The following is a 144,179-nucleotide window of genomic DNA, read 5'->3' on the forward strand; positions in this document are numbered from 1 at the left end:
ACTCCTACTACCCTTCTTGAACACTGGTGCGACCTGCGCAATTTTCCAATCTGTAGGTACAGATCTATCGCTGAGCGAGCGGTTGTATATGAGTGCTAAGTAGGGAGCTATAGTATCAGCGTAATCTGAAAGGAACCTAATCGGTATACAATCTGGACCTGAAGACTTGCCCGTATCAAGCGATTTGAGTTGCTTCCCAACCCCTAAGGTATCTACTTCTAAGAAACTCATGCTAGCAGATGTTCGTGTTTCAAATTCTGGAATATTCCATTCGTCTTCCCTGGTGAAGGAATTTCGGAAAACTGCGTTCAATAACTCCGCTTTAGCGGCACAGTCGTCGATAACAGTACCATCGGCACTGCGCAGCGAAGGTATTGACTGCGTCTTGCCGCTTGTGTACTTTACATACGACCAGAATTTCTTCAGATTTTCTACCAAATTTCGAGACAATGTTTCGTTGTGGAACCTATTAAAGGCATCTCGCATCGAAGTACGTGCCAAATTTCGCGCGTCTGTAAATTTTAGCCCATCTTCGGGATTTCGCGTTCTTCTGAACTTCGCATGCTTTTTCCGTTGCCTCTGCAACAGCGTTCGGACCTTTTTGTGTACCACGGGGGATCCGTTCCATCTCTTACCAATTTATGAGGTATGAATCTCTCAATTGCTGTTGCTACTATATATTTGAATTTGAGCCACATCTCGTCTACATTCGCATAGTCAGTTCGGAAGGAATGGAAATTGTCTTTTAGGAAGGCTTCTAGTGGCACTTTATCCGCTTTTTTAAATAAAATTATTTTGCGTTTGTTTCTGATGGATTTGGAAGAAATGGTTTTGAGCCTAGCTACAATGACCTTGTGATCACTAATCCCTGTATCAGTCATGATGCTCTCTATCAGCTCTGGATTGTTTGTGGCCAAGAGGTCAAGTGTGTTTTCGCAACCATTTACAATTCGCGTGGGTTCGTGGACTAACTGCTCGAAATAATTTTCGGAGAATGCATTTAGGACAATCTCGGAAGACGTTTTCTGCCTACCACCGGTTTTGAACAAGTATTTTTGCCAACATACCGAGGGTAGGTTGAAGTCCCCACCAACTATAACCGTATGAGTGGGGTATTTATTTGTTACGAGACTCAAACTTTCTCTGAACTGTTCCGCACTGTATCATCGGAGTCTGGGAGTCGGTAGAAGGAGCCAATTATTAACTTAATTCGGCTGTTAAGTATAACCTCCACCCACACCAATTCGCACAGAGTATCTACTTCGACTTCACTACAAGATAAACCACTACTGACAGACACAAACACTCCACCACCAATTCTGCCAAATCTATCTTTCCTGAACACCGTCTGAGACGTCGTAAAAATTTCTGCAGAACTTATTTCAGGCTTTAGCCAGCTTTCTGTACCTATAACGATATCAGCTTCTGTGCTTTCTATTAGCGCTTGAAGCTCCGGGACTTTTCCAGCGCAACTACAACAATTTACAACTATAATTCCGACTGTTCCTTGATCCAAGCACGTCCTGTAATTGCCCAGCACCCTTTGACATTGCAGCCCATCCCGCACTTTCCCGAGGCCTTCTAACCTAAAAAACCGCCCAGTCCACGCCACACAGCCTCCGCTACCCGTGTAGCCGCCAGCTGAGTGTAGTGAACTCCTGACCTATTCAGCGGAACCCGAAACCCCACCACCCTATGGCGCAAGTCAAGGAATCTGCAGCCAATACGGTCGCAAAACCGTCTGAGCCTCTGATTCAGACCCTCCACCCGGCTCTGCACCAAAGGTCCGCAGTCGGTTCTGTCAACGATGCTGCAGATGGTGAGCTCTGCCTTCATCTCGTAAGCAAGACCGGCAGCCTTCACCAAATCAGATAGCCGCTGGAATCCAGAGAGAATTTCCTCAGATCCAAAGCGACACACGTCATTAGTGCCGACATGTGCCACCACCTGCAGCTGGCTGCACCCTGTGCTCTTCATGGCATCCGGAAGGACCCTTTCCACATCAGGAATGACTCCTCCCGGAATGCACACGGAGTGCACACTGGATTTCTTCCCCTCCTTAGCCGCCGTATCCCTAAGGGGCCCCATTATGCGCCTAACATTGGAGCTCCCAACTACCAGTAAGCCCACCCTCTGCGATTGCCCGGACCCTGAAGGCTGAGAATGATCCTCTGAAACAGGACAGGCAGCTGCATCTGGCTCAACCAGAGACAGTGCCTGAAACCGGTTTGTCAGATGCACCGGGGAGGCTTTCTGATCAGCCTCCGGGGACGCCTTTCGCTGCCTGCCACGCCTTGGAACGACCTCCCAATCAACCACAGGCGAGGGTTCAGCCCCACTGCGGGCAGCAACCGGGGCAACCACAGCGGCAGACCGATCTGGGGACAGACGGGACGAGGTTGACATCCCCGTGATACCCGAGTCCGGCTCCCCACAGTGGTGCCCATTGGCAACAGCCTCAAGCTGCGCGACCGAAGTCAGCGCCGATTGCAGCTGTGAGCGAAGGGATGCCAAGTCAGCCCTCATCCGAACACAGCAATCGCAGTCCCTGTCCATTCTAATCGATGTTTAACAACAGTTACCGAAACAAGAGTCCGTGCCTAGATAACGCAAGCGGAACACGAAAAGAATGTATCAACTAACCTGTACAAATGCCTAACGACTGCGCTACAATCTGCTGAATTTACGATTACAGTAACTAAAGCTCGAAATTGTACCTCCTATACGAAACTCACACGCAATTTAAATAAGAATCTACGAAGTAAACACTAAAGCGCGATGCTACAACTGACCAATACTATAATACGCCCTAAATATATGAATTAAACAATTCAAATACCCAAAAACACGCAAAGAAATTAATTAAACTATCTAACAAATAAGTAAGCTAGGGTTATACGACTTGCTGCTGCAGCTGCTTATCCAACGGCGGCAGGGAGCACACTGACTGTGACCAACCGACACTGGACGTTCACAACAAAAACAGAAGACAGACGACTACGCGAATTTGCACTATTCAGGTACTAAGGCGCGATGCTACAACCCTCAAATACTATAATACGCCTGAAATATATGAATTAAACAATGCAAGTACCCAAAAAACACGCAAAGAGATTAATTAAACTAACAAATAAGTAAGCTAGGGTTATACGACTTGCTGCTGCAGCTGCTTATCCAACGGCGGCAAGGAGCACACCTGAGTGAAACAATGTTTTAACAGACGGATGGATTTCATCCAAGCATTACGTCTTTTACATAACTGCTCAGATAACTCAAAGTGCTTTATAACAAAACGTATCAAGATTTCTGAATAAATTACTTATAACTGCAGCTAATGCTTCTAAGGGCGACATCCTCATGGGTGTCTGTGACAATAACTGTCAGCATTAATTCTACAGGGTATTAAATATATTTCTGGGTGTTTCAGTGGAAAATCCAGCATGGAATAATATCAATATTATAAAATGATAGTCTCCTATTCACCATATAGTGGAGATACTGAGTCGCAGACAAGCACGACAAAACGACTGTTAAACAAGTAAGCTTTCTGCCAAAAGGCCTGCTTCCGAATTACACAACATACTTGCAAACGAAACTCACACACAAGTCACCACTGTCTCTGGCTTCTGAGCACAGACTGTGAGCAGCTGCACATGATGTGAGAAGAAATCTGGGTGGTGCATCTCCCATCATGCTCCGTTCCCATCCTCTCCTATGCCACACCTCAGACTTTTCCCCTGTGCCCAACCCCCCCTCCTCGCAAATTTGTCGACTGCAATACCGGCCACCCCTATCGTGTCTTCACCTCTTACCAGTTCATGAGTCCTCATCACCACCACTCTCCTATCTCCCTCCATAACAACCTATCTTTTCATCAACTCGCTCCCATCCCAGGGCAAGTCCTTTTGCAGTTTTAGTGGACATTTAAAGTGCTATATTTTTAATGGTTTGTGTCTCTTCTGCCATGTTCATTTTTTTCAAGTCTTTTTGCTGTGCTGCCTGCCCATATCTTTATTACAGTTTGTAAATAATTCACGAAGACAGTATTATTTACTTACACCTTCCATTAACATCATCTTTCACAGTAATTTTAAATTCGTGGTACATAAATACCCACTGGAAAGGGGTGGTGGGATGAAATATCAATAAAGAAATATAAAAAGATGCAATTCTCTCGTCATGCACTCGCATCGATTTCTCGAATTGTCGATCTGTGTCACCAATAGGTTGCTACAGCTCTGTTTCCAAATCCTAACGCAGGCCTTCCACTTCCGATATGTTGGTGTTCTGTAGTGTCGACAAACTTGTAAATAAAAGCAATTTAATACTGCACTCCTACGGGACTTGTGGGTGGATACATATGTAAATTTTCATAGACAGTGGAAACTCCGCTTAATTACTACACCGAGATGCGAATTTTGTCTCAGATCTATTCATACGCTCAGTATGCGCTACTTTCTCGTGTCAACAGGAACGATCACGTCTAAAGCAGCTGAAAATACATTTTCGATGATAGAAAAACATTAACATAGAAGATTTTTTTTGCAAAGTTACGTATCGAATAATTCTGCTGCGGTCATATCGAATGTATAGCGTCATTTGTTTTCGGATTTACAAGCAGACGACGCGAGTGTGCCTAAGTTCAAACCTGAAAATGAGTGATTGTGGTGATACATCGGTAACAGAATTACGCCACAGTTTATTGAATGTTGTTAAAGAGCCTGTTGTATTTGATAATATGATCACACATTGGGAAATATTGTCTTGGGACATGGAACGATGGGCGAGTAAATTGGGCGACAAGAAACTGCCATTCAGAGTTGGATTAAACAAAGCCACCCCAGTAAGTTTGTTTCAGAAATAATTTTTTCTATATGCCATCTTTGGTTTGAGATTCTTAGGTATTATACGGGTTCATCAGTTAAGAATTAGCCAATCGGCCGTGTGAATATGAAGACTATAATTACTTTTAACCCTACTCCACTTTTAGCAGAGTATCGAATGCCGTATACATAAAGAATACAAAGTTAAAACAAATGCTAGTTTTATGTTCAGGCGTAAACAGTTTGCATGAACGAGTTTTGGACACAGTTATTCTGTATGAAGGAGTATTAGCCACTATCTACTAAAAGTATTGTGTAAGTAAGAACAGGCAGCTCAACGTTAAGTTAGTAATCAGTTGCTTGCTTTCATACTTAGGATTCATTGTACAGTATTTGATTCGCCATCTGGTTGTGACAGTTACAACTGTTTCGTTAAAGCGTTTTAAAGAAGTCAAAGATACCAAATGCTGAACAACCTCCTTCCTTAAAGGAACTGAAGTCGCACTTGATTAGAGTGAAAATTAAATGCGCTTCTGGATCCTAAGGCCCTTCCCATATCCTTTCCTCCTGGTAAGTTAACAAGGTACATACAACTTCATTTCTGAAAGCATCTAATTTTTCCATAGGGTGCGATTTCTGCAGCACTTGTATTTGGTTCACAGTCATAGACAAATGTATCATTTTGTACTGGCAGTTTAGTAACTTTTGTAACCAGGGGTAATCTCTCTAAGATACTGATGCAGATAATGAAAACAAAATCTTGACGGTCAGATAGGAACGTTAGAACTCAATATTAAACTTATTGGATACAAAAAATTGGATCACTTAAATTGTTTGTGTGTGTGTGTGTGTGTGTGTGAGAGAGAGAGAGAGAGAGAGAGACTTACAGGGTGGTGGTATCACAAGCGTTTTCATAACAAGTGTAGCAGTCCGGCCTATAAAGACTTCTTTAGCGATATTACATCTAAGTAACATGGACAACAGGATGAAAGATGGTGTAATTTTCCTTTTTTAAATGTATGTACCACCATGCAGCCAAAAGTTTGTTACATAAGAGAGATGCTTACATCTTACGATAAAAAAATGTAGCCTATAAGAACATAATCCCTTTCCTGTACGTATGTGGTTTACAACTGACTTACAAAGGTGTAAAGCAGCATGTGATGTTACAAAACTGAATTGAAGTAATGTTGGTGTCTCAAAGAAAATTTAAGTACTTCATTAATGCTTGTAACATGAATAACCTTGCTTGCAAATCCTGCAACTTTATGGTATTAGTAAGTTCTTCATCCAAGGATTATTTTGCAGTCATGTAGGGTGTGTAAACTTAATCCAAGGAAAACGGATGTCAGATACTTAGACAGACACATGAATATAACCATATGTTGAAAGAGGACAGCTCGTCGGGCTTGGCCTTGTTGAATTAACCATTCCAGCATTTCTCTGAGGTGATTTAGGAATAACACTGTACATCTAAGTGAGGATGGCCATACAGAGTGTGACCTTTCACCACACCAAATCCGATCCGAGACCAAAAACAAAGCACACTACCTAATTTGATTATGCATACTGTGCAATTTGAACATGTTTCGTGCCTTTAAATGAAAGTGACATTAACACAGCAATAGAAAAATTAACTCCGTCAAATTAAGAGGAATCCCCCCCCTCTCCCGCACAATTGTGTGACTGACAGATGGTGACCGGGGAGGACTGGGTGTTATACTGATCCCCATAACAAGATGTTCGAGGTGCATTCTTAAACTGAAACTGACTTGACCTGTTTGGGGAAAACCTGGTTTCTCCAGTGTCAAAAGGAGACAAATGAAAAAGGGTTGGGAACTATTAAGTGTCGCAGTTTAATTGTATGGCAAAAGATGGTACCTCTTAGGGAAATGGCAGTAAGGGACAGGAAACCACACCAGGTGCACTTATGCCTGGAGGCTCATTCAACTTGATGAAGAGGCTGCTCCGGCTGTCATTGAGGGAAAAGGGTGCAACTAACTGCAGATTGATGCCTGACATCTGGGATCCAAGGTCATACTTGGATCATTTCAGTGACTGGCAGAAAAGTCAAGATGACGAACCTTGCATACAGCTTCAATGAAGCTCAAAAGTCGCAACATCATTCCTAGAACTGATTGTGGCTCACTTGGTTCTGAGTCGATCAGAAGGACTGAACCCGAGACTTCAAAAGTTCTGTGACAAGCTAGGCTGCTGCTTCATGGGAAATGGACACGGCGAATTTGCCACAGTAGACAAGAAGCTCAGATCCAGAGGGATAGAAACTGAAGTAGTTTGTGAGATTATTTGGGTGAGGCTTGTAATCAAGGGAGGACGTAAAATGATAATTGAATCCCATCATGCACCAGACAAATCTGCTGATGAAACTGAAAACTTAAGAGAAAACTTTAACTCACTTGTACACAAGTTTCCAAATAGTACTGTAATCATTGGTGAAGACATTAATCATCTGACAATTGATTGGAAAAACTGCACTTTTGTTAGTGATGGGCATGATAAGACATCCTATGAAGCAATATTAAATGCCTCTTCTAAAAACTACCTTGGACAGGTAGTTCAGAACCCCACATATCAGATCTAATGGCAACAATCAGACCTGACCTCTTAATGGAAGTCCACATTGAAACTGGTATCAGTGACCACAAGGCAGTTATAGCAACAATGAATAGCAAGACACGAAGGGCAACTGAAGGAGCCAGAAATATGTTTAAATTCAATAAACTAGACAGAGAAAAAGTAGTGTCATATCTCAATGAGGAACTTGAAACATTCTGCACGGAGCAGGAGCATGTTTAGAAACTGTGGCCTAAGTTTAAAAGAATAGATGACCATCCAGTCGTTAGATATGTGCCCAGTAGAACAGCTCATAATGGAAGGGGCCCTCCATGGTATACAGCCTCTGTAAAGAAACTTCTGAAGAAATGGGGACTTTCTGCACAATAGGTTTAAAACAATGCATAAGACTATAGCTACAGAGGTGCTAAATGAAACACATTTGGCTGTCAAGAGAGGAAAGCGTGAAGTGTTCAATGACTACCATAGCAGAATATTGTCAAATTGCTTTCACAAAATCCAAAGAAATTTTAGTAGTATGTAAACACTGTTAGTTGCGCCAAAGTTAGTGTCCAGTCCCTACCTAATAAGGTAGGAACTGAAATTGAGAGTAACAAAGCAAAAGCTGAAATGCTTAACTTTGTTTTCAGATGTTTCTTTACAAAGGAAAACCCACAAGAATTGCTCAAATTTGCTCCTTGTGCAACTGAAAATATGAATGAAATAAGTATTAGAGTCAGTGGTGTTGATAAACAGCTGAAAGTTTTAAAATTGAACAAAGCCTCATGGCCTGTTGGCATCCCTATTGGATTGCATACTGAATTTTCAGCTGAGTTAGCCCCTTTTATAACTATAATCTACTGTGCCCAGTAGGTGGAAGAAAGCACAGGTCACATCCATCTACAAGAAGGGTAGTAGAAGTGATCTGCAAAACTGCCATCTACTATCATTGACACTGAGTTGTTGTATAATCTTAGAACGTGTTCTGAGCACAAACTTAGTAAGGTATCTCAAACCAAATGACTTCTTCCATGCCATCCAACATGGATACTAAGAACATCAATCACATGAAGCCCAACTCACACTGCAAGTTTTGGATCCTGCTGTATTTCTTGATTTTCTAAAAGCATGTAACTCAGTGCAAAGCCTACACTTATTGTCAAAAGTACAATCATGTGGGGTATCAAGTGAGGTTTGTGACTGTTTAAGGATTTCTTGGCAGGAAGGATGCAGCAAATTATTTTGGATGGAGGTTCATCGTCAGATATAGAAGTAACTTCGCATGTGCCCCAGGGAAGTGTGTTGGGGCCGTCCTATTCATGCCTTACATTAATGATTTGTGGACAATATTAATAGTTACCTCAGACTTTTTGCTGATGATACAGTTACATACATGGTGATTATAATTAAAGTTAAACTTTCAAAACACTTTAGAAATAATACCACTGGGCACAATAACATCAGATTGCAATGGAATATTATTGGAGAAAGGGAAAATGTAAGGCAGAAGAAAAAAATAATGTGAAAATTGATTAATAGCTGGTGCCGTATGTGTCAGAATACATAAATGAAAACACCTGTCATGTGCATGACACATTGAAGTTGGTAGAAACACACCGTGTACATGGTTTTTCCTCCTTTCATGTCTGCAACATTCGCCATGACTGTCCAATGCAGGATCACGCTCTGCTTGCAAAGCTGTATTACAAGAATGATGAATGTGCAAATGTCGCTTTGCAGAAGTTCCAGACACTGAAGGGTTTGAAGAAAAGGTGTTGATCTGATGACTGCCATGGGTCTGGAGAGAATGATTCAGAAAGACAGGTACTTTTGTTGTGTGACTTGGTAGAGGGAGGAGGAAACAAATTGACTTGATGTCTGTGGAAGCAGTGGTCACAGCAATACAGGAGACAAGTGGTGGTGTGCAAACATGTAGTGCACAGAGAATTTCCTGAACACTGGACATACCCGTGAACATTGTGCGTAAAATTCTACCAAACTTCCTTCTTTGCTATCCATTCAAAACAACATATGTGCACGAGTTGCTTCCTCTTGACCTGCCAGGAAGAGAGCCCTTTGCTTTAGCATTTCTTGCACACTTGGAAGTGGACATGTCAGTACTCAGAATTGTTGAATAGTGACAATGGAAAATCCAAACGCAAATAACCAGTACTACTTCATCCTTAAAAGGTTGCTGTGTGGTGCAGGTTTACTGCATCATTTATCATAGGGTGCTTCCAGTCTTGTTACCCGTACCATCACTGGTAAGTGCTATGAGTGTCTTCTGCACAACCACGTCATTCCAGCTCTCCAACAGCATGGATTTGTGGATGGGAGACAAGACCTCCACACATTGCAAATCCAGTTAAGCATATGTTGAAGTGCCATTTTGTAAATTCTAGAATTATCACCCGTCATTTCCCTACAATCTGGCAGTCCCAATCACCTGATCTTAATACATGTGACTTCTAGGTGTGGGGCTGTCTGAAAGACGTATTCAGTGTTCCAATTGCAAACTTAGCTGCATTGAAGGCACACATTGTGCAGCACATTCTGAACGTGACTCTGGAAACACTTTGATCAGTTGTGGAACATGCTGTTTCTCAATTTCAACTTGTTTCAGAAAATGGTGGACAGCATATTGAACATGTTTTGTGCCAGTCACATGGAAATTAATAATCCAATACGATATTGACTGATGCTTTTTATGCAGTTTTTGTCCTCAGGAAAATAAAAAAACTGATGTGATTGATCCTTTTATGCGGTTTTTGGCCTCAGGACATTTAAAAACCAATTTTTCCCACCCAATGTGATATGACCTTGCCGTGGTGGATGGGCTTGCATATCTAACAGTATCACACCTGTACACCGATGCACACTGTGTAGTACAGTTTAACCTCAAACATACACCTTAGGCCTTGTTGTATGATTCATTTGTCATTTGTAGTCGCCCACTATTAAATTATGATGCTTACAGAGCCATCTATTGCTCCATTTTGTAACGTTTTTTTTCTGCAATGTGTTTTCCCTCTTCTCCAATAACACTTCATTGCAATTTTATTTCATTCTGACCAGTTATGTTACTTCTACAGGCATTTGAAAGTTTTATTATAATCCCCCTGTATAATGTACTGTCTGAAAGAAGGAGCGTAAATATTCAGCCTGGTCGTGATAACATGTCAAAGTGGCAGAAAGATTGGCAAATGGCTTTAAATGTTCAGAAATGTTAAACTGTGCACACCACAAAATGAAAGAAAACATAGCAATCTGCGATTATACTCTTGTTTACGATGTGCCCAGAAGCGTAATTGTTATTCGTCTATCTGTCTCGCGTGTGTTAGGGATACAAAATTGAATGATGACATAGCTTCAGTCATGGATAAAGCAGATGGTAGACTTCAGTTTATTGGTGTACTACAGAGAAGGATTGCATGGATAGTACAATTTTTTTTTTCACCTGTGGGATTGTGTCAGAGACAAGCTGCAGAAACTGAAGTGGTAGACTCTTGAATGTAGGCATAAATTACCTCGAGAAAGTCTACTAATAGTGTTTCAAGAAATGTACTACAACCTGCCACTTATCACTCACATGGGTATCATGAGGAGAAGATTAGAATTATTATAGCATGCATGGAGGTATTCAAACAGTAGTTCTTCCCATGCTCTATACACGAATGGAACAGGAAGAAGCCCTGATAACCAGTAAAATGGGATGTACCCTTTGCCATGTACTAAACAGTGGTGCACAGAATGTAGATGTAGGTATTAGAACACATCTAATATGGAATCAATCCATGTGTGGTTGAACCTGAAAAACAGAAATTAAATTTTGCTGCTCACAACAAAACTATAGCATAAGGGAAAGGTATATTCTTGTGTATTTAGCCCCATGTTATTGGTGTATTCTTGTATTTCCTTAAATACAAAACTATTTTAATAATACAGTGTACTGATCACATTTGTCTGACAAGAAAGTTACTGATAAGTGTACATAGAATCAGAAAATTTTATCATCAAATGATGGCAATAGTTATTTTCCTCTCCCATCACTGAATATCATGTTGTTCTTTCAGAGGTAATAATTTTGCAAGCATTGGAATTGTTGTAATAGACAAAGCTTTTGTTATGACAATTATTTTGTTGATAAATCAAGCTCTTGTACCTACTGCTTGTTGAACACCTTTGTAAGAATAATAATGAAGAAAATTGTAACATTGGTAAGTAACAGAAAGAAAATTATGAAAATTTTGAGAAGTATTGTGAAAATGGTCCTTGACTCACACTTCTGTTTAACACAGAGGAAGTTGTCACACACCCATAATCCAAAAATATGTAGAAACCTATTATCACATCTTTGAGCTATCAGTTATCCACCTCAATGAATGAATGGCTTTCCACAACCAAACAATGTCCTAGGGCAGACTGGCATAAAACGCAGCTGAATGCAACACGCTCAATTTCAGTGACTGGTTCACAATCCATGCCATCTGTATCCTTCCAGCCAATAAAAGCCAGTTGATTTTTATGAAGAGATGTAATTATGACTAATTGTTTATCCTTTTCCTTGTGTAAGGGAAGAATTCACCCAAAAATTATAACTTTTCTTGACTTTACTGATTTCAAGCGAATTTTAAAATCGTACCTATCAGTGAAGATGCAGTCCAGAACATCATTGGTTTGGAGTTTTGGACTTTTAATGATTCTACCGCATGCCATTCATTGATTGGAATTGATTCTATATTTTCAATGGTGGCAGTCTGAGACTTTTACTTTATTGGATGTGACATGAAGATCTCATTTTACATAAAACTTCAACATTCCTTATTATAGCACTTAGAGCCATTTTTATTTCATATCTTCAATTTACAATCTGGATAAATAATTAAAGTACAGTATACAATTCCATGAGTACTCAGATTGGAAGAGAGATACCATGTTATGAGAAAGCCAGTAGATACAAGTTCTGTTCAAAAATTCTGGAAAATTCATAATTTCGCACCAATGGCATGTTGGAGCGAAATGTAGTTGGCATTCCTTCACACGTCTGTATTTATTGTGTCACTGCTGGAAGTTTCATTGTTGTATGTCTGTTAGTTATTGTTCAGTGCTGTATTGAGTAAAACGTTGTGTCGCACAGTTTGCAAATTTCAAGATGGCAGAGTTAGAGGATCAACAAGTATGCTTCAATTTTGCATGAAACGTAACACAAGCTTTACAGAGACACATCAAATGATCCAGGAAGCTTACGGTGATGAGTGCTTAACTTGTACTCGATATTACAAATGGTTCATGTGGTTTAAAAATGGCCAGACGGAAGTTAGAGATGACCCTCATTCAGGGTGCCCTTTGACATCTACTGACAACACTCATGTCAGGAATTTCAACAAAATTGTGCATGCCAATCGAAGACTAACTGTGTGAGAGTGTAGATGAATGTAACATTTGAATGTGTCAAGTTGCCACCAAGTGTGTCACACGGCTCATGAGTTGAGACCAGAAAGATCTTCACCTCTCAGTCTGTGTAGAGCTTCTGGAGCGCACAAACTCCTTACTCAGACCTGGCCTATGTGGATTTTTTTTTATTTCCTAAGTCTATCATTTGCAATGATAGATGAGATAAAAGAAAATCGCAAGAGAGCACTTCATGCAATCCAGGGAGAGGCATACCAAGTCTGCTTCCAGAAGTGAAAACGGCATTGAGAGTAGGATATCAATTGTGGGGGAGAATATTTGAAAGGAGACCATGCACTATAAGTTAAAGGTAAGCGTAGAAAAGTTTTGTGGACAAAGTTCTGGAATTTTAGGAACAGAACTCATATTTTTTTGCAAATAGACATAATGACAAGCATTGTCATACAGCATAGGTCATTCCCAAATAAGCTTAGTATTGGTGCACACACCCCAACTATATTCAGATTCCACCATTTGATGATAGTTAATAATTATGTACAAGTATGTGGCTGGAGATGTATGGGGGCAAAAACATATGCTTAACTCCTCGAATATACCAAAGTGTCCTGTAATACTTTCCATACTGAATTTCCATAGTCTATAATATCCATGAAACACAGCATCTATATATCGGATGGATATGTGTGTGTGTGTGTGTGTGTGTGTGTGTGTGTGTGTGTGTGTGTGTGTGTGTGTGTGTGTGTGTGTGTGCGTGCGTGCGTGCGTGCGCGAGTGTACACCTGTCCTTTTTTTCCCCTAAGGGAAGTCTTTCCGCTCCCGGGATTGGAATGACTCCTTACCCTCTCCCTTAAAACCCACATCCTTTCATTTTTCCCTCTCCTTCCCTCTTTTCTGACGAAGCAACTGCCAGTTGCGAAAGCTCGTAATTCTGTGTGTGTGTTTGTGTGTTTTGTTCATGTGCCTGTCTGCCGGCGCTTTCCCGCTTGGTAAGTCTTGGAATCTTTGTTTTTAATATATATATATAGACTTACCAAGCGGGAAAGTGCCGGCAGACAGGCACATGAACAAAACACACAAACACACACACAGAATTACAAGCTTTCGCAACTGGCAGTTGCTTCGTCAGGAAGGAAGGAAGGAGAGGGAAAAATGAAAGGGTGTGGGTTTTAAGGGAGAGGGTAAGGAGTCATTCCAATCCCGGGAGCGGAAAGACTTCCCTTAGGGGAAAAAAAGGACAGGTGTACACTCGCGCACACACACACACACATATCCATCCGCACATACACAGACACAAGCAGACATATTTAAAGGCAAAGAGTTAAGGGCAGAGATGTCAGTCGAGGCGGAAGTACAGAGGCAAAGAAGTTGTTGAAAGACAGGTGAGGTATGAGCGGCGGCAACTTGAAATTAGCGGAGGTTGAGGCCTGGCGGATATCGAGAAGAGAGGATATACTGAAGGGCGAGTTCCCATCTCCGGAGTTCGGATAGGTAGGTGTTGGTGGGAAGTATCCAGATAACTCGGACGGTGTAACACTGTGCCAAGATGTGCTGGCCGTGCATCAAGGCATGTTTAGCCACAGGGTGATCCTCATTACCAACAAACACTGTCTGCCTGTGTCCATTCATGCGAATGGACAGTTTGTTGCTGGTCATTCCCACATAGAAAGCATCACAGTGCAGGCAGGTCAGTTGGTAAATCACGTGGGTGCTTTCACATGTGGCTCTCCCTTTGATTGTGTACACCTTCCGGGTTACAGGACTGGAGTAGGTGGTGGTGGGAGGGTGCATAGGACAGGTTTTACACCGGGGGCGGTTGCAAGGGTAGGAGCCAGAGGGTAGGGGAGGTGGTTTGGGGATTTCATAGGGATGAACCAAGAGGTTACGAAGGTTAGGTGGACGGCGGAAAGACACTCGTGGTGGAGTGGGGAGGATTTCATGAAGGATGGATCTCATTTCGGGGCAGGATTTTAGGAAGTCGTATCCCTGCTGGATGTCCAGGCGGAGCTTCAAGGAATCCTCAGAACCTTAGGCCCCCTACAAAACCTTTCACCTGACTCCATCAAACTCCTCACCCCACCGTCACCTCGCACTCCTACCTTCTACCTACTTCCTAAAATTCACAAACCCAAACATCCTGGCCGCCCCATTGTAGCTGGTTGCCAAGCCCCCACAGAACGCATCTCTGCCTTCGTAGATCAACACCTTCAACCCATTACATGCAGTCTCCCATCCTTCATCAAAGACACCAACCACTTTCTCGAACGCCTGGAATCCGTACCCAGTCTGTTACCCCCAGAAACCATCCCGGTAACCATTGATGCCACTTCCCTATACACAAATATCCCGCACGTCCAGGGCCTCGCTGCAATGGAGCACTTCCTTTCACGCCGATCACCTGCCACCCTACCTAAAACCTCTTTCCTCGTCACCTTAGCCAGCTTCATCCTGACCCACAACTTCTTCACTTTTGAAGGCCAGACATACCAACAATTAAAGGGAACAGCCATGGGTACCAGGATGGCCCCCTCGTATGCCAACCTATTTATGGGTCACTTAGAGGAAGCCTTCTTGGTTACCCAAGCCTGCCAACCCAAAGTTTGGTACAGATTTATTGATGACATCTTCATGATCTGGACTCACAGTGAAGAACAACTCCAGAATTTCCTCTCCAACCTCAACTCCTTTGGTTCCATCAGATTCACCTGGTCCTACTCCAAATCCCATGCCACTTTCCTAGATGTTGACCTCCATCTGTCCAATGGCCAGCTGCACACATCCGTCCACATCAAACCCACCAACAAGCAACAGTACCTCCATTATGACAGCTGCCACCCATTCCATATCAAACGGTCCCTTCCCTACAGCCTAGGCCTTCGTGGCAAACGAATCTGCTCCAGTCCTGAATCCCTCGACCATTACACCAACAACCTGAAAACAGCTTTCGCATCCCGCAACTACCCTCCCAACCTGGTACAGAAGCAGATAACCAGAGCCACTTCCTCATCCCCTCAAACCCAGAACCTCTCACAGAAGAACCCCAAAAGTGCCCCACTTGTAACAGAATACTTCCCAGGACTGGATCAGACCTTGAATGTGGCTCTCCAGCAGGGATACGACTTCCTAAAATCCTGCCCCGAAATGAGATCCATCCTTCATGAAATCCTCCCCACTCCACCAAGAGTGTCTTTCCGCCGTCCACCTAACCTTCGTAACCTCTTGGTTCATCCCTATGAAATCCCCAAACCACCTCCCCTACCCTCTGGCTCCTACCCTTGCAACCGCCCCCGGTGTAAAACCTGTCCTATGCACCCTCCCACCACCACCTACTCCAGTCCTGTAACCCGGAAGGTGTACACAATCAAAGGGAGAGCCACATGTGAAAGCACCCACGTGATTTACCAACTGACCTGCCTGCACTGTGATGCTTTCTATGTGGGAATGACCAGCAACAAACTGTCCATTCGCATGAATGGACACAGGCAGACAGTGTTTGTTGGTAATGAGGATCACCCTGTGGCTAAACATGCCTTGATGCACGGCCAGCACATCTTGGCACAGTGTTACACCGTCCGAGTTATCTGGATACTTCCCACCAACACCTACCTATCCGAACTCCGGAGATGGGAACTCGCCCTTCAGTATATCCTCTCTTCTCGATATCCGCCAGGCCTCAACCTCCGCTAATTTCAAGTTGCCGCCGCTCATACCTCACCTGTCTTTCAACAACTTCTTTGCCTCTGTACTTCCGCCTCGACTGACATCTCTGCCCTTAACTCTTTGCCTTTAAATATGTCTGCTTGTGTCTGTGTATGTGCGGATGGATATGTGTGTGTGTGTGTGCGCGAGTGTACACCTGTCCTTTTTTTCCCCTAAGGGAAGTCTTTCCGCTCCCGGGATTGGAATGACTCCTTACCCTCTCCCTTAAAACCCACACCCTTTCATTTTTCCCTCTCCTTCCTTCCTTCCTGACGAAGCAACTGCCAGTTGCGAAAGCTTGTAATTCTGTGTGTGTGTTTGTGTGTTTTGTTCATGTGCCTGTCTGCCGGCGCTTTCCCGCTTGGTAAGTCTTGGAATCTTTATTTTTAATATATTTTTCCCATGTGGAAGTTTCTTTCTGTTTTATTTATATATATATATATATATATATATATATATATGTGTGTGTGTGTGTGTGTGTGTGTGTGTGTGTGTGTGTGTGTGTGTGTTTTTTATACTGCCAGGTTCGAAGTGCCTTCTCCTAGCAGCTCCCTCTACAGAAGTACTCAACTAATGCTGAAACATGAACTTGCTCCATTGCACAGCTTAGTGACACTACCTCCACATAGCTATTTCAGCCTGGATTCCCATGGTTACCGAAACAATTGTGTACGTAAACAGTTTTGTGATGTTGGTGAGCAACAGTCATACAATAATTTTTAAATGAATACACCACCATTTCACTGTATTGTTGTTTATTTAATTATGACCCAGGTGTTGGCCTATTATGCCATTTTCAAGCGATTGAGTTTATGTCATTAACATATATTGCAGGACATCAGGCGCGAAATTGGCCATAAATTAAGAAAAAAATTAGCTCCCCACGAAAAGCCAGATGTGAATCACCATCTTGTAAAAAGATCAGTACATAATAGTCATCCTACTATTATTTACTGAGCTTTTTACAAGATGGTGATTTACATCTGGCATTTCCTAGGGAGTGAATATTTTTCTTAATTTATGGCCAATTTTGAGCTTATGTCCTGCAATATATGTTAATGACATAAACTCTATCACTTGAAAAATAAACTTAATCACTTTGATGTTATTCTCCTTTCAATAAAAATACTATCCATATTGTAAGTGCTTCATTTCATAAGCTTTCCTTGTAGATGTAACACATTTATAATTGTCTTGTTTATTGCTTTATAATACCTCTTTTTATAAGTATTCTCTCTCTCCCTGTAGGAATGTGCAATAATTGGTTGGTAACATAACATCTGTAAAAAAAAGTTGCTTCTTATCCATTACCTTAGTTTCAAACAAAAGATTGTACCCAGTATTATTCATAATTAGTCTAATAATTACACTCTTCTGCTATCCTGTTCTTCATAAACAGCTGATAATCATTAACCCCAGCTCATCCCATAATATATTAATCTTGACAATATTTTGGTGGTAATATTACACTACATCTCCTTACTTCCATCACTGATCTGTCTACTAATTATTTAGCTCCTTGAGCTACTAGTCCGCAAAGATGTATCTTCTTTAGTTAGTAATGGGGCTACAAAACTTTAAAAAAATACTAGACTACTAGTCAATACAGGCCTGCAAGGTATAAACAAAAACTTATTGATACATATAACATTAGTTTGGTCCATAGTTCTTCATTTTGACAAATGGTTTCTCTTGGATCTTACATGTTTTCAAACTATATCCATTATGTCTTTCTGCCCAAGAGACAGGATTCTGTCTTTTAACCTGTCGATATTGACTGGCCTTACTGTTACTCCTCCTTTATTCTTTTTTGCTGGCCTTACTATATTCTTTTCTGTTGTTTCTAAACATATCATCATACCTAGTTTTATTCAAAATATCTAATTACTCTAGGTATCTAAGTGTAGCACAGCCTTTTACACTTCTCTCCCAATCACTTTTATTCCGGCATTTTCCTAATATGTACCCTAGTAAGGTGATTTCACTAATGGGTTTGTCTGCAAACTTTCTTTGACTCGAATGTCATTCAGGATATTTCCTAAATCTTCCCCATCTTTTAGTATGAGGCTCAGGATCTAGTAACTCTAGAGTCAGCTTCTTTAAGTTGCCTTCTGACCAACATTTGTCCATAAATTTCTGTGAGAAATCTTCCCACTTTTTGAAGTCCTGTTTGTAAAGACGCCCCATTCTGCAGCTTCTGTGTCGAAACGTGCTATCACAAACTGGATCCTCCTCTCATAATCCCTTGCAGAAGATAAAGCTGCCTCAAAAGTTCTCAAAAATATAATTGGGTGTAGCTTCCCTTCAGGCTTAAAACTTGAGAAACTACTTGCCATATGACTATTTTTTGCTAAGTCTTCCTGCCAATCTTGCAGTAATATGATTTATTCTCACTGGTGCGGTGGAAACACTTTCCAGTGGCTCCCCCATACCATTTGGAAAACACTAGTCCAGTTTTGTTTCCACTTTGCTCATTGTCCCTACTTCTATCTGTAATAAGTGGACTCTTCTATGAAGAAAATTCAGATATCTGTTTACATATCTCTTGCAAATGGTGTTCTGTGTGTTCTGTACATCCAAACAGAGCAGTTTTTTCTAACCCATGATATTTCCCATAGTATGAACACTTGTTGCTTACATTGGTCTTCAAGACACTAATCGTAATGCCTAGCAGTTTTCTTATGATTTAGATTTTAAATTTTCTAATTCTTTGTGTCCATAAGTATTACAATTAAATATGGCTCCAAATTTCATATAAGGTTTTAGCAACTTAACCTCTAACATCTGACAATACACGACTTAACCCCCCAACATCTGACAATACACTATGTGATCAAAAGTATCTGGGCACCCCAAAAACATATGTTTTTCATATTAGGTGTATTGTGGCTGCCACATACTGCCAGGTACTCCATATCAGTGGCCTCAGTAGTCATTAGACATCATGAGAGAGCTGATTGGGGCACTCCACAGAACTCATGGACTTTGAACATGGTCAGGTGATTGGGTATCACTTCTGTCATACGTCTGTACGCGAGATTTCCACACTCCAAAACATCCCCAGGACCACTGTTTCCAATGTGATAGTGGAGTGGAAATGTAAATGGACACATACAGCACAGAAGCGTACAAGCGGACCTCTGTTGACTGACAGAGAGAGCTGACAGTTGAAGAGGACCATAATGTGTAATAGGTAAACATCTATCCAGACCATCACACAGAAATTCCAAACTGAATCTGGATCCACTGCAAGTACTATGGCAGCTATGTGGGAGGTGAGAAAACTTGGATTTCATGGTTGAGCAGCTGCTCATAAGCCACACATCACGCCGGTAAATGCCAAGCGATGCCTCGCGTAGTGTAAGGTGTGTAAACATTGCATGATTGAACAGGGGAAAAATGTTGTGTGGAGTGAGGACTCACAGTAAACAATGTGGCGATGATCTGATTGGGGGGGGGGGGGGGGGGGGGGGGAGAGATTGGTATGGCGAATGCCTGGTGATCATCAACTGCCAGCGTGTGTAATGCCAACAGTAAAATTCGGAGGCGGTGGTGTGGTCGTATTTTTGCTTGCACCCCTTGTTGTTTTGCATGGCACTATCACAGCACAAGCCTACATTGATGTTTTAAGCACCTTCTTGCTTTCCACTGGTGAAGAGCAGTTTGGGAATGGCAATTGTATCTTTCAACGTGATTGAGCACCTCTTCACAATGCACGATCTGTGGTGGAGTGGTTACACGACAATAACATCCCTGTAACAGACTGCCCTGCACAGTGTCATGACCTGAATCATATAGAACACTTTTGGGGTGTTTTGGAATGATGACTTCATGCCAAGCTTCGCCGACAGACATTGATACCTCTCCTCAGTGCAGCACTCGGTGAAGAATGGGCTGCCATTACCCAAGAAACCTTCCAGCACCTGATTGAACATTTGCCTTTGAGAGTGGAAGTTGTCACTAAGGCTGAGGTTGGGCCAACACCATATTCAATTCCAGTATTACTGATCGAGGGTGCCACAAACTTGTAAGTCATTTTCAGCCAGGTGTCCAGATACTTTTGATCACACAGTGTACTTTTGTGGTAGGCTCTAAAAACTCTTTATGAACTAAATCCGTTAAATCGATAATCTAACTTTGTATTTGTCAATTTTTGCTCTCATTTGTAATTTTAAATTCCTTATCTGTTTACTTAACGTTACTATATCCCGTTTCATAAGAGCCTTTTCTTCCCGTGATTTGTGAATATGCTTATCTGATTGTGAATGTATATGTGCAGCTTTGGTACTTACACTATTAACATGTTGAATCAGTTTATTTTTGTATTCTCAATCTGTGTATGTAGACTATTAACCTATATTCTTAGGTTGAGTTTGACTTGTCTGTTTTCTGCATTGCTATTCAGATCCACAAAGTTGTTTCCTCCTCAACAAAACTTTCTTCAGATGTGAGAGATAATTATAGTGTAGATTATTTATAATATAATATGAAATTCTGATAATAGCTTCTTAGTCACACTGACAACACATCTGTGTATAGTTTTTCACAGCAGTGAACATTTCTTTCACTGCCTGCATGAATTGAACTCACTGGGTAAGTTAATTGTAGACTATTGGCTGGAATGTGGTGTAGATCGCTACTCTCAAAGAGAAAGTGTGCCTGGCTGCCACCACCAAGTTAATTTATCTCATTATCATCTGCGTCATAAATGATACCATTTGTCACTGGCCCAGCATCCAGCACTCCTTGTATCTTCCCAAATCCATCACTGGTTGCAGGTTAGTTTCCATCCCCAATCAACTCGGTTGAGTTCTCTTCAGTCTTAATGTCACCAAATGTGACATTGTGCACCTGGTCTGAAGAAATGAATATAAATGGATTGAATTTTAATTAGTCTCTTTAGCCATACTCAGATATCATGTAACCAGAACGTAAACTACATCAAATTATTGAAGTGTAATATTGAAGAAATTTTTTGATAAACTGCAGATCCTTGTATCAAAAAGGGACTCAATTGAAGAAAAAAAGAAAAACTTAGTTTGCGTGTTCTCTCGAAGATTGCAATTCCAGACGTAGTCGGTCAAAGATGCTGTGTATGAGGCCTGTTCAGAAACTTCCGGAACTTTGTCTGCAAAATTTTTCTTTGCTTATCTTTTATTTATTATTCATGATCTCATTCGAAGTACCCTCTTCCACAATTGATACAACGCACCCAACACCGTTTCCACTTCCAGAAGCAGTCTTGGTAAGCTTCTTGCTGGATAGCATGAAGTGCCGTCGGCGAATTTTCTTTTATCTCATCAATCGTTGCAAATCTTCATCCTTTCAGTGTGGTTTTCAACTTTGGAAATAAATAAGAAAGTTCGCAGGCCCCAGATCTGGAGAGTACAAAGGATGAGGCAGCACAGTGATTGATTTCGTATTTTCTCCAATAGTCATGCACAAACAGGGATGAATGTGCAGATGCATTATTGCGATGCAAGAGACACGAATTGTTTCACCTCATTGCAGGATGTTTCTTTCTCACATTTTTTTGCAGGCATCGCAACATGTCCCAATAGTACCACTGATTAACAGTTTGTTCCTGTGGCACAAATTCATGATGAACTAATCCTTAAAAGTTAATGAGGACTATCAGCTTGGCTTCGACATTTGACCTGGTAAGCAGTTTTTGGTCTCGGAGAACCCTTCCCGACTCATTGTGAAGACTCGTACCATTGCCACCACCTGCTTTCTGTCCATGTAGACAAACTCTGATGTTGCGGGCTTTTCTCCTGTCGAAGGCCACAGTGCGACCCAGTGTGTCACACATTCTGTGCGGAGCCAGTGGGTGCTTACTGGGGGTTGTGAATGATATCAATGAGAGTGCTCCGGTAAACCACTGCCCCGACCTGCTAACACCTGACACACTGCGGATAACACCAACTGACCTATGGCTAACTTGTCACGACTTCACAGGGCAATGAATACTCGCCTTCGCAATGTGGCATGTACATGATTCAGCACATTCTGCCCTCCACTGCTGCTGGCAGCTGTGAATAAAGACAACATTGTATTTTTGAATAATGGATGAATTTGTGCCTTCCGGTGTCGAGCAGGCCACCCTCTCCCCCTACCCCCCCCCCCCACCCAACCCCTACCCCCGTACCCCCCACCCCCCACCCACCCAACCCATTGAGCTGAGGCTCACCCATGCACATGGGGTGAGGTCAATCCTGATATTGACAACCTAACATGGTCACCCATTCTACTGTTCAGTCCTCAGGCGGTTCCAGTTTTTTAATCTGCACGTGCACTAACATGTGTGTAAAATTACTAGTGTATATCATTACAAGTACAGTGAACAACATCCACAGTGAGTGAAATGAATATGGAGAACAGAGTGTCAAGAAGGAATCGGGTTGAACTGTGAGCTGAATCAGTGTTAGCCAGTAGTGCTGCAAGCTGAATCGAAAAGCTGCTGAGGGCACAAAGAGCGAGGAGGCGACTTGTGAGTCAACTTTCAATCTGCTCTGTGCAGAATCAGGAGCAGTAGATGGGTCAAGAGTGACTCGTGAGAGCCGGCTTGCGTACCCCAGCTGCATGGTAGACGAGAGGCTGACAAGCCGTGGCTTACCTGTGAGTCAGGAGTGGTAAGGCTTCAGAATGTTAGCTCACAACATCCCCTTAGGCAGTCCCTTGCAACTTACTCTCCCTGAGCTCTCCTGTCAAGCTGTCTTTTCAAATAGAGAGCAGAAATAAAAGATGAAGGGTTTTTTCTTTATTAGTGCAGAGTCCTAAAGATGTGACCTTTTGTCTGTTTCTATTTGTTTCTTTTGTGACTGACAGCTGACCGCGATGGTCTAGCGGTTTAGGCGCTCAGTCCAGAACTGCGCGACTACTATGGTCGCAGGTTCGAATCCTGCCTCGGGCATGGATGTGTGTGATGTCCTTAGGTTAGTTAGGTTTAAGTTCTAGGAGACTGATGACCACAGATGTTAAGTCCCATAGTGCTCAGAGCCATTTGAACCATTTTTTGTGACTGACAAATGTTGCACACTACATTAAGTTATGTAAACACACACACAAATGGTTTATTTTTCTGCACCTTAGGAGACAGTTATTGTTATGACCTATCCCATAGTGACTAATTCAGCAAGTTGTGCGGGACTCTGTTGCTGCATCCTGTCCTAGAATCTTCACTCCACTCAGTGACCTCACTGGAGAGGTGTTTTGGAACTGAAGAGCTACAACTGCCTTTTTTTGATCCACTGATACTCAATCCATACAAGTGCAGAAGCAGATCACTCATTTCTGTTTCTTGGTGCTTCAGTCTCCATAATGTTAATAATGTCATTGGTCTGTCAGCTTGGTATTGCATTGTTTACTAGTATCTTATTTTTATTGCTCAATTCCTCACTCCCCTCTGTGCTACAATAAGGCTGTGTGAAGGATTGTGTAAGTCATTTCTCCCTCGAATATTATTTTTATGGCTGTTACTGTTGTTTTCAAATTGTGAGCAACTTGTCAATTATTAACAAAACTTCCACATGGGAAAAATATATTAAAAACAAAGATTCCAAGACTTACCAAGCAGGAAAGCGCCGGTAGACAGGCACAATAAAATAACACACAAACACACACACAAAATTACGAGCTTTCGCAACCGGCGGTTGCTTCGTCAGGAAAGAGGGAAGGAGAAGGAAAGATGAAAGGATGTGGGTTTTAAGGGAGAGGGTAAGGAGCCATCCCAATCCCAGGAGTGGAAAGACTTACCTTAGGGGGAAAAAAGGATAGGTATATACTCGTGCGCGCGCGCGCCCACACACACACACACACACACACACACACACACACACACACACATATCCATCCATACATATACAGACACAAGCAGACATATTGAAAGGCAAAGAGTTTGTCTTGGAATCTTTGTTTTTAATATATTTTTTCCCATGTGGAAGTTTCTTTCTATATATATCCGCTCCTGGGATTGGAATGACTCCTTGACTCCTTACCCTCTCCCTTAAAACCCACTTCCTTTTGTCTTTCCCTCTCCTTCCTGAAGAAGCAACCATCGGTTGCGAAAGCTAGTAATTCTGTGTGTGTGTTTGTGTGTTTTGTTCATTGTGCCTGTCTGCCGGCGCTTTACCGCTTGGTAAGTCTTGGAATCTTTGTTTTTAATTCCTATGCTAATAATCACCATCCAAACTCTTGTGTACCTATCCACATAATAGATTGCTGTGTGCAGCTCCAAATCTCCTGACATCTTTCTGCAAATAGCATTCTAAGTGGCTTTCAATATTGGTTTTATATGTGGTTTTTAACTGTAAAATCAGATGAAAATATTGCCACATTTCTGCTATCCTGATTAAAACCGAAAATGTCAGTTAATGCATTCCTGTTGATCTCAGCAAGGCATTTGATTGTGCCAGGCATGTAATTCTGTTAAAAATATCTGTGCTACCATGGTTTTAAAAACTCAGAACTCTTGTCTGTCTGCCTTGTACTTGAGTGGTAGAAAACACAAACACATAATACTGCATGAAAGTATGGGCAGCTCTGAACATGGCTTAGAGTGTGCTATAAAGTTTCTTGTTTGTTCCTTGACTCTTGATGTTTAATGTAAGTGACTTGCTTACTTTTATGTCACATAAGATCAAACTATGCTGATAATGACACTGGGTTTGCTACAGCTGAAAGAGACATAAGAGAAGTGAAGCAGCAAAGTATAGACCAGATAGTCCTGCTATACGTTATAGAAGTGGTTAACTGCATGTTAATCATAAATGTATATATTCTCTTCATCTTATACATTATAGATAGTACTGACTGTGCTCGTACTAAACTCCTTTCAGAGATTCTTTACCACTCAAAATTAATGTGGAAAAGTAATAATGATTACTTCTATACGAAGTTAGCACCTGTTAAAATATTTGTTACATAACTTAGGCACTGTGTTAGCTAACAGTGATTCACTAATTATGCATACATTTCATTCTTAGTTATTAAAAACATAAAAATTTGACACAATTTTCAAACTACAGAACAAGTAATAGTAGTAGATGGGATTACTGTTAGGAAATAATTGTAGGGCTTGGCTGAAGAAGGTGCTAATCCTCAGTTTAGTAAGGATTAGTCTGATTATCTTGTCTGTTGCTTATTTTAATAAACCACATGCTGGTAACAAGTCATTCCATATGTACTGATAGAAAGAACTGTCTTCCATATAAACTGTTTTGCCTTATTATATTTACGTTACCATATAGTAACTCAAAATTCACTCTAGTGGGTTAGATATTTCTAGTGCTGCTAACTATTGGGAATAAATAGATCTGACTTCTTTGTGGCTGTTTATGTTCATATCTCATATTGGTGAACATGTTGAATTTCTAACAACAATGATTACCAATATTTTAGTTGTAAAGATGGCCACCTAATGACGCACATAGAATACTCACACTGCCCAAGAAATTATCACTTTAATCCAAAACATACGTGTTTAACATGTTAAACATTTGCTTGATAATGACCACACTGGCAAAAAGTCTCAGTACACTAAATAAAAATAAAATGGATGTAACAATCAGCCAGTGCACAAATCTAATTTCTTTCAAAACAATTACTAAAATACAGAGAGCCACTGAAACAAGTAAAATAAAGTAAAATATTTAAATTTTTGACCAATTTGATAAACAGGCAGTAGTGTCAATCTCAGGGAGGAACTTGAAACTTTTGGCTCTGGGCAGGGGCATGTAAAGGAACTGGGGTCCAAGTTTCAAAGCATAACTTACCAAGTACTTCATATGTGTGTATCTAGTAGAACAGATTATGATGGAATGGACCTACCTTGTAGACAGTTTCTGTAAGAAGACTTCTAAAGAAACAGCAGTTAATGCAGAATAGGTGAAAAAATCATAGGGCTGTAGGTAGAGAGATGTTGAATGAAACATGTTTGCATGTGAAGATTGTAATACAAGAAGCCTTAAACAATTGATAGAGGAGAATATTATCAAAACATCTGACACAAAACTCAGAGATATTTGTGTCTTACGTAAAGGGTGTTAGTGAGGCCAAACCTGGTGTCCATACGTGCTCAGATAAGACAGTAACAGAACTTTATGGTAGCAATGCCACAACAGATATACATACAAAGGTTTACCAGTTAATCAGCTTTTTTCAAATATTTTACAAATTTACAGTGTTTCCTGAATATTACCATTTATTTTCATTTTTATACACAAATTTATGTCTGGAAACCTAACCACCTCATCCCTTGGTGTTATATTTGCTATCTCTTGTCTGTCCATGTTTCCCTTCACTGCAATCAATCATTTGCCCTTCATTATAATTTTCCCTTTTTAATGCTGAGCTAGCCTGCATGCCATTTTGCCCTTTACTTATTGTACATTATGTTGATAATTTAGTCACAACAAATTGTTTGCACTTTTACTAGAATTGTTTGTTTTTACTGTCATTCATGATTTGCAAATCTGTTTCAGCTACCGCAATGGGAACATGAATGTCAACAGGAGAAACTGACTCTTTATGAATTTATCAAAATGTCCAACTTTAATGATACGGAGGCTCCAAAACAATGTAAGAAATGGTGGTACTTTGACTACAAGTACATGCACGAATGGTTTCAAGAGTATCCAGAAATATTACAGGTTAGGGTTATTAAGAGAACAATATTTATCTAGTTATCCACATGAAGAAAAGCAACATATTAATTCACAGACGGTGGACTGGGGAACCCTAGGATTCCCGGAATGTGGTGGTGCAGAGTCTACACTGTGGCTTGGCAGCAAAGGTGCTCATACCCCGTGCCACATAGATGTGTATGGTTGCAATCTCGTGGCACAGGTGCTAGGCAGGTGTGTTATTCATGATAGTAGAGTATCATCTTCACTTTACCATGAAAGTCTGTATTTTTCTGTCTGGCCATTTTCACACTGCAACCATCTGTCTTATTTAATCCAGCTTAGCAAGTTACAGATTTTACCCGTTAGTTTTGTTTGTTTTATGTCTAAGGAGGATGAAGATAAACTCCGCCGACAAAATTTTGGAGGTTGTTTCAATATATCAGGAGTCCCAAGAGGAATGCTCAATATTCAGGAACAATCATTCAAAGAAAAAGTCTAGTCAACATGAGCCGTAAAATGCATAGTTCAAGAGTTATGAGTACTTCTTCATATTTGACACTGTGAAACAACTGTCTTCTACTGCAAGCTCCTTTCTTTCCATATTTTGTCAGGAGGTAGTATGAACCAAAACTATGAGCACTTCTTCAATAGAAGAGATGTGTTTTACAGTACCAGTGGTGAAGACATGCTTATAGCTCTTAAGGTACACATTTTAGAGCCCTTTGTTTCCCCTTTGTATGATTGTTTCTTTCATATCGCTGAATATTGACCATTCATCCTGGGACACTGTGTATTTCCTGAGTATTTTGGTGTTAGAGGCCCTTGGCCTTCACTGGACCATTACAGAGTAATTACATTATGTTTGCTTTCTTACACCCATTTATCTTTGTGTCTGTATTACATTGATAACATCTGCACAACATTGCAGTTGTTAGTGGTATGTGATGTTCATCTTGTATGAAAATGAATTTTTTCCATTCATCTATGATATTTGCTGTCGACATCTGTAATGCCAAGTTTCCTCCTAATGATCAAGCTTGTGTTCATTATTGCCCAGTTCTGATTCAAGTTTGTTTTTTCTGTCAGTGTTAGTAGTATGTTAGCAGTGCTCCACAGCAATATGGATAGGTTTACTAATGAAGAGCTGACCAGTATCCACCTCAGGTATGAATACAATGAATGCAATGGAAGAGCAGTGCAGTGACACTACAGTGAACTGTTCCTGGTGTTGAGGCAGCCACATCAAAGCACTTTTGCATCTGCACCTTTTGTAACTCTTTATCATTAAATCTGTCTGTATTGCTGTGTATCACTGCTAATGTACATCTAACACTGCTGGAGAAACAAGCTCGAGACAGAACTGAGCAGTACTAAATGTGAGCTTGATGGCAAAGAGTAAAGTGGGCAGTACTGTTGTGAGTCGAAAAACTGAATACTAAAGAATTCTCAGAGAAAAGTAGCTTACTAAAAAAGTGAGGAACATCTGAGAATTCTGAGAGGCTCAGGGAATACTAAGAGATTCGGGAGTGGGAGCTGAATCATTCATTTAGAGAAAGAAGTATACTGAATTACTCTTTTACAAAACACTCTTGAGATTCTGCTTTGAAACACTTAGCTCTGGGACCACATAGCAAAAAATGATAAAGTGCACTGAACTGATCTGATTGTTGTTGCTTTTGCTTGATGTGGCTACCTCTGATGTGCCCACTGAACTAAGGTAAATCCATTATTGTCAGTGGGTTCTCAGACTCCAGGTCTATTCCCCACTGCATGATTGTGAGTCCAGTAAATGTAAAAATGCTATAGTGATGCATGGGTGAGGCTATAAATTTGCAAAAGGAGTAGAAGTATCGTGGCAGTAAAGGCATGAAGGTATGAAAGATGTAAGACTGTAAAGTTGCAAGTGTGATACAGCACAGGACACCGGCAGACACCAACAACTGCAATTGTGCCTGCCAGTAGGGCTCCCCAGGTCCAGGTTTGATTTCCGGTACTACCGGGAATTTTACCTTCATACAAAGGCAAGAACAGGTGCCCTCAGCTCGGTGATGCAAGTCTAGGAGCCGCTTGATAGAGTAGTAGAGGCACCTGATCCCTACCCTCCATACTGTATCCATATGATGCCTTTGGCTGATGAATTACACGGCGGACAGTTGGGGCCCATTGGTCTGTCTCTCCTTCATGAAATTTCCAGTTTCACTATCTCTGTAGTCTAACAATTATTTGTAGTATCCATATTGGAGATCTTTATCAATTATGCCTGAAACGGCATGCCTAGACAATTTTGTGCATGCCAGTATAATTTATTTTGGAAACATGCTGATAATATTCCAAAAACATTCTCCACCACTATTGTAGTTGTAAATTAATCATTCACATAAATGCAGTTTAAAAAATATGTCATTACTGATCCGTATTTGAAAAAGTTCAGTTCTTACATACTAATTTCAGTACAAAATATTACTTTGCCAACTTTATTGCAGTGTGTGACAATTTACCTATCAGAAGGTATTGAATTATACTTGGTGACTGATCAAGAGGCCACCATCCTATTTTCTGGAACTTCGATGTACTAAAGTCCTTAATCTGACCCAGGTGCAAATGCTGACAGAAGGGGCCTGAATTAAATCCCCTGATAATGTTATATTCAGTAGCCAGTAAGTCTTGGTAATTCTCCTTGGATCTGCTGAATGGGCTTTAGAGCTGGAGTTTGCATTTGCACATGATTGCTTAAATTGTAACTTATACAGCAAGTTTTAAAAAAATGGTGAATAACCAATCTGTCCACTTTTGCCATCACACAATAATAAAATGACATCCATAAATTCTAGCTGCTAGAATAACTATAGGTTTCCCACTGTAACTCAGATAATACACATTCTCTAGAAGATTATACAGTATCTGCACCATATATCCCTAGGTAACTTTAAGTCTTGAGTTCAGTTAACACAATGCAACACAAGCCTTGGCCTGGCACATAGATCCTTTTGTTATATAAGGGGCATTCAAAAAGAAACGAGCCAGAGGCATAATTACAGAAACCAGTACATGTATGTTAGAAGTATTGACCCTGGCCGTTGAAACACTTGTCCCACTGTAACACAAGGCAGTGAATGGCTGTCTCATAAAATTCCCAGGACTGTGATGTTAACCATTTCAGCACATACAGCTGGACATCGTCATCCTAGGTGAATTTTTTCACCCTCATAGCCTTTTTAAGGGGCCAAAAATGGCATAATCACATGGAGAGAAGCCTGGACTGTATGGAGGGTGGCCAAGAACCTCCCATTTGAATTTCTGCAAGAGTGCTGTGACTGTGTTGGCCATATGAGACTTTGCAGTGTTGTGGAGCAAAATGACCCCACAGATGAGATTGCCTGGTCATTTTGATTTGATAGCTTGGCGAAGGGTGGTATCAGAAGGGGACCATCTTGGCCAAAAAGAACATCAGCATAACCTTTCCTGCCCTCTTGTAGATGATGATGTCCAGCTGTACATGTGGAACTGATTAACATCGCAGCCCCATGAATTTTATGAGACAGCTATTCACTGACTTGTGTCACAGTGGGAAAAGTGTCTCAACAGCCAGGGTCAATACTTCTAACATACAGGTACTGGTTTCTGTAATTATGCTTCTGGCTCATTTCATTTTGAACACCCATTATACAATCCAAATCAGAATGAATATGTTATTAGCAGGCATTTAATTTTCTTCAGTCGAGATGGAAGAGTATTGTTTGGCTGTTAGTGAATTTTTACCTTGCTCTCGTGTCACATGTTGTAGAGGGCCAGTTGTTGTAGTTCCGCTAGTACTGTAGCAAACAGTGAAACTTTATGTAATATGAAGAGATCAAAAATCTTAATATGGAGAGAGAAAAAATCTACTCACCAAGTAGCAGCAAGAGAAAAGGCTCATAAAAGATATGAAAATGCACAAACTTTCAGAGTCAGTGGCTCATTCCTCTTATAACAGAAGGTTTGAAGGAAAAGTAAGAAAGATGAAGGAAGAGGTCTAGTGAGTTTTAGGAAATAGGGAGAATTATGGAGAAGCTGCCCAGAACACCGTAACAGCGTTGACTTATGGGATGGGATGAGAAGGAAAGGTGATTGCTGGTGCCTGCACCAGACGAGATTAGAAAACCTGAAAACTTGGATGGAAGGTAGGGTAATAAGCAAGAGAGAGATTACTGAAGAAAAAAAAAAGAACTATGTACAACAGCACTAGGCCAAGTGCATTATACATTTATACAGTTGAGGGGGTGAGGAAAGATACTGGGAAATAAAAGGTATAGAAAAACAAATGGAAGTGGAGGAAATAAATAGTTAATGAATATAATTTTTGAGACTACATGAATTTATGCTAGTAGGGTGATAAGAACCAAACACCTGTTGTAATGCAAGTTCCCGCCTGCGGTGTTCTGAGAAACTGGTGTAAGGAGGGACAATATAGGCTGTGCATGTGGTAAGACAGGCATCGAGGCCTCGACTGTTGTGTTATATAGTGTGCTCTTCAACAGGATATGTGTTTTGCCATTATCCCCCTCTCTGTCTATGCCCGTTGATCCTAATTGTTAGCTTGGTGGTAATCATATTTGGTCTTGAATCTATTAATCAGCTACTTTGTCAAAACTATGACTTTCTAAAATCATGCCCTGAGGTGATGTCCATTCTGTCTGACAGTTCGCCCATGACACCTAGAATAGCTTTTTGTTACCTCCCCCAAGATCTGTGCAATATCCTGTTCAGACCTATGCTCCCTCTGTTCTCATTTCCATACCCTATGGCTCCTATCCTGTGACCATCCCCGCTGTGAGGCTTGCCCTATTAACTCTTCTACTACCACCTGTGCCATCCCTGTAACTGGCAAAACATACACAGTGAAAGGGGGAGTCATCTGCGAAACAACACATGTTGTGTACCAACTGTTACTAGCCTTCCACATTGGTATGACTACCACCAAGTTATCAGTTAGGATGAATGAACATAGACAGAGAGTGTACACTGGCTACACACAATATCCTGTTGCAGAGGATGCTTTTCAACATGACAGTGATGACCTCGGTACCTGTTTCACCTCGCTTGCCATCTGGATTCTTCCACTAGTCACCAGGTTCTCAGAACTATGCAGATGGGAACTTATGCTACAACATGTCCTTCATTCTCGCCACCCATGTGGTCTTAAATTAATTTTCTTCTATCTATTATTTTCTGACCTTTCTATTCCCCCCACCTAAACCACATATGATGCTCTTAACTTTCTGATCTTCTTAACTTTTGCTTGATCTTTTGTCACTAATCTCTGGCTTGGTTGTGGCCCTGTCTTCCACCTTTAGGCTCTCAGGTTTTGATTCCTCTGACTATCATTCTTACCTTCTCATCCCTTCTGTTAAGTCTCATGTGATTCAGGGTTCTGTGTAACTTTTACAAACTGTCCCCATGCCCTAAGCCTTACCAGTCGTTTTGCTTCACCCCTGTTCCTTCCTCTTCAACCCTTCTGCCAGAAGCCACTGGCTCTGAAAACTTGCACATTTCTTTAGTCTTTACATGTGTTTTCTCCTGATTCCGCCTCATGAGTAGATTTTTTTAACATTCCACAATTCATATCATATCACTAATTAGTGTATGCTACACATACAAAATTCATGGTTGCCTGTCTTCATGCAAGGAAGTGGACTTAAAGGGTGTTCTACTCATGCAGGCTAAGTTAGTACTCTCAGTTTCTGTTATGTATGACACCTGTTTATTCATGATAACAACAGGTAGTTATTCTTTACAAATTATATTTTGCGACAACATGGCCTTTCCTTTACTTCTTCTTTTTCTTCTTTTATATATAAGCCACTATGGAATACAACTATTTTAACTGTTCCTCCATACTTTTCCTCCATATTCCCTTCATAATTTCTCGATGTTTCTTCTATCTTAGTGGCTCCAGTCTTCTTGGGTTTTTCATGGAAACCTATGAAGCCCTGTAATTTTTCTCTGAGTGTCAGATGTTCCTCAATATCTTGTGGTGTCATTTGGAGTTTGTCCATGTCCCTTACAACTTCCTTCCACCATGTGTTATCCATTTTTAATTTATTGAAGTAAATGAACAGTCAGTTTCTCACCCTGTTGGGATTCATCTTTTGGAAATTTATTCTTCTTTTCCTGATCATGTCTGCAGTTTTTCAGTGTATATATAGGTTCACTATTATGCCTCTTCCATATTGTGCTTGCCCTTTATCTTTAACTAGTCCCAGAATTTTCCATATTATTTTATATTCTGTTATTTCAAGTGCTTCCATCATCACTTTTTTGTTTAGTATTAAACATTCTGCTGCATGAAGTGCTCCTAGAAGAATTGATGCAGAGTAGTATTTACATTCACCATTGATGAATATTTGTTATACACCTCCTCGGTGAGGTTGTTCAGTTACTTGTCATAGAAACTTGAACTTTTTAGTTCTCTGGATTTTTCCACATTTAGTTTTCGTTATGTTTGGGGTTACCTTAATGTTTTTCATAAATTTGGTTTTCTCAAAGGAAATTTGTAAGCCTGCTTTTTTGAACTTCTTGAAGCAACTTGATTTGTCTCGTGGCTTTTCTTTAATGACTGGACACAATATTTATGCATTTAATATTTGTCTCCCTTACAATCAGTTATACATTGGGCAGTAAAATTAAAATATCTGTGAGTAGTTAGTTAACTGATGCTTAGGTATGCTAGTGCCAAGCCAGTGATAAAAGTGCAGTGAAGTTACAGCCGTAACTGGCAAACAACTGAACCTCAATAATTTTTTTCACATTAGTGATTATAAATCCTTTGAGCTTCAAACATTTCATGTAACATTAAACAATAAAGGACTTATGCTTCATTTGCTCATTGTTAATGGCCTGTAGCTTAAAATAATGTATGCTTCCTTGTACATAACTAAGTTATGGAAGGAGGACGCCATCAATTGGTGACCATTTCGGAGACCAATGTGTGTGGCAGACCCTCGATGGCGAGAACCTGGGCCAGGGCCGTGAGTGTAGTCTCCGTGGTGTTGGATGCAATTCGGACAACATATGGGTATTTGGAGTAGACATCAATGATGAGTTACCACATGAACCCCAAAAACGGGCCTGCAAAATTGATATGGATGCGATCCCAGGGCTGTAAGTTCACATAACAAATTGTGCCTTGCCCAGTATGAAAATATTCTTCTAACGATAACACATTCATTTAGTACTAACACTCAGGGGCTCAGCATTCGTTTGCTGAGTATGGGCTTAGTGACCCCAGGGTTCCTGAGCTGTGGACTGGTAGGCACCACCAACCCCCTGTCGCCATAAGCTCTGGGCATACTTCAGCGACCACCAGGCTGTGGAACGGTGGAACATTGTGTGTCACAGGGAACAGGGATCTTGGCTTGACTGCCTGGACCATGAGGATGGTAAGAACCTCTATTTTAAATAAAAGAAAGAAAGAAAGAACCTCAGTCGTAATGTGTGCTGCACACTGATGATATGCACGGCTGTTAAAGGGGTACAGTTGTTAGCGGGCAACCTCTGGGGAACCTACCACACCTCAGTTGTATAAGGCGTACACAGGCATGGTGGGCTCTGTCTGAGTGGACCTTTATTTCCCTAGCTGCTCATGAGGCCAAAATGGAACTGTTGAAATTATCTCCCCCTCCCCCCAGTGGAAAGGATAAGCCACTGGTAGGTACTACGACCCAATCTAGCAAGAGGGCTCGAATAGCCAGTCCTCCTGACTGAGGGATTATACAGAGTTCTTCATATTTAGTAACATAACTCATGTTGGTGGTCAGGATGTGTGTTTGATTGTGAAGTGAAAAGAGGACAGCCTTGAGAAGGTTTCACCTTTCTAGATTCAGAAAGGTTTAGAGGGCATCACAGGTATTCTGAAATCAGCCATGTGATCGTGTAACAGAACATTATGGTTGAAAGTGCTAGTTCCCAACAACCCCTGGAAAGCTAAGTGCCTTGGGGAATGTGCCCCAACACAATGAACTATAGCAAAAGTATTGTGACCTGTAGAGATCTGCTCAGCATTCCCAAGATTCCCAAGAAGTAATTGAAACATTAGTGGACTCAGAAAGGAATAAAGGATGTGCAAACTATATTGAAAAATGTGGATTGGGATGTCATAAAATCTGACTCCTTCATTTTTACCTTCAATAGCATGAAACTCTCAGAGCATATCAAGGCAGGTTTCCTCCGTCTGAGCAAATGGCCATACATCCCCAATCCAGTGCTCTGTTTTCAGTGCCAGTGCTTTGTACACACTGCCTTGGGATGTAAGGGTGAAACCACTTGTGGCAGATGTTGCAAGACCGCCGCTGTTGGAGGTGGTTGCTACTCACCTCCAAACTGTGTAAATTACCCTGAGGGTTAGCCTGTCTGAAGTACGAATTGCAGTGTTTTTTCTTGAAGAAAGGGCAATACAGGAGATTAAGACATCAAAACGTATCCCATATGGTGAGGCCAAGAAGATCTACAAGGCCTTCCAGTCTCCCACATGTTGTAACAGCGACAGTCACGGGGTTGTAGTGACGGAAACACGGCGGCCCGTGAACCAGCAACACAACAGGAGAAGACAGACACAACCAACAAAAGACCTTATGACACAAAATGTAAAACAGACAACAGAGTCGCGAACGAAAGAAGACAACCACGTCCACTCGCAAAGCAACACGAAAGTCAGCACGCTGTCTAATGCAAGGCGATCCGTCCTGAGATGCATGCGAGGTTAGACTGGCAGGCTGAGTGACAGGAAAGGCGCTTAAGTACTCGATTGCGGACGCCGCTATTGGCCGCTGCAACCACGTGTTCCACTGTGGCGCCCTCACTCTAAATGCGGGCCAGGAGGCGCGTGCCGCCACAGCTTTCAGCTTACAGTGCGATGGTACAGAGACCTCTATGGGTCTTTGGCGTCCATGATGTCTGGCGGGGATTGAAATTCCACGGCACACGGTGCCAGATCCCTGCCCCCCTGAAACTTGAGCGTAGGGGCGGAAACGCCCTGGACAGTGCCAGGGCGGGCGGCAGCAGGAAGATGAGTCGGGCTCATCAACCGCTATTGGTGGGGAGGAAGGGACGCCCGAGGTATCCATGACAGCCAAACCAGAGTCCAGGGTGGGGGAGGGAGCTGCGAATCCACCCGGAGGCAGAGAGGGCTGGCGGCAGGCCCTCTGGGAGACAGCAACCGTGGGCAGGGATGGTGATTCGAGGACCACGTCCGTACTGGAAGGAGGTAGGGACAGAGGCAGCGGCACAAGTCCCATGGTGGCACTCGAGTGGAGCTGATTATGATGGCGGCGCTCCAAGCCTTTCGACGTCTACACCGACGTCACACGCCGCCCGTGGACTGCAATGACCGTGGCAGGTGTCCAATCTGCCTTGTGCCCATACTCGCGGGCCCACACGGCTGTGCCAAGGGCATACTGCTGTGACGGCAGGGATTGGGGGCGGGAGGAGGATGGCATCAGCAAATGGAGCAGGGTCTGCGGCTGTCACCCATGAAGGAGCTCTGCCGGACTGCGATTGTCAATGGGCGTAGTACGATAGTTGCTCAAAAACAGGGTGAGGGCCGACGTGGTTGGAGATGTGTTGACTGCCTTAGTCAACTGTTGTTCAAAAGTGCTGACAAGTCTCTCCACCGTGCCATTGGACAAAGGGTGGAAAGGTGGGCTACGTATATGTATGATACTGTTGGCCTGAGAGAAGTCATGGAAGGAGGACGCCGTGAATTGGGGACCATTATCAGAGACCATTGTGTGTGGCAGACCCACAATGGCGAGAACCTGGGCCAGGGCCGTGAGTGTAGCCTCCGTGGTGGTGGATGCCATTCAGACAACATATGGGTATTTGGAGTAGGCATTAACAATGAGTAACCACTTGGACCCCAAAAATGGGCCCGCAAAATCGATATGTGCGTGATCCCAGGGCCAGCGAGGCACAGGCGAGGGTGCAAATGACTGAGGGGTACTTACCTGGTGACACGCACAAACAGTGCACCCACGGACCAGGCGCTCAATATCGCCATTGATGCTGGGCCAATACACATGCTGGCGAGCAAAAACTTTCATCCGGGACATACCCCAGTGCCCACAGTGTAGCAAACAGCACCTGAAGCTGCAATGCTGGAGGGATGACTATGCGATGGGCATCTGACTCCGTGGCCAACAGAAGGACAGCATCAACCACAGAGAGCCTGTGGGCCAGGTGGCACCTGGGCCTGAAATCAGACTGCATCCAACGAATGATGTAGGACGGCCACCCGTGGATGATGTAGTTTAGAACCTGCCACAAGACAGGGCCACAGCGGGTAGCCACAGCAATGTGAGCAGCCATAAGAGGCAGACCGTCCAGCGCATCCCAGTGGGTGGAATCAATGTGAAAGCAGGGGACCTCCTGTTGGTCAAAGGCAGGGTCAGGGCCCGCTGGGAAACGTGCAAAGTGTCCGTGTTAGCATGGTGGGCAGTAGGCTTATACCAGATGGTGTAAGCGTAATTATGTAAAAACAATGCCCAGCGCTGGAGACAGTGGGCCATCCCCTCCGGAAGGTGAGAGTGGGGTCCGAAAAGTGTAACCAAGGGTTTATGGTCCATCAGGAGGGTGAACTTTGCCCCAGAGAGATACAGAGTGTTTAAAAAATGACCGGTATATTTGAAACGGCAATACAAACTAAACGAGCAGCGATAGAAATACACCGTTTGTTGCAATATGCTTGGGACAACAGTACATTTTCAGGCAGACAAACTTTCGAAATTACAGTAGTTACAATTGTCAACAACAGATGGCGCTGCGGTCTGGGAAACTCTATAGTACGATATTTCCCACATATCCACCATGTGTAGCAATAATATGGCGTAGTCTCTGAATGAAATTATCCGAAACCTTTGACAACGTGTCTGGTGGAATGGCTTCACATGCAGATGAGATGTACTGCTTCAGCTGTTCAATTGTTTCTGGATTCTGGCGGTACACCTGGTCTTTCAAGTGTCCCCACAGAAAGAAGTCACAGGGGTTGATGTCTGGCGAATAGGGAGGCCAATCCACGCCGCCTCCTGTATGTTTCGGATAGCCCAAAGCAATCACACGATCATCGAAATATTCATTCAGGAAATTAAAGACGTCTTTCGTGCGATGTGGCCGGGCACCATCTTGCATAAACCACGAGGTGTTCACAGTGTCATCTAAGGCAGTTTGTACTGCCACAAATTCACGAAGAATGTCCAGATAGCGTGATGCAGTAATCGTTTCGGATCTGAAAAATGGGCCAATGATTCCTTTGGAAGAAATGGCAGCGCAGACCAGTACTTTTTGAGGATGCGGGGATGATGGGACTGCAACATGGGGCTTTTCGGTTCCCCATATGCGCCAGTTCTGTTTATTGACGAAGACGTCCAGGTAAAAATAAGCTTCGTCAGTAAACCAAATGCTGCCCACATGCATATCGCCGTCATCAATCCTGTGCACTATATCGTTAGCAAATGTCTCTCGTGCAGCAATGGTAGCGGCGCTGAGGGGTTGCCGTGTTTGAATTTTGTATGGATAGAGGTGTAAACTCTGGCGCATGAGACGATACGTGGACGTTGGCGTCATTTGGACCGCAGCTGCAACACGGCGAACGGAAACCCGAAGCCGCTGTTGGATCACCTGCTGCACTAGCTGCGCATTGCCCTCTGTGGTTGCCGTACGCGGTCACCCTACCTTTCCAGCACGTTCATCCGTCACGTTCCCAGTCCGTTGAAATTTTTCAAACAGATCCTTTATTGTATCGCTTTTCAGTCCTTTGGTTACATTAAACCTCCGTTGAAAACTTTGTCTTGTTGCAACAACACTGTGTTCTATGCAGTGGAATTCCAACACCAGAAAAATCCTCTGTTCTAAGGAATAAACCATGTTGTCCACAGCACACTTGCAAGTTGTGAACAGCACACGCTTACAGCAGAAAGACGACGTACAGAATGGCGCACCCACAGACTGCGTTGTCTTCTATGTCTTTCACATCATTTGCAGCGCCATCTGTTGTTGAAAATTGTAACTACTGTAATTTTGAAAGTTTGTCCGCCTGAAAATGTACTGCTGTCCCAAGCATATTGCAACAAACGGTGTATTTCTATCGCTGCTCGTTAAGTTTTTATTGCCGTTTCAAATATACTGGTCATTTTTGAAACACCCTGTAAGTGTGAAATTTTTGGGCAGCGAACATGATTGCCAGAGCCTCCTTTTCAATCTGGAAGTAGTTCCGTTGTGCTGGGCTCACATAAGTGATGGGCTGTTTGGAGCCATCGGCATCCCGGTGCACAAGGATGGCTCTAGTGCCGTACGCCGACGCAGCAGCTGCCACAACCAAGGGGCGGTCCGGAGAAAAGGGAGTAAGACAAGGGGCGGACTTCGGCATCACCTTTAAATGGAGGAAAGCCTGGCCACAGGCAGGGGTCCTCTCAAAAGGTACCCCTTTACAACACAAGTGATGAAGGGGTTGAGCAATGGAGGCTGCCTGGGGCAAGAACTTTAAGTAATAAGTAACCTTGCCCAAAAACACCTGGACTTCAGATAAGTCTTTGGGACGAGGAAGGGCCTCAATGGCTGCGATATTATGACCCGAAGGGTGAATGCCATCTTTGCTAAGCCAGTGGCCTAAGTATTTCACTTTTCACCTCCGGTTGAAAAAAACAACACTTGTCCAGCCGACAGCATAAACCAGCAGAGTGCAGAGTGTGAAATAAGGCGCTGAGGTTTTGCAAATGTTCCTGGCGAGAACGCCTGGTGACCAAGATGTCATCCAGATAATTCACACAACCACGGATAGGCTGCATAAGCTGCTCCAGGAATTGCTGGAAAATTGCTGGTGTCGAAGAGACACCAAAGGGAAGGCACCGAGGTTTAGCATCCAAGGGCAACTGGTGGTTTGCCTCAGCCAGGTCGATCTTAGAAAAATACTCTCCCCCGGCAAGCTTGGCAAGAAGGTCTTTCTGTTGGGGAACCGTGTAAGTGCCAACAACGGACTGAGCATTGACTGTAGCACCGAAGTCCCCACACAGCCGAAAGGACCCGTTGGGTTTCCGTATGACCACCAGTAGTGTCGCCCATGCACTGTAAGTGACAGGCTCCAGCACGCCAGAGGCCTGGAGCCGATCAAGTACCTGCTTGACGGCAGGCCGTAAGGCCACCTGAAGGGGCCGGGCCCGGAAAAAGCGAGGCTGTGCATCCAGCCATAGGGTGATGTGCGCCTGATGGAAGCACATCCGAGATCCGGTGAAAACGATGGCGCAAAAGCCGAGCACAGATCGTCCAAGTCCTCAAAGGGATCAGCCATGAATACGACCTTAACTTCATCGGTAATTGAAAAGCCAAACAGTTGAAATGCATCCAGGCCAAATATATTCGAAGCCGACGGATGGTTGATGACAAAGAGGGTAAGGAGCTGGGGAATATTCTTGTACGTTGCCTGGACGACGAACTGCCCATGAAGGGGAATGGAACCATCTCCGTAGGTGACCAAACGGCGAGAGGGAGGCGACAACGCAGTGTATAGGTCACCATATTAATCAGGGAGACGATAGCTCTAGTGTCGACCTGAAAACTGGCATCCTCCATGAAAATGCGGAGCATGAAGAAAAGCTTCCACGCTAACGGGTCATCCTGTGGAACGACCAATTGCAGAGCATGGACTGTATCTAGAGGCCCAGAAGGGGCAGGACTGGAGTGAGTCGAGCGACTACAACAAACTGATCGGATGTGGCCCTCCTTGTTACACAGCATGCATGTTTTCCGGTGGTGGGGACAATCAGCCCGCGAATGTGCAGTAAAATGCTGTGGGCAAGATGGAAGTGGGCCACGCGACCGGTGACGAGGGGTGACCAAAGGCGACCAAAGGCATTGTTGCCATAGAGACGGCGGACAATGAGGAGTCCCGACGGCACTGGCCTCTGTCCGCTGGGACATGTCAACATCGCGAGGGCGGAACCCGCCGTGACGCTGCGGTCGCCGCTACCTGCGGTCGCGCCTTAAGACGCTCGTTAGCCGCTGTGCAATTTCAAAGGAGTGGGCAATGCGGAGAATCTCTTCCAAGGAGGGATTGTGTAGTTTCAACGCCACAGTATGGACCTCAGGATCGGGAGCAAGCTGAACCGCCTCACTGCGGATCAGGGAGTCCGCATATGAAGCTGCACACTGCTGATTGGTGCATGTAAAATCACATAGATGGCTGAGACCCTGCAAGTCCGTGACACAGGAACGATAGGACTGACCAGGCTGTTTATAGTACTGATGGAACTCCAGCCGAGATGCGACCACACGGTAGCGTTGGGAATAATAGTTTGTCAGCAAAAGACAGATCTCCTGGAAAGAGAGAGCCACAGAATCGGCAACAGTGCCAGCTTGCGGAGAAGAAAGAATGTGTCTGGAGAGACCCAAGACAAAAACGACGACCACTGCAAGGAGTCATCCATGACTTGAAAAGCCGTGAAATGTTGTTTCAGCTGATGTAAGTAGGTTTCCCAGTCTTCTTTAGCATCATTAAAGGGTGGAAACGATGGTGGACACAGGAAAGCATCGGACACCCGAGGACTCTGAAGCTGCTGCGGTAATGCGTCCTGGGCATCGACTTTGTCCATTAGCAACTGCAGCGACTTTTGTAAGATGTCTAACTGGAGCTGCTGCTGCTGCTGCATGAGCTGCTGCTGTTGCTCCAGGAGATAGACCAACTTCACCTCCATACCAAAAATGACCACCATTTACCTCGTCGCCAAAATGTTGTAATGGCGACCGGAATGGTCACGGGGTTGTAGTGACGGAAACGCGGCAGGACCTGCAGAGCGGCCCGCGAACCAACAACACAACGAGAGATGACAGACATGACCAATGAAGGACCTTACGACACAAAACAAGAACAGACAACAGAGTTACGAACCAAACAAGACAACCACATCCACTCTTAAAGCTACACGAAAGTCAATATGCAGTCTAATGCGAGGCGATCTGTCCTGAGACACACACGAGGTTAGACTGGCAGGCTGAGCGACAGGCAGACGCTTAAGTACTCGATTGGGGATGCTGCTATTGGCCGCAGCAACCACATGTTCCACTGTGGCGCCCTCACTCTAAATGTGGGCCAGGAGGCTTGTGCCACCACAGCTTATGGCGCAATAGTACAGAAACCGCTATTGGTCTTTGACGTCTGACGGGGATTCAAATTCCGCAGTGCGTGGTACCAGACACTATATATTCTGCTTTGGCTCTTAAAAAGTCTCTTTCAAAAGCCTATGCTGCTACACAAATGGAGGTTGCTAGTGTCAACCCTGGTACCTACATTTGTCAGCACACATGTCAAGCTGCAGTTGTTTCAGAGCCCACGGCCATCATGGGTATGTTAGATAAAGCAACAGTTGCCACCATTGTGGACCTCCCAGTACCTCCAAAGGCAAGGACTGGTAAAAAATCTAATGCTGCCTCCACCACTGCTGCAGTAGCTCGTACAAAGCCCTCCCAAACTAAAAAAAATGATGGTAAGCTTCCACTGCAGGTGAAAACTGTCAGATCATGTCAGTGTCATTCGACTTCATGGCTCTGCTGCTTCTGCTTCAGAGCCAATGCACTGCAGAGTCTGCACGGGGCAACCATCTTGCCCCAAGGCTGCAACTCCACTTGTTGTGGGCTCGCCATTGTGGCCGAAATGCGGTGAAAGACTCATGTCACAAGCATAACCCCTGTGTTTGTATTTATAGGAAACACGTTTCAAAGCCACTAGTAACCCTGTTCTACAGGGCTCTACCCTCCACCAAAAGGCTGACCTGACTAGAGAAATAGCCACGAGAGGGCTTGCTGTGTTTGTCAGTAACACACATAAATCCTCTGCTCTCCCCTTGGTTACTGACCTTCAGGCAGTAGCCATTGAAGTTCGTGTGAGTCAGATGATGGTTGCCTGCCCGCTGTACTTACCTCTGCAGGACAAAATAGACTGTGGTTCTCATAGGCCTTATTGAGCAACTCAGCCCGCTTATTGCTCCTACTGAGTGATTTCAATGCCCATAATGTATTATAGGGCTCAAACTGCACTTCTCCCAAGAGTCAAGTTTTACAGAACCTCAAGATGCCTCAGGAGCTGCCCTCAACATGGGCAGTCCCACCATTTCCTGGCTGCGACCTCTCTTTCTGCTCTCCAGCCCTTGCAGATTCAGCACAGTGGGAAGCAACTGATGGCCTTCATTCCAGTGGCCACTATCCACTGTGGATTCACCTACTTGATGGACAATTAGTTAATCATATGGATTGTCTGCAGGGCTACCTGTAAGCTGTTCATCCAACTGACTGTATTTGAATACTGTGACAGCATGCAAAGTGGGTGAACCACGTTACATTAGAGATCCATCATGCTGCTGACCTATCAATCCCAAAGTTCTTTGGATGTATTAAGAAGTGACCTGTACCTCCGTGGATGGACAACTGCCATTCAGCAATCCCGGTCAGGCATGCAGTACTTCAGCAATTTAAATGCTACGCAATAGCAGACAGCCTTACAGCCTTTCGAGTTGCAAGACTTGAGGCTCAATACATATTAAGAAGAGCAACAAAAGATCGTGGCAAACATTCCTGCCCTCTATCAACCGTTCCACTTATTCTACGGAAGCATGGGAAGCCATCCAGAGGATTTCCAGTTAACACTGTCATTTACCGATAGCAACAATGCTGAAACAGGGGTGTCTCCAAACAATGCCCAGAGACATTGCTCAGACAAAGGCAGAGCATTTTGCAAAAACTACTGCCAATGCAAGCCAGGATTCAGCATTCCACCACTACTGTGTGGCGACAGAGAGGGGCAAGTTGGACTTTAGGTCCAACAGTTCTGTCTTACAGCTTCCTTTTCTCCATGTGGGAGCTGGAATTCGCTTTGTCTGTGACTCATAACACTGCACCCATTTACAACCAAATCTGCTGCTGCATGGTTTGACATTTGCCAGCATTATCAAAGGAAATCCTCCTCAAATGTTTCAATTTGATATAGCAGACAGGTCACTTCCCAAATTCGTGGAGAGAGGTGATTTTGGTCCCTCTTGACGAACGAGGAAAGGACCTCACATGTCCCAGTAGTCACCAGTGTATCGCCTCAATGAGTGGTATGGTTTCCGGAGATTCCAGTCCACTGTGGACAACCTGACCCCACTTTAGACACCTATTTAACAATATTTCCTACATAAACATCACTGTAGTGGCATATTCTTTGATATCAGTAAGGCATACATCACTATTTGGAGAGACAGTATTCTCATGCAACTGCATCAATGGGGCTTTTATGGCTACCTCCTGTTCTTCATAAGATCTTTCCTATCTCTCTGGTTTTTTAGGACCTGAATTGGTGAGACACTGTCAGATCATTTTAAGCTGGAGAATGGTGTCCCTCAGGGCAGTGTTTTAAGTATTATGCTCTGTGCCATAGCCGTGAACAGAATCGTGTCTTTGGTAAGGAGTCCTGTACAGTGCTCCTAATTTGTGGACGATTTTACTGTTTTCTGTTCCTGCTCCAGTGTTGAAACAGCAACCTGTCAGTTGCAACTTACAGTGCAGAGTTAGAGGACAGGTTTTCAGTTTTCTTTAGAGAAGTGTGTGTGTGTGTGTGTGTGTGTGTGTGTGTGTGTGTGTGTTTTCATTGTAATCATTCTCATCATATTTTTAATACACCTGACTTGCATATGAGGGACACCATTCTACATTTAAAAGACACAATGAGGTTTCGGGGCCTCATTTTTGACTCCAAACTGTCGTGGTTACCACGCCTGTAAGACCTGAAAAGCCGGCACCCTTAAGGCAGTGAATATCATAAAGTGCCTTAGCCATAGGTCTTGGGGAGCAAGCAGGTCATGTCTACTCCAGTTTCATAATTCAGAACAGTTACAACGTAATTCTATTGTTTTTGTATTATAACACTTGTTTGATCAAGGACATTTTATATAAATTTATAACAATAATGGAAATTCTGAGATGAAGCAATGCATAAAATAAGGGGTAATGGGTTGATGTGTGGAGCATAGAAACACTTAAAAGGAACAGCATTCATACTAGCTTTCAAGCATTTGCTCTTCTTCCAGCAGTAGTACACACAACCACGTAGACACTAAATTTACATTTATATGGCATTTTGCACATGGTGGACATAGTTGTTATTTGAATGTTTCTCTGGCTGTGTCTGTAACTTTTAGGATTAGGGCAGCAAGATGATGATGGCAACTAAAAACAGTTTGGGTTGGTTTCCGTTTCTAGAATACGAAGCAATCTGTACAAACAATGCTTTTCGCAAACAGCTTGTACAAAACAAAGTCTGTGGGCAGAAGTATTGCTTTTGTTTAGTTACTGGTACTGCATTAATGAAAATTTGTTCACTAAAATTATCAATTGGAAGTCTTCCACTTTATATTCATGGTCCTTTAAAAACATTATATAGAGGTTTCACAGTAGTCAGCCAATGATATTTGCCTGTACCTTTCTTTTAGATCATTTTTTATTTTGCTTGTGTTTTAATCTCGTGTGTAGCTACTTTTGTTCTTTCTCTGTTGTTTTGGCACATATGAGATAGAGTGATTGTGTGGTCAATTTGAGTGAGGTGGCAGTACGTGCATGAGAGTGTAACAATTTTATTCACATTCGTTTGTTATAATCAATGTGAGGATGCTGATAACCTCACTGTGGAGTGATCATAAGCTAAGCTAAGCTACACACACACACACACACACACACACACACACACACACACACACATTCTCTCTCTCTCTCTCTCTCTCTCTCTCTCTCTCTCTCTCTCTCTCTCTCTCTCCCCCCCCCCCCCCCATTTAGTACTAAATTCTGATAAATGTTATGTGATTAAACCCACAGTAATGCTTCAGCACCTTTGAGGAATAGGCTGAATCTTAATCTCATAGTTTCTTGGTGAATCAGTGATTCTTTTTAAGCTTAGCATTTTCTGCTGCAGAAGTTGGACACTTGACTGCTTAACAGCAAACTCGTCATACAATGATATCAATTGATCATACTAATAAATAACATAAGGATTCTGCACCTCAAATAGGTAATTACCATAAATATAATGACAAAACTGTTGTGGTTGGCAGGAGAGCCAACCGTATAACTAAAGGAGGCTGAAGTGCACGCATCTCAGCTCACGCAGGCTGGCGTGAGGTCTGGAACATGACAAGGGAATTAGAATTGAGGAAAATGGACGTAGCTGGTGGAATACTTAACTTTAATCCATTAAGGGAGAATGTCGCTCTTTATGGTACATGATTCACAATATCAATAGTACGGATACTGGCGCCTTGCTAGGTCGTAGCAAATGAAGTAACTGAAGGCTAAGCTAACTATCGTTTCAGCAAATGAGAGCCTAGAAGTCAGTGAACCATCGCTATCAAAGTTGGCTGTACAACTGGGCGAGTGCTAGGAAGTCTCTCTAGACCTTGTGTTTGTTTTTCACAAAATTATTAAGTGGTTCTGAGCAAACGGACTCTCTTTAAATTTTGATAAAACACAGTATATACAGTTCCGTACAGTAAATGGCACAACTCCAGTAATAAATATAGAATTTGAACAGAAGTCTGTAGCTAAGGTAGAATTTTCAAAAATTTTAGGTGTGTCCATTGATGAGAGGTTAAACTGGAAGCAACACATTGATGGTCTGCTGAAACGTCTGAGTTCAGCTACGTATGCTATTAGGGTTATTGCAAATTTTGGTGATAAGAATCTCAGTAAATTAGCTTACTATGCCTACTTTCATTCACTGCTTTCGTATGGTATCATATTCTGGGGTAATTCATCGTTGAGTAGAAAAGTATTCATTGCACAAAAACGTGTAATCAGAATAATTGCTGGAGCCCACCCACGGTCATCCTGCAGACATCTATTTAAGGATCTAGGGATCCTCACAGTAACCTCACAGTATATATATTCCCTTATGAAATTTGTTGATAATAATCCAACCCAATTCAAAGTAATAGCAGTGTGCATACCTATAACACCAGGAGAAAGGATGATCTTCACTATGCAGGGTTAAATCTGACTTTGGCACAGAAAGGGGTAAATTATGCTGCCACAAAAGTCTTTGGGCACCTACCAAACAGCATCAAAAGCCTGACAGATAGCCAACTAACATTTGAAAATAAATTAAAAGAATTTCTAGATGACAACTCCTTCTACTCGTTGGCTGAATTTTTAGATATAAACTAAGTAAAAAAAAAAACTTAATCATTAGTGTCATGCAATATTTTGTGTAATGTAATTTCTTGTACAGACATCTTTTATTAACCTGACACGTTCCACATCATTACGAAGTATCGTATTCATGATCTATGGAACAAGTATTAATCTAATCTAATCTAATCTAACCTGCCGTGTGGCGGCGCTCGGTCTGCAATCACTGATAGTGGCGACACACGGGTCCGACGTATACTAACGGCCGCGGCCGATTTAAAGGCTACCACCTAGCAAGTGTGGTGTCTGGCGGTGACACCACATTCCTCCCCCGCAAATCGGCATACGGTTGTGGCATAAGGCTTCTGCCCGCCGTGGGGAGGACCGCATGTTGATGTATGCGACGAGGTGGGGAGCCTAACAACAGGCGAGGCTGTGCAGACCCGCACCCTGCCATTCAGACCGTGGGGAGCTAGGAAACGCCTGAAAACCTGCTCCAGGGTGCACGCCAACATGCAGTGTATGCGCCCGTAGAGAGACAGGAGGGGCCGAAGGGTCGACCTCCATCGGGCCGGGCCACCCGACGGGCGAAGACAACATGTGGTCCGGAGCGGGCAAGAGTTCCATGTCGGAGGTCAACTGGTCACGGGAAGCAATCGGCGGTGCGTGACCCAGGGAGGCGCCCGGCGGTTGCAGCGACTCATCCACTCCGGGCGTCGCCGGTGGGAGAACAGGTGGCGGTGGCGGTGGCGCGTCGCCATGGGGCAAAGTGGAAGGCAGCGTCAGTAACACCTGGGACTGAGGCGAGCCAGTAGATGGGTCCCCGTGGCGCTGACCGGATGGCACCGTCGCTGAAAGCAGACGGCGAGCGGCACATCCCGTGCGACGACAGAGGCGCAGCTGATTGAGATGCCGGCGCACCTCACCAGAGGCCCCCAAAACCAGATACATAGCACGTCCGAGGCAGCGAAGAATGTGCCCTTCGAGCCAATGCCGTGAACCTCGGTAGTGGTGATAGTAGACAACGTTGCCTGGAGCAAAAGCCGGTGTCTGCCGCTGCACAGGTACCTGATGCGGCAGATGTAGCAAAGACATCAAAGTTCGATGATGCCGACCATGGAGCAACTCAGCCGGCGAGCGACCATCTCGGGGCTGAGAGCAATACAAAGACAAAAAGAGCAATAACGCATCCTCCCGAGAATACGACTCTTTCAACTTCAACATCAGTGACTTGAAAGTCCTGACCAATCGTTCAGCGGCACCGTTTGACTGTGGCGAAAATGGCGCGGTCGTCAGATGTTGTTGAATACCATTGGCCTTGCAGCATGACTGAAATTCTGAGGACATGAATTGTGGGCCACTGTCGGAAACAATAGTCTGTGGAAGACCTTCAATGCAAAAGATAGCGGATAACGCTTGGATGGTGGCAGATGACTTCGTGGAAGACATCCGGACAACAAAAGGATAATTACTGAATGAATCTACCACAACCAACCATCGAGCATTCCAGAATGGACCAGCAAAATCGATGTGTAAGCGTTGCCAAGGGGAAGTGGCTTTCGGCCATGCAAAGAATTTCCGCAGTGGTGCTGATTGTTGTTCGGCACACACCATGCAAGAAGAGCACATATTCGTAATCGCGGCATCGTTTCCGAACCAAGTACAGTGCTGACTAACAAGTTGTTTCGTTCTGACTATACCCCAATGTCCTTGGTGGAGAAGCTGTAAGACAGAGGACTGTAACGAATGTGGTACCACAACCCTGGACTGATCATTATCAGAACGCAACAGCAAAACACCACATCGTACAAAAAGTCTCTCCTTGTGAGCAAAAAATCGACGAACCAACGGTTCCCCAATCCGTGACTTTGACAAGGGCCATTGTGTAGCAACGAAACACAGAACGGGAGCAAGGACAGGGTCGGCAGCGGTGGCTGTAGCTACACGACAAAAATCAATCGGAAACGAATCGACCACGTCATCGGTTTCCGCATCAATTAACATGCAAGCAAGTTCGGAGGAATCGAATGCCCTATCCTCAGCAACAGGCAAGCGGGACAACGCATCAGCGTTTCCGTGCTTAGCAGTGGACCGATACAAGATATCGTAGCGGTACTGCGAGAGGAAAATAGACCAGCGAATGAATTTCTGCGCTGTACGTGGAGGTACAGGCTTGGTCGGATGAAAAAGTGATGTCAAAGGTTTGTGGTCTGTGATTATGGTAAAGTGATGACCATACAAGAAATCATGAAACTTTGTAACACCAAATACGAGAGCCAATGCTTCTTTCTCGATCAGTGAATAATTTCTTTGAGCAGACGAGAGCAATTTGGACGCAAAGGCAATAGGGCGATCGTGCGATCCATCTTTGTGCGCAAGCACAGCACTGATCCCGAAATCCGATGTATCCACCATCAACAAAAGGGGCTTCTGGGGATCGAATGGCATAAGGCAACTATTGGAAAGCAATGCCGATTTCAACTGGCGAATGCCGCATTCGCATTCCGTCGTCCAGATGAACGGAACACCTTTACGGCGTAAGCGATGAAGCAGATTTGAAATGGAAGAGGCATACGGAATATGTCGGTGGTAATAGTTAATTTTTCCCAGCACACTCTGTAGCTGCTTCAAATTCTGTGGCGACGGCAAGTCTTGTATGGCACGAAGGTGCGTTCGACTGGGATGTATGCCTTGGGCATTGAGTACATGTCCCAAGTATGGCAAGTCCCGAGCAAAAAACACACATTTGTCGTTCCGCAAGCGAAGACCATTTTGTCGCAAGACCTGAAATAATGTTCTGAGATTGGCCAAATGTTCGTCTTCCGTCTTTCCAGAGATCACAGTATCGTCCAGATAATTTGCTGCAGTGGGGACCGATGCACAAACAGTTTGAAATATTGCTGAAACAATGCAGGGGCGGATGCACACCCGAATGGCAGTCGTTTGAATCGATACAACCCAAGGTGCATGTTAACCACCAAAACGCGCTGGTATTCTTCGTCCACCAGTATTTGCAAGTACGCATCTGCTAGGGCCAACTTCAAAAAATATTTACCCGGGCACAGTTTGTCAAAAAGATCTTCCGGGCGGGGTAAAGGAAAAGTTGCAATCACTAGTTGTGGATTCACTGTTGCCTGGAAGTCCACACAAAGTCTCAACTTGCCAGAAGGTTTTGGCAAAATTACTAAAGGTGATGCCCAGAGAGAAGCCTACACACGTTCAATCACACCTTGTGATTCCAAATCGTGTAACGTTTTTGCGACCTCATCACGCAATGCGTGGGGAACATTGCACGCTCTGAAAAATTTTGGTTGCGCATTTACTTTCAGTTCCAACTGTGCTTTATAGTTCTTAGCACAACTGAGGCCCGGTGCAAAAATGTCTGCAAATTCTTCACATAGACGAGAAACACTGTCTGAAGGCACAGTCTGGTTCACTGATAGGACCTTATTTACTATAGACAAGTTAAACAACTAAAATAAATCGAAACCAAACAAGTTAACTGCAGAAGAAGAACGAAGGACATAAAATGACACAAGTTTTGTTTGTCCTTTGTATGTTGCAAGAAGGCTGCACTGTCCTAACACAGGGATACGTTGACCAGAATAACTACTTAACGTAACATTTGCGGCACGCAACAGAGGTGGGCCCAGCAGTTTGTAAGTGTCTCGATTGATCAGTGAAACTGCAGCTCCTGTATTGAGCTGGAATGGTATCACTTTGCCGTTAATGTCCAAGTCTGCAAAAAGTGTATTGTCCTGCTGACGACAAGAGCTACTGTCTCGTGCAACGTGAACTGACACTGGTACATAATCACTTGCGACTTGACGGGAGTTCCGGCAATGTCGATGCACACTATTTTTGGGACGAACACAGTCAGTGTTAGAGAGAGTGGCACTGCGCGGAGTGGAATGAACGACATGAATCTCCATGGGCGAGGTTTCGCGAGCCTGAGTATCCTTGGTTCGATTCCGATTTCGGCGCGAAGCAAAGGGCCTGGAACTGTCTTGAGCTTCCGATCTGAGCTTTTTCCTGGCAAACACTCTGAACATGTCCTTTTTTATTACAATAAAAGCAAATAGCTTGGCGTGATGGGCAATTCTCACGCGAATGTTTAGTAGAACATCGCGGGCATGATTTGATCACTGCATTAGCTTCCTGGCGCGGCACACGTGGCTGAGAGCCTGGCGGCAGCGGCGCGGCCGGGCGCGAGGGCTGTATACTGCTCCTTGCAGCTTGCCCGGCGGGCCGGTTAATCTGACACACTGCTGGCGAAGTTTCAAATGATTACTGAGCAAAGTCAAGTGTGTCCTGCCGATCCAATATGTCCATCACTTGTTGAAGGGAGGGATTGACTAGTTTCAAAATCTGTTCCCTTATACGAACATCAGAAACGGTCTGTGCAATTGCATCACGTACCATCGTATCTGAATAAGGGAGTCCACATTGACACTCAAAAGCACAATCCCTAGTAAGGCCTTGCAAGGTTGCAGCCCACTCCCGATTAGTCTGATCTGCCGTACGTTTTGTACGAAAGAAGGTATACCGTTCGGCAACTACATTGACTGATTCTTTGAAATATGCATCTAAGGCAGACAAAATTTCTTCGTAGGTCAGAGTTGCTACGTCACGGCAAGGAAATAATTTGACTATCACGCGGTACGTACTCAGGCCGACAGATGAAAGGAGGAAAGGCTGCCGCTCGTTAACTTGAATTCTGTAGGCAGCGAGATGGAATCCAAATTGCCATGACCACTCCGTCCAGCTTTCCAGTGCAGCATCAAAAGGTCGAAAGTGGGTGCAACAGCATGTTGTGGCAGCGTTAGCGGTGAAGCGGCTGCTGCCGCATCGTTTTGCATCGCACGTTGACCCTGGACGAGCTGTCCAAGGGCATCCAGTAAGGCCTGCGTCTGCTGATTCTGTAAGCGATAAAATTCGGACAGTATATCTGGAGATTGTGGCAAAGCCATGACACAAGTAAATCAGGGCAATTTCGATAAGAACACTTGTACTCTCGTCGCCAATGTTGTGGTTGGCAGGAGAGCCAACCGTATAACTAAAGGAGGCCGAAATGCACGCGTCTCAGCTCATGCAGACTGGCATGAGGTCTGGAACATGACAAGGGAATTAGAATTGAGGAAAACAGATGTAGCTGGTGGAATACTTAACTTTAATCCATTAATGGAGAACGTCGCTCTTTATGGTACATGATTCACAATATCAATAGTATTGATACTGGCGCTTTGCTAGGTCGTAGCAAATGATGTAGCTGAAGGCTATGCTAACTATCGTCTCGGCAAATGAGAGCATAGAAGTCAGTGAACCATCGCTAGCAAAGTCGACTGTACAACTGGGCGAGTGCTAGGAAGTCTCTCTAGACCTGCCGTGTGGCGGCGCACGGTCTGCAATCACTGATAGTGGCAACACGCGGGTACGACATATAGTACTGGACCGCGGCCGATTTAAAGGCTACCACCTAGCAAGTGTGGTGTCTGGCGGTGACACCACAAAAGCTCCATCAGATATTTAAAAATGATTATAAGTCGCTCCAGTACTGTGGTTGTTTGGTGTGAGGGATACAGTATCAGTATGATTCATGGTGTTCCCTACAAGAATTAACCTAACCACCACTTGACCTTAGGAGAATAAGGGCTTCATAAATCTACCTCTTCAATCATTCCATTAAATGGTATACTTCTCCCTAATGCACATCATGTCTAAATGACTCAACGTGTCACCCAATAATGTTCATTACTAATAAACATCGTTCAGGTGAATGAAAATAATTGCTTACGTAACATGTAACACCAGAATGCCCATTCCCTCATAGAGTTAATACATTTGCACTGTCATTACAATCATAGTCAAACCAGTACATTGTCAGTGTCTCCATCATTAAACTTACTTTCTCATGCTTACTGTGTTCAAGTTTTAAAGCATTTCTGTAAATTTATTTAGTTTACTAATCCTCCAAGTAGATTCCCTTATTATTATAAATTCTTAAAGCACTTCTCATCTAAAGTTATTTCATTATCTTCCTTAGACATTTAACAATAATCTTACACTACCATGCTCAAGATAATTGATCCTAATCCCTCATATCCAGCATTATGACAGCTCACTGGTTATCCTACTCTCTAAGAGAACATTACAAAGACCATGGCTTCATGTTCCTTTGTAGACACAATGCAATCCCTGCCATAAAGACTGGGGCAATACATACATTTCACCTCATTGCTACAACATTCTACCATGTTACCCTTGTAATAGCCTCCGCTAGCTTATCAGCTTGTAAAGGCATCCTCTGATCTCTCCAAATTTTTCTTGTTTCCTTTCACATTCCGGTAATTCCCCTTTACTTTATGAGTTCCCATTACTACCTAGGGGACCTGATTTTTCAAATATAAGGCTTTAATGTTTGGCACTCTTTCATTACTGCATGGTGCCCTGTTGAACATTCGCTAGTTGAAATGCAGAGAGGGTACTCAGGCTGCATTCAGAGTAAAGACACTTTGCCTGTCAAAATTTTACCAGTAAACTGTTGAAGTATTCATAATAAAGTTCCTGAATTTACTGCCCTCCAAGAACGTTCCGATGCTCAAATTATTTTTGGGACCGAGAGCTGGCTGAAACCCAAAGTGGAAAACTCTAAGATATTTAGCATGTCATGGAACATATATTTGAAAGACAGATTAGAGGCCGTAGGAGGGGGAGTGTTCATTGCAGTTGACAAAAATATTCTTTCTATTGAGATCGAAGTTGAGTGTGACAGTTAAGTTATCTGCTCATGTATAACAAGTATAGGGGAAACCAAGTTAATTACAGGATGATTTTACCAGCTATCCTACACCACTGTGACAGTGTGGAAATACACAAATCCTGCAGTACTAGTTGGAGGCGAATTTAACCTGCCAAGTACAGACTAGGATATCTACGGATTCATTGAGCAGATACAGACAGATGTTCATGTGAAACACTTTTGAACACATTTTCTGAAAACTGTCATGAGCAGCCAGCTCAGCAACCCACATGCAATGGAAATATCTTAGACCTTTCAGCTATAGATAGGTTGGACCATATTGACAATGTCAGTATAGAAACAGGGATTAACATCATGATGTCTTTATAGCAAATATGGTTATGAAAGTTAATAAATCGGTTGAGAAGGCTGGGAGAATGTATCTGCTAGATAGAGCAGATAACTATTTGTTAGCATCTCACTTACACAGAGAACAGACATCACTTAGTTTCAGTAAGATGGATGCAGAGGAATTATATGCAAAGCTTAAGAAGATTGTAACTTGTGGCTGGAGAGTTATGTGCCTAGTAAGTGGATAAAAGTTGTGAAAGACCTATCATGGTTTAATAACGAAATGTGAAAGATGCAGAGGAAACAGAGACTATTGCACTCTTAGTTAAAAAGAGAGTGCACAGATGACAACAAACAAAGGTTAGTAGAGATTCATGTGTCTGTGAAAACATCTGCGTGCGAAGCATACAACTACCAGCATCACACCTTAGCAAAAGATCTGGCAGAGAACTCGAGAAAATTCTGGTCATTTGTAAAATCACTAAGCATAGCTAAGGCTTCCATTCATTCACCTGTTGACCAGTCTGGTGTGGTAGTTAAAGAAAGCAAAACAAAAGCCAAAGTTTTAAATTTCATGTTCAAGAAATCATTCGGATGGTAGAATCACACAAACATACCACCATTTAACCATCAGACAGGCTCCTGTATGGATAACAGTATTAAGTGTGCCTGGTGCAGACGAATAACTGAAAGATTTGAAAGCAAATAAGTTATCAGGTCCGGATGGAATCCCAATTCAATTTTAAGAAGAGTACTCTATGGCATTGGCCCATTACCTAGCTTGCATTTGATGTGAATCTTTCACCCAGCATAAAGTCCCAAGTGGCTGGAAAAAAGTGTAGGTAAATCCAGTATGTAAGAAGAGTAAAATAATGGACAACACCACTGCCCCCAAATTACCGACCAACATCCCTAACTTCGGTATGCTGCAGAATCCTAGAACATATTCTCAGTTTGAATATAGTAAACTATCTTGAGATTGAGAAGCCTATGTCCATGTGTTATAACCTTTAATCACAATAATTGCGTGGATTTTCACACTCTCTCTTAGAAACAATAGCTGATCACATGATTACAACTCAGTCTCTCGTATTCGACTGCTGTGCCGTGACATGCGGCCGGTGCCGTTCGTAGCTAGGTGGCGCTCCCGCGCTCATCCGATTTGCGGAGCGCCTCTATCGCCGTTTGTGCGTACTGTCGTGGTGGCACTGTTAAATGTCGTGGCACTATCACAACACTTTTCCCCCCTTGAAAAAAATAAACACTCACTTCCTTGGAGACATGGACAGTGCAGAGACATCCATGGCCTCTTGTGAGGCCCCGAGGAGATTCCGCGCAGAGACACGAGAGTATGGTCGAAAATGTCCAGGACGGAAGCTCGTGCATGGAACGTGCCTCCTGGATGAGATGATGGGTGAAAACTCCGGAGCAGCATCCATAGGTGTCATTGACCTGGGAGTGTGCTCCAGCGAGATGGGTCCCAGAGAAGGCGGCGTCGCGACTGGGGCCGGTTCCGGAGTACTTGGAAGCGGCAGCGACGGCGGCTGCATCAACACGGACGGTAGATCGGCAGCAGCGACAGGACTGGCGTCTCGAGCTGGTGGAGGCGAAGGATGGGGCGGTGGCACAGGCGTGGCCACCACTCGTGGGCGCATCTGGTCGTAATGGCGAACAACCGTGCCGTCGCCCGTACGGATTTCACAAAGCCGGCGGCCGCGAAGAGCCTTGACCACCCCTGGAATCCATTTAGGGCGAGATCCATACCCTCGTGCCCACACGTCGGCGCCCACCGAGTATTTTCCCGCACTAGGGGACACAGTACAAGGCCTGACAGGGTGAAGCAGGTGCAGTAGAGTGCGTGGTTGGCGGCCATGCAAGAGTTCAGCAGGGCTGCGATCACCCAGAGGCGTGAAGCGATAAGAACTCAGAAATTGCAGCACGGCGTCATCTGTGGAAAAATCACTAAGGAATTTTTTCATCTGGCATTTGAAAGTGCGGACAAGGCGCTCGACCTCCCCATTCGATTGCGGAGATAAGGGAGGTGCGGTAACATGATGAATCCCTTGTCCAGTACAAAAATCACGGAAGGCCTGTGAAGAGAACTGAGGGCCATTGTCCGTGACGATCGTGGATGGAAGACCTTCTAGCGCAAAGATTTTGGACAAAGCCAGTGTCGTCGCCGCAGTGGTGGGTGACGGACATCTAACAACAAATGGAAACTTCGAGAAGGCGTCAATCAACAGTAGCCAATAATTACCGAGGAAGGGGCCAGCAAAGTCGGCGTGCACCCGTTCCCATGGCTGAGCTGGATCAGGCCACGGAGAGGGCATTGTACGAGGTGCCGCCAGTTGTTGAGCACACTGGCCACATGCAGCAACCATATGGGTGATGTCCGAATCAATGCCGGGCCAATAAACGTGCCTGCGGGCCAGGGACTTAGTCCGAGAAATACCCCAATGGCCTCCGTGCAACAGTTTGAGAACATCTTTGCGAAGAGAGGCTGGCTCCACGACCCGTGGAGATGCGCCATCCGTGGCCAGAAGAACAACACCATCACGAACAGACAGACGAAGGCGCAAGGCATGGTAGTTGCGAAGGGGATCCGATGCCCGGCCCCTGGTCCTGTCCGGCCAACCGATCACCCGACGCAGGACCGGGTCCCGCGCAGTAGCTGACGCGACCTGCGAACCTGTAAGTGGAAAGCCCTCGACTGCATGACGTTCTTCCTCATCAATGTGGAAACAGAGGAGTTCATCACGATCGAAAACAGGGTCGGGGCCCATCAGCAATCGCGACAATGCATCAGCGTTGGCGTGCTGGGCCGTGGGGCGATAGTGAATCTCATAATGAAAACGAGACAAGTATAAGGCCCAACGTTGCAGGCGGTGAGCTGCCTTATCCGGAAGTGACGCCGAGGGGCTGAACAGAGAGACCAGCGGTTTGTGGTCGGTGATGAGGTGAAACTTAGAACCATACAAAAAAACGCTGAACTTTTTTAGAGCATAAATGATAGCGAGCGCCTCCTTTTCGATTTGAGAGTAACGCCGTTGCGCCTCGTTGAGGGTCTTGGAAGCATAGGCAATGGGTCGTTCCGACCCATCCTCATACCGATGAGCAAGAACAGCCCCTAGGCCATACTGTGACGCGTCAGTCGCCAGAACCAAGTGCTGGCCCGGACGGAATGTGGCAAGACAAGACGTCGACTGCAAATGAGCCTTCAGGCGGACAAAAGCCTGCTCACACCCGTCGGACCAACAGAAGGGGACGTTTTTGCGTAACAGCTGATGCAGAGGATAAGCTACCGCTGCTGCGGATGGAATGAATTTGTGATAATAAGCAATCTTGCCTAGAAACGCCTGAAGTTCTTTGACCGTAGACGGCCGGGGTAGAGCGTTAAAGGCCGCAACGTGCGCACGGAGAGGGCGTATGCCCTCACGGGACAAGTGGAAACCAAGATACTCAATGGAGGGTTGGAAGAACTGTGACTTGTCCAGATTGCACCTCAACCCAGCCGAATGCAAAACCCGAAACAGTGAACGTAAATTACGAAGGTGCTCCACAGTGGAGGCTCCCGTGACAACAATGTCATCCAGATAGTTTATGCAGCCGGGAACGGAAGCCGTGAGCTGTTCCAAAAACCGCTGAAAAATGGCCGGTGCGCTAGCGACGCCAAATGGTAATCGCTGGTACTGATACAACCCACAAGGAGTGTTGATAACGAGAAATTCCTTGGAAGGAGCGTCCAACGGCAACTGATGGTACGCCTACGATAAGTCAAGTTTGGAAAAGAACTGGCCCCCAGCGAGCTTGGTAAACAACTCCTCAGGACGAGGAAGAGGATAAGTGTCAATGAGGCTCTGAGCGTTGACAGTGGCTTTAAAGTCACCACACAATCGCAGACTCCCGTTTGGTTTAGAAACCACCACGATCGGCGATGCCCATTCGCTGGAGGTAACCGGAAGGAGAATCCCTGAAGCTGTTAACCTGTCTAGCTCAGCCTTGACAGGTGCACGCAACGCCACCGGAATAGGGCGTGCCCGGAAAAACTTAGGGCGAGCCGTAGGTTTAAGAGTAATGTGGGCTGCAAAATCCTTGGCACAACCCAGACCAGCAGAGAACACGGACGAAAATTCACAACACAATCCATCCAGCTGTTGATACGGAATGTCCTCAGATATGAGGTGCACATCATCATCAATGGAGAACCCGAACAACTGGAAAGCATCATAACTGAACAGGTTTTCAGTGCCCGCATGATCCACCACATAAAACGTGAGGGGCCGAACAACAGACTTGTAGGCAGTGGAAGCATCAAACTGCCCCATGATAGGAATTTTCTGCTGATTATAAGTCCTCAGATTGCGCGTAACTGGAGACAAAGGAGGGGAGCCCAACGCCAAATACGTGCGAGAATTAATGAGAGTTACTGCAGAGCCAGTGTCCACTTGCATGCGGATGTCTTTATTCAGAACACGAACAGTAACAAACAACTTATTTGTTTGAGAAAGCACACAGTGAACATCCATGTCCGACGCCTCGTCCTCGTCGACAGGAACTTTATGGGACTGACACACAGAAGCAATGTGGCCTTTTTTCCTACATGAATTACACGTGGCCCAACGTTTTGGACACGCTGCCCTGTCGTGCTGTACGAAACAATGGGGGCAAGAAGGAAGCGCGGAACGAACCGGCTTCTGTGGTTGCTGGCTTCGCTGCGAGCGTTGCGGCCCAACGCGACGTTGTTTACGCGAGTGAACTGCCGCCACATCTTCGTTCGCCTGTGCAACAGGCAAATTGTCCTTGTCGAGAGTTGACTGTACAGCGCCTACATCACACCACGCGTCTATTTGCGCGCCAGCAGCGTGAGACACTTCAAAGGATTGAGCGATGCTTAGAACTTCCGACAACGACGGGTTTGGCAGTTGTAGGGCACGTTGCCGAACTTCTTTATCAGGAGCAAGCCGTAGAATAGCATCCCTAACCATTGAATCAGCATAAGACTCGTGATGAGTGTCCGTGACAAACTGACATTTCCTACTCAGGCCGTGTAGTTCCGCCGCCCAAGCCCGGTAAGATTGATGGGGCTGTTTACGACACCGGTAGAACGCCACGCGGGCGGCAACGACGTGGGTGTTTGTTCGATAATAGGCAGACAATAAGTCACACATTTCTTGGAAGGACAGGGAGGCTGGTTCCCGCAGAGGGGCTAACTGAGATAGCAGCTGATAGACTCGAGGGGAGATCCAAGATAGAAATAACGACTTACACATAGGAGCGTTGACAACGCCAAAAGCCAAGAAGTGTTGCCGCAAACGCTTCTCATAATTCTCCCAGTCTTCAGCGGCCTCGTCGTAAGGAGGGAATGGAGGCGGAGAAGAGGAAGACAGACGATGAGTAAGCGACGTCGACAACACCTGAATCGCTGCCGTCAGCTGTGTTTGTTGTTCAATGAGCGCTTGCATAAGCTGTTCCATGTCTGCCCCGTCACGAACACGCAAATCCACAACGCGGTGAAAATATCCCGACCTCGTCGCCAAAAAGTGTTATAACCTTTAATCACAATAATTGAGTGGATTTTCACACTCTCTCTTAGAAACAATAGCTGATCACATGATTACAACTCAGTCTCTCGTATTCGACTGCTGTGCCGTGACATGCTGCCGGTGCCGTTCGTAGCTAGGTGGCGCTCCCGCGCTCATCCGATTTGCGGAGCGCCTCTATCGCCGTTTGTGCGTACTGTCGTGGCGGCACTGTTAAATGTCGTGGCACTATCACAACACCATGAATCAGGGTGGTTTCAGAAATCATTGCTCATGCGAAACTCAACTTGCGCTTTTTCTAACATGATATGCTGTGAACTATAGATGAAGAACAACAGGCTAGATTCCGTGTTTCTAGATTTCCGGAAAGCATTTGAAATGATGCCCCATTTGCAGGCTGTTAACAAAGGCTCGAGCATATGGAATAAGTTTATAGATATGTGAGTTGTTTGAAGACTTCTTAAGTAGTAGAACTTAGTATACTTTCCTCAATAGCAAATGTTAATCAGGACAAGGGTATCATCCGGAGTGCCCCAGGGAAGTGTGATAGGACCGCCACTGTTCTCTACACACATACAATGAAGAGCCAAAGAAATTGGTACACCTGCCTAATATTGTGTAGGGCCCTTAAGAGCATACAGCAGTGCCACAAAACAATATGGCATGGACTTGACTAATACATGAAGTAATGCTGGAGGGAATTGACACCATGAATCCTGCAGAGCTGTCCATAAATCCATAAGAGTACGAGGGGATGGAGATCTCTTCTGAACAGCACATTACAAAGCATCCCAGATTTGCTCAATAATGTTCATGTCTGGTGAGTTTGGTGGTGAGTGGAAGTGTTTAAACTCAGAAGAGTGTACTTGTAGCCATTCTGTAGCAATTCTGGGCATGCTGGGTGTCACATAGCCCTGCTGGAATAACTTAAGTCCATCGGAATGTGCAATGGACATTAATGGATGCAGATGATCAGACAGGATGCTTATGTGTGTGTCAACTGTCAGTCGTCACTATATGTATAAGGGGTCCCACATCACTCCAATTGCACACGCCCCAAACTATTACAGAGCCTTCATGAGCTTGAACAGTCTCCTGCTGACATGCAGGGTCCATGGATTCATGAAGTTGTCTCCATACCCATACACATCCATCACCTCAATATAATTTTAAATGAGATTCGTCTGACCAGGCAACATATTTCCAGTCATCAACAGTCCAATGACGATGTTAACAGTCCAATATCGATGTTAACGGGCACAGGTGAGGCGTAAAGCTTTGTTTCATGCAGTCATCAAGGCTACATGAGTGGGCCTTTGGCTCTGAAAGCCAATATCAGTTATGTTTCATCGAATGGTTCACATGCAGACACTTGTTGATGGCCCAGCATTAAAATCTGCATCAGTTTGCAGAAGGGTTGCACTTCTGTCACATTGAATGATTCTCTTCAGTTGTTGGTGGTCCCATTCTTGCAGGATCTCTTTCTGGCCACTTTGATGCCAGAGATTTGATGTTTTACCAGATTCTTGATATTCACAGTATACTTGAGAAATGTTCATATGGGAAAATGTCAACTACCAAGGATATGCTGTGCCCCATTGCTCGTGCATCAACTGTAACATCATGTTCGAACTCACTTAAATCTTGATAACCTGAAATTGTGCAGCAGTAACTGATCTAACACCCGCACGAGACACTTGTTGTCTTATATAGGCTTTGCCGACCACAGTGCCATATTCTGCCTGTTTACGTATCTTTGTATTTGAATGTGCATGCCTATACCAGTTTCTTTGGTGCTTCAGTGTAAATGATTTGGCGGACACAGTGGTTAGCAATCTACAGTTGTTTGCTGATAATGCTGTGGTGTATAGTAAGGTGTTAAAGTTGAGTGACTGTAGGAAGATACAAGACAACTAAACAAAATTTGTAGTTGGTGTGATGAATAACAACTAGTACTAAATGTGGAAAAATGTAAGTTAATGCAGATGAGTAAGAAGAACAAACCTGTAATGTTCAGTTTCTGTATTACTAACGTCCTGCTTTATTCAGTCACGCCTTATAAATATAGGGGCAAAACTCTGCAAAGTAGTAAGAAATAGAACTAGTGTGTGAGAACTGTGCTACAGAAGGTGAATGGTCAACTTGGTTTATTGGGAGAATTTTAGGAAAGAGTGGTTTATCTGTAAAAGAGACCACATATAGGACTCTGGTGCAACTTATTCTTGAGTACTGCATGAGTGTTTGGGAGCTACGCCAGGTTGGAATGAAGGAAGACTTTGAAGCAATTCAGAGGAAGCCTGCTAGATTTGTCACCACTAGGTTTTAACAACATGTAAGTGTTATGGTAATTCAAAAGGGAATCCTTGGAGGGAAGATAATGTTCTTTTCGAGAAACACTATTGAGAAAAGTTAAGAGAACAAGCATTTGAAGCTGACTGCTGAATGATTCTACTGTTGCCAACATACATTTCGTGTAAGGACCACAAAGATAAGATTTGAGAAATTAGGGCTCATATAGAGGTGCATAGACAATTTTTTTTTTCTCTCACTTTATTTGCAAGTGGAACTGGAAAGGAATTGAACAGAAGTCGTACAGGGTACCCTCCACCATGCAACTTGTGGTGGCTTGTGGAGTATCTACACTGAGGTGCCAAAGAAACTGATATAGGCATGAGTACTCCAATACAGAGATATGTAAACAGGCGGACTACATTACTGTGGTCGGGGATGCCTATATAAGACAAAAAGCGTTTGGTGCAGTTGTTAGGGCAGTTACTACTGCTATGATAGCAGGTTATCAAGATTTTAGTGAGTTTAAATGTGGTGTTATGGTTGGTGCATGAGCGATGGGACACAGCATCTCTGAGGTAGCTATGAAGTGGGATTTTCCCATACGACCATTTCACAAGTGTACCGTGAATATCGAGAATCTGGTAAAACCTCAAATCTCTGACATCGCTGTGGCCGGTAAAAGATCCTGTTAGAACAGGACCAATGATGACTGAAGAGAATTGTCCAAAATGACAGAAGTGCAATCCTTCTGCAGATTATTGCAGATTTCAATCCTGGGCCATAAACAACTGTCAGCATTGATAAGGGCTTTTGGAGTCAAAGGCCCACTTGTGTACCCTTGATGACTGCACAACACAAAACTTCACGTCTCTCTTGGGCCCATCAGCACACATCTGGATGTGTGGGGTGCCACATCGTGCTGCTGGAATTGCCCAAGTCTGTCGAATGTACAATGGACATGAATAGCTGCAGGTGATCATACAAGATACTTACGTAAGTGTTGATGACTGAAAGAATAATGCCTTGTCAGATGAGTCTTGTCTCAAATTGTATCAAGCAGATGGATGTGTATGGGTATAGACACAACCTCATAAATCCAAGGACGCTGCATGTCAGTAGGTGATGTTCAAGCTATTGGAGGCTCTGTAATGGTATGGGACCCGTAATTCGTGTAGATTTTTCTCTGACAGGTGATATGTACATAAGCATACTGTCTGAACACCTGCATTCATTCATGTTCTTGTGCACTCTGACACACTTTGGCAATTCCAGCAGGACAATATGGCACCCCAAAAAAATGGCTCTGAGCACTATGCGACTTAACTGCTGAGTTCATCAGTCACCTAGAACTTAGAACTAATTAAACCTAACTAACCTAATGACATCACACACATCCATGCCCGAGGCAGGATTCGAACCTGCGACCGTAGCGGTCGCTTGGCTCCGGACTGTAGCGCCGAGAACCGCACGGCCACTCCAGCCAGCAATGGCACCCCATACATCCAGAATTGCTACAAGAACACACTTCTGATTTTAAACTCTTTTGCTCACCATCAAACTCCCCAGACATGAACATTATTGAGCATATCTGGGATTCCTTGTAACGTGCTGTTCAGGAGAGATCTCCACCTTCAAGTACTCTTATGGATTTATGGACATACACTGAAGAGCCAAAGAAACTGGTACACCTGCCCACTGTCAGATAGGGCCCCCGCAAGCATGCAGAAGTGCTGTAACACAACATGACATGGACTCTACTAATACCTGAAATAGGGCTGGAGGGAACTGACACCATGAATCCTGCAGGCTGTCCATATATCCCTAACAGTACAAGAGGGTGGAGAGCTCTTCTGAACAACACGTTACAAGGCATTCCAGATATGCTCAATAATATTCATGTCTGTGGATTTCGAGGGCGAGCAGAAGTATTTAAACTCAGAAGAGTGTTCATGTAGCCACTCTTCAGCAATTCTGGATGTGTGGGGTGCCACATCGTGCTTCTGGAATTGCCCAAGTCTGTCGAATGTACAATGGACATGAATAGCTGCAGGTGATCAGACAAGATACTTACGTAAGTGTAGCCTGTCAGAGACATATCTAGACATATTAGGGATCCAATACTGCTCCAATTGCACATACTCACACCGTTACAGATTCTCCACCAACTGGAACAGTCCCCTGCTGACATGCAGGGTCCATGTATTCATGAGATTGTCTCCATACCCATACCCATACACATCCATGTGCTCGATACAATTTGAAACAAGACTCGTCCCACCAGTCAGCAGTCCAATATTGGTGTTGATGGGCCCATGCGAGTAGCGAGGCTTTGTGTCATGCAATCATCAAGGGTACATGAGTTTGTGTTGGCTCCAAAAGCCTGTATTGATGATGATTCATTGAATGGTTTGCACACTGACACTTGATGGCCCATCATTGAAATATGCAGCAATTTACGGAATTGTTGCACATCTGTTACACTGAACGATTCTCTTCAGTGTCATTGGTCCCATTCTTGCAGATCGTTTTCAGAGGTCGGAGATCTGATGTTTTATCAGGTTCCTGATATTTGTGGTACTGTCATGAAATGTTCATATGGGAAAATCCCCACCTCAGAGATGCTGTGTCCCATTGCCTGTGCACTGACTATAACACCGCATTCAAATTCACTTAAGTGCAGCTCTCCATGCTACTCTATCCTGTGCAAACTTCTTCATCTCCCAGTACCTACTGCAACCTACAGCCTTCTGAAGCTGTTTAGTGTATTTATCTCTTGGTCTCCCTCTACAATTTTTACCCTCCACGCTGCCCTCCCATATTAAATTGGTGATCCCTTGATGCCTCAGAATATGTCCTACCAACTAATTCCTTCTTCTAGTCAAATTGTGCCACAAATTTCTCTTCTCCCCAGTTTTGTTAAATACCTCCTCATTAGCTATGAGATCTATCCATCTAATCTTCAGCATTCTCCTGTAGCACCACATTTCGAAATCTTCTTCTATTCTCTTCTTGTCTAAACTATTTATCATCCACGTTTCACTTCCATACATGGCTACACTCCAAACAAATACTTTCAGAAACCACTTCCTGACACTTAAATCTATACTTGATGGTAACAAATTTCTCTTCTTCAGAAAATCTTTCCTTGCCATTGCCAGTCTACATTTTATATGAGTTATTTCGCTCCCCAAATAGCAAAACCCATTTACTACTTTAAGCGTCTCATTTCCTAATCTAATTCCCTCAGCATCACCCAATTTAATTCAACTACATTCCATTATCCTCATTTTGCTTTTGTTGATGTTCATCTTATATACTCCTTTCAAGACACTGTTCATTCCTTTCAGCTGCTCTTCCAGGTCCTTTGCTGTCTCTGACAGAATTACAATGTCATCAGTGAACCTCAAAGTTTTTATTTCTTCTCCATAGATTTTAATTCCTAATCTGAATTTTTATTTTGTTTCCTTTACTGCTTGCTCAATATACAAATTGAATAACATAAAGGATAGGCTACAACCCTGTCTCACTCCCTTCCCAACCATTGCTTCCTTTTCATACCCCTCGACTCGTATAACTGCCATCTGCTTCCTGTACAAATTGTAAATATCCTTTCGCTCCCTATATTTTACCCCTGATGCTTTCAGAATTTGAAAGAGAGTATTGCAATCAATATTGTCAAAAGCTATCTCTAAGTCCACAAATGCTAGAAACGTAGGTTTGCCTTTCCTTAATCTTTCTTCTAAGGCAAGTCGTAGGGTCAGTATTGCCTCACGTGTTCCAAAATTTCTACGGAATCCAAACTGATCTTCCCCGACGTCGGCTTCTACCAGTTTTTCCATTTGTCTATAAAGAATTCGTGTTAGTATTTTGCAGCCGTGACTTATTAAACTGATAGTTAAGTAATTTTCACACCCGTCAACTCCTGCTTTCCTTGGGATTGGAATTATTATATTCTTCTTGAAGTCTGAGGGTATTTCGTCTGTCTCATACATCTTGCTCTCCAAATGGTAGAGTTTTGTCAGAGCTGGCTCTCCCAAGGCTATCAGTAGTTCTAATGGAATGTTGTCTACTCCCAGGGCCTTGTTTCGACTTAGGCCTTTCAGTGCTCTGTCAAACTCGTCATGCAGTATTATATCTCCCATTTCATCTTCATCCTCTTCCATTTCCAAAACATTTTTCTCAAGCACATCGCCCTTATATAGACCCTCTACATACTCCTTCCACCTTTCTGCTTTGCCTTCTTTTCTTAGAACTGGGTTTCCATCGGAGCACTTGTTATTCATACAAGTGGTTCTCTTTTCTCCAAAGGTCTCTTTAATTTTCCTGTAGGCAGTATCTATCTTAACCCTAGTGAGATAAGCCTCTACATCCTTAAATTTGTCCTCTAGCCATCCCTGCCTATTACATTTTTGTCTCCCTTCACTATCTGAATAATTTCTTTTATCTCATCATGCATTTCATCAATCTCTTCCTCATCTACAGAGCTAGTTGGCATATAAACTTATACTACTGTGGTAGGCATGAGCTTTGTATCAATCTTGGCCACAATAATGTGTTCACTCTGCTGTTTGTAGTAGCTGACCCGCATTTCTACTTTTTTATTCATTATTAAATCTACTCCTGCATTACCCCTATTTGATTTTGTATTTATAACCCTGTATTCACCTGACCAGAAGTCTTGTTCATCCTGCCACCAAACTTCACTAATTCCCACTGTATCTAACTTTAACCTATCCATTTCCCTTTTTAAATTCTCTAACCTACCTGCCCGATTAAGGGATCTGACATTCCACGCTCCGACCTGTAGAATGCTAGTTTTCTTTCTCCTGATAACAATGTCCTCCTGAGTAGTCCCCGCCTGGAGATCCAAATGGGGGACTATTTTATCTCTGGAATATTTTACCCAAGAGGACGACATCATCATTTAACTGTACAGTACAGCTGCATACCCTCGGAAAAAATTGCGGCTCTGGTTTCCCCTTGCTTTCAGCCGTTTGCAGTACCAGCACAGCAAGGCCGTTTTGGTTAGTGTTACAAGGCCAGATCAGTCTATCATCCAGACTGTTGCCCCTGCAACTACTGAAAAGGCTGCTGCCCCTCTTCAGGAACCACACGTTTGTCTGGCCTCTGAACAGATACCTCTCCATTGTGGTTGCATCTACGGTACAGCTATCTGTATCGCTGAGGCATGCAAGCCTCCCCACCAACGGCAAGGTCCATTGTTCATGTTCATAAATGCTCATAAAATGATATAATTCTGCAGGAACATTCAGCAGTATACTTGAATACTGTCTATAAAATTTTTCATGAATATGGCTGATGCAACAGTTTTACTGCATGAACATCGAAATTGTAGTAAGTGATTAAATTTTCTTCCTTTCGTCATTTTGTGGGTGTTGTCAGCAAGAAAAAGTTTCATAAGACTTTGAAATTGTGTGCAAAGTTTCTTGCAAGCCGCTAAGTGCTGTCTTTCTCAAATACTGGATTAACAAACTCTCCAGATTCAATGCTTCACTACTTTTTCACCTCCACTCCCATTCCTGCCATAGGTAGTTGGTTCTTGCCCCCATAGTGATTCTTTCTTCACTCAGTAAGTGTTGTGTGTACCAGGTTTTGTTGATTTAGGAGAAGATGTGGTACATAAATACATATGTGTATTCATTTTTATAATATCTATGGATAACAGACTCATTCTCTTGTCTCATATGTCCAGGGACCTCTGGGCTGCTCTTATTTCATAATGTGTGATTTGTCTAGTACACAACGTTCTGTTTTGCATAGAAGTGGATTGAACAACAAAAATTATCAATTTTTGACAATATAATGTAATTGGATTGATAAAAAAATCTATTCACGAAGCAGTGACAGGAGAACACAATTTTAAAAAAAAGTTATTATGTATATTTTTGGAACCAGTGGCTCCTCCTTCTGACAGAAGGGTTAGGTTTGAAGGGGAACAAAGAGGGGTGAAAGAAAAGGACTGAAGAGGCGTATGAGATGGGAAGAGTTTGGAAAAGTTGTCCAGAACCCTGGGTCAGATGACATTTACCAGAAGGGATGAGGACTGACACAGTTGGAGACTGGGTAAGTCCAGTAAGTCCGCCCTGGCCCAGGGTTCTGGATGACTTTTTCAAACTTTACCATTTTTCCAAAACCTCTCCAGTCCTTTTCCTTAACCCCTCTTTCTTTCCCCTTCAGTCATCCTCCTGCTTAGCTGAATGATTATGTGATTGCCTTTCGTGCAGCAGGCCCAGTCTGATTCCTTGCCAGGTTGGAGATTTTCTCTGCTTGGGGACAGGGTCTTATGGTGTCATCATCATCATCCCATCATCACTGCCACACAAGTCACCCAGTGTGTGTCACCTGAAATAAGACGTGCACCCGGCAGCCGAACTCCCTGAAGGGGCCCTCATGGTGCCACACAATCATTTATTTTTTTCCCTGTTCAACCTTTCTGCCAGAAGAAGAAGACACTGGTTTCAAAATTATTTTGAGCTATACGAGCTACTTTAACTATTTAAGACTAAAGTTACTGGTCTTGAATATGGAAAATATTAATTGTCCACATCCTAAGGAATTATCATTTTCTGCAATACTGTGATAAATGTTTTAGGAAACAGTGGTATTTATTTCCACCAACTATGAATGATGAAATGTTGCCCACACGTATCCCCTATGAAGAGTCTAGTATCTTCAGTATGCACAACTTCTATTGTCCATCTACTAAAATCACACAAGGTAAGCTATTTTTCTTATGCCAATTTGATATAAATGCTAGTTCAACATATGCATTCAGTCAAAACAACAAATAGAAACTGTTTCTTGAGCACTGCTTCCCGATTTCAGAAATGAGGGAGATTGATGAATAGTTCAATAAATATTTCCAGGTTGTTTGTATTTCTTATTTAAAAAAAATTGTGGCTATAAAACTATGAATGCAGTGTTATTTATAAGTGAAAATATTCTTGACACAGAAATATAGTTTCCATCAGTATAGAAAAGATATCTATATAGTAAAGATAGCAACTTACAAACAGGGTAGGCACTGAATTAGCAACAGGCACGTAACTGAAATTGAGAACTGTGCTAGCTTTTTGGAAGAATCCTTCTTTAAGCTGAAGAGCATGCACCCCCCCACCACCACCACCACCACCACCACCACACACACACACACACACACACACACACACACACACACACACACACACACACACCTGCTTGCAACCCTTGGTCTCATGGCTCAGATTTCTGCAATATACCTACATGAAAGACCTGTACCATAGATCCTTCCACTAAAGCCTACTGCTGTCCTGTCAAAGGCACATGTGAAAGCAGCTGTGTGGTCTACCAAACTGCAACCACTGTGCAGGTGTGACCTATAACAAGCTATCTGTGCACATAAATGGTCTCTGCCAAACTGTGCCCAAGAGACAGCTGGACCTATTAGTTGCTGAAAAGCCAAATTGTTGCCGTGAGACAGCTGTGGCCCATTTGCCAAACATTCCACACAGCATGGTGTGCTAGACTTCAGGCGTTGCTTCAGAGCCAGCACAATGTAGGTGCTTCTCAACACCAGCTTTCTTGAATTTCACAGGTAGGAACAGGCCCTGTAATTGTAATATAATCCTGACAAGCAAGTTGCACAGTATATGTCATCAATATTTGCTCTGTTGTGTAGATATTTTTAGTGGAAGACAGACACAAAGATCAGTGTGGTAGGACTGTCCCACAAGTGACCTAAACCATTCCAATGCTTCAGCTACCTTGTATCTAGTCCAAACTGATATATTCTATGAATAAAATTCCTACTTAATTAGTTAAAGTATGAGTTCATCGACTTTCTTCACTTGCAAACATTGGTAATTAATCCCGAAATTTCCAATACACACAACAACAGAATTTAAAAAAAGAAGTGCTAAATTAACAGAGTGACAGCTGTCACAGCATCACTCCAGTAACACCCCTTTGACAACTATACATGGAACGATTGGGAGGGTCAATCGCTTTTGTTATCTTGGTGAATGGGCCCACCCCAATGGTAGAGATGGCACCTCCATCTTAGAAAGGTAATAATAATAATAATAATAATAATAATAATGTCATGTGACTAGAGCCTCCCGTCAGGTAGACCGTTCGCCGGGTGCAAGTCTTTCGATTTGACGCCATTTCAGCGATTTGCAGGTTGATGGGGATGAAATTCTGATGATTAGGACAATACAACACCCTGTCCCTGACTGGAGAAAATCTCCGACCCAGCCAGGAATCGAACCCAATCCCTTGGGATTGACAGTCTGATGTGCTGACCACTCAGCTACTGGGGGGCGGACATCTCAGAAAGGTGTAACAGACTCAGTGCACCATACGATCTGTCCCATAATCTGTACAACAAGAAGTGCATTTTGAAGAATGCTGAGGTCTGTTATTACAGAACTGCTGCCAGACCACAGTTTATGTATGCCGCAGAGACCCTCTTTATGAACAGAAAAGGCATGATGGAGGACCTGGAGAAAGCCGAAAGACGTATTCTCAGAAAAATCAATGGCCCGCGATTGCTCCCAGTTAGAACCTACCGACTGAAGTCTAATTCTGAACTACATCAACAGTTAGAATCAGCCAACACCAGTATGTGACATAGGAGGCTCAAGTTCTATGGGCACTTACAGTGAATGAACAACAATAAGCTTACCAAGAAGATTGTCTCATTGGTTAAAAGCTAGAAGTCTGGAAGCCTGTGGCTTAATGAATTACTAAAGGACTAGGATTCAGCTGGGATCTCTGATCTTGAGGTAGAAGATTGTTCCAAATTTTGTGCTATGGTACAGTCTTGGACTCCACCATCTAGAGTCCCTAAACATTGGAAGACCCTTTCACAGGAAAGAAACAAGAAATTATCAGCAGGCTTGAAGAGATATTGGGAACGGAAAAGAGCATTGAAGAATAACTAGTCATAAGCACTCCTTAGTGGGCTTAAATCAATAAAAAAAGAATCTCAATTCACCCAATGAGTAGAACAGTGAACTGGAGACACTGCCATCAACTGGACACACGAAGCTGGTGCATCGTGTTGAGAAGCTGTGGTGGGCAGCTGCTACTCTGGCAATTAGCAGCTGACTTGTCGTACCACAAACACTTGCACCACTATAGTTGAGTAGAATTGCTGTCATCCAGTCCATCCACTGCTTTCCCATTATTACTCTTCCTCACCAAACCCGCCAAAAACTCTTCCATGTTGTAACTGATATGTACATGTGCATAGTTTGAATAATGCTTTATAAACACACACAACAGTTGTCTCAGTGTAGACAATCACCATTATTTATCTACTGGTTATGAAAATGTCTTAGTTTTGTTAGATGGTTTTTTTGGGGTGCTACACAGCATGTGCTCACTCATATGAGTTCTAATATTGATTTCTGAGCTGCCCTGGCAACCAAGTAAACCAAGTATTTCTTTGAAATAATTCCAAAAAATTTTACCAGTACTCTCCTTTCTAGTGCCACAGTATTCTCGTCCTCCAGTAAGGTTGCCAGATGTGGTATTTCCCTTTGTGTGTGTGTGTGTGTGTGTGTGTGTGTGTGTGTGTGTGACTGTAACACAATGAGTAGGGAACACTGTGTGACGGATCTGACAGTTTGATGTAACCTAAATTACCTTTGACTATTCGTCTACCACAGTGGTCACATTTTTGGTTTGTTCTTGTGGTCTGCCTTCTCTGTACCACGCCTGTGTGCAAACTTATTCTTCTTGGCTTCATATCCAGACAGGGTGATGCAGTAAGAGACCATCTTCCAGCTACTGTATGGTGAACATGTCTTCAGTGATAATCTTCTGCTGTATCAACAGTGTGTGTCAGTTGTGCAGACAGATGCAAATATCAGCAACTCATAAATTCAAATAAGTCAGTCAGCACGTCTGACCACATCAAATTCAACTTAAGATCTAAGATTTACAATCTTCATTTATCTGAGTGTTTACATTGTAGTATGTGCGTTTTCTGCGAGGTGTTCATGACACCTTCAAGAGGCATCACCAAGGCATAAATGTCCATGTCCAGCAATTGCTACTGTGCTCACAACACTGCGCCTTGCCCATATTATGTTACGTCACTGAATATGTACCATCTGCATTAATCACAGATCAGGGCTTGTACTTTTCCCATTATATAAAATGACTATGAGAGTTACTACTATCTTTTGCCAGTGTAAGTGTCCTCAGTGAAACATGTCATATTCATGAATAACTCATGTTATACTGCTGATGTTGTTTTGGATTGATAGTCATTGAAATATATAGAAATAACTTCAGGAATGCCAAGGAGAAGCTAGTTCGGACACTTGCTGTTTGTGTTGTTTAATAATGTTTTGCCAGGTAGTATGAACAGGAACCTCAGACTTTTAACAGATGGTGCAATTTACAATGAACTGCCCAAAAAACCTCCACAAATTTCCAATCTTGATAAGATTTGAAAGTGATGCAGTAATTGGCATCCTGCTTTAAATACATGAAATGTACACTTCAGAAAGCACAGAACCCTTGCATTCTTAGTACGCAATACCACAGAATCACATTTGTAATCAGTTAATTACAAATAACTGAATGTAATAATTTGCGAAGACATGAAATGAAATAATCTCTTAGGCTCAATTTTAGGTAAAGCAAGTGGTAAACTGCCGTTCATTGATAGGCTACTGGGAAAATTCAGTCAGTCTACAAAGAAGAGTGCTTACAACACTCCCATGCAACCCAGCCTTGATCACTCTTCATATAGGTGGGATCCACACCAAATAGGACCAACGGGGGATATTGAATGTGTACATGATACGGCAGCATGAAAGGTGACAAGTGTGTTTGACAACTCATTTGAGAGCATCATGATTCACTGAAAAACTGGAATTGTCAGCACTTGAAGATAGATGCCAGCCATCCTTCAAAACCCTAATTACACATTTCCAAACACCACAATATAAGCAAGGAATCTAGAACTGTACTGCAGCCATCCATGTGTCATTTCCACAGGGTCTGTGAACACAAGATTAGATTAATTATAATTTGTGAAGAGTTATTTGAGCAGTCATTATTCCTGCAGTCTCATCCACAAATACAACAGGAAGAAGCTCTAATACATGGTACTGAGAGATGTACACTCTGCCATAATGACAAAGTCTTCAAAAACTGACACTGCTTTATCAGATAAGGCCACAGTAACATCTACACAGTTAGGCCAAAAGCTGTGGTAGTTATGAACACTCAGTTATGAAAGAGGAATGCGTAAAACATTTTTATTCTGGTGGAAGTAGTAAAAAAAATTAACCATACCATGTTTACCATACTGTTTTCCATTTATCGCTGGTAATTTCAGTTCCTCGCAATCAGAAGGATGACGGTTCAGTCTCGCATCCAGCCATCCTGATTTAGGTTTTCCGTGATTTCCCTAAATCACTCCACGCAAATGCCAGGATGGTTCCTTTGAAAGGGCATGGCCAACTTCCTTCCCCATCCTTCCCTAATCTGATGAGACCAATGACCTTGCTGTTTGGTCTCTTCCCCCAAACAATCTAATCCAATTTCAGTTATGCTGTATTATTATACATTGAAACATAACATGTCATTAGAAATTTGTTTCATTTTCAACATCATAACTGCAGGTTAGCCTTTCCTCCCATTTTCCAATGCAATACATGAATTAAACATTTCCCAAAGTAGCTCATCATCATTCGTTATTATTCATTGCCAATATACAGCTTCTCCTCAGAATATTTTACTCAATGGTTAATAACAATTAAATGATTGTTAGAGATCCGAATGGTGATCTAATCATTTGTGCATTAAAATCTCTCTATTAAATTTTGACTCTTTTTTTGGGTTTTCAGGTTACACATACCTCATAATAGGAGTCCTCTTTTCTGAGGATTCATCTGTTGCCTTCATATACTGAATTTCCTGTAGATACCTGAACCAAAACGTCTTTCAGCCATGTCTTTCCTGTGCACCAGGTATAACAATGTTCTGCTGGAGTATGGGAGAAGCAAGACATCAGACAGATGCAAAAGACAAGAAAATCTAGTAGTAGTATACTCTGTGGTTTTGATTGAGATAGCAAAGGTTATTGCTTAGCTCACATCAGTATTTTGTGACAATATTTTAAGTAAATTACAAATTTGTGTGATGCACCATTATTGCCAGCAGATTTATCTGGAGTACGGGTAGTGACTCTAAATCCTGGCCAAGTTCTCTTTGTTCCTCGACATTGGTGGCACTACGTTGAGAATCTTGACACAGCTATCAGTATTAACACCTGGATACCACTGGTAAGAATGCTTTGTACTTTTCTAGCCTTATAAGACCATGCATTTGTGTGTGATTAAATGCTGTTTCCTTGCAGACAGATGCTTTGATTGCAAATTTTAGAGATCTTTCAGTGAGGGTAACTGCTGATACCCTACAGTCAATAGCTGATGCTCGCACATCTAGTGAAATGTTGGCACGTAATAAGCACACAGATTAAGTTACTTCATATTGTATGTATATCATTAATGTATATCTTGATTTGTTCCATGTCCCTGAAATTTCTCCATCTCAGTAATATAACTTTAAAGTGGGAAATGGATGAAATTATGGTTAACACTAATATTTATATCAATATATAAAGAGCGGAAAACAGTTTCTGAAATTGCAATAATTAAATAAATAGTTAGTATTTTATGATAAATAAAAATAGCAGCTGAGTACTGCTCCTACAAAAGGAATAGCTATGGCTTTATTCAAAGTAACTACTTTTCTGCTTCTGTAAACCTGCATTTATAAAGGGCTCTAGGTTGCTTCAGATGTAGGGTGTTTCTTTCAGTTATCGTATCATCCAGTACATGTTCTTTAGGTTTAAATAAACGTGATTCTGATGCTCCCTGCAACATTCTGACACTTGGCAGGATGAAAGTTTTTCACAGTCTGCTCACACACACACACACACACACACACACACACACACACAGAGAGAGAGAGAGAGAGAGAGAGAGAGAGAGAGAGAGAGCGCTTACGTGCACGCATGTGAGAAAAGATATAGAAAAAAATGTTAAATAAAATTATACTGACTCCCCCTTCCCCTCCCCCTCCCTCCGCTGGCCAAAATAATAATTATCTCACCCATTGTAGTGTTTCAAGAATTTCCACATAAATTCTATAACCACTCGGCCTTCCACTGTCTCGAATACATGATATTTTAGATCTGAGTGGGAGAAAGGAACCCTATCTACTGCACGGCACCTGTCTGTGTGTGCAGGTGTGAAATTAGTTGCGAGCAAAAAGTTGATGTGGCGGTTGAACGGCACCGACAAGTACTTTTCGGGCGATCCACGGAAGTCGTAGTGAAACACACGGAAGAACCGAGGAACTTCTGTGTTATTCTGTGCTGTTTGTAATTGTGACTATTCTTAAGTGACTAAAGCACAATTAAGATTCTGAATTGTGAAAAAAGTCTTATCTTGGACTTGCTGATGGCAAGGCATATTTTTACGATATGTTTGTAGTAGACACGCGGTTGTTAAGCCAACTCTTTTCTAAATGGACTTAAATCTGTTTCTAATGTGAGACGATACGAGTGACTTACAAGAAGTCTAATGTTTACATGCGAAGTGTGAGTTTTGTTCTTTATGTAGCTCAAATATATTGATAGTTGTTGAATAGTATTCTTTGAGTACCTAATTATTTTGCAAGTAGAGAGGGAGTCTTTAAGGTTCCTGTAACTAGCATCATTCTTCCGAGAAGAAGTTTATAGAGATTCCGGAAGCCAGCTATCCAGAGAAGATCGGCTGTGTACACTGAGGAAGTCGACACACATAAGAGAAGTGGGAAGTTTGCTCATATACTTCTCACAAACTCTTATTCATCAAAATGTTAGAATGTGGCAACCAGTGAGAAAGGACCAAAGAAAACAGGAGAAAAAGCTATCGAGAGTTGGCGTAGCAACCGAGCATAACAAGATGTCACAGAACTCGATTCTGTCCAAATATCTGATGGAGAGAATTTGTAAATGCAAATAAGGGAGAAGATGTGGGAAAGTCAGAATGTGAGAAACTGGAGAGAAGACTTAGAGGAGATACGCCTAGAGCAAGATGACTGAGAGATCCAGTGTGGGGAGTACGCAGCTCTCACGTGCATCACGGGCGCACAGACGTGGGAACCGACATCTGACGCTGCCGGCATCAGTTGCTGCTCACCGGTGCTGATCCCATATCTGCTCACCGACGCAGCCCAAATTCTACTCCGGGTCAGCGTGAAACAGAACTGTATTGTTTTAATATGTTGAATGAACTTCATTACTGTAGTTATTATACTTAAAGTTAATTTTTAAATGCTTACTAGATCCAAAGCTCATAAGAATATGGATAATGAACAGCAAGTTGGGGAAATGCCAGAATCAACCGTGGCTGTGGGAATTACTAAAGAAAGGCCTGACTGGTCTGAGTTAGTAAATCTAATCAAAGCTCAAAATGCTACTTTAAGTAAGGAATTAAATGCAGCTCTAAGTTAAGAGCTGCGTTTAGTACATTCTAGTTAAATGTTCAGAGTGAAGTTCCAAATAACTAGAGGGAAATCTTGAACAGTCGAGCAACAAATCTAGGTTTGTTAAATGCCAAAACTGACACACAGAGCAAGGAATTTAGTTATCTATGCAAAGGCATGGATGTTTTAAAGACTGAATTTCCCACCCTAAATAGTAAAGTAGAAAATTTGAAACTAGATTTAAAGAAGGAATTGACTGATTCTTTAAACATTCATGTAAATCAAATGTTTACTGACTTCAATCAAAAACAGAAGGATAATTTTCTGGATCTGACAAAAAGATTAGAATTGAATATTGAGGAGAAATGTAATAGTGTAGAATTAGAGAGTAATGAAAAGTTAGGATCATTGGAGGATGTATGTAATGCTAAGTTTAATGCTGTAAAGCAGGGATGACATACTATGGAAGAGAGCGTTGATAATCATAATGCCTGTCATTCAATCGCAGTGTAGAAAGAAGCTTCAAAGAGAAGATAGCAAGCTCTGATATCATAAATGTAAGTAGTCTGGAAGAACAGGTAGTAAAAATTATAGATCAGAAAGTCACTGAGAGAATAACATCTGGGAATGCATCGCCTATGGCTTCTTCCAAACTTACTGATACTAGGAATGGCATAGACAAACTCTGCAGAGAAGTCAAACTTATCCAGGAACAAGTAGAAAAAAGAACAACTTCACCCAATGTTGTGTTGACAAGTGAAGTAGTTACTGATTTGCAATGGTGAGTGAATTCGGAATTATCAAGACAATTCCCTAAATTCGAGCCCGACAGAGAAGTACATCTGACTCATGTTTTTAAAAGATTCAACCAAGCCTTGCCAAAGAACTGGAAACATTCTAAAAAGATTGAATTTGCTGTGTGGTACCTTTTAGGGGAAGCCTCAGAATTGGGTACTGTAAATAATAAGAACTTTTCTTCGTGGGGAGATTTCCAGAAGAAATTTAAAGAGAGATATTGGTCTGCTAGTGCACAGGAGAAACTAATATCAGATTTGTGGGACCAGAATTACTACAATAACACTTGGGGTACCATGAGGAAATATTTCGATTGGCATCTAATATGGGCTAAGTATTTAGATGAGCCGATGGAGGAAGAGGGGTTGGTTTGAATTTTAATTAGATGATTTTCCATCTATGCGAGAAAAGACGTCTTGGGTAGTGGCTGGAAAATGATTGGAGAATTATTATCCTTTGTTGATGCACTAGATGCCCTAAACAAAGCTGGCTGGAGTGGCCGTGCGGTTCTAGGTGCTACAGTCTGGAGCTGAGCGACCGCTACGGTTGCAGGTTCAAATCCTGCCTTGGGCATGGTTGTGTGTGATGTCCTTAGGTTAGTTAGGTTTAATTAGTTCTAAGTTCTAAGCGACTGCTGACCTCAGTAGTTAAGTCGCATAGTGCTAAGAGCCATTTGAACCAACCCTAAATAAAGACCGTAATTAAAACTTACACCAGAGTAATAGCCCGAAACTGCAAAAGGAACAGTGGTAATAATTTTTAAAAAAACGTGAGGCTGACATAGCTAGAGTACACCAGCGCAACAGAAAAAATGGTAACGACAATTGTCGGAAGAAGCATCCACCTTTGAATTTAGATCCAGTAACTTTGCAGGAATTTGTCGGAGTAATAATAGAACACAAAGTGGTAATGTAATATCCTGTTTTGTAACCAACCAGTAATTAGTAATAACGAGGCAAATGTGGTGTGACCTGGATCCAGAGTTGGGGCCCAGGTCATAGAGATACACTAGGAGGCTTGGTTCATAATAAGTATGTTAATTTCATACACGGAATACCTACAAAAGAATGGTTACTACTAGAAGAATCAAACCTACTTATCAACAATCCACAACCTGTAATAATAGGGACCATGGAGACTTCTGAAGTTAACATATTTATCGACTCGGGGACTGATGTATCACTCGTATCTAGCGCGTTCTTTAATTCATTACAGACTAAACAGCACTTACTGCTGTTGCCAGTAACTGGAGTTTATATAGTTGAAATAACAGGAACAAAAAGTGAGATTCTAAAGTACGAAACTCAAGTGAACTGCAGCATTGTAAATATATTATTTCATCAAATGCTGTTAATAGTAGAGAGTATCAATAGAGATATATTTTTTTATTTAGATTGGTTATTAGAATTTAAAGTCATCTTAAACTTTGACAAAAATCTTTTATGTTTTGGGAAAAGGGACAGTAGATATTGGACACCATTTATGACAGATAGCTATGTTGGAAAGCAAAAAACTGAGTGTCAATGTCTGTATAAGAGAAGTGGGAAGTTTGCACAAATACTTCTCTCACACTCTTAGTCATCAAAACGTCAGACCATGAACACCTACACAATTATCCTTGCTCATAACCTGGAAAATAGCATTAAAATTGTTCAGCTGTTCAAAAAATTCTTTAAGTAAATGTAAGTAGGACACAAGAAAAAATAAATATATTCACAGAAATATGTGGTTGGCTGATCACATAAAAAAACATGGATGAGCCAGGAAACGTGATAACACTAAAAAAAGTCACCCAAAAACTTTAGAGAACAAGTTGCACAGTTCACAAAACTTTAAATTCATACAACATTCATTTGACAGTCAGTCAAAATAGAATGCAACTCTGTTGGCAAATGAGCTGCCACCAGAACAAGAATCTGTGCGTCATGGGGCTGTGGACTAGGAGGAGAGAAAGGAGGACCACATCCTGTATGTGTGACTGGAAGGAAGGATGAAATCTTCCATACTCTCCTAATAGTCCACAGCCCTATGATGCACAGATTCTTGCTCTGGTGGCAGCTCATTCGCCAACAGAGTTGCACTCTATTTTAATTTACTGTCAAAGAAATGTTGCATGACTTGTCCACATTGTGGACTTTACTAGTCACACCTTATCGTCTGTCACTGCCAGCCACTTTTCTCCCTTTAGACCTGTGACTCTGCACCTCAACAGCGAAGTGATAGCATGTAGCAGAACATCACACTGAAGTATCTGAGGATTACAGCTTGCATCCTTGGCTGCTACATCTGCCCATTTGTTTACATGATACACATGTGCCCTGGCAGCCATCAGAAAGACACTTCTTTCCTCAGTCTTTGTAAGTGGAGGAGAGTGTCCTTGACATACTGGACTACTTTATCTGCTGGGTGCAAGTGTTGTAGAGAATGAAGGGCACTCAGGGTATTGGAACAGACAAGGAATTTAGCTCTTGAAATACACCTCATTTGCTCCAGTGCCTACAAGATTGTGTATAATTTTTCACTGAAGACAGTAAAGCCTTGAGGCAGTTGGATCTTGAGGACATGAGCAGGGAAAACAACAGAGCAACCAATGGAGTGCCCCTCTGTAGACTCATCTGTAAATACAGCTACAGAGTTGTGTTGCTCAGTTAAAATGCTTTAAAACGATTTATTAAAGTTATATACAGAAGTTCTGCCTTTCCTGCATCACACTAAATCTAAAATTATGCTGGGCCTGCAAATTAAGTTCAATATGGAACAGAAGTGTCGAACAGCCTACGCTATAACTTCAGTATAAGGGTACAGTTCTCTCTCTCTCTCTCTCTCTCTCTCTCTCTCTCTCTGTGTGTGTGTGTGTGTGTGTGTGTGTGTGTGTGTGTGTGTGTGTGTGTGTGTATATCCCACTCCTTTTTCTCTCATTTATTAACCGTGTGTTGTATCATTAAATTTTCATAAACTGTTTTCATCTATATCCCAATTCACTGATCAAGTGAACAAAACTGAACAAACTTTTCCAGGAAGCTGATGATGAGGCTCGTGTAGGAGAATCATTAGTTCGTCTTATGATGGCCATGGCATGCAAGAGTACCACTGATCCACAGTATTTCTTGAATCCTAATGAGGTAAGCTACAAGTTAACAAAAGAAATTGTGAAAACAATATTGTTCTGTCATTATTATTCAAGAGGAGATTCAAGAGAGTATCTAATACATTCTGTGAAGGTACGAAAATGCTCGATTGACATTTGTTGTTAATTATGAGTATGTGTGCAATTAAATTTTCTGTTGCATGTTACAGTAGTGAACACATACAGGCAGATAATTAGAGGACACAGTAACGAACGGAATTTTAACATAAGGTACATCTCCTATTGGGGTTAAGAAATGGCCGTTCAATCGTGTTAATGTATCATTTATTGCATAATGCATTTCCAAGTCTGTGGCCTCATCATTAGGTGCATTCTGGAGGAAGTTACATGTTCATTCTAACAAAGGTCTTTTATATTGAATGAAAGACTCATTGCAACATATGAATAAATCTTAAATCAGCATCTAAATCTTAAACATTTGTATGATACTTACAGTTCTGTGTGTTGTATCATTAAATTTCATGAACTGTTTTCATCTGTATTCAAATTCACTGATCAAGTAATGTACATTCGATCATGTGTACACTTGTAATCCACATACTGTATAATAAAATGACAAAAATCGTGCTTCATACACTATGGATAGATACCTGCTTCAGACATACATTAAAAAATGTTTGTGCATTTTGATAAATCAGAGAAGCTGACTGCTGGAACTAATTGTTTGGCTATTTAGCTATTATATCAAGAACAAATATCATTTATGAAAGATAGTAATTTATAGAGCCACATGTAAGATGCAATGAAGTACAGATTGCACTGAACACAGTGAATAGATAACAGTAGTATAGGTCACAGAATAGGCCGAGCACTCGTTTGCAATCACTTAAATAATACTGTTTCTTTGGTGGCTCACCAGAGCACATCAGGAGGCCAACCCAGGTGGCTTCTGTAAGCACCCCCAGGGGGATCACCGCTCTTTGGTGATTATGTGCATGGCAACCACGGGGCCCCAGCCCTCGCAGCACCGCTTTTCTTTCAGTGCTACTTGTCTCCTCTTCTTCTGTCCTTTTCCCCTCTCTTGGGGAGATGTTTCATGCCTCCATGGGCTCTTGAAGCTCATTTATGTTGGTTTACTTGTAGGACTCTTCCCTCTTGTACTGCTCTTTCCCTATACTGTTCTTTCCCTGTATCATTCCTTCCCTGTATCGTTCTTTCCCTTCACTGCTCTTTTCCTGTACTGCTCTTTCCCTGTACTGCCCTTTCCCTGTACTGCCCTTTCCCTGTACTGCCCTTTCCCTTGATTGCCCCCTCCCTATTTCAGTTTTCCCTGTTCCTTTCTCTCCTTGTTCCTTTCTCTCCTTGTTATGATCTCTTTTTCCTCCTCTGTGACATTTGAGTCCATTCTTTCTTTCCTCCTTCCCTTCTTATCTTTTCTTCTCCTCCCTGTGTGCCTGACGGCCACCCACACATTTTTCGCATAGCAGGAGACTGGGTACAGTAACGGGTAATTCCCGGCTGTGGGTTGGCATGTAGGACCCTCACGTACCCCCTGTTACAGGCCAGGCCCAGGGAAGGGTGATTGCATGAGCTGTTACATTCCTCCTCTGCCAATTGATCCCTCCATATGTCGTTCGGGAGGTGTGACCTAAGGTGAGAACAATCACCTAAGGCTGGGGGGGGGGGGGCTTTGGAGGGCCCCTGCTGGAAGAAGCGCGCTATCGGAGATGCTGGCAATCAAGGGGGACTTCTTTCCAATTACTGACTTTCCTTCTCTTTCTACGAGTGTTTTCCATAAACAAAATTGGAATGAGGATCCTGTCTCAATGTCTCTTCGTGTTGTGCCTCGATTTCTAGTAGTCTCACGTTTGGACAAAAACCAGACTTTTCCTTTTAACCCCTTTGTTATACAGAAAGATGTGGATGGCATCGCTGGCCCTGTGAAGTCATGCTCTCATCTCCACAATGGTACTCTGCTTTTGGAAATTGGTAGTGGTCTCCAGACCCAGAAACTACCCAAGTCCCAAACCCTCCACAATATCCTATAAAAGTGGAAGCCCACAGTACACTTAACTCGTACCTTGGTGTTATCTACACATGGCTGTTGGATGGTTTGATGGAGGAAGAAATAACTAATTATCTATCAGATCAGGGCTTTACTGCTGTTCATAAAGTTATGGAAAAGGAAGCTACCGATTTGGTGCTGACTTGAACATTATTCCTGACTTTCGATCGGTTAATGCCTCCTACCAAGATAAAGACAGGCTATGAAGTCATCTCTGTGTGCCCTTATATTCCCAATCCATTGTGGTGTTATAAATGCCACCAGTTCAGTCATACCAGCATGTTTTGTAAAAATGCAGCCAAATGTGTCACATGTATCAGGAATGCACACGAAGGCGCCTGTCCACTTTCTTGCCCCCGCTGCATTAATTGTCATGGAGACCATGCTGCTGCTTCTCGTTCTTGTCCCATCTATCAAGATGAGCAGGCTGTTCAGGAGATAAGCCACAGCACCGTGTTAGACTCTCTGACTTCTGGTCTGATTGTGGTGGGAAATGTCACAGTCGAATCTGTCGATGTTTCCAACACTTTGGGTCAGTATTTTGCAGAGGTTTCAAGCTCCACCCACTACCATCCTGCCTTCCTTCTTTGGAAACAGGCGGAGGAGGCTCGTGCAATCTCTTTTCTTTCTTTGAATTGAGAATGCTACAATACTCTTTTTACTGTGAGGGAGCTCAAGCGTGCTCCCTCCTACTCCATGTCTTCTGCTTCTGGGCCCAATACAATCCACATCCTCATGCTGCAGAATCTTCCTGCTGCAGAATCTTCCTCCCGCGGGAAAGTGCTTTCTCTTCAATATCTACAACCGTATTTGGACTGACGGTGAATTACCCACGCTTTGGTGTGAAGCTACTATTGTTCCCCTACCTAAGCCTGGTAAAGATAAATCATTTCCCTCCACCTGTCGTCCAATTTCCCTTACCAGCAGTGTTTGTAAGGTGATGGAATGTATGATCAATGGTTCATTAGTGTGGTGACTGGAGTCACACCATCTTATCAGTAATGCTCTGTGAGGGTTCCGAAAGTGCCACTCAGCATTTGATCATCTCGTCACCCTTTCGATGCTCATTATGAATAATTTTGTGCAGATGCATCAAACAGTGGCCGTGTACTTTGATTTGGAGAAAGCCCATAATACCTGTTGGCAGACAGGCATTCTACGTACTGTGCACACATGGGTCCTCTGCAGTTCTCTTCCCACTTTCATTCGGGAATTTTTAACGGACCAAGTTTTCCCAGTATGTGTGGGTTTCTCCTTATCCCACATCTTTTGACAGGAGAATGGGGTACCTCAGTGCTCCGTACTGAGTGTCGTCCTCTTCGCCATAGCCATCAACCCTTATGGGCTGCCTTCCAGCTGGCATTTCCAGCTCTCTTTTCGCTATTATTTATTGCAGCTCCCAGTGGACGTGTCTCCTGCAATGCTGTCTTCAGCATTGTCTGGGCTGTGTCTATTCATGGAGTGTCAAAAATGGTTTCCGTTTTTGTGCTACCAAATCCGTATGCGTCAACTTATGGTGGTACAGGGCATTTCTTCCACCATCCTTGCGAATGGGCTAAAATGCTTTCCTATTCGTGGATGCAACAAAGTTCTTAAGGCTTTCGTTCAATAGGAAACTCAGTTGGTCTCCACATGTGTCCTACCTGGCTGCACACTGCACCCGGTCCCACAATGTCCTTCGTGTATTGTGTGGTACCTGTGACCAGACTCTCCTCCTCTGCCTGTATCAATCTCTTGTCCACTCCAAGTTGGATTATGGATGCATTGTCTATTCCTCTGCACAGCCACCTATCTTACGCAGTTTAAATACAATACGCCATTTGGGGATCCATCTCGCCACTGGTGCCTTCTGTACTAGCCCTGTTGAGTCTCTACACAGCAGCTGGCGAACCACCACTGTCATACTGGCGCGACATCCTACTCAGTAGGTATGTGCGTCGGCTTTCTTGCATGCCAGACCACCCAACCTTTGACCCTTTTCTTGATGACATTCTTGACCCCCAGTATGAGATGTACGTTTCTTCCCTGCGGCCTCCCGGCGCCTGCTTTCGTCACCTGCTTCAGCAGCTGCAGTCCACACTTCCTGCCACTTTTCGAATGGGGTAGTGTCCTTCACCACCTTGGCTTCAGACACAGGTTTGTGTTTGTTTTCGACCTCAGCTCATTCCCGAAGGATTTGACTCCCGAACTGACCTATGGCTGCAAATTTTTCAAACTTTGCTCACAACTTGCAAATAGCATATTTTTGTACACTGATGGTTCAAAGTCTGCACACGGCATTGGCTGTGCTTTTGTCATCGGGGCTGATAAGTTTCAATAACGGCTTCTTGGCCAGTACACAATTTTTACAGCAGAGCTTTTGCTGTTTGTTATGTCTGTAGGCACCAGCTCACTCACTGTGTGATCTGCTCTGACTCCCTCAGTGCCCTTCAGAGTCTCGATGATCCCGATCCAGTCCACCCCATCATTCGACGGATCCAGAACTGCCTCCATTTGTTCCCAGATGGGGGAGCCCAAGTGATGTTCATGTGGGTTCCTGACTGTGTTGGTTTACCGGGGAATGATGCTACTAATGCTGCAGCCAAGGCCGCTGTCCATCTCGGTCAACCCGCCTCTTACTCTGTTCCCTCACAAGATATTTTAACTTTTCTCTATCAGCATATCACGTCACTTTGGAATGACCATTGGTGCTCCCTTCATGGGAACAAACTCAGAGAAGTGAAACCTCTTCCAACAGCCTGGTCGACTTCTTCCCATCCGTCTCGCTGTGAGGAAGTAATCCTAGCTTGGGTGCGAATAGGGCACTGCCGCTTTAGTCACAGCCACTTGTTGAGTGGCAACCCTGCACCCAGCTGTCCTTCTGTAGCCAGCCATTAACAGTCAGACATTTCCTGATCCTCTGCCACTATTTTAGCCACTTACATTTCAGGGCCGGGCTGCCGCCCACTTTGCCGGACATTTTAGCAGATGACGTGTGAGCTGTGGCTCATGTTTTAAGTTTTTTAAAAAGCAGTAATATGGCAAAAGAGATTTGATTTTTACCTGGTGACTCCGGTTTCTTGTCAATGTCTTCTGTAATGTAATGTCTTGATGTTTTAGATTTGTTTTTTCTTCCTTTTTGTATTGTACCTCACAACGGTTTTTCCCCCTTGTAATTCCTGCATTCTCTGTTTCTTTACTGGGCTCTTATGACATTAGATGTTTTGTGCCCTAAAACCCCACAAAAAAGCTTCTGTAAACAGGCCTGTGTACTTATACACGATCTCTGAAATCGTTTGCGTCATGAGTGAAGTTACATCATCACTCCATTCTAGGAGTGGGAAAAGCCACATGCAGAAAAATACCTGGTACAGGAATGATCGACATGCAGAAGCTGCAGTACGTTACAGCATAAGGAAGCAGGAATCACAACCTGGGGAGCAGCATCTTCCATAGCTAATTAAAGAACCCCGACAGACATGGAAAGGTGCTACTGGAGGGAGAAGTAATTATGCAAGGGATCCAAGGCACTGCCCAGGGGTTTCCCAGCCACCTGTGCTGCACAAAAGAGGACCAAACCAAGTACAGGATGCATGGCAACGGCCAATCCTACTGTGGCACTAGTGATAGGAAAACCATCAACCACATTGTGGTTCTCAGTATCTAAATAGAAACAAACAATTCGTCCTAATCAAACACAGGATCTGGCCCAATCGGAAGGCGAGGTAAGGCGTCAGCGTTTGTGTGGTGCACTGTCGGCTGGTAATAGATCTGGTAATGGTAATGGGAGAGGAAGCGAGCCCACCACTGTAACTGGTGTGCTGCTGAAGGGTTAGAAAGGCCAACCAACAGCTTGGAACCCATGATTCAATGGAACTTTGAACCATACAAGAAGCCATGAAATTTATTTGAGGATGAACACCATCACTAAAGCCTCCTTTTCAATCTGAGAGTATGGCTGCTGAGCAGGAATAAGTCTTGGAAGTGTAAGCAATGGTTTGTTCTGACCCATCCATGTGTTTGTCCGTGAACACTGCACCAAGCCCATGCTGAGAGGAGTATGTGCCCAACACAAGATGCTGACCTGGCGGAAAAGTGGCCAGACATTGGGCAGATTGAAGCTTAGATTTAAGAAAGTGAATTCTCAGTCACAAGCTGGAGACCAGAAAAAAGGCAAATTTTTATGCAAAAGCACATGCAGGGGTTGAGCAACAGCAGATGCATCCAGTAAAAACTTATGATAGTATGCAACTTTATCTAGAAACGCCTGCAGTTCCTTAATAGAGGAAAGCTGCAGTTGCATCAACATGGTGATGCAACAGCTTGACCCATGTGTGAGAATATCAAACCCTAGGTGCTCAATTAACAGCTGAAAAAATTGAGATTTGGCTACATTGCACTTGAGATCTGTAGACTGAAAAACAGAGAATAACAATTGTTGCAGCCCGGTAAATAGGCTGGCAGTTGTTGTAAATAATGCTGAAAAATAGTGGACACACTAGTGATGCCAAAAGGCTAGTGTTGATATTGGTCTAGGCTGAAAGGTGTATTGACAACAAGAAGGCACCTCGTGACCTCATCCAAGTTGAGCTGGAGATACACTTCTGACAGATCCATCTTGGAAAAGTGGTGGCCACCTCACAGTTTAGAGAGCAAGTTGTCAGGATGACGCAAAGAGTATGTGTCTATCACGTACTGTGCATTAATCAGACTTCACGGGAAGAAAAGGTGAATGACACTGAGCGATGTCAAATGGTCTAATTCGGTCTTGATGGAGTCTTGTAACGTGACAAGCACCTGTCACACCCAAAAAAATGAAGATGTGGGGATTCATTCGTGGTAAGGTGTGCCTGAAAATTGGTAGCACAACTTAGCTCATGGGAAAACAGAGATGGAAACTCAGAGGAGAGGGACTCCAGTTGCTGACACAGAACTTGATCTGACATTAAATTTACCTGCTTTTCAATGGAGAAAGCAAAAGTGTTAAATGCATCTAACCCAGAACAAGTCTGCAGTATGGAAATGATCCACAACAAGGAAGTTGAGAGAGCAAACAACAGATTTGTAAGGGCAGGAGCAGAGAACTGTTCTAGGATCAACATCTGCTGTTTATTGTAGCTAACCAACTTCTGCCAAGACTGTAAGGGGAGGACAGCCAAAGTCCATGTATGTTTCTGCATTAACTAAAGTTAGTGCAGCTCCTGTGTCCACTTGCATTTTTAGCGGTTTATTAAACACACACAAGTCAAAAAACAGTGTGTTTGGGGAGACAGTCATTGTAGAGATACAGTTTATGCCCATCAGTACTACTGTGTGTGCCACATTTGAAGAGGAGTTACACACTGATGCAATGTGGCCTTGTATTTGACACTTGTTGCAAACAGCACAATGCATAGGGCATGCAGCACTCTCATGTTGGATGAAGCAGTATGGGCGAGACAGAAGGAGGGCACACAGCAGTTGTTGTGATACTGTGTTGGTGCTAAGGCTGTAATCAGCACTGCCCCGTGTGACACAAGTCAACTCTTGTTGACTGAGGAACTTCCAACTCTTCTCCCCGTGCAGCAACCTTATATCCTGCAGCTTGTGACACTTGAAAGGACTGTGCTATATTGAGCACAGCTGTAAGCTTCAGATTCTCACATTGAAGTGCTTCTTCATGGACTACCCTATCAGGTGCCAGACAAATAATAACATGTGCCACCATGTGTTGAGTGTGGGATTTGTGATGGGTACTTGTGATAAATTTACGATGACAGCTCAGCCCACATTATTCTGCAGCCCTGGCTTTGTAAGATTGGTTTGGTCATTTCTAACAACAGTGAAATTCTACACATGTCGCAATGACTATGGTAAGCTGAGAGAAGCTTGCACATTTCATCAAATGATAAGCAGGCCAGTTCTTGCAAAGGTGCAGGTTGGCACAACAACTAATACACATGCAGCAAAAGCCAGAAAGGGAAGAAAACCCTAAAAAGGTTTGCATTGTTCATGCAAAAATCCTGGAAATGTTGGTGTAACTGTGTCTTGTAGGAGTCCCAATCTTTAGGAGATTAATCCTATGCAGGAAATGGCAGTGATGTTTGCGCTGACAGAAGAGTAATATGCTGCGAACAAGCAGATGTCACTTGATTATGAGTGGTGGTGAGAGCCTGCTTTTGTGCTGCAAAAACTTGCTGCTGGGCAGTGATATGTTGGCTGCTGGGCAGTGATATGTTGGAGTATTTCTTCCACTGAGATGTTTGTCAGATGACTTAACACTGACGCTAACATGCTGAGAAGATGTAGCCCTCACTCATTGTCAAGTTTGTTGCAACAAGAACAAACACAATTCATGTAACATAGTACTTTATAGAGCCACACGTAAGATACACAGGTTGCTGAACAGGTTGAACACTCATTTGCAGTCACTTAAATAATAATGTTTCTTTGGCAACTCCCCAGAGCACACCAGGGGGTCCTCCCATGTGGCCTCCATAAGCAGGTCTGTGAAATGTACGGACGCACAACCTCTGAAATCACATGCATCATGAGCGAAGGTACGTCATTCATAAAAACTGAAGTTTTTGCTGTAGTCAAAAGTCTTCTGCTGTTGTACATGTGGCTTGCTACTGTAGAGTTTTAATGAGTTTCTCAAATGTAAAATGAAATGAAATCATAGAGCTTAATCTTCAGATTCCACTGTGTTCGGATATAGGAGTTGTGGGGCCTCCAGTGTATAATAAGCAATGACGTAGTTTGTTATTTTTGGCAAAGGAGATTTTAACACATGTAAATTTTTATTTATTTATCAATTTAATGGTAACATATTTATTTGCTTATTTTGTTGTTTCCGGTGTGTGCTTTGTCTTTGCTTGTGTTCTAGATTTCGAGACAGTTTTTTTGAGTGGCCATTATTTATTACTTGAGCTGTGTATATGTAAATTAATGCATAATTTCTGTGACTCCAAAAGTACAGTTTACGAATCACTGATTTGTTATACAGAACCGAGGGTACAGTTTACGAATCACTGATTTGTTATACAGAACCGAGGTCAAGTTGAAAAAGAATTATAAGTGCCCTTTTTCATAGGAAAAAATTAAATTGATGAAAAGAAAATACAAAAGAACAAAAAATGACATTAGTTTATAGTCACTATTGCAGTATCATTTATATTCATTCACTCATGGCGTTCTGTCAATCCCATCACAAAAGAGAGCCTTCAGTGATGTGGTATGAATCAAGTCAGACATCAACAGGCAGGAGTGACCACAGCTGGCTACTAGTGTACAGTATACTAACAACAAAGTATGATTTCTGCTAGTTTAATCATAGTGATAAGTATGATTATTGCTTCTACGTAACTTGGTATATGTAGAGACAAACAGATACTTTTAAAAATAACATTGTTGCTCGTCCCACACTATTCCACTCTTATTTTTATCTAATACTTAAAACAAAGCATTTATGTAACTTTCCATAGACCACTATCTGTGTGTTTGAATAGTCAAGATCCATCCAGTACAAAAATTCTGTCTGACATTTTGTCCACCACCATGCACCACCACCAAACATCAGCTACACACTTCCATTCTCATTAAAACTACTAAGAAGCAACTGTACCTATGTTTTGACAGTTGCCATCCTTTCCATTTCAAACGATCCCTCCTGTACAACCTTGACAGTTGAAGCAAACATACAAGGGCTATCCACAAAGTACATTACGTTTTGGAATTAAAAATAAATAAAGTATTGGAAATTTTTTTATTATATACAGATGAAAGCCACACTTAAATACTACTTTTCTACATAGTTGCCATTTAAATTAAGGCACTTATTGTAGCGATGGACGAGCTTGGAAATTCCTTTGTCGTAAAATTCAGCCGCCTGCACCTTCAACCACATGGTTACCTCTTCTTGAAGCTGTGCGTCGTCATCAAAACACTGCATAGCCAACTACTTCTTCATTGCTCGGAATAAGTGGAAGACACTTGGTGCCAGGTTGGAACTGTACAGCGGATGAGGAAACAAATCCCACTTAAAAGATTCGAGAACTTCACAAGTGGCATTTGCCGTGTGGGCCCGGACGTTGTCGTGAATCAGCAAGATCTTTGAGCCCAACTTTCCCCTGCGCTTGTTTTGTATTGCTCTTCTGAGGTTGTGCAGAGTTTGGCAATACCTTTGAGAGTTTATTGTAGTGCCTCTTTCCAGGAAATCCACAAAAATCACACCTTTTCTGTTCCAAAAGACAGTCGCATTACCTTCCTTGCCGACATTGTCTGCATGCATTTCTTGGGCTTTGGGGGGGAATTTGTGTGCCCCCACTGCATTGACTGCAATTTTGTCTCACAGTTCACATGCTTAGCCCATGTTTCGTCACCAGTAATGATGCGATCGAGTAATGAGTCGCCATCTTTCTCGTAAGCATCCAAAAACGTTAACGCTGCAGCCATTCACTGATTTTTGTGAATCTCTGGTATGCATCTTGCACAAAACTTGTGATAACCAAGCTTTTCTTTAATGATTTCGTGCAACAAACTTCATGAAATTTGTGGAAAACTCATAGGGAGTTCCATTATTGTGAAATTACGGTTTTCACAGACCGTGCCATCGATTTTTTTCGACAAGTTCGGCAGTCACTATGCTGGGTCTTCCACTTTGCTCTTTGTCATGAACGTTAGTTCGGCCATTTTTAAATTTTATGACCCATTGACGCACTCCACCTTCAGTGATTATGTTGTACCCATACACTTCACACAGCTGCCGATAGATTTCTATCGGTGAACAGTTTTTTTTGTAGTCAGAAACCTTATTACAGCACGCACTTCACGCTTCGCGGCATTTTCAATTAACGCTGACATTTCAAACTGTCACAGTAACTCAACGGAGTACAGCACCTCTCACTAGCACGGCAGGATGCCGACTGAGCGGCGGAATGCCATGACACCAAGATGGCCGCACTAGCCCCGCTCCTAACAGACACAAACGAAAACGTAATGTACTTTGTGGATAGCCCTCGTATTTGCTCAGATGCAGACTCTTTTCACCAATACACTGCCATTCTCACCTCAGCCTTCACTGGATGTGGTTATCCCACCAGGCTAGTGCAAATGGAGATTTCCAGGGCTGTCACATCCAGTCCTGGTACTGTTTATCTCTCCAAAAAACAACTTGGGAGTACAGCTCTCATCACTTAGTACTATCCTGGTCTTTAATGTATTAATAATCTACTTCAAAAAGGCCATGCCTTTTTAAAATAATGTCCTGAAATTAATGCCCATTCTGTCTGATATTTTGCCCGCCACACACAGAATAACTGTTTAGTGCCCCCACCCCCAAAAAAATCTCAGCAATATTCTGCTCAGACCCAATGCTCCTTCTGCACCCATTTCCCTATTGTCTGGCTCCTACCCTGTGATCATTCCCGCTGTAAGACTTGGCCTGTTCACCCTCCAACCACTATCTATATCAGCCCCATAAGTGGCAAGGCATACTATCAAAGGGAGAGCCACCTTTGAAACAATACATGTCGTGCACCATCTGTTATGTAAACACTATTTGGCCTTCTGCATTGATACGACTACCACCCAGATATCAGTTAGGATGAGAGGGCATAAACAGCGGGTGTACACTGGCAACATGCAATACCTTCTTGCGATGACAGTGATGACCTTGATACATATTTCACCTCACTTGCGATCTGGATTCTTCCCCCAGACAGCAGTTTCTCAGAACTCGGTTGATGAGAACTGGCACTACAATATGTCCTCGGTTCTCACCACCCATCCATCCATACTTTATGTTAATTTTCTTCAGTCTCTACATTTCTTGTCAGGAGCTGTTCCTTTCTTCACTCCCTTTTAATTTTTTTAGCTGTTTTTTGCTAATCTTTCTGTTCTCCCCCACATGTACCACAAACAATTTACTTAGTTTTCTGCTCGGGTTAACTCTCGCACTGATTTCTTGTCAATATCTCTGCCTTTCTTATGGCCCTATCTTCCACTGTTAACTTCGTCCCCCCCCCCCCCCCCCCCCCCCTCCCTGTAGTTCCCAACAGTCAGTCTTTCCTTCTCATCCCATCTGACCATCTGATAAGTCTCCCCTGACGTAGGGTTATTTGTGACTTCTTAACTCTCCCCATTTCATAAACCTTGCCAGTCCCTTTTCTTCATTCTTCTTTCTTCCCCTTCAACCCTTCTGCCAGAAGAAGATGCTACTGGCTCTGAAAGATTGCAAGGTTAACTTAACCCTTATATGTTTTCTCGTGCCACCACTTGGTGAGTAGATCTTTTATCTATCCACTTATATTTTCAAAAATTGATTATTTTTGTTGAAATGGTCGAGTTAGGCAGAATTTAAATTCCTGAGTCCAAGTATTCAGATAGGAATTTTCAGTTTCTTGCATGGTGTTCACAAATGACCTACTATAGATCTTTGCACCAGAATATAACACTCCTTTCTGAGCCCAAGAGAGGGATCCACAGTCGTTATGGAAATTATTTGTGTATTGATTGTATCTGTGAACTCATCCACTGTTGTCATTAACTGCAAGCAAGTGTATGCAAAGTGTTACAGTAATCTTTTTATCCAAGATGATACAGTGAGATAGATTTCTAAGTGCAATGCAGGTCAAACTGAACCTTTTAGTTCACTCATCCACATGATCGTGCCACCTCAGTTTATTATTCATCTGGATAATCAGAAACTTCAATATGGAAACTCATACCGTGTATACCCATTAATTTCCATTTCTGTTACCTGTAACTTATTTTAATTTCTTTGGGATTACATCATACAATTTTTTGCAAGATTAAGGGTTATGCTGTTGGCTATGAACCAGTTGTAAACCTGTTCCATTATTCTCCTGATTGAGTCAGGTATGACCTTTTATCAATATACTTGTGTCATCAGCAAACATTACAGTTTTTGAAGAGTCCTTTGATATTTCCTGGAAATCATTTACATAGACTAAGAGCAGAAGCAAGCCAAGCACTGAACCTTGCAGCACACCATATTTAACATGTAGACTGCCATATGTTTCGCGGTGGATGTTTCACTAACAGGCTGGACAAGGCAGAAAGCATCAGACACATGGTTCTGATGTGGCCACTGGTGGCCCAACAGCAATCAACATGTTAATGCTTCCCACTCTTTCAGTTGCATGGTTCCTAACTATTACAGATTCTGTGTAATTATTATTAAGCATCCATCATCATAATTAGAAGTTACTAAAAAAATTGCAGAAATAGAATTTCACAATTTGATGCTCTAAAAAAAAAAAAATCAGAACAGATGCTGTTCACATTTTGCTGTAATGATTTTCTTCATGAGTACATAGTAAACCTGCCTACAGATGATTCTGTCACTACAACTTACTAAGATAATTACTCTGAATGATGATGAAAAGTTTTTGTTCTGCACGCGTCAGCTTAAAGGATAAGTATAAAACTGTTTTTGGACCAAGTGACATCACAAGGTTCAAGGCATTTCTTTGTAAGCTGTTGTAGTTGTTCTAGCCACGTGATGTCTCAAGATGTGCAGTTCACCTATTTATTCATACTTAATAATACACTCCATACTAACTCTGCTGTAATACTGGCTGCCTTTCCCTTAATTTTTTAAAAATTGTGCCATAAATAAATTATTATAGACTCTGTAATTTCTGGAAATTTTGTGTAAGATTGTTCAGTAGTTTAACCATTCTTTTAGAATTCAAAAATGCAAGAAATTAAACCTTTTTGTTCCATCAGCAACTGTTAACAGTTTCCATAAAGACGAGTCTGACACAAACGATAATGCTGATTTGTTTTTTTTTATTCATGGAAAATGTTCTTTATTTTGGGCCAGAAACTGTCTGAAATCTAGCTTTTAAAGGCCTAAATCAGGCTTATAATTTTTAAGATTTTCCAGGGGAGGTTCCCTCCATCAGCCATACTTGTCATTTGATTTCTGGCAGCCCCTTCTCAAGGTGCTATGCTACTGTGCCATTTGCTATTAGGACCCCCTATTTTCTCTTGTTAAGATATGACTCATCCGTGCTAGGAGAAGACCTTTAGTTTCATACCATTTCAGTTTCCTTAGCATAAATTTATTATCTATGCAGTCAAAGGCCTTAGTAGGATTATGGAAAATAGTTATTTGTTGTACAGTGAGTCAAAATTACAGTAAAATGTAATGAGTTTAAAAAATAACTTTGAAAAGCTCTAATTTTTTATAGGCATTTATACCACTACAAGTACTACAATATCATTTTTAAGTGTACAGAAAAATGCTTTTATTTTTTTATTTTATTTTAGTTTTTATTTATTTATTTTTGTTTAAATTGTGAAATTTTCATCGATATATTCTTCTGTGAAATAGTGGCACTTATCTACTGAAAGGTTGCATCTACTAAAATGTTGTACAGCCATTGGTTCCGTAACCCAAGCTCCATGTGTAATGCCTTCTAGTGTATTATAAATCCTTAGTTCCATATACAGGGCTGTTAAAATGATTGAAGCGATTTCACAGCTCTACAATAACTTTATTATTTGAGATATTTCCACAATGCTTTGCACGCGCATACAAAAACTCAGAAAGTTTTTTTAGGCACTCACAAATGTTCGATATGTGCCCCTTTAGTGATTCGGCAGACATCAAGCCGATAACCAAGTTCCTCCCACACTTGGAGCAGCATGTCCCCATCAATGAGTTCAAAAGCATCGTTGATGTGAGCTCACAGTTCTGGCACGTTTCTTGGTAGAGGAGGCCATAACATGAATTGCTGATCATGATCTCCACCACGACCGATCCATCCCTGTTTAAGAAATGCTGAACATCATGATGGAAGTGCGGTGGAGCACTATCCTGTTGAAAGATGAAGTCAGCGCTGTCAGTCTCCAGTTGTGGCATGAGCCAATTTTCCAGCATGTCCAGATACACGTGTCCTGTAACGTTTTTTTTGCAGAAGAAAAAGGGGCCGTAAACTTTAAACCCTGAGATTGCACAAAACACGTTAACTTTTGGTGAATTGCGAATTTGCTGCACGAATGCATGAGGATTCTCTACCACCCAGATTCGCACATTGTATCTGTCTGTTCACTTCACCATTAAGAAAAAATGTTGCTTCATCACTGAAAACAAGTTTCGCACTGAACGCATCCTCTTCCATGAGCTGTTGCAACCCCGCCGAAAATTCAAAGCGTTTGACTTTGTCATCGGGTGTCAGGGCTTGTAGCAATTGTAAACGGTAAGGCTTCTGCTGCACGCATTCAACCGTTTCTTCGCTCACTGCAGGATGACCCACTGATTTCCCCTTACAGAGGCATCCAGAAGCTTTAAACTGCACATACCATCGCCGAATGGAGTTAGCAGTTGGTGGATCTTTGTTGAACTTCGTCCTGAAGTGTCGTTACACTGTTATGACTGACTGATGTGAATGCATTTCAAGCACGACATATGCTTTCTTGGCTCCTGTCACCATTTTGTCTCACTGCGCTCTCGAGCGCTCTGGCGGCAGAAACCTGAGTGCGGTTTCAGCCGAACAAAACTTTATGAGTTTTTCTACGTATCTGTAGTGTATCGTGACCATATGTCAATGAATGGAGCTACAGTGAATTTATGAAATCGCGTCAATCATTTGTAATAGCCCTATATAGTGGTTGTGTGAGCATAAGATTTTAAAATTTTTTAATCTTATAGTGGAAGTTTGAAATTTTGTTTGTGATGAGTGCTATAATAATGCTTGAAATGGTACATTTTCATGGGTGTAGTGGTTATTGTAAAGAAAAACCAAAAGTTCATAACTGCAGAGAAGGAATGGTTAGTATTTTAAATAGTGCTTGACACGAATTGCTCTGACACTGATGACAATGCTGTCATTGTCTTTGGCTATCAAATTCCAGTAGAAAGAACATACTTTGAAGAGTTTCTTTAAAGTATGGGGTACTCCATCAAAATAGCTTTTAGGAAATTAATAAAAATTCCAGTGCAGTACCTTTTCATCACAGTTTTAGCAATTTAAAGACGATAAAAAAACAACTTGAGGTGGAATATAGGTGGAGCAGACTCAAATTCAGCTTTCTTGTCAGCAGACTATGACACAGTTGCTGGATTTCACTTCAGTGACTTATCCACTGAATTTGCTTTACTCAAGATAAGGAAATGGAAACTAAACTTATAATAAAAACTTAATTTCTGGTAAAGAATATGTTCTCAGTCCTTATTTCCAGTTAATAATTATGCAGTATCAACACTTATTAGGAGCAAATAAAAACTTGATGCATCAGGATGTTTTTTTAGTCTAGTTATGCCTAAATTTCTTTTTGCCCCATTTTGGTTTATTTGTTGCTCCATCTACCCATCTGATCTTCAGTATTCTTATGCAGCACATCATTTCAAAATCTTTTTTTCTCTTCCTGCATGAATTGCTTTTCATCCACATTTCAGTGCCATAGAAGGCTACATTCCAGACAAATACCTCCAGAAAAAGATTTTCTAATCCTTTGGGTTATATTATACTTTTTCAGAACAACTACCCCCCCCCCCCCCTCCCCCGTTAACAAAATTCATCCACTGCATTCAGCATTTAATTTCACAATATAACATCCTCAGCATCATCTAATTTACCAACACTTCATTACCTTACCCTTGTTTTACATTTTCTGACATTCTTCTCATTACCGGTTTTTGAGACCATATCCCACATTGTTAGCAGTCACTGACAGAATTACAATTTCATCGGTGAATTTCAAAGTTCTTATGTCTTCTTCCTGAAATTTAATCCCCTATCAAAATTCCCATTTTGTTTTCTTCATAGCATGCTCAATTAGAGTTTGAATGACATTGGGGAGAGGACATATCCATGTCTCACTTTCTCCTTGACTGCTTCCCTGTATTTGAGTCTTATAATTGCAGTGTGGTTTCTCTAGAAGTTATAAATAACTTTTCACTCCCTGTATCTTATCGCTGTTGCCATTAAAAATTCAAAGAGTGTAGTCCAGTCCTCATTGTCAAAAGCTTTCTCTAAATCTGCACATGCTATAAACATAAGTTCGCCGTTTATTAACATGTCTTCTAGAATATGTAGGGTCATTATTTCCACATATGTCCCTATATTTCTCTGGACCCAAACTATTCTTCACCAAGATCCGCATATAGAAAATTTGCTGTGTGGAACGGCCATGCAGTTAAAGGCATCGTGTCACAGATTGCATGCCCCCTCCTGCCAGAGGTTCAAGTCCTCCCTTGGGCATTCGTTAATGTGTGTGTGTGTGTGTGTGTGTGTGTGTGTGTGTGTGTGTGTGTGTGTGTGTGTGTGTGTGTGTTGTTCATAGCATAAGTTACACTAGTGGCCATTAAAATTTCTACACCAAGAAGACACCCAGATGATAAACGGGTATTCATTGGACAAATATATTATACCAGAACTGACATGTGATTACATTTTCACGCAGTTTGGGTGCATAGATCCTGAGAAATAAGTACCCAGAACAACCACCTCTAGCCATAATAACGACCTTGATACACCTGGGCATTGAGTCAAACAGAGCTTGGATGGCGTGTACAGGTACCGATGCAGCTCCAATACGATACCACAGTTCATCAAGAGTAGTGACTGGCGTATTGTGACGAGCCAGTTGCTCGGCCACCATTGACCAGGCATTTTAAATTGATGAGAGATCTGGAGAATGTGCTGGCCAGGGCAACAGTTGAACATTTTCTGTATCCAGAAAGGCCCCTACAGGACCTGGAACATGCGGTTGTGCATTATCCTGCTGAAATGTAGGGTTTTGCAGGGATCGAATGAAGGGCAGACCCACAGGTCATAACACATCTGAAATGTAACATCCACTGTTCAAAGTGCCATCAATGCGAACAAGAGGTAACCAAGATGTGTAACCAATGGCACCCCATACCATCACGCCGGGTGATACGCCAGAATGGAGACAACGAATACATGCTTCCAATGTGCGTTCACCACGGTGTTGCCAAACATGGATGTGACCATCATTTTGCTGTAAACAGAACCTGGATTCATCCAAAAAAATGACGTTTTGTTAGTCGTGCACCCAGGTTCGTCGTTGAGTACACCATCGCAGGCGCTCCTGTCTGTGATGCAGCGTCAAGGGTAACCACAGCCATGGTCTCCGAGCTGATAGTCCGTGCTGCTGCAAACGTCATTGAACTGTTCGTGCAGATGGTTGATGGTTGTTGTCTTGCAAACATCCCCATCTGTTGACTCATGGATCTAGACGAGGCTGCACAATCCGTTACAGCCAAGCTGATAAGATGCCTGTCATCTCGACTGCTAGCGATACGAGGCCATTTGGGATCCAGCACGGCGTTCGGTGTTACCCTCCTGAGCCCACCGATTCCATATTCTGCTAACAGTCATTGCATGTCAACCAACGCGAGCAGCAATGTCGCGATATGATAAACCGCCAGCGCGATAGGCTACACTCCAACCTTTATCAAAGTCGGAAACGTGATGGCACGCATTTCTCCTCCTTACACAAGGCATCACAACAACGTTTCACCAGGCAATGCCAGTCAACTGCTGTTTGTGTATGAGAAATCAGTTGGAAACTTTCCTCATGTCAGCACGTTATAGGTGTCGCCACCTTGTGTGAATGCTCTGAAAAGCTAATTGCATATCACAGCATCTTCTTCCTGTCAGTTAAATTATGTGTCTGTAACACGTCATCTTGGTGGTGTAGCAATTTTAATGGCCAGTAGTGTAGTTTATGTTAGTTATGTGACATATAAAAGATTTGTAATAGGTCTCATCTTTTTACCTGTGAGACCCTCTGCTGCTGTCACTGTTTCACCCCTGAAAGCAATCCATTTTTTTTCTATTGTATTCCTCTCCCCTATTTTAGCCAAACATTGTCTAATGCTGCTTCTGAAACTCTAAACAACCTGTGGTTATTTCAGTTATCCAGGTCCCATCTCCTTAGTTTTCTGTCTTTTTGTAATTTTTCTCTTTTAACCTACAGTTCATAACCAATAAATTATGGTCAGTGTCCACATCTGCTCCTTGAAATGAAATATCTATCATACCGTTACATAATCACTCTGAAACCTTTCAGTGTCCTTAGGTCTCGTCCACATATACTGTCTTCTTACATGATCCTTAAATCAAGTATAGGCAACGTTTCAATTATACTCTTTGCAAAATTCTGTCAGGCGGCAACCTTTTCCATTAATTTCCTCAAGTCCATGTTATGCTAGTATTTTCCATGTCTTCCTTTTCATCACAACTATCTAAACAATGTCCTTCACCCCATCATATAGTCTATCACTCTCATCGTCATCTGTGGAGCTAGTAGGCATGTAAACTAGTACTTCTGTGGTGGCAGTTGGTTCTGTCTCTGTCTTTGCCACAATAATACATTCATTATGCTGTTCATAGTAGTGTACCTGCATTCTTATTATGTTACTCACCATGAGACCTAAACCTGCATTATGTACATCTGATTTTGTGTTGACGACCTGATACTGACCTGACCACAAATCACATTCTTCCTGCTATTGCAGTTCACAACTCCCTCTACATCTAACTTCCATCTATCCATTTACCTTTTTAAATTCTCTAAGCTGTCTACCGTATTGAGATATCTAACATACCATGCTGTGACCCATAGATTGCCAGTTTTGTTTTCCCTGATGACAACATCCACCTGAGTAGTCCCCATCCAGAGAAATGAGTGGGAGACTACTTTACCTCTAGAGTATTTTACCTGAGAGGACACCACTTTCATTTAACTGTTCAGTACAGCAGAACACCTCCAAGAAAAATAAGTCTCAGCAATAGTTTCCCCTTGCTTTCAGCCTTTCGCAGTTCCAGCATGCCATGTTGGTTGATATTACAAGGCCAGGTCATTCAGTCATCCAGCAGCTACTGAAAAAGTTACTGCCCCTTTTCATGAGGTACAGCATAATCTGTCCTCTTCACAGACAGTCCTTCATTGTGGTTGCACCTATGATATGATCATCTGTATCGTTTCATCTCTGTAGCTGATTTAAGAAATATTGTTTTACAAAATTTCCTAAATGTATGTAGTAAACATTGAAACATTGCAGAAAAGTTGCTTTTCAGGAAGGGGTGAAGCCTTAGTAGTTCTGCCAAAGTCGCAGGATCACATTGATACGTCTCTGAGTGGGGAGTGCCAACAAAGAGTTGCTTGTACTAAGTTCATTGTTGTGTTACCCATAACTGTGCTACAACCATTGTTTCGCAGGTATTAAGAATTACTGTACTTTACAAAAGGGTTGGGAATGGCCTTTTCCTAGCATATCACGTCTTCTGATTCTCAGAGAAGTGTCCATGTTTCTGAGTCAGATCCATATGTCTGGAAGATTGCCTTTTGGCAATCCATCTTTTAATTATTTTGTGCTATCTTACTGTCAAGTACATAGCACACAAATCACAGCAACTTTTCTTCCTGCTACCATCTGTACTAACTTCCTGTTGATGATATAAACAAGTTTCAAAATCCGAAAATGTAACTGCCATAAAATAATTGCTAAATATTTCACACTGTACAATATACTTTCTGTGGGATGTTGTCACGAGTACTGAAATCTTTTGCCTGCACCTCTGGCCTGTTAAGCATGCACTATAGTCCTGAGTTTACTGAAAAATCAAGAAAGTTCACTGATTTACTGCACACACAAATGGATCCAACCTCTGGGCATGACTCAGAGAATAGGTCCAATGGGTAGGGCCTGCATGGTAATGGAAAATGTCAGACCAGATTCATCAACAGTGTCCACGGAAATGGCCTGCGGTTCTGGCCTGTCACAAAAATCCACTTGTGTGGCCAGCTTTTAGAGAGCACTGAGAAGAATGAAATGAAGTGATAATTCCGTATACCTCATATTGATTTCTGCAAAAAGGACTCAACAGAAGATAAGGCAAATTGCTGTCCTGTATCACTTCCCGTAGTGTTCTCTAGAGTAATTGGCAAGATTGTGGCCTGAAAAATTGAAAATTTTGTTACAAAAAATGTTATTATTTGTAAAAGTCAATGTGCTTTGTAGAAACAGAAAAGTTCTATAAACAGCATAAGTGAATTTGCAGAAAAGGTAAGGCCCTCATTTGATGAGGGTAGAAGGTCTGTGGTTGTTGGTTTCCTGTACATGGGAAAATCATGCTTGTATTCTTCATTCCTGTCTGTCAAATCGAGGAAATTTATAGACTGATTCACTTAATATTGTACTGTAAAGTTTGTGTTTGTATGGTGAGAGCTGAATTCAGCTGGTAGGTGGTCTATGACATTTACGATGTCATTAAACATAGGTCAGTATCAACAACATATTTTTTATAATAAATTCCTTTTTCTCTCAGTTTGCTTTTACCCTTTAAAAATTTGTTAACTAAGCAATTTATAGAAATATGCGATATGAGGCTACACAAATTGTTACCCATTGCAGAGCCTTCTTTCTGTTGGTAGTTTTTATTATTGAAGGCTAAGTACTTCTGTGACAGTACCAGCTTAAGAAAGTCAGTAAGCTCCAATATTTTGGCACTTGTGTTTGTATATCTTAACTATTTCTGTTGTTTACCAAGTAACAGAAGTGTTGAAGTATGAGCAGGAACAAAAAGAAGAATGAAAATGTTATGAGATTTTAGGTGAATCTTTTTTGGAGCTTCATGTGCGTGCACACACACACACACACACACACACACACACACACACACACACACACACACACACACACACACACACTTGTTACAGCTGTGTCGTGCAACTCACAATGCCAGTAACACAGTTCAGCAAGCAGACTAGGGTGACGTGTTGTGTCAGGTGTAAGGGGTGAGTGGAGATAAAAGGCAGGAAGCGGGAGGGAGGGTTGGGGAAGAGTAACTAGTGGCTCAGGGAGAGGCAGCAGTTGTACAAGACAGGAATGGGCGATGGATAGGTGGCAGCTGCATTGGATAGTGATGTGGCACACATGCACCATGGACGATGAGTTTGTGCAGTGCACGATGAAAGTGATGTGGAGGAGCAGCCTGGGCAAGGGTGACAGAGCTGAGGAAGGGGAAGAGGATGCGAGTGCAAGGGGCCATTCGATATACAGGCCAGGAAGGTTACAGGAACAAAGGAAGTGTTGCAAGGATAATTCCCATTTTGATGCACAGTTGGTTGGTTTAGAATGTATTGGTTGGCTGAATCAGGCAGGTCTTGCACTTGGATCTTCCACTGAGATATGTTCATTGTGACAAGTGATTGGCAGTGGGAATAGCATTTGGGCCAGGACGTTGTGTAGATTGGGGGAGGGTGAACACAGACAGTGGAATACCACTTTAGGAGGGGAGGGAAGGATTGTGGATATGTTGTCCTTCATTTCTAGGCACAATGATAGTTGTCTAGACTTGGCAAAGGAGATAGTTCAGTTGCTCCAGGATGATATTGGGTGATAAGCAGTTCTTAGGACTGGTGGGAGAATTAGAAGTGTGTGAGGATATAGCAAGGGAAACCTGTTTCGGGGTTAGTGCTTGTCTTTAAAGTCCTACCAGCATACTGGGCAATGAAATTATCATCACCTCAGAGTGAAAATGTTGGTGGTGTTGCTGGTTAGTGGGCTTTATATAGATGGAGCCCTCAGAGAGATGGAAGTCAATGTGCAGAAAGGTGGCACACTGTGCTCAGGAGGACAAGCAGAAGTGAATGGGGAGAAGGTGATGAGGCTGCAGAGGAATGAGATTACAATGTCTTGGCCCTGGGTCCTGATCATGAAGGTATCATCATTGACCATGAACCAGACAAGGGCTTTAACATAGATAGCTTGATTCGGTTTCCTCTGTATAGTCTGTAAACAGATTATTATATGCAGATGCTCGTGGCCATGCCACAGGTTTGTTTTACAAGGGCTATCCAGAAAGCAAAATACATTTTCACCTGCAGTGACAATAGGTGGGACTAGCATTGCCATAGTGTTGTGTGATTATTTCCCATTCAATCAGCATCCAGCTATGCCAGCATGAGGTTCATTTCATTTCTCATTATTTCACTATAGAAGTTCTAAATGTTTGCTGGAATTGAAAATCCTACAAGTCATGAAGTATGATCAGTAATAAGGATTTTGTTGGCAAGAGTCATTGAAATTTTTCAGCAACTGTGTGGAAACAATATAGTCACTGAAGGTAGAATGTGCTTTGGTGCATTAGGTTTAAAAGTGGTCAAAATACTGTTCATTATAAAGAGCAAGGTGTAAGACTGGTCTCAAAAGTCAATGAAAAGATTTAAAAAAAAACTGACAGTTAACATCTGACTTTCACCCAGTGTGCTCCCTGCCGCCGTTGGATAAGTAGCTGCAGCAGCAAGTCGTATACTCCTAGTTCACTCATTTGTTACATAGTTTAATTCTTAATTTCTTTGCGTGTTTTTGGTACTTGCATTGTTTAATTCATAAATTTCGGGCGTATTATAGTACTTGAGATTTGTAGTGTCGCGTTTTAGTACCTGAATAGTGTAAATTCGCGTAGTCGTCTGTCAGTTGGTCAGTCATTGTGCTCCCTGCCGCCGTTGATAAGCAGCTGCAGCAGCAAGTCGTATACTCCTAGCTCACTCATTTGTTACATAGTTTAATTCTTAATTTCTTTGCATGTTTTTGGTACTTGCATTGTTTAATTCATAAATTTCAGGCATATTATAGTACTTGAGAGTTGTAGCATCGCATTTTTAGTACCTGAATAGTGTAAAATCGCGTAGTCTCCTTCCGCCGCCAAGCAGTGTGTCAGCAGTGCAAGTAGCAGTATTACTGCATTTACTGGACGCTCTTGTATTTTAATAACAGTTTAAATTTTGTGTCAAATTGTTTGTGCTCTCTGTAGATTAATTCAGACGTTCTTTGCACAACAGTTTTTAGCATGGATAGGGACTACAACTGCTGTGTTCGGATGCAGGCTGAGGTGGCATCCCTTGGTTCCCAGCTTCAGGCAGTGTTGGCTTCGGTCACACAGCGAAAGGCTGTTGCCAATGGGCATCACTGTGGGGATCAGGATTGGGCTTTGTCGGGGATGGCCAGCTCGTCCCACGCATCCCCCGATTGGACTACGACTGTGGCTACCCGGGATACTGCCCACATTGAGGCTGATCGCTCACCTGTTGTAGAGTGGGAGGTCGTCTCGAGGTGTGGCAGGGGGTGAAAGACATTCCGGAGGGCTGAACAGAAGGCCTCTCCAGTTTGTCTGATGAACCGGTTTCAGGCTCTGTCACCGGCTGATACTGATGTTCGGCCGGAGATGTCTGCTTGTCCTGTTCCAGAGGTTGCCCCTCAGTCTGCAAGATCCGGGCAGTCGGAGAGGGTAGGCTTACTGGTAGTTGGGAGCTCCAATGTCAGGCGCGTAATGGGGCCCCTTAGGGATATGGTAGCAAGAGAGGGGAAGAAAACCAATGTGCATACCGGGGGGAGTCATTCCAGATGTGGAAAGGGTCCTTCCGGTTGCCATGAAGGGTACAGGGTGCACCCATCTGCAGGTGGTCGCTCATGTCGGCACCAATGATGTGTGTCACTATGGATCGGAGGAAATCCTCTCTGGCTTCCAGCGGCTATCTGATTTGGTGAAGACTGCCAGTCTCGCTATCGGGATGAAAGCAGAGCTCACCATCTGCAGCATCGTTGACAGGACTGACTGCAGACCTTTGGTACGGAGCCGAGTGGAGGGTCTGAATCAGAGGCTGAGACAGTTCTGCAACTGTGTGGGCTGCAGATTCCTCGACTTGCGCCATAGGGTGGTGGGGTTTCGGGTTCCGCTGGATAGGTCAGGAGTCCACTACACGCAGCAAGTGGCTACACGGGTAGCAGGGGCTGTGTGGCGTGGACTGGGCGGTTTTTTAGGTTAGATGGCTTTGGGCAAGTACAGAAAGGGCAACAGCCTCAAAGGGTGCGGGGCAAAGTCAGGACATGCAGGGACCAAGCAGCAATCGGTATTGTAATTGTAAACCGTCGAAATTGCATTGGTAAAGTACCGGAACTTCAAGCGCTGATAGAAAGCACCAAAGCTGAAATCATTATAGGTACAGAAAGCTGGCTGAAGCCAGAGGTAAATTGAGCCGAAATTTTTACAAAGACACAGACGGTGTTTAGAAAGGATAGTTTGCATGCAAGTGGTGGTGCCATGTTTGTCGCTGTTAGTAGTAGATTATCCTGTAGTTAAGTAGAAGTGGATAGTTCCTGAGAAATATTATGGGTGGAGGTTACACTCAACAACCGAGCTAGGTTAATAATTGGCTCATTTTACCGACCTCTCGACTCAGCAGCATTAGTGGCAGAACAGCTGCGAGAAAATTTGGAATACATTTCACATAAATTTTCTCAGCGTATTATAGTCTTAGGTGGAGATTTCAATTTACCAGATATAGACTGGGATACTCAGATGTTTAGGATGGGTGGTAGGGACAGAGCATCGAGTGACATTATACTGAGTGTACTATCCGAAAATTACCTCGAGCAATTAAACAGAGAACCAACTCGTGGAGATAACATCTTGGACCTACTGATAACAAACAGACCCGAACTTTTCGACTCTGTAAGTGCAGAACAGGGAATCAGTGATCATAAGGCCATTGCAGCATCCCTGAATATGGAAGTTAATAGAAATATAAAAAAAGGGAGGAAGGTTTACCTGTTTAGCAAGAGTAATAGAAGGCAGATTTCAGACTACCTAACAGATCAAAATGAAAATTTCTGTTCCGACACTGACAGTGTTGAGTGTTTATGGAAAAAGTTTAAGGCAATTGTAAAATGCGTTTTAGACAGGTACGTGCCGAGTAAAACTGTGAGGGATAGGAAAAACCCACCGTGGTTCAACAACAAAGTTAGGTAACTACTGCCGAAGCAAAGAGAGCTTCACTCCAAGTTTAAACGCAGCCAAAACCTCTCAGACAAACAGAAGCTAAACGATGTCAAAGTTAGCATAAGGAGCGCTATGCGTGAAGCGTTCAGTGAATTCGAAAGTAAAATTCTATGTACCGACTTGACAGAAAATCCTAGGAAGTTCTGGTCTGAAGTTAAATCAGTAAGTGGCTCGAAACAGCATATCGACACTCTGGGATGATGATGGCTTTGAAACAGAGGATGACATGCGTAAAGCTGAAATACTAAACACCTTTTTCCAAAGCTGTTTCACAGAGGAAGACCGCACTGCAGTTCCTTCTCTAAATCCTCGCACAAACGAAAAAATGGCTGATATCGAAATAAGTGTCCAAGGAATAGAAAAGCAAATGAAATCACTCAACAGAGGAAAGCCCACTGGACCTGACGGAATACCAGTTCGATTCTACACAAAGTACGCAAAAGAACTTGCCCCCCTTCTAACAGCCGTGTACCGCAAGTCTCTAGAGGAACGGAAGGTTCCAAATGATTGGAAAAGAGCACAGGTAGTCCCAGTCTTCAAAATGGGTCCTCGAGCAGATGAGCAAAACTATAGACCTATATCTCTGACATCAATCTGTTGTAGAATTTTAGAACATGTTTTTTGCTCGAGTATCATGTTGTTTTTGGAAACCCAGAATCTACTCTGTAGGAATCAACATGGATTCCGGAAACAGCGATCGTGTAAGACCCAACTCGCTTTATTTGTTCATGAGACCCAGAAATTATTAGATACAGGCTCCCAGGTAGATGCTATTTTCCTAGACTTCCGGAAGGCGTTCAATACAGTTCCGCACTGTCGCCTGATAAACAAAGTAAGAGCCTATGGAATATCAGACCAGCTGTGTGGCTGGATTGCAAACAGAACACAGGATGTTGTTATCAATGGAGAGACGTCTACAGACGTTAAAGTAACTTCTGGCGTGCCACAGGGGAGTGTTATGGGACCATTGCTTTTCACAATATATGTAAATGACCTAGTAGATAGTGTCGGAAGTTCCATGCGGCTTTTTGCGGATGGTGCTGTAGTATACAGAGAAGTTGCAGCATTAGAAAATTGTAGCAAAATGCAGGAAGATCTGCAGCAGATAGGCACTTAGTGTAGGGAGTGGCAACTGACCCTTAACATAGACAAATGTAATCTATTGCAAATACTTAGAAAGAAGGATCCTTTTTTGTATGATTATATGATAGCGGAACAAACACTGTTAGCAGTTACTTTTGTTAAATATCTGGGAGTATGCATGTTGAACGATTTGAAATGGAATGATCATATAAAATTAATTGTTGGTAAGGCAGGTACCAGGTTGAGATTCACTGGGAGAGTCCTTAGAAAATGTAGTCCATCAACAAAGGATGTGGCTTACAAAACACTCGTTCGACCTATACTTGATTATTGCTCATCAGTGTGGATTGGGTTGACAGAGGAGATAGAGAAGATACAAAGAAGAGCAGTGCGTTTCGTCAGAGGGTTATTTGGTAACCGTGATAGCGTTACGGAGATGTTTAGCAAACTCAAGTGGCAGACTCTGCAAGAGAGGCACTCTGCGTCGCGGTGTAGCTTGCTCGCCGGGTTTTGAGAGGGTGCGTTTCTGGATGAGGTATCGAATATACTGCTTCCCCCTACTTATACCTCCCATGGAGATCACGAATGTAAAATTAGAGAGATTCAAGCGCGCACGGAGGCTTTCAGACAGTCGTTCTTCCCGCGAACCATACGCGACTGGAACAGAAAATGGAGGTAATGACAGTGGCACGTAAAGTGCCCTCCGCCACACACCGTTGGGTGGCTTGCGGAGTATAAATGTAGATGTAGATGTAGACTACCATCTCTTTCCAAGAATGAAGACATGGTTTGCAATGCAGCACTTTGACAACAATGCAGAACTGCAGGAGTACGTGACTACTGGTTGAGGTCTAAGGCAGCAGAATTTTATGACAACAGAATTTCAAAGCCTGTTCACTGCCATGATAAGTAGCAAAATTTGTGTGGAAACTTTAATGAAATGTAATATCTAAGTGGCACTTTCAAATTAATAAAACATCATTTATTCCTACACTTGACTTTTTTAATTCTGAAATATAATCTGCTTTCTGGATAACACTCACATATGCGAGGTCTGTTCATATAATTCTAGAAGATTCATAATTTCATGCTTTTGGTGTGTTGGAGCAAAACTGCCATTGGTGTCCCTGCACTCACCTGTGTTTAAAGTGTAACAGCTGAAAGTTTTGTTATTGTATGTCTGTTAGTTATTGTTCAGTGCTGTATTGAGTTGAATTTTGTGTGAAACTCAAGAGAACATTTACAGAGACAGATGGTGATGAATGCTAAAGCCATACTCGGTGTCACAAATGTTACACACAGTTTAAAAATGGCCAGACGGAAGTTAAAGATGACCCTCATCCAGGACGCCCATCAATGTGTACCAACGATGCTCATGTCAAGAATGTCAACAGATCTGTGCATGCCAATGGAACACTGAAGGTTCAAGAGATTGCAGAAGAATGTGACATTTCAATTGGATCATGTTGTGTAATCCTGACACATCTTGGAATGCATTGAGTTGCTGCCAAGTTCATCCCACAGCTCATGAGTCAAGACTGGACAGACCTTTGCCTCACAATTTGTAAAGAACTTTTAGATCACTCAAATAAGAACAAGATGTTCCTTAAGAGAATCATAACTGGTGATGAGATGTAGGCCTACAGTTATTATGTTGAGACAATGGTTCAGTCATCACTGTGGGTCAGGGAAGGTTCTCCAAGACCAAAAAAAGCTAGTCAGGTCAGGCAAATGTCAAAGCCATGCTCATAGTTTACTCTGACTTTGAAGGATAAGTTCATCACAAATCTGTGCGACAGGAACAAACTGGTAATCAGTAGTACCACCAGGATGTGTTGCGATGCCTGCGAGAAAATATGAGAAGGAAATAGCCTGAAATGTGGTGAGACAATTCATGACTCTTTCATCACAATAACACACCTGCACGTTCTTCCCTGTTGGTGCATGACTAACGAAATCACTGTGCTGCCTAATCCTCCATACTCTCCAGACCTGGCCCATATGGACTTTTTTTTATTCCCAAAGTTGAAAAACCCTTCAAAAGGACACAGATTTGCAACAATAGATGAGATAAAAGAAAATTAGCAGATATGGCAAGAGGTGATTATGATTATGATTATGAGGCCTAGTTGCAGGTAAGGAATTCCTAGAAGGTAAATAGACAGTGGTTAGGTAGTAGAGGAGGAGAGTCACAGTTGGTTGTATGTATGTACTGGAATAGCAAGATTCGGTGTTGGGATTGGATTGGCTTTGGTAGGAGGGATTGGATTGGTTTTGGTAGGAGGGATTGGTAGCTAAAAAGGTGTTTCCACTGTGGGGATCAGTAGACAGAGAGTAGGTCTTTGATGAGTCCAGCATGGTTGAACTTGGGTGTGGAGCTGAAGGTGAGGCCTTTGGATAGGACTAAAATTTCTGCAGGACTGAAGTTTTTGGTGGCTAAGTTCAGAAGTGTTTTGGGTCTGTTTAGATTTGGATATTGTTATATGTTGGGAAGGAGTTTTGAAGGGTATTACTGCAGAAAAAGGTCAGCAATTGAGGGTCTGGATGCTATGAAGGATTGATATGGAGGCCACTGGTGGTAGGATAGGTGTTGATGGGTAGTGGTGCTCTGATCAAAGCAGAAAATTATATTTCACCTCCAAATCAACCATCATCCTCTACACATTGCTTCCATCATCATTTTACATCTGTCACTGTTTTTCTTGTGCACAGTGATCACTAACACATGAATGAAAGACATAACTTAATGTATTCACTGGAGTATGGGCATAAGTCTGAAATGTTTTAAATAAGCTATCTTCAGAAGTGATTGGGTGGTCTAGTGGCTAGCATTGTTGCCTTTGGATCATGGGGTCCCGGGTTCAATTCCTGGCTGGGTTGGGCATTTTCTTTGCCTGGGGTGTGGGAGTTTGTGTTGTCCTCATAATTTCATCATCATCATTCATGACAGTGGCTGTATTGGACTGTGAAAAAGTTGAGACTTTGTATGGGCGCTGATGACTGCACAGTTGAGTGTCCCACAAACCAAACCATCATCATCTTCAGAAGTGACTGGTAGCAGATTTTCTTCAACATTATGCTTCATCTAATTGACTCATTCTTTGACAGAATGAACATTTAGCTACAACCAAAATGTAGCTGATGATGAAGCCACAGGCTTTGAAATGCATAATGCAATAAGTAATATATTAAAATGACTGAAGGAGGCTTTCTTAACTGAAATATTCATACAAACAACAGCCAAAGTGTAAGCATCAACAATGAAAAATTTAAACGACTGTTAGCATAAATCTACCAGCTGCTGTATAGGTTTAATACATCACAATACATTTTGTGTTAGTGCACATTTAGTGATGGTTGCTTACCATATTATCAAATGTGAGTAACATTTGTGGAAATATAGCTAATATTATGTAAGGAACACTGTCAGTGTTGCTTATTTTTCTATCAGTTTTTCTGTAGAGTGTCAAAAGCAGAAACTGAGTCTCCTAATGGTATCTGCCACAGTGTCTTAAGCTATTGAGACTGTGCAATCAAAAGATGTTGTCTCAGACAGAGAGAGCTAACTATTGTGCATGTGTGTGTGCGCATGCACTCATTTGCGTATTTGTTTGTGTGTGTGATAAATCTGGAGGCTCTGTGCAAGGGGAGACATTTACCAGAGATAACCCAGGGTATTACATCCATCCATCTAACCAAGAACTTCAGAGTGCTGTCTTCCACTTAAACTGAAACTGTTGGTGCAGGATCCAGAGAAATGTCCCCATCCCTCTCACTCCAGGCAACACTATTAAAATCCTTGTGACCAAATGACAAAGCATTCAAAACAAAGTGTTGGAGATTGAAACAGTCGTAAAAGGCAATGGAGCTCACTTTATTACTAGGTACAGAAAGAATGCTTAACTTGGAAATAGACATCACTGACATTTTTGGCCAATAAAAAGGATAGGCTCATGAAAATGGAGGTTGTGTATATGCCACAGTGGACACAAGACTCAAATCCACCATGGTAGTAATAGACAGTACATGTGAGAGTGTTTCTGCAAGACTCAGTATCAAGGGTGGGCATAAACATATCATTGGATCATTGTATTGACACCGGACTCAACCCCAGATGTGACTTGAAACTTCAGAGAAAACTTCATTTCACTATTATTTATGTTCACATTTCACTCTTTCATCGTTGGAGGACACTTTGAACACTCTAAAATCAATTCGGATAATTATAGTTTTTTAAGTGGTGAGTGTGACATGATATCTTGTGAAACAACACTAAATAGCTTCTCAGATAACTTAACAGAGCATATAGTTTGGAATTCCACACATCATGGCTATAAGTTGGATCTCTTTAAGGATATCCTCATTAAAGCTGGTATCAGTGACCCCTGAGGCAGTTGCACCAATAATGATTACCAAAGCACAAAGTGCAACTAAAATGAGTTGAAAAGTCCAGTAAGCTAGATACAAACAGTGGTGCACATCTCAAACTGGAACACATCATGTAGCTCTGGGAAGGAACATCTAGAGGAACTGTAACTGTTGATGGTACAGAAACAGATGTGTACATTGTTGAACATGATGTGATGGGAGGTGCCCTCTGTGGCATGCAGTCTCTGTAAAGAAACAGCAACTACTGTACTACAGGTGTGCAGCAAAGCATAGATCCATAGATAGAAAAAATGTTAATTGAAATACACTGGCAATGCTTTAATTCACCAAAAATTACCATAGCGGAACCTTATCAAAATACCCCAACAAAATTCTGGTCACGTCTATGCATTTTAGTGACACTAAAGTTAGTATCTAACCATTCATAGATCAAACAGAAACTGAAAGTGAGGGTTGAAAAGCAAAAACAGAAATGCTGAAGACTATTGCCAAATCTTCTTTTACACAGAAATTTCCAGAAGTACTGTCCCACTTTAATTAATAAATGTATGTCACATCACAACAGAAGAGCTCTGTTGCTGCTCAGTTTTCCAATTACCTTTGTGACAGTAATTCATCTTTGAGGCTGACCATCAGAACTTCCATTGTACAAAAAATCTTTGTGGCCTAGCCAAAGCTATCATTTTGTTATGTGTATCTGCATGTGGTGATGTGATTAAATGACGGGCATAGAAAGTAGCAGGGAATTTAACCCTGGCATATCTTTGTTATGTCTCTCTTCATCTCTCATCATTATTATTTTGGCTGTGTCTTCATCTTGACCTATTATAAATTCCATCATGTCTTCACATGTGTGCACTTTGTTTCCATTCAGCTTCTTAACCATACACTTTCACTGCTGCCAGATTTCCACATTGATCATATCAAACTGCAACAAAGGAATCCGAGGCCACCTTCATCACAGAGAAAGATTTTTTCATTTTTTCCATGGTAATTAACAGTACTGAAGAGGCCTTCAGAAATGTAATCAGTGGCATTTACAGTGATTATTCTTTCTCATAGTAGTAGCCCTTCGAATCTGTCTGGTTTCATCCTCAAAGTTTGTGCTCTTGGTGTTGGTTTCCATCTTTGCAATTCTGTATGAAGTGCCTTTGCATTGCATGTACCAAGCATTGCATTGTTGATGTTTAAGAATCTCTCTGTCACACATTCCTGCCTGTCCATGTGGTGACTGATAGTTCCTGCATAACCTTCAAAAATGTGATGGTCAGGACTACTAGTAATAGGAGGCCTGTGTAGCTCTTTTAAAAATTCACTGCTGTTCTTATTACACTACTGGCCATTAAAATTGCTACACCAAGAAGAAATGCAGATGAAAAACGGGTATCCATTGGACAAATATATTATACTAGAACTGACATGTGATTACATTTTCACACAATTTGGGTCCATAGATCCTGAGAAATCAGTGCCCAGAACAACCTCCTCTGGCCGTCATAACGGCCTTGATACACCTGAGCATTGAGTCGAACAGAGCTTGAATGGTGTGTACAGGTACAGCTGCCCATACAGCTCCAACTCAATACCACAGTTCATCAAGAGTAGTGACTGGCATATTGTGACAAGCCAGTTGCTCGGCCACCATTGACCAGACATTTTCAATTGGTGAGAGATCTGGAGCCTGTGCTCACCAGGGCAGCAGTCGAACATTTTCTGTATCCAGAAAGGCCCTTACAGGACCTGCAACATGCGATCGCGCATTATCCTGCTGAAATGTAGGGTTTTGCCGGGATCGAATGAAGGGTAGAGCCACGGTTAAAACACATCTGAAATGTAACGTCCACTGTTCAAAGTGCTGTCAGTGTGAACAAGAGGTAACTGAGATGTGTAACCAATGGCACCCCATACCATCACGTCGGGTGGTACGCCAGTATGGCGATGATGAATAGACACTTCCAATGTGCGTTCACCGTGATGTCACCAAACACAGATGCAACCATCATGATTCTGTAAACAGAACTTGGATTCATCCGAAAAAATGACGTTTTGTTATCCGTGCACCCAGGTTCATTGTTGAGTACAGCACCGCAGGCACTCCTGTTTGTGATGCAGCGTCAATGGTAACTGCAACCATGGTCTCCAAGTTGATAGTCTATGCTGCTGCAAACGCTGTCGAATTGTTCGTGCAGATAGTTGTTGTCCTGCAAACATCCCCATCTGGTGACTCAGGGATCGAGACGTGGCTGCTCGATCCGTGCAGATAAGATGCCTATCATCTCGACTGCTAGCGATATGAGGCCATTGGGATCCAGCACGGCGTTCCGTATTACTCTCCTGAACCCACTGATTCCATATTCTGCTAACAGTCTTTGGATGTCTACCAACGTGAGCAGCAATGTCACAATACGATAAACTGCAATCGCGATAGGCTACAATCCGACCTTTATCAAAGTTGGAAATGTGATGTTACGCATTTCTCCTACTCACACGAGACACCACAACAATGTTTCACCAGGCAACACTGGTCAACTGCTGTTCGTGTATGAGAAATCGGTTGGAAACTTCCCTCATGTCAACACATTGTAGGTGTCACCACCAGTGCCAACCTTGTGTGAATGCTCTGAAAAGCTAATCATTTGCATATCACTGCATAGTCTTCCTGTCAGTTAAATTTCACATCTGTAGCATGTCATCTTCATGGTGTAGCAATTTTAATGGCCAGTAGTGTCCTTCATTGGATATATCAGAACATTCCAATCTGCCAGTAATTGCTCACCCAACCTCACAATATAGGTCATAAAGAAATACCCCTAATGCACCATGTCTAACAACAAATAACAATACTTCCCTGCGTGAACTGCTTACACTGTGTCCATAGGCACTGCTATTCATTTTTTCAATGGTTGATGGATTCTCTATTCTCGATTCATATGCTGTGGAGGTGCATACTGGAAAATATTACAGTGCTTTTCCTCTTGTAATACTTCAATAGTGAGTGTTCAGATTCATTTTATATATATTTTTAGATTGTGCGATGTGCCCTAAGTAACTAAATTGTATTCCTCAAGTGAAATATTGTCACTTTTTTTTTAAATAAAAAAAAAAGGCCCTCCAGTACCCAGTAGTTGCTATGTTCTTCAATTTCTTGAGAAAACATAATGTGAATAATTTGAACTGCAGGTACTAGTGGCAAGTTTGTAATTACTCACAAATCTATCTCAGTTTCATTGATCCAGTTTCAGCTTGAATCTATCAGATGTTGACTTTTACATTTAATTTCTGTGTGACAGTCTGTAAATGAACTGTGAAGCTGATTGCTCTGTTGTTTCTCTTTTTATAGGTTGACTTGCCAGTCTCTCCACTTGAAGATACTCTTCAGCTAGTGCAGATAAGCTTGGAGAGGCACACACAGAATAAAACCTCTGAAGGTGTGACCACATCTGACACACACACTACTGCTGAGAAGTTAGTGAGCACTACAGCAAGCAAAGAAGAAAAAGAAGACAAACGTAAAATATACTCCACCATAAGTAAAACGGCTTTGAATATTGTACCTACTTGCCCAGTAGCAGATTTTCAGCAGTTGTTGCTAGATAAATGTAAAAACGTACCTTTTGATAAATCAGACTCTGGGAAGAATTGTCAAAGAACACTGTTAGAAGAGTGTCTAAATGCATTTTGCCACCCAACAGTCATTGCAGCAGTCAGAGATGTACTTCTGAAAACAGATAAACAGACAAATTTAAGATGACAGGAAGTGACCTTCTCATTAATATTTTTGTACAAGGCAACACAGGCAACCGTTTCCAAAACCCATTCTCAGCATTATTTTATTTCCTATTTTTTTCTGGTCCCTGTAAGTGTTTCCTGCAATTGAATGTGTTATTTGGTGTTCCATTAATTTCAATGAATTATGTAATTGTGTAAAGAATGTTTCATTAAATAATATTTACACTCAATAGAAACTTTAAAATGCTTAGACAGATGGATGAAGATGCAATTTTACCACTTAAAATTAGTTGTTAATTAGCAGATGCAGAGTGTGCTGTGTCTGTCAGAAAAATGAGCAATGATTTCAGTGTGATATCAATTGTATAACTGTTTTGTTGTTTCTTTCTTCCTTTTTTTAAGTGCATGTGTTTTGCATATTTTATAATAAATTGTAGGATTTTACAAGGCTTATGGTAATTCCACATCTACATACATACTCAACAAACCACTGTGAAATACATAGCAGAGTGTTCTCAACATGATACCACATGTCAGGGTTCCTTCCCATTCCTATCATGTATGAAGTGAGGGACAAACCAATGCATAAATACCTCTGTGTATGCTGTAATTTTTCTAATTCTCTTCAAGATTTGTATGTGAGTGTTAAGTTGGAGGCTGAAGAATATGTCTACATTATTCACTTAATACAATACTTGAAATGTTGTATGTAGAAATTCATGGGATGATTTTCATCTGTCTGCTAGAGAGTGCCAACTCAGCTGTTTCAACACTTTTGTGACACTCCCCCTTTAGTAAAACAAACATGTAACCATTTTTACTACCCTTACTTTGCATATGTTCAATATCCCTTTTAGTCCTACTTGTTGTGTTTCCCACACACTTGAGCAGTATTCTAAAAGGGGCTACTCAAGTGATTTTTAAGCAGTCTCATATCTAGGCTTACTGGGTTTTCTTCCTAGTTTCCTGCCACTGAACCAAAGTCAGCCACCTGCTTACCTACAAATGTGTATATGTGATAATTTCTTTTCATATCTGTACACATTGTTTATAGCCAGTTATTTGTATCTGTTGAATGGTTCTAATTGAGACCCATTGATATTGTAGCCATAGTGTTATGCATTTTTTTTTTTTTCCATTTTGTGAACTGCATGTTTCTGTGCATGTAAAGCAAGTTGCTTATCTCTGCACTAATTTTAAATTGTATCAAAATGTGATTGAATATTTTTGCAACATTGGGAAAAGGATGGATTGCTTCTCACTGTGAAGATGACCTGTTGAGTTGCAGACAGGCACAACAAAACAACAAAAAGACTGTTACAGATTATAACTTTTGGCCAAAGCCTTCTCCAGCTTAGCAAATGCCCATGCATACACACACACACACACACACACACACACACACACACACACACACACACACCACCGGACTGCAACTGTCATGTGAATAGCAATCTGGAGTCAGGTGGAGAAGAGGGAGGGATAGCAGGAACGGGTAGCGTGGGAGAAGACAGCTGCCTTGCGAAATATGCAGGGACCAGAGACTGACAGGTGCAGCTTCGGGTGGTGGGGGAAAAACAGGGAGCAGAAAAGGAAAGGAGAAGGGAAGGGGATAGGATGGGCAGGTACATTTGCAGACAGCAGCACACAAATAGGGAGGAGGGATTGTGAAAATGGAGGAGGTGATAGAGTGAGGGGCTGAAAGCTGATGGGTGGAAGCTATAGGGACAATAGGTTATTGTAGATTGAGGGTCAGATAATTTTGGGTGTGGAGATTGTGTTGTAAGGTTAACTCAGCAGTTCAGAAAAGCAAGCAGTGGAAGGGAGGATCCAGATGGCCAGAGCTGTGAAGCAGCCATTGGAATCAAGCTTGTTAAGGTCAGTTGCATGTTGTGCCACAGGATTGTCTACTTTGCTGGCCAATGTCTAGCAGAGGCCACTCATCCTGGTGGACAGCTGATTGGTAATCACACCAATATAAATAGCTGTGCAATGATTGCAGAAGAACTGGTGTAAGAGATGGCTGGTTTTACATGTGGCCTGACCTATGATGGGGTAGGATAAGCCTGTGACTGGACTAGAATAGGAAGTGCTGGGTGGATGGATGGGGCAGGTCTTGCGCAGGTCTTGCGCATGCACTATCCACAGGGATATGATCGCTGTGGTAAGGGATTGGGATTGGGATAGGCCTAGGGATGGATTACGATGTTATGGACATTAGATGGATGATGGAACACCACTTTAGGAGAGGTTGAAAGGATCTTGGATGTCGCTCATTTGAGGGCATGATGATAGATAATCAAAGCCCTGACATAGGATGTGGTTCATTTGTTCCAGTCTGGGGAGATACTGGGTGACAGAGGGGCACTTTTTTGCAGCCAGGTCTTGTGGGTGGTTGGAGGGCTGGGAGCATGTAGCATGTATGCCACCTTCTGCCAGTGTACGCACACATCCTTCCCCCTTCCCTTTCCCCTTCCCTGCTCCTCTCCTTTTCTGCTTCCAGTTCCCCCCCCCCCCCCCCCCCCACACAGCTCAACTCCCAATTCTGCGCCTGAATGTCTCTAGTACCTGCATGTTCCACCAGACAACTATCTTCTCCCCCCCCCCCCCCTTACACACACCACCCCCACCTGTACCCTGCTATCAGTCCTACTTCCCAATCCCACTTCAGACTGCTGTTCACGTAATAGTCACGTTCCAGTCACAGCCGCTGGTGGTAGCGGTCATAAATATATATACAGGGTGGTCCATTGATCGTGACCGGGCCAAATATCTCACGAAATAAGCGTCAAAAGAAAAAACTACAAAGAATGAAACTTGTCTAGCTTCAAGGGGGAAACCAGATGTCGCCATGGTTGGCCCGCTAGATGGCACTGCCATAGGTCAAATGGATATCTACTTTTTTTTTTTTTTATAGGAACCCCCATTTTTATTACATATTTGTGTAGTACATAAAGAAATATGAATGTTTTAGTTGGACCACTTTTTTCGATTTGTGCTGTAATAGTCGCAAACATGGCTTACAATTTTAGATGAACAGTTGGTAACACATAGGTTTTTTAAATTAAAATACAGAACGTAGGTACGTTTAAACATTTTATTTCAATTGTTCCCATTTGTGATACATGTACCTTTGTGAACTTATCATTTCTGAGAAAGCATGCTGTTTTGCGTGACTACCTGTAAATTGACAATGCTCGGATGCATGTTGTCAGGCATTGTCAGTGAATCACGATAGCAAAAATCCTTCAACTTTCCCCACAAAAAAAAATCCTGAGACATCAGATCTGGTGAACGTGCTGGCCATAGTATGGTGCTTTAACGACCAATGCACCTGTCATGAAATATGCTATTCAATACCACTTCAACTGCACGTGAACTATTTGCCGGAAATCCATCATGTTGGAAGTACATTGCCATTCTGTCATGCAGTGGAACATCTTGTAGTAACATCGGTAGAACATTACGTAGGAAATCAGCATACACTGCACCATTTAGATTGACATCGATAAAATGGGGACCAATTATCCTTCCTCCCATAATGTCGCATCATACATTAACCCGCCAAGGTTGCTGATGTTCCACTTGTCGCAGCCATCGTGGATTTTCCATTGCCCAATAGTGCATATTATGCTGGTTTATGTTACCGCTGTTGGTGAATGACACTTCGATGCTAAATAGAATGCGTGCAAAAAATACATCATCGTCTGATAATTTATCTTGTGCCCAGTGGCAGAATTGTACATGATGTTCAAAATCGTCGCCATGCAATTCCTAGTGCATAGAAATATGGTACGGGTGCAATCGATGTTTTAGCATTCTCAACACTGATGTTTTTGAGATTCCTGATTCTCACGCTATTTGTCTGCTACTGATGTGCAGATTAACCATGACAGCAGCTAAAACACCTACTTGGGCATCATCATTTGTTGCAGGTCGTGGTTGTGATTTCGCTTCCTGTTTCCTTAAATAACGTAACTATTCGGCGAATGGTCCGGGCACTTGGATGATGTCGACCGGGCTACCGAGCAGCATACATAGCACATGCCCGTTGGGCATTTTGATTGAATTGAATTTTATTTGATCCTGTAAGATTACATTGTGTACAGTAAATGTACGTGTAATATAGGACATGTCAAAGTGTTAACATTTCTTATCACTTATTTTTCTACACCTTTAGCTTACATTTTTACATTACTGATAATGAGTAACACTATATACAAATTTAATGGCATAAGTATTCTGCAACACTGTAAAACTCTTTTTCAATGACATAGTCTTTAAGTTTCTTTGGAAAGTCATTGTGAAGTACACTATCTTTCAGGGTTTTGGGCAGACTTCTTAGTAGTCTGATACCAAAGCACTGGGGTCCTTTTTTCTAGCATTGCCAGTCAGTGGGGTATGCTCCGTACTTCATTCTTCTTTCTTGTATTGTGGGTGTGTACACTAGCAGTTGTAATCCAGCCCTCACTACCTTTTGTGATGTACATTATTGTTTTGTATATATACAACGATGAAAAAGTTAAGATATTTAAATTCTTGAAACAGTTTCTGCATGTTTCAGAGGTCTTTCTTCTTAAAATGATCCTAATTGCTTTTTTTTGTAATGTGAACACTCGTTTTGTCTCTTGTTTGTTTGAGTTTCCCCACACAGTCACTCCATACTGTAAGTATGGTTCGAAAAGTCCATGATACACTGTACACAGAAGGTTCTTGTCTGAATACTGTGATAGCTGCATCATTAAGAATATGACAGAGCTCAGTTTCTTACAGATATTATTAATATGTTTTTTTTTTCCATTTCAGTTCATTATCCACAAGAATACCTAAGAATCTAGCAGATTCTACTTCTTCCAGCCTTGTTCCATCAACCTCTAAATCCGTGTCTACAGCCTTTTCCTTGTCTTTAAACACTGCATACATAGTCTTTTTTAGATTTATAACCAGTTCATTTTCCAACAGCCATTGAGCAGTGAGATTTGCAGATATGTATGCTCTTCTCTCAAGCTGCTCCATATTTTGGTCACTATTTAGTATTGTCATGTCATCAGCATACAATATTTTCTTTTCTTCCTCCTCAACACCTATATCATTAACAAATACATTAAATAACAATGGCCCGATTACCGAACCCTGCGGCACTCCATATTTGATGGATTTGGTTTCTGATTGGTACGAGTTTCCTAATGATACATACTGCTTGCGGTTGCACAAGTATGATTTTATCCATTCACCTGGTTGCCCCCGAATGCCATAGTTGCTTAATTTTTGTATCAGCATTTCATGGTCAATGGTGTCAAATGCCTTTGAAAGATCCAGAAACATTGCAAAGACAACCTTTTTCTCATTCAAGGACTGTAAAATGTATTCTGTTAGACTGACAATTGCTGATTCTGTAGATTTACCCTTTCTGAAACCATATTGTGTGGGCATGAGAATGTTATGTTTGTCCAATTAGTTAACTAATCTGGTATACAGAAGCATTTCTAGAATTTTTGAGAAACCTGATATCAGTGAAACTGGTCTGTAATTGTTGGGATCATCCCTACACCCTTTCTTGTACACTGGCACTACCTTCGTTATCTTCAGTTTTTCTGGAAAAATTGCATCTCTGAAAGAAAAGTTTGCTATGTTCTTCAGTGATGTTATTATCTCTTCACATACCAGCTTTATTACATGATTTGATATTTCATCATCACCAGCTGATTTCTTGGACTTCAGTTTCTGTATAGTTTTCCGTAATTCATCTTCTGTGACTGGTCTTAAGAACATAGTACTGTATGATCTTTTTTGTACCTTAATATCCTTCTGTTTTTGACTATTTATTTCCAATTTTAGGTTTTCTACTACACTGATATAGTTATTATTCAGTATGTTTGCTATTTCCATACCATCTGTGACCACTGTGTTGTCTATTTTAATTGACCTAATACCTTCTTCTTTGTTTGACCCATCTTTTTCCTTTCTTTCAGCATTGATTGCATTCCAAGTTGCCTTTGCCTTGTTTTTTGAGTTTGCTATGGTGGTGTCAATTGCTCTTGCTTTCGCTTCTCTTATTGTTTTTCTATACTTCTTTTTTAACATTTTATAGTTTTCAGCTTCGCCCATCCATCTCACAATAGCCATACATCAATACGATAGCGACCTTTTCCGCAGTTGGTAAATGGTCCATTTTAACATGGGTAATGTATCACGAAGCAAATATGGTCCGCACTGTCGGAATGTTATGTGATACCATGTAACTATGCATTTATGACTATTACAGCGCCGTCTATCACAAAGTGAAGAAAGTGATCCAACTAAAACATTCATATTTCTTTACGTACTACACAAATATGTAATAAAAATGGGGGTTCCTATTTTTTAAAAAAACACAGTAGATATCCATTTGACCTATGGCAGTGCCATCTAGCGGGCCAACCATGGCGACACTTGGTTTCCCCCTTGAAGCTAGACAAGTTTCCTTCTTTGCAGTTTTTTTGTTTGATGCTTATTTCGTGAGATATTTGGCCTGGTCACTATCAGTGGACCACCCTATATATATATATAATAGAGGGAAACATTGTACGTGGGAAAAATATATATAAAAAACAAAGATGCTTTAACTTACCAAACGAGTAAGCGCTGGTATGTTGATAGACACAATAAAATAAAAAACACACACACACAAATATTCAAGCTTTCACAACCCATGGTTGCTTCATCAGGAAAAAGGGAAGGGGAGGGAAAGACAAAAGGATGTGGGTTTTAAAGGAGAGGGTAAGGAGTCATTCTAATCCCGCGAATGGAAAGACTTACCTTGGGGGAAAAAAGGACAGGTATATGCTCGCACACTCACACAGATCCATCTCCACATATACAGACAAAGGCAGACATATGTAAATGCAAAGAGGTTGGGCAGAGATGTCAGTCGAGGCGGAAGTACAGAGGCAATGATGTTGTTGAATGACAGGTGAGATGCGAGGGGCGGCAACTTGAAATTAGCGGAGTTTGAGGCCTGATGGGTAATGGGAAGAGAGAATATATTGAAGGGCAAGTTCCCATCTCCGAAGTTCTGATAGGCTGGTGTCAGTGGGAAGTATCCAGATAACTCGGACGGTGTAACACTGTGCCAAGATGTGCTGGCCGTGCACCAAGGCATGTTTAGCCACAGGATGATCCTCATTACCAACAAACACTGTCTGCCTGTGTCTGTTCGTGCAAATGGACAATTTGTTGCTGGTCATTCCCACATAGAAGGCTTCACAGTGTGGGCTTGTCAGTTGGTAAATCACCTGGGTGCTTTCACACATGGCTCTGCCTTTGATCGTGTACACCTTCCGGGTTACAGGACTGGAGTAGGTGGTGATGAGAGGGTGCATGGGACAGGTTTTACACTGGGGGCAGTTACAAGGGTAGGATCCAGAGGGTAGGAAAAGTGGTTTTGGGATTTCATAGGGATGAACCAAGAGGTTACAAAGGTTAGGTGGATGGCGGAAAGACACTCTTGGTAGAATAGGGAGGATTTCATGAAGGATGGATCTCATTTCAGGGCAGGATTTGAGGAAGTCGTATCCCTGCTAGAGAGCCACATTCAGAGTCTGATGCAGTCCTGGAAAGTATCCTGTCACAAGTGGGGCACTTTTGGGGTTCTTCTGTGAGAGGTTCTGGGTTTGAGGGGATGAGGAAGTGGCTCTAGTTATTTGCTTCTCTAACAGTTCGGGAGGGTAGTCGCTAGATGCGAAAGCTGTTTTCAGGTTATTGGTGTAATGGTTCAGGGATTCAGGACTGGAGCAGATTCGTTTGCCACAAAGACCTCAGCTGTAGGGAAGGGACCATTTGATATGGAATGGGTGGCAGCTGTCATAATGGAGGTACTGTTGCTTGTTAGTGGGTTTGATGTGGACGGATGTGTGAAGCTGGCCATTGGACAGATGGAGGTCAATATCAAGGAAAGTGGCATGGGATTTGAAGTAGGACCAGGTGAATCTGATGGAACCAAAGGAGTTGAGGTTGGAGAAGAAATTCTGGAGTTCTTCTTCACTGTGAGTCCAGATCATGAAGATGTCATCAATAAATTTGTACCAAACTTTAGGTTGACAAGCCTGGATAACCGAGAAGGCTTCCTCTAAGCTTCCTTGGTGTGTCTGGCTTTCGAATGTGAAGAAGTTGTGAGTCAGGATGAAGCTGGTTAAGGTAATGAGGAAGGAGGTTTTAGGTAGGGTGGCAGGTGATCGGCGTGAAAGGAAGTGCTCCATCGCAGCGAGGCCCTGAATGTGCAGAATATTTGTGTATAAGGAAGTGGCATCAATGGTTACAAGGATGGTTTCCGGGGGTAACAGATTGGGTAAGGATTCCAGGCACTCGAGAAAGTGTTTGGTGTCTTTGATGAAGGATGGGAGACTGCATATAATGGGTCGAAGGTGTTGATCTACGTAGGCAGAGATACATTCTGTGGAGACTTGGTAACCAGCTACAATGGAGCGGCCAGGATGTTTGGGTTTGTGAATTTTAGGAAGTAGGTAGAAGGTAGGGGTGCAGGGTGTCGGTGGTGTCAGGAGGTTGATGGAGTCAGGTGAAAGGTTTTGTAGGGTGCCTAAGTTTCTGAGGATTCCTTGAAGCTCCGCCTGGACATCAGGAATGCGATTACCTTGGCAATATTTGTGTGTAGTGTTGTCTGAAAGCTGATGGAGCCTGGGCTTCAGCTGTGGTGATGTTGGGAGTAGGATTAAGGCTTTTCAAGAAAGATTGAGAAGCATGGCTGGAAGTGAGAAATTCCTGGAAGGTTTGGAGAGGGTGATTTTGAGGAAGAGGAGGTGGGTCCCGCAGTGACGGAGGACAGAACTGTTCCAGGCAGGGTTCAATTTGGATAGTATCTTGGGGAGCTGGATCATTAGGAGTAGGATTAGGATTATTTTTCTTCATGGCAAAGTGATATTTCCAGCAGAGACTATGAGTGTAGGACAGTAAATCTGACGAGGGCTGTTTGGTTGAATCTGGGAGTAGGGCTGAAGGTGAGGCCTTTGGCTAGGACAGAGTTTTCGGATTGGGAGAGAGGTTTGGAGGAAAGGTTAACTACTGAATTAGGGTGTTGTGGTTCCAGATTGTGTTGATTAGAATTTTGAGGTTTTGCGGGAGTAGAGCTGGAAGTGGGAGATTGAGTAGATGGGAGAGACTGGGTCTGTGTGCAGCGAGAGGAGGTTGAGGTTTGTTGGAATGGTTGAGGAGGGTGAGTGAGTTGCCTTTCTGGAGGTGGGAAACCAGGAGATTGGATAGTTTTTTGAAGTGGAGGGTGGCATGCTGTTTTAATTTGTGGTTGGCCTGTAGGAGGATGCTCTGAACAGCCGGTGTGGATGTGGGAGAGGAAAATTGAGGACTTTGATTAGGGATAGGAGTTGACGAGTGTGTTCATTGGCTGAGTTGATATGTAGGTGAAGGATTAGGTGGGTGAGGGCTATGAATTGTTCTGATGGAAAGAAGGGTTACAGCCAGAGATGGAAACTTTTAAGTGTGAGGCCTTTGGGGGTAATGCCAAATGTCAGACAACCCTGAGTAAGTAAAATATGGGAGTGTATTATAGCTAGGGCGAAGGCATGTTTGCAGAAGGAATGTAAATAAAACTGGATGGGGCCATTGTGGGGATGTTGTGAGGGTGACATGGTATTTAGGATGTGGAAAGTGTAACATGAGGCTAAAATGAAAATAAAAATATATGGTGAGAGATAAAGGTGAACTAGAAAGCAACTGGAGTTCTGGTGTGAAAAAAGTAAAAAAAGTGTTGGTTAAAGCTGAGGTATGTTGATCCTGTGGTAAACAATTATCTTTGTGTGTGTGTGTGTGTGTGTGTGTGTGTGTGTGTGTGTGTGTGTGTGTGTGCGCGCACGCACACGCGTGTGTATACCTGTCCTTTTCCCCCCCTAAGGTAAGTCTTTCCGCTCCCGGGATTGGAATGACTCCTTACCCTCTCCCTTAAAACCCACATGAGAAGCAATCTATCATTTTCCTAATATTGTTGACATTCCAACCTGGAGTTTCTATCACTTGAATATTTCTGCAACTCTTTTCAGACAGCTGCATCATCTGTGAAAAGTCTGAGATTAATATTAATACTGGCTGCAGCATCATACACAAGCAACATGAAGGTCTCTATTTATTTCATTGGGGTATGCACGTAACTACCTCTACTTCTATTGATAACTCTCCATCTAAGCGAACAGACTGTATCCAACCCACCAAGATATTGTCAACTCAGTCACATGTTTTGTTTTATGTTCCATCTAATCATATTTTCGGTAATAAGTGTAGATGTGGTACTGAGTTATACACATACAGAAGTCCATAAATATAGCAACTACCTGATTTCCTTGATCCATGGCTTTCAGCATGTTCTGTGAGAAAATCACACATTGGGTTTTGCATGATCCATGTTCTTGGCATCCATACTAGTTGGCATGGAGGAGGTCTTTGTGTTTGAGAGACTTCATTATTATTGTGTTTGGAAGACTTCATTGTGTTTGAGCTCAGAATTGTACTAGGGTTCTGTAACAGATGCATTTTAATGCTATTGGATGGTACTTTAGTGGATCACGTCTGTTACCAATCATGTGGGCAGATGTGACCTGTGCTTCTTTCCAATGAATGGGCTCAGCTTTTGGTTCAAAGGATCTGTAGTAGATTTTGGTTAAAATGTAAGTTAACTGAACTGCATATTGCTTATATAAGAGGCAGACAAATAAATCTGAACAGCCACCACAACTGGACCTTGGAATAGTTGCATTCTTTCATTAAGACAGTTGTCCCATTGGTAGATTAGATGATCAATTCCTGTCTCATAGAATATGGTCAACCACTGACAGATTGGCAACCACACTCACTCTTGTGCTTACTTGTCTGACTGAAACTGATGTCCACCCATGTCTGTCTTCAGGTCACCAAAGATGTGAAAATCACACTGTGAAAGATCCAGGCTGTACTGAGGATGTTGCAGTGTGGCCAGGCTGTGAAGCAGTCATTGGAGTAAAGCACATTGTGTCTGTGTCATTCATGTGGATAGGCAGCTTGTTGGTTGTCATGCCCACGTAAAAAGTAGCACAGTGGTTGCTGCTTTCACAGGTGCCCCTGCCTTAAAAGGGATAAGAGGTGCTTGTGACTGGAATGGAGTAGACGGTGATAGTATGTTTGGATCAAATCTTGCATCTAGATCTGTTGCAGGGATGTGAGACATAAGGTAAGGGGTTGGGAAGGGGTCGAGTAGAGATGGACGAGGATATTGCATAGGCTTGGTGGGCAGTGGAATACCACTGTGGGTTGGGTGAGATGGATAGTGGATAGTATATTCTTCATTTCATGGCGTGGTGAGAGGTAGTCAAGACCCTGCTGGAAAATGTGATTCAGTGGCTCCAGTTGCTCAATCGGTAACTGCCACATGCAACACCAGACATCAGTGCACAACACTGTCTCACTCCCCTTAGACAGTACCAAAGACCAAGCTGTATACACTGAACACCATATAAGAATAATTGGATGTGCCTGAACATCTGATCCAATAGATGAACTTTACTAAGGTAACAAAGCCACACTTAGTGTACCTGGTATCTAATTTTCAGGTTGGTTAGGGACTTTATTCTGTTGTTATGACGAACTTTAGGTTTGCGTGATGTTCCACAATCAGAAACTTGAGCATTGTATGGAAATATTTGTACACAATGGCAGCTGCTGTCTACATGAAACAAAGATCGAGCAGCACATCCGGCACTGCCAGTACACCAACAATTATCTCTTGATGAAAACAAACTAACAATAATTGACACATTAATGAATTACATTATCACTGAACAAGGAAAATCTCTCTCTCACTGTCTGCTGCCAGCCTTCAAACAACGCCAACTGAATGGTGCACCTTTGGAGGAACAAATATGAGTACTAAGGAAGGAGTAAACTATACTCCGACAACAAGCTGAAGTACGTTTTATTACAACTTCTTGACATAACTTGGAATTGATTGGTTCACAGCATCAATCAAAACTATAAGGACAAACTGACATCCTCAAGAATGAAAATCACTAGCTAACAGCCCAAACAAAGGAACTAAAATTAGAACAAATTCATGCTCAAGGTCAAAAATGAACAACTAAAATCTGAGACAGAAAAGCTTAGAAAAGAGGCAGAAAAATCCAGAACAGAACAGGTCCAATTTCCAACTACCAATGCAGCAGGGTTCACTGTAAAACCCAAAGCAAAAGACAAGATTAAGGCTGAACAAGATAAAGCAAAACAGGCCACCAACTATTCATAAAATCAACAACAAACCAGGATCCAAAGGTTGTGAGGCAGTCAACCATACAAAGCATAGATCTGAGGAAGCAAAAAATTGCAGATAAAGACAATTAGGATAACTGCCTCAGCAGTTATATTTGAAACAGCAGCACAAGAGGACTGCAAAAAACTGTTAGAAATGACAAAAACATGTAAAGCTTAAGGAAACAAGGAAATGTAAACTTCTATTACTGGTGTACACGTCCCAGACACACTGCAGTGATTTCCTTTACAGTTCGCACCAGCGTAACTTAAACAAAGACACCACGTGAGATGTCTTCTACCAAGAGGTCAAAATAAGATTTAGAACAAATCCTAAATTACAGGACACAACAACCAGATGTAGAAGTTGCGCTGGCGTAAGCTGGCACCAGCACACCATGCAGCAAAGAGGTTGCGAGAAGATCAACATAGCCCAAAAACAGAGTCACAGGCAATGAGCCGCCAACACCCTCTCGGCTGCCAGTATTTAGATCATCGCTGTGGACCAGAGGGCCACTCAGTTCAAGTGTGTCACATACGGTCTCTTCACAGTCTGTCACACCGAGTATGTTCCAGTCTGTCATCAGTCACAGCCTAGTGGGAGTCACAGTAGCAGTTAGCTCCACCACTACCGCAGAATCAGGCAGCACATAGCAACCAGAATAGTGTACATAGCAGACTAATACTTCAGCAGTAGTGAGGCCAACATGGACTATTACAGAGAGCTTGTACCACAATGACTACCTTGATTTACGTAATTTTCTATTCCTATGAATAAAGAACCCAATTAATATATGCGTGCAGTTTGTGTTATAGAAAGAGGATACCAGCTGCCAATCAACATGCTCTCCTTGCTTCCCATGGTACAGCTCTACAGAGACAATGAGCTACATAAAAAGAAGTGAACTCATCTATACATCAAATGGTCACACAACATGGACGTCTATACATAGACTTTCAGTTACTGGCAATCAGGTGCCACAGAGTGGTTTCACAGTGCTAAAATTGCTGCTATATTGGGAACATGACCAAACAGTGCAGGGAAACTGAAATTACCTGTGCTGACTGCAGAAAACAAGGCCACAAATGCACATAATATATGTTACAAGAGACTGTAATTTATATCCCCTGTAAGAAATGAGGGAAACAGCAAAGGAGCTGAGTGCCAGATGCATAAATTTCTTCATGACAGACTAATAGGTTTTGACTGTGGAGTAAGAGAGGCACTCAAAGAAAACTTAACACCTGCCACAACAGGACCATGGAATAGTTCCATGCAAAAGTAATTGTCACACATGGTAAGACCTATATCCCATAGGGACACAAGATGAGATGATCTATTCCTGGTTTATAGAAATGGTCAGCTGCTGACAGACCCTCAACCACACCCACTCTTACACTTCTTCATTCAACTGAAACTCACCTTTCTTCAGTTTACCAAAAATGTGGAAATTGCACGTTAAAGGATCCGGGCTGTGTAGAGGATGTTGCAGTGTTTCCCAACAAAATCACTGAAGCATATCCTTTGCTGAATTGGCAATGTGGGGACCAATGTTGTCATGCAACACAGTGATTTCATTCAACAGCATTTTAACAGCTTGAGGATATACAGCAAAGCCAACAGTGGACACATCCCCCGTCTCTCCTGCCAAAGAAGTCCAAAGCTGTTCACACAAGTTATGATTAGGTCATGATCAGCTGCTGTTCCAGCTGCAGGGGTTCTCTGCTCATGGAGTTCCTTGAGCATCGAACCACAATGAATGTGAAGCACTATGAAGACACTTTGGAGAAACTGTGATGTGTCATAAAGTCAAAACTCCCAGGACTGCTGTCGGACAGAATCATCCTGTTGTTCAAGAGGAAGACGGTTCATGTCCTTGGCGACCTGAGAAGAGTTGTAAAAGGAAATGCAATGGGTCCATAAGTGTCTGACCACATTCTATGAAAGAGTACACAACCATCCCTATAAGTAACAATATAAATCAAATTTCCTGACAGATTAAAACTGTGTACCATTCACAGAATGAGATACAATATGGCAATTGAATCTGAAGTCACAAAACAGATACCACTGAGGAAACTTTCAAAATGTCTTACAACATGGAATCAAAGAACTCAAAAGTAGAGTAATCTACAAAGCGATACAAACTGACAGCACCAACACCACACATTTAACTGACACACGACATAACAACACACATCACTTATCTCAATCAACCCACCCCACCAGGAACTCAAATATGTATGAGACTCAGGCTGCAAAAAATATATCAAACCTGTATACAAACCAGTAGGTGTTTACAACCCTAAAATAGCACAAAGTACACACACCTGAACACAACACAAATCACTACCAAAGAGATCACAAAGCCGACATCTCGGAGTGAAGACTACTCACAGATGATCATAGCAATGACAAACCGCAAAACAAGGGTGCACAGTGTTAAAAATTAGCACAGAAGTGCAACAGCAGCAGTCTCTCCCATGCTAAATGTCGCAGGAGAGGAACCTTCACACAACCACCATTGCCCCATACTCCAGAAACAGAAGAGGCATCAACAGTGGCCATCACCTCATCCAAAAGCAGCATGAAACTATGGACAAATGATTATGGTAATGTAGAATTAAATATAAAATTAAGTTGACTAGAGTGTAAGGAATCTTTCAAAAGAGCACAAACGCACTTAACAAGTGTAATCGAAACTCTGATGTAGAATGCTGTTCGGCTGCTCCAGTCATGGTGGTACAGAGTCTCAGGGGAGTGCTTCTTTGTGGCTTCAGTGTGACTATGTGAGAGGTGGTAAGTGACTGGAGAGACAAGGCATGGGAGACGTGTTTCTGTACAAGGATGGAAGGGTAATTTCGATCTTTGAAGGTCTCAGTTAGACCCTCTGTATTTTGAGAGAGGGCTACATCAATACCTCTTCCCATGTCAAACCTACCAACCACCAACAATATCTACACTTCACCAGCTGCTGCCCATTCCATACCAAGACTTCTTTTCCACACTGCCAAACCACCCATGGTCATTGTATCTGTAGTGATGAGCCATCCCTCTCCAAATATATCAGGGATTTCACTGAGGTTTTCACAGACTGAATTTACTCTCCCAAAGTGGTACAGAAACAGATCTTTTGCGCCTTGTTCGTCCAGTCACCTACCACCTCCCCTATACCCATCAACCAGCCACAACGGAGCACTCCCCCTGTGACTCATACCATCCAGCCATTATTGACCCATCACCTGAATGCTTACTGTGGGTTTTTAATATACCACTTAGCCACTATGATCAGTGTATGGGATCTGAGTATGGGATCATAATGCAACTATTACAATCCCTCCTGGCTTCCACATTCAGTCACACTGTGGCCCATGTCTCACCCTCTTTTTGTTCATTTTTGTTTTCTTTCTTTTGTTTTAGTATTTTTCAGTTATTTAATGTTGTGAATTATATAACATCAATGTAAAAAGGAAATATATGTTGTGTAAACTTTAAGAAGAATCTAAAATGATGATAGGGAAAAAATAGAAATGTTAGTGCTGCTACTGAGATGTGCGAGGGTGAGGGTGAACACAGCAGTTATGTTCTTTGAGCCATTGATCCTCGGACATCATGCTTATTATATTAGCAACAAGGTTATTTAATTATGCTGTAGTACACAAAGTTAATTATTTTATTGAAATTTATATTCACAAATTTATAACACCCATGATAATGCACCAGCACTTTTACTACTTAAGCTAACATGCACTTCTGAAGTGTCTTTATGTCACTTACTCCATACATAATTAAGTAAGACTATATCTGACTAGTGTCTGATATTATGAATTATTGTCTAATTAAATATGGAATCATTGTATACATTGTTTTCCACTCTATGGATTCAGTCATTTTGTTGCACACAGACTTTCCTTCTGTATGACTGTGTATGTTAATACTCGTTGAGTGTTGCCTTTGAGATTTTTTCTGTGAGTGTGTTAAAATGTGTGTATTGACCCTTGTTTGTAATGGTGTCATGTATTTGGCATCTGTATATGTGTGTCCGAAGTGTCTACAATTTCCACAACAGAATGTAGTGTGTTCAGGAGGTGCCGTCTCCCTGCACATGAAAACTGGTTTCCGAGTAAGTCACGTAGTGTAGATATGTGGGATATGGTCCTTGTCTCGTTAACAAATGTACTGTGCTGTGGATAGAATCAGCATGTTTCATTCTTAAGCATTCTGTATGTCAGGAAAGAATATGTGAAAAACCACTCATCTTTCCTGGTTTCCATTTGCCAAAGATTAAGCTGGCACATGCTGTTTAATGGTGCACCAATTATTTGGCTAACCTGGTCTAGTATACCCATCTTTAACCAGTACAGTGCAGCCCAATATCTGCTGGTAATGTCAGTTGGATAAATTCCGAGCACTACACGCAATGCTTCCACTGATGTGATGCCGCTAGCTGCCAATAATACACAAGTTATTTGGCTAAGATGGTCTAGTATACCCATCTTTAACCAGTACAGTGCAGCCCAATATCTGATGGTAATGTCAGTCGGATAAATTCCGAGCACCACATGCAATGCTTCCACCAATGTGGTGCATGAGCTCCCAATAGTTTGAGAAGGCCACTTCTCTGCCACTGCCTATGTACAGTTCTGTTGGGGGTGAGAGTTAATTGATGTGCTTGTTATGATGACGTCGAACAAGTCGTCGCCAATGTTGACTGGTGGCCAATGCTAAATAGAAATGTATAAATCACAGCAGGTTTGTCAGTGACGTCGATAAGGTGCTGACTGCATGGGCTGGATCTGCAACGACTAAAATAATAATAATAATAACGAGCATATGACATTGGTGGCCGGGAGACCCCTCGCAGGGCGGTTCGGCTGCTGCTCCAATGCCACTACAGCGACTTGCGAGTAAGTGAGGATGAAATGATGATAAAAGACACACAACACCCAGTCATCTTGAGGCAGAGAAAATCCCTGACCCCGCCAGGAATCGAACCCTGGACCCCGTGCGCGGGAAACGAGAACGCTACCACAAGACCACAAGCTGCGGACACAACTAAAATAATTAGAAATCACTGGTAGAAAATAATATATATTGCACTTAATTGGTTGTACAGGATTCCTCTTGGCTGCATACATATAATTATAAATAGATAGCTATTGAGGGCTCTATTAGGCCATACGTTACTAAGCACCTTGTTAGAGGTTGCTTCCTATCAGCTGAAGGCTGTGCTACTTTACTACTTGACATCCCGAGCAAGAGAGGATGGGAGCTTGCTATAAACTAGATACAAGCCGCGGAGTGGCACTTTTTTGTGACTCACACATCCAATGATTCTAATACAGACTGTGGTCGATAACTGCGACCCCTAACAAGTGTGTTATCAAACATTGATACCACAGTGACCATGTACTTGCTGCAAAACAGAGTACTGATTCAAACAGAGCCCAGTGTATGTCATATTCTTGTCAAGGATTGCCTGTATTGACCTAAGTTTAGTCTTACCAGTTATTTTAGTATTTTTTCCTGCCTTGTCTGTGGTTATTCTGTTGTGTTCTTGGAAATTTAACTTTTCTTAAATGTGTAATCCCAAGTAGTATGATATGAGTGTATTCTTTATGTTTGTGTATCCAGTTTTTGCTGAAGGACCTCTTCTCAGTAGACCTTTCAGTAGTGTCTATGTTTTTTTTGTTTCCCATTATCTTAAGTTTGTTCATAGTGCATCATTGTGTGATTTATTGTAGTGTATCACTTGCTTTCTCTTCTAGCTGGGCTCTATTTTCTGCAGACAACTAACAGTAGGTCATCTGCATGTTGTATTGTCCCTTTCTGAAAGTCCTAGGAGGGGTTCAATAGTTACATCCGAGGAGAGGGGTTCACAGATTGAACTCTGTGATCATCCCTTGATAATAGCCCTGAGTCACTTGCAGTTACTCATGTGTCATTCTACTACTCTATCCAAACAAACATCCAGGAGACTACTCTACAAAATACTGGGTACTTCCAACTGTCTTAACCTCGCAAACAGTGCTAACCGCCATAGATTATTAAAGACACCGGTGATGTCTATCGTAATCGATATTGTGTATTTTTTCTGTGTGTTTTTAACAATTTCAAGTGCTTGGTTAATTGTGTCATCTATATATTTTCCTTGTCTAAAGCCAAATTGGTGTGGATTGCAGCCACAGAGAGCTCTAGGGTCCTGAAGGGAGCTGGATAGTTGCCTCCCCTGGACGTCAGCCATTGTGCTAATAAGACATATTGGTCTGTATAATTTGGGATCTGATGGGTCCCTGTCTGAAGACATTTGTATAGTCACTGCATTTAAGGTTTTCCGAATTCTGTGAATCCTGCCTAGCCATAACAAATCATTTAGAACTTCTGGTAGATATAGTGTGATCTGTGGTGCTAGTCTTTTGAGTATCTCTAAATGGAAGCCAGCTGGCTTAGGCGCTTTGCTACCACAACTTCATGCAAAAATTGGCAGGTGAATGTAATTCTGTTATATGCTGTGTGTAGTGCATCTCTTAATGTGTGCCCATGTCAATGATATGTTCTGGCAGGAGTTTATTCGGCAAAAATTGTGCTTAATTCTCCAAGACATCAAATTGCAGACAGACTTGTCCATCCGTGCTTCCAAACCCCCAAACCCCTACCTTGTGGCTCATATCCCTGCAATGGACTTACTCCAGTCTGGTCACCAGCATCTACTGTCCCATCAAAGACAAGGCTACCTGTGAAGGCAGTCACGTGGTCTACTAACTAAGCCACAACTGCTGTGCTACATTCTGCGTGGGTGTGACAACTAACGAGCTGTTTGTTCACACGAATGGCCACTGACAAACTGTGGCCAACAGACAGTCGGACCATCCAGTTGCTGAACAAGCTGCCCAACACGATGTGCTTCACTTTGGTGACTGCTTCACAGCCTGTGCCATCAGGGTCCTTTGTACTGATACCAGCTCTCTCAACTGCACAGGTGGAATCCTACCGTGCTGTATATCCTATGTTCCTGTAATCCCCTGGCCTCAATCTTCGCTACTATCTGTCCTCCACTGCCTATCCCCCTCCCTGCCCCCACTCCAGCACTACACAGCATTTCACTCCACCAGTGCAACCACTAGTTTCTTTTCCCTTCTCCATTTCTCTCCTTTTCTGCTCACATCATTTTCATCATTCATTATTTACTGATTCATCTAGTTTTCATCTGCTGTTGTTAAATTCCCAGTTAATTTGGCTTGCAATTCTCTTAATGCACTACCAGGTTTCCTCAGTTTTCTTATGATCTGTTCCACCTCCTTTTGATTTAATCCAAAACAGCCCCTCCCTATTGTTTTCATATGTGTTTCATTGTTGATTTCCAAACTCAATGTCTTTCAGTATTTTTAGTTTCAAATATATAAGAAAAACGTAATGTTACATACAATATTAAAGCAATTCTGGATGTGTGTGGTGTTGCACTGTCTTGGTGGAATTGCCCAACTCCATGTAGGAATGTACAATGGAAATTAATGTATGGAGATGATCAGACAGGGTGTTTACGTACGTCTCAACTGTGAGAGTCCTATCAATACATACCAGGGGTCCCATATCACTCCAACTGCAAATGTCGCACACCATTACTGAGCCCCCACCAGCTTGAACAGTCCCTTGTTGACATGCAGAGTCCACAGATTCATGAGGTTGTCTGCATACACGTACACACCCATCCGCTCGATTCGATTTGAAACGAGACTCGTCCGACCACTCAACATGTTTCCAGTAATGAGCAGTCCAGTGTCGGTGTTGATGGGCCCAGACGAGGCGTAAAGCTTTGCGTCGTGGATTCGTCAAAGGAACACGAGTAGGCTTTTGGCTCAGAAAGCCCATATCGATGATGTTTTTTGTTGAATGGTTCCGACGCTGACACTTGTTGATTGACGCCTCTGCACTGAAATCTGCATCAGTTTGCAGAAGAGTTGCACTTCTGTCACATTGAACGATTCACTTCAGTCGTTGTTGGTCCCGTTCTTGCAGGATCTCTTTCCGGCCGTAGTGATATCGGAGTTTTTATATTCAGAGTACATTCATGAAATGGTCGTACGGAAAATTCACACATGATCCATACCTCGTAGATGAAGTGTCCCATCGCTCATGCGCCAACTATAACACTACGTTCAGTCTCACTTAAATTTTGATAACCTGTCACTGCAGCAAAGTAACCGATCTAAGAACTGCGCCAGACACTTCACTTATATAGACATTGCCGACTGCACCGCCGCATTATGCCTGTTTACATATCTGTGTATTTGAATACGTTTACCTATACCAGTTTCTTTGGCGTTCAGTGTATAATGAGAGTTTAGTGATATATACGGAGTATTTTGCAATAATATGTAATAGAATATGTGATGTTAAACATACACTACTTTCCGTTAAAACTGCTACACCAAGAAGAAATGCAGATGATAAACGGGTATTTATTGGACAAATATATTATACTAGAACTGACATGTCATTACATTTTCACGCAATTTGGGTGCATACATCCTGAGAAATCAGTACCCAGAACAACCACCTCTGGTTGTAATAACGGCCTTAATATGCCTCTGCATTGAGTCAAACAGAGCTTGGAGCTTGGATGGCGTGTACAGGTACAGCTGCCCATGTAGCTTCAACACGATACCACAGTTCATCAAGAATAGTGAGTGACTGGCGTATTGTGACGAGCCAGTTGCTCGGTCACCATTGACCAGACGTTTTCAGTTGGTGAGATATCTGGAGAATGTGCTGGCCGGGGCAGCAGTCGAACATTTTCTGTATCCAGAAAGACCCGTACAGGACCTGCAACATGCGGTCGTGCATTATCCTGCTGAAATGTAGGGTTTCGCAGGAATCGAATGAAGGGTAAAGCCATGGGTCGTAACCCATCTGAAATGTAACGTCCACTGTTCAAAGTGCTGTCAATGCGAACAAGAGGTGACCGAGACGTGTAGCCAGTGGCACCCCGTACCCTCACGCCAGGTGATACGCCAGTATGGCGATGACGAATACACGCTTCCAATTTGCGTTCACCGCGATGTCGCCAAATACGGATGCGACCATCATAATGCTGTAAACAGAACCTGGATTCATCTGAAAAACTGACGTTTTGCCATTCGTGCACCCAGGTTCGTCGTTGAGTACACCATCGCAGGCGCTCCTGTCTGTGATGCAGCGTCAAGGGTAACAGCAGCATGGTCTCCGAGCTGATAGTCCATGCTGTTGCAAACGTCGACAAACTGTTCGTGCAGATGGTTGCTGTCATGCAAACGTCCCCATCTGTTGCCTCAGGGATCGAGACGTGGCTGCACGATCCGTTACAGCCATGAGAATTAGATACCTGTCATTCGACTGCTAGTGATGCGAGGCCGTTGGGATCCAGCACGGCGTTCCGTATTACCCTCCTGAAGCCACCGATTCCATATTCTGCTAACAGTCATTGGATCTCGACCAACGCGAGCCGCAACGTCGCGATACAATAAACCCAATCGCGATAAGCTGCAATCCGACCTTTATCAAAGTCGGAAACGTGATGGTACGCGTTTCTCCTCCTTACGTTTCACCAGGCAACGACGCTCAACTGCTGTTTGTTTATGAGAAATCGGTTGGTAACTTTCCTCATGTCAGCACGTTGCAGGTGTCGCCACCGGCGCCAACCTTGTGTGAATGCTCTGAAAAGCTAATCATTTGCATATCACGGCATCTTCTCCCTGTCGGTTAAATTTCGCGTCTGTAGCACGTCATATTCGTGGTGTAGCAATGTTAATGGCCGGTAGTGTAATAACGAACACAGAGAAGTAAAATTAAGTATGTAGAACAACATAAACATAATTGACGACAAGATAACAGAATTGTTGTGGTAACCATAATTAATTGGATAGGTTAGAAACAGTGAAAGAAGTTTAATGGAAACAAGAGAAAAAACCAAAAGGAGTGTGGTTGTGAGGTATAATTAAAATAAACAGAACAGAACGATATAGGTGATAAGATATGTAGAAGGCTTGAGAAGGGAGAAGGAATAGTTAATTCATCATTTACAGTTTTCAAATAGATGTACGATATTTACAATGAATTTGTTTATTTACATTTGAGATTGATCTGTTGTGCTGGTAAGGTGACAGAGTATAGTAAACTAGCGTTTGCGTAGTTGTGAACGCAGGCGTGCGCGTGCGTGCGTGTGGGTGGGTTTGTGGGTGGGGGTGTGATTGTGTGTACATACGTGCACTCTTGTGTGTTGAGTTTTGTTTTAATGTGTTATGTCTTGTATTCGTGTTTCACTGTCTGATGTCGAGGTGTGAAGGGGTCATTCATTAGTAAGGGATTCCATGGCTAGGGCTAGGTCCGGGAATGTTCTGGACGTGTCTAAGGCTACTGAACGCATTGAACTGATGCATTTGAACTGTGCGTGTCGTATTGTGCGTGGTCTGGTCGTTAGAAGGTCTTCTGTGTCCGGTCGTTTCGTCACGTTGTGGCTCCAATAATTCGCGCGTAATTTCGTCACGTGCGTCCGTCTGTAGTGGCTCTACGTTGACTAAGTCGTGAAGTTCGTTGTTTGGTGTCATTCGCGGAAGCCTTGCGACATTGCGGAGCGCTCGGCTTTCTGCCGGATACAGACGCCCGGCCGCTGTATTCGATATTCCTCCTGGGGGAGGGGTTTGTTTATGGCGTATTCTAGAACACGTCTTACCGTTTCGTTGTCTTTTCTAAGAGGGCGAGTGTTCCATTTCATATGTTTGTCAGTGAACGCGTAAAGATACCTGGCAATGCTGGCAGGTGTTCCAAAGCTTCTCCGTCGGAAGAGTAACATAGTAACATTCCTGTTTTTGTCGAGTTGGGCCTGAGTCTCTACTTTTGCACCCAGCCTTCCGATCGTCTTAAATATGTCTCGGTATTTCTCTGTATTATGATAGTTCGTAGACAGATGCACCAGTATGTGGTATCATCTGCATATTGCGGAACTGTATTGTCTGGGGTTATTGTGAGAGGTGGGGGGGATGGCCACTGCACACAGCGCGCGCGCTAGCGGTGCTTGTGGGGTCGCGATGCTGCGGTGGAAACATCAACCCTGGACACCCTGTGTGTTAAGTACCCTTGGATCAGACAGACCATTTTTGTTGTAATCCACAATTGTCACAGCTTACAGAGTCCATTTGCGACAATTTATCAATAGCGCTTTCGATATCTTGAAAACCAGAAACGTGCACTGTCCGACGTTAAAGCCCTGAATGACTTCGTTGGCTGGCTCTGAGCTCTATGGGACTTAACTTCTGAGGTCATCAGTCCCCTAGAACATAGAACTACTTAAACTGTCTGTGAATGGAGATCATTAGTCTCTATGTAAGTCCTTAGTCGGTCTGTTGTTATTCTTTCGAAGGTTTTTCCTAAAACGCAGGTCAGTTCGTGGCTTGTCAGGCTTGGGAATCATAATGGTTTTGCTCGTCTTCCAAACGGTGGGGAGAATCGCGGTATCGAGGTAGTACTTAAGTGAGGACAGGATGGGAATAAGGGCAGGGAAGGATGCTTTTTACAGATGGATTCGTCTTATATAATTTTGTTCGGAAGCATAGTTTCATTCCATTAGGCTGTCGTCTATTATTTCGTCATTAAACATATAGCTGTAGTAATACACAGCGTTTCTAATAACGTTCGAAATTATCCCCCTCTGAATGAGTAAGTGGGATCTTACGACCTACGCACCAGATGCATCTAGAAACAAGCAGAATTTGAGGTAAGTAACTCACGAATGCAGCTGTGTTAGAAGAAGAAAGAGGAGAACTACTAGTCACTTATTCGCTCCTCGATGATAGGCGTCACGGCCAATGAACTAATGCTGGACAAAGGGTTCAACATATCCGCTTGTGACTCATTACAGAGGGCACCTAAAAGCAGACAAAACGTAGAACATTAGTAATGTAATTTGTGTGTGTGTGTGTGTGTGTTCGTGTTAGAATAAAAAGAATAGAGCGATAGCACTTACGTACAGCAACAGGTGCCGTTCCACATGAGGTTGCTCTAGAAATGGGGGTCGGTTCGACAGGAATTGCCTGGACATCAGTATCATCGCTAATGAATCGTTAGATGTCAAGTCAGTGTGGGCCGCTTATTAACGACACCGTCGTCGTCGTCACCGGCAACAGGGTGCTTCATGGCGCTGGCGGGTGTCTAGGGAAGGGGAGGTAACAGGAATTGGGAAGTGGATATTGGGAAGCAGGCTACTCAATAGAGAGTGAGGGCTAGGAATGCCAGTGAGAACACCAAAGAGTAGCTCTGCCCAGCCTGACACAGCACGTGGATGTGGCACCCGTCATGGACAGGGCTCGAACGACCTTCTGTTCCGAAGCGCCTCTTTATAGAGGCGAGGGTCGCCTATTCCACGAATGCTTACCGCTGCATATTCAAATCGATTCCGGCGCACACGAAACCGCAGGCAAGCCAGTATCTGTCCTCAGCTAAAGAACAGCTTATTCAAGCGGCAGCACTATAACTTAAAATGCCGCACGCGCATCCTGCGTTCAGAGCAATCATGTTTTTCACTGTTACTCTGTGGCACAGCGCCAACGTTATTCTGTTACAGTGCAGGTGCGCGGTATATGATATTCGAGGCCGCACGTAGGCTGCCGCGGATCCAGTGCTGTGAATAAAAAATCTTTAACCACCACACAGTTACTATTGGGAAACAAAAACACGTCGCCAGTCATGACGCTGTTGTGGTTAGCGACTATCGCCGCTATCTAGTGGGCTCCACCCACACAAATTGACAACCTGGACGAGCTGCGACTCGCCCGTGCCGAAGCAGTCTGCTATCTTGCCCTACAGCGACAGCTGACATCGCCGCTCGCTACCACAGACAACAGTCGGGAGCTGGCGCAAGGGACTGAGCGCTCGCACGCAGTAATGTCTGGGAGGAAAGTTCATTTCCCTAAAAGAGGTATGCACTTCAGTTCATGAATTAGGTGATTGGCCACATGCCATATACAGGGAGGCACTTGTGGGTTCCTGGGTGCAGGCTGCTGTGCTCAGTTGGCGCTTCCAGAGCTGTATTGAGCGCGTTTCAAAAATTATATGTCCAGTACTCAGCTAACAGCACAGACCGCGTATGATGAATATTTTACCTGAACCCTGTAAGAGGAGAAGCAACATGATATGAATAAATAAAGCATTTTTTTGCAAAAAAGAATAGTATCATTTAATGATTACCCAATTTAAAAGTACTTGTTGATTTTCTGAAGCACAAATATAATCACTTACGCGTCAAAACGTTTTCCTCAGTCTCCGAAGAGCTGGGAAATCAAGATCTTCAAGGTTCTTTATTGGTGTACTTTTGAAAATGTCACGAAACCACACAAGTTTTTTATGACCTTTGTTGTAAATAATGTTGTCTTTCAGATCGTAGATTTGAAGCAGTCACCATTTCTTCATACCGTTAACTGTCGTCATTCCACTGCCTCCCGTTGTGAACCACGTCGCTTTCTCAGTAATCTTGGCACTATGCACTGTTATAAATGGTTTAGGTAAAGCGACAATTGTTGACAACGTAGTCAGTACCCATCCAGAGTTTTGAAATGCATGGAATGCAACATCTTTGAACACAAACTGACCGCTCTCATCATGAAAGACCTGTGCATGTGCAATGACGCTCACCATCTGATCAGCCATCGTGGACTGCCTGTGGAGCGAAGAAGTACCGACACATTTATACTATTTGCTGCACAGTTCTTGTGAGAGGGCCGGCCGAAGTGACCGAGCGGTTCTAGGCGCTACAGTCTGGAACCGCGCAACCGTTCGAATCCTGCACATCACTGCAGGTTCGAATCCTGCCTCGGGCATGGATGTGCGTAATGTCCTTAAGTTAGTTAGGTTTAAGTAGTTCTAAGTTCTAGGGGACTGATGACCACAGAAGTTAAGTCCCATAGTGCTCAGAGCCATTTGAACCACTTTTTCTTGTGAAAGGTGAGTAACTAACAATACGATCACGCAACAACAACGGGTACACCACTGTGTTTGGAGAAACTGCTTGATGATTCAAATTCAATATGGATGTCTGTGGGATCTGTCTTCATACCTTTGTTTTGATTTAAGGAATTAATTACAACTGTAGGTGCAAATACTTTAAATTTATTTGGTTTGAGCATATATCCCAACTCGTCGCTCTTATAGAAGATGCAAATCTCTAGTACATATCGTACAGTAGGCCGTTATTGTCATTGTCCCAGTGGTTGTAGCTTACGTGTTGGTAATATACCAAATGCATGGACATTCAGGGACACTTTTGCATTGGTTAAATTTCAGTTGTCAGATATGCTGGAATCCTGTCACATTCCCTCGTCGAACTGTCTGCAGCCCCAAGATAATGAAACAAGTCGATCCTTGTTGTACAGTCGTCTTAACCGACCACCTGTGTTTTGCAATTTTGGTAGAGCTGGATAATCGCAAAGTTCCCTATAACGAGAAGTTAGTGGTAGTTGAGCAACAGAGTTCTGCACTTACAAAAGGTTCAGTGGGGTCTCATCTGATACGGAAATGTGCGGTATTTTCTATACTAATTTACCCAAAACTATTTTATTTTCCGATGCTTGCTCTTCTTCGATATCCACATTCTCATCTGTTGTACTTTAAACGAGATTCAGTTCCTGTTTAGCATACAAAATGGCCCTCTTATTATCCTTACAGAACCCCATAAGGATCTTGAGAGGGATACACATACTAAAGTGGTTACTTATTGCTCCGTCAATATCTGCGTTTTGTAGAACATTCAAGTACAAGATTGATGTGCATACGTAAGTTCTGAGTGTTGATGTGATTCTGATGGTTCGTGTTCAGTCGACCTCGACACCATTACGTTTGCATCTTATCTCTCTAAACAGGATAGTGAACGCACTGCAGGTAGTCTCGATGTTTCCGCTGGAGCGCTTAAGTCATTCTTCATAAATTTATCTTCCAAGTATAGAAAATGGCTGCTTATAATTTATAATTCATTTTGCTGTGGAATCAGTATTCGTATTTTGTTGTTATCACTGAATGTCGTCGATGTAAATGGTTTCCTTGCGAGGTTTCCGTCCAGTCGACTAGTGAAACTCTTAACTCTGACGTGTTATCGCCTTGTCCTCCGCCGCAAAGTGGCGTACTGACTGATATGTGAGGCGTTCTTATACGTTAATCCCATGGTTGTGCTGTTTCAAATCAACACGCATCACAATTTCTTCTCCTCGAAAATCAGTCGCCTTCCTCTCCCGGTCAACGATGTTCAACTCAAGACCTAAAGTCTGCACAGTCACTGGGAAATACACTGAAAAACAAAGGAAACTGGTACACATGCTAATATCGTGTAGGGTCTCCACGAGCACGCAGTAGTGCCACAATACGACGTGACCTGGAGTCGACTAATGTCTGAAGTAATCGTAGAGGGAACTGACTCCATGAATCCTGCAGGGCTACCCATAAACTCGTAAGAGAACGAGGGGGTGGAGATGACTTCTGAATACCACATTGCAAGGCATCCCACATATGCTGAATAATCTTCATGCCTGGGGAGTTTGGTGGCCAGCGGAAGTGTTTAAACTCCAAAGAGTGTCCCTGCAGCCATTCTGTAGCAATTTTGGACGTGTAGGGTATCGCACTGTCAAGCTGCAATTGCCCAAGTCCGTCGGAATGCACAATGGACATGAAAGGATGCAGGTAGTCAGACAGCATGCTTACGTACCTGTCACCTGTCAGAGTCGTATCTAGACATATCATAGGCCCCTTCTACTCCAACTGCACACGCCTCACACCATTACAGAGCCTCCACAAGGTTGAACAGTGTCCTGCTGACAAGCAGGATCCATGAATTCATGAGGTTGTCTCCATAAGCGTAAACGTCCATCGGCTCGATACAAGTCGAAAAGAGATTCGTCCGACCAGCCAACATGTTTCCAGTCGTCAACAATCCAATGTCGCAGTTGAGGGCCCAGGCGAGGCGTAAAGCTATGTGTAGTGCAGTCATCAAAGGTACACGAGTGAACCTTCGGCTCCGAAAACCCCGTATCAATGATGTTTCGCTGAATGATTCGCACGCTGACACCTGTTGATGGTCCAGCACTGAAATCTACAGCAATTTTCGGAAGGGCTACACTTCTGTCACGTTGAAAAATTCTCTTCAGTCGTTGTTGGTCCAGTTCTTACAGGATCCTTCTCCGGCCACAGCAATCTCGGATATTTGATGTTTT

The 144,179-nt window shown here is 42.7% G+C and overlaps 1 protein-coding gene across 3 annotated transcripts; it reads left to right on the forward strand.

The window, feature by feature from the left end:
* Positions 1–4,267: 4,267 nt before the first annotated feature.
* LOC126278561 (HSPB1-associated protein 1) lies at positions 4,268–116,137 on the forward strand. Of its 3 annotated transcripts, none has more exons than XM_049978754.1 (7): positions 4,268–4,843; positions 26,987–27,154; positions 27,225–27,361; positions 68,838–68,962; positions 74,411–74,532; positions 80,536–80,640; positions 115,288–116,136. In XM_049978754.1, the coding sequence occupies exons 1-7, from the start codon at positions 4,586–4,588 to the stop codon at positions 115,696–115,698; spliced, it is 1,326 nt and encodes a 441-aa protein (XP_049834711.1). In that variant the 5' UTR covers positions 4,268–4,585; the 3' UTR covers positions 115,699–116,136. The 3 variants fall into 3 exon arrangements, with proteins under 3 accessions (XP_049834711.1, XP_049834709.1, XP_049834710.1); XM_049978752.1 differs by having other exon boundaries at positions 4,584–4,843; positions 74,408–74,532; XM_049978753.1 differs by lacking the exon at positions 80,536–80,640 and having other exon boundaries at positions 4,584–4,843; positions 74,408–74,532; positions 115,288–116,137.
* The last annotated feature ends 28,042 nt before the right edge of the window (positions 116,138–144,179 follow it).

This window comes from Schistocerca gregaria, chromosome 6 (genome assembly GCF_023897955.1).
Source record: "Schistocerca gregaria isolate iqSchGreg1 chromosome 6, iqSchGreg1.2, whole genome shotgun sequence".
NCBI classification, from domain to species: domain Eukaryota; kingdom Metazoa; phylum Arthropoda; class Insecta; order Orthoptera; family Acrididae; genus Schistocerca; species Schistocerca gregaria.

What these genes read in the sequence shown, in the direction of transcription:
- LOC126278561 (XM_049978752.1), top strand. Translation starts at nt 4,586, where the DNA reads ATGTATAGCGTCATTTGTTTTCGGATTTACAAGCAGACGACGCGAGTG. An exon ending in ATCTACTAAAATCACACAAG is followed by an intron (nt 68,963 to 74,407) that starts GTAAGCTATTTT and finishes CATTATTGCCAG; the next exon opens with CAGATTTATCTGGAGTACGG. An exon ending in ATTTCTTGAATCCTAATGAG is followed by an intron (nt 80,641 to 115,287) that starts GTAAGCTACAAG and finishes CTCTTTTTATAG; the next exon opens with GTTGACTTGCCAGTCTCTCC.